Source organism: Euleptes europaea, chromosome 3 (assembly GCF_029931775.1).
Source record: "Euleptes europaea isolate rEulEur1 chromosome 3, rEulEur1.hap1, whole genome shotgun sequence".
Lineage (NCBI taxonomy): Eukaryota > Metazoa > Chordata > Lepidosauria > Squamata > Sphaerodactylidae > Euleptes > Euleptes europaea.
In genome coordinates, this window is record NC_079314.1 from 91636157 (window position 1) to 91765285 (window position 129129).

General features: G+C 44.6%; 6 protein-coding genes across 6 annotated transcripts in view; 3 read left to right on the plus strand and 3 right to left on the minus strand.

Annotated features, from left to right (window-relative positions):
* SOX10 (SRY-box transcription factor 10) overlaps positions 1–10363 on the plus strand; it is a 20332-nt gene extending 9969 nt beyond the window's left edge. The window contains exons 3-4 of the mRNA XM_056847460.1: positions 8732–8997; positions 9340–10363. Of these exons, the coding sequence (XP_056703438.1) occupies positions 8732–8997; positions 9340–10049 (976 nt within the window). The 3' untranslated portion in view covers positions 10050–10363. The remainder of the gene's footprint in view (positions 1–8731; positions 8998–9339) is intronic.
* A 6901-nt stretch (positions 10364–17264) lies between these two features.
* On the minus strand, positions 17265–23747 carry POLR2F (RNA polymerase II, I and III subunit F). Its single transcript, XM_056846553.1, has 5 exons — positions 23728–23747; positions 22440–22563; positions 21805–21935; positions 19146–19217; positions 17265–17430 (listed from the first exon to the last, which is right to left on the minus strand). Exons 1-5 carry the CDS (start codon positions 23745–23747, stop codon positions 17340–17342), a joined length of 438 nt encoding a protein of 145 aa, XP_056702531.1. The 3' UTR covers positions 17265–17339.
* Positions 23748–25060: 1313 nt separating this feature from the next.
* On the plus strand, positions 25061–32204 carry C3H22orf23 (chromosome 3 C22orf23 homolog). Its single transcript, XM_056847463.1, has 7 exons — positions 25061–25073; positions 28179–28292; positions 28531–28593; positions 29496–29684; positions 30294–30428; positions 31699–31799; positions 32026–32204. Exons 2-7 carry the CDS (start codon positions 28187–28189, stop codon positions 32140–32142), a joined length of 711 nt encoding a protein of 236 aa, XP_056703441.1. The 5' UTR covers positions 25061–25073; positions 28179–28186; the 3' UTR covers positions 32143–32204.
* A 2715-nt stretch (positions 32205–34919) lies between these two features.
* On the minus strand, positions 34920–76097 carry MICALL1 (MICAL like 1). The gene is made up of 16 exons (XM_056847459.1): positions 75932–76097; positions 63828–63876; positions 59124–59265; positions 57670–57764; positions 56699–56835; positions 55133–55686; positions 52924–52981; positions 46035–46432; positions 44965–45434; positions 42637–42771; positions 42289–42415; positions 41125–41215; positions 39836–39909; positions 38078–38192; positions 37706–37752; positions 34920–35185 (listed from the first exon to the last, which is right to left on the minus strand). Exons 1-16 carry the CDS (start codon positions 76075–76077, stop codon positions 35064–35066), a joined length of 2760 nt encoding a protein of 919 aa, XP_056703437.1. The 5' UTR covers positions 76078–76097; the 3' UTR covers positions 34920–35063.
* Positions 76098–89722: 13625 nt separating this feature from the next.
* On the minus strand, positions 89723–101792 carry EIF3L (eukaryotic translation initiation factor 3 subunit L). Its single transcript, XM_056847464.1, has 10 exons — positions 101714–101792; positions 99811–99872; positions 99561–99630; positions 97124–97197; positions 96323–96494; positions 94745–94899; positions 94339–94509; positions 92910–93407; positions 90990–91070; positions 89723–89840 (listed from the first exon to the last, which is right to left on the minus strand). The coding sequence occupies exons 1-10, from the start codon at positions 101790–101792 to the stop codon at positions 89802–89804; spliced, it is 1401 nt and encodes a 466-aa protein (XP_056703442.1). The 3' UTR covers positions 89723–89801.
* A 4836-nt stretch (positions 101793–106628) lies between these two features.
* Positions 106629–117753, plus strand: ANKRD54 (ankyrin repeat domain 54). The gene is made up of 8 exons (XM_056847461.1): positions 106629–106854; positions 109769–109816; positions 111282–111380; positions 112266–112337; positions 113501–113548; positions 113643–113767; positions 116092–116199; positions 117444–117753. The coding sequence occupies exons 1-8, from the start codon at positions 106629–106631 to the stop codon at positions 117516–117518; spliced, it is 801 nt and encodes a 266-aa protein (XP_056703439.1). The 3' UTR covers positions 117519–117753.
* The last annotated feature ends 11376 nt before the right edge of the window (positions 117754–129129 follow it).

Below are 129129 nucleotides of genomic sequence, written 5' to 3' on the forward strand. Positions count from 1 at the left end.
TTTCCCTTGATATTCCATTCTGTAGCTGGTTTTAGTGGTAACTAGCTCACATTTACCCCAGCGTATTACATTGTAACTGCAAAACCCTGGTCATCCAGTGTTATTTCTAGCAGTAAAAAAAATGGTAATGGCTCTAATATGAAAGGACATGCTGTGGTGCATACTTTAAACACCCCCAGCCAGGAGAAGCCAATGGTTTAGGAGATCAGTGCCCTTCAAGATGTCACTGAAGTCTCAAAGAGGCATCTATAATAACTGAATCTGGGGAGTTACCTTTAATTATCATTAGGCTGGCTTTTTGTCATACCACTTTTCATAAGCTACAAGCAGAGACTAGTTTAATACAGGGCCCAGCCCCATAATTCATTTTGAGTGCCAGGGATCAATATTGGAATACTTGAAGTAATAGTATCTGACCGTGGGACAGAGTTAAGGGTTTGTAGGGCCTGGTGAAGGACTTTTTTGGGCCCTCAGCAGCTCCTAAGAAATTAATCACTGATTACAGCTTAAGGCCCCTGGAGACAAAAAGCTCTCACAGACCTTCACCTTTTGTTTTTTACATGTGTTACGCAGAGGCAGGCAATGGCACACAACCTCTGTTAGTCTCTTGCCTTGAAAACCCTACAGGGTTGCCCTAATTCGGCTGCGAATTGGCGGCACTTTCCACCATCACCATACCGTCGATGGGTTAATTTGTTATTATTATTCTTTTAATACTATTAAATTATGAGATTGACTGTTTTTCATCTTTTTATTGTAGTGAATTTGTTGAGACCCACCCTGAGCCCGGCCTTAGTTTGGGATTGAGGGCGGGCTAGGAATCAAAAAAAAAAAAAAAAAACACAATAAAAACAGCAGGAGAGTGGCACCAGTGGATTTGACCTTAACGGGGGCACTGATTTACACATGCATTCCCCTCCCACAGTTGCTGTCTCATAATCTGATGACTGAACAACGTCTCCTGACTAAACAAGTCAGTTATTTTCGTTTGAATTACTCTTGTGGTATGAAAGTTCTGGCAGTGGTGATTAATCTGTGACGGTTGATTCGCGCATGCCAGTTATCTCAATTGATGTTCCAGTCTACAAATGATGCTGTGTATTAGGAATGGAAACTTGGTGAACAGTTTCATCCCTTCCCCCCCCCCCACGCCTTTTTTGCCAACCTCAGGAGGGCAAAGTGAAGGTGGGGCAAGGAGGCCGACTGAGAGAGAAGCCCTAGAATGTTTTTGAAGGGAGCCAAGTTGGTTAGTTGATATCAGCAAACTACTTTCCAACATATTGTCGAAGGCTTTCACAGTCAGAGTTCATTGGTTCTTGTGGGTTATCCGGGCTGTGTGACCGTGGTCTTGGTATTTTCTTTCCTGACGTTTCGCCAGCAGCTGTGGCAGGCATCTTCAGAGGAGTAACACTGGAGACACTGTCCTTCAGTGTTACTCCTCTGAAGATGCCGGCCACAGCTGCTGGCGAAACGTCAGGAAAGAAAATACCAAGACCACGGTCACACAGCCCGGATAACCCACAAGAACCAATACTTTCCGACACTTTCCTCTCCACAAAATGGCATCCAGTGCCTCAGGCGGAATGTGAGGAAATAGCTGGGCCCAGACTTTCTGCCAGAATCTCTTGGGGACATTTGTAGGGTCTCTGGGCTCTAACCCAGTAAACACCTTGGGATATGAAAGCCTTGAGAAATTACCATTTTTAGAAGGTGGAAGCAAACAGAGATGTGGAGAGAACCGTGGCGCAAGTCAGCTACTGTGTTAAGTGCTGTGGGAATAAAAGGTTTCTTTGAGAGAGCAGCGAGTGCTTTCATATGCGCACACACATACATATATGTGCATTATGTGACAGGATTATAAACCACAGCCTCACATTTTGGAGAGCAACAACAGCAAAAACAAAAATCAGAATCAGTATAACACAGGAACCCAAATTCTCAGGTTGAGAACTAAGAGGCAGAGATGCTGGTGTATACTGCACCATCTGCTGGACAATAAGTCTAATAACAAGCTGTAGTCAGAAGTGACTGCACGAAGAGGTCCCTGAGGAGGAGCTGTTGATGTAGCAAAGAGCTTGCATGCAAAAGGAGTGTTCTGTGGCATATTAAAGACTAATTAGGGTATTGCTACATGAGCTTATAAAACATGAGAGGCGAGCGAAAGTACATCAGTCTCTGTGAAATGTCTAGGAATTTCCATGGAAATCAATAAGCAAAGTTATAGGGAGATGTAAGCTCTGGATATATGTCTCCATTACAAATATGTATTTTTGTATTGTAAATTAGCTGAGCTGAGGAAGAACACACAAACTCCTGATTTTAAGATATTGCTGTTGTTTAACTGATTGTGTTTGTTTATTGTATTTATATAAGCTTTGAGAACCACGTTGGCTGACAGGACAGTGTTTTAAATAATAGATCAGTTTATACTATGGCTTTCCTAAGAATGCTTGGAAATGGAGTTTGGTGAAGATGCTGATACTTCCCTTTTAAAGATCCCTAGCCCCTTTAAAAAACTATTACTCCCAGGGTATTCTTGTTTGTGGGCTTCCTAGAGGCACTTGGTTGGCCACTGTGTGAACAGACTGCTGGACTTGATGGGCCTTGATCTGATCCAGTAGGGCCTTTCTTATGTTCTTATGTTAGGGCTCCCTTGAGACTGGCAGTCACTGTTTAAAACATATGCCTGTTGTGTAGATATTCCCACAGAGCTTTTCCATCTGATAACACAAAGTGTGCCCCAGCCATCTTTTATCTATTCTGCAATACTTATGCAAGTATTTCAGCAAGAGTTTGAAAACCACTGTGCAAATCACTGGGAGAAAAGCAGAGGGGAGGGGGCAATTTTGAGTGGAAAAACAGCCGCAAAGGAAAAGTTTGAAGAGCCCATCTTTCTCCTCCAGGGCCCCACACCCTCATCGTTTCCTTTTGGAGTATTTCTTTGGAGATGGCTTTTGATTAAGGAAACTGAGAAAGATATACGAGGCTGCTTGTGAGGTGTAGTTTGATGTTGTTAGAAATGGGTTTTGGGGAAACTTGTATTCTAACTCACCCCATTTCTAGCAACGACCATAAATTTCCCAGTGCTTGTGTGTGGATGGGTGGCAAAATCACGTTTTCAAGAGTTCTATAGTAACCATCTTTGGATTGCTTCCTCCTGCCCTGATATTTGAATAAGGGCAGAGAGGATCAGTTTGTGACTGCATTAAATGATATCCCAAACATTCTGTATCTCAAACATACTCTTCCTATCAACTTTCTTAACCCTCAAGTGTTTTGTGCTTCTTTGTGGACACAAAAAAGATTCTCCTATGGAATCCAGTGCCGTGTAAATGAATGGACTGTTTTGAACATCAAGCTTAATTTCAGAGGGTTTGTTTGAACTCAGTCCTAGGCTGGGAATACGTGAAATGATTACAAAGAAATGACTGCCCTTGCACAGAATACTTCCCAACAATCAGTGTATTCTACCCACAGCCAACCTCAACACATCTGGGGACAGGGAGGGGTGAAAGGGCATACAGACACACTTGATTCCAGCACTACCTTTTTAGAAACTCTGCACCTGAAAGTACCATAGACATCTCATACTAATAATCTGAGTGTGTCTTTGGGCACCTCTGAACTCTCTTCTGCATTCTGCCTATGGCACAACAGAACATGCAGTATACAAGATAATCTCTTTAGGGTGTTTGGTCATGTTTTGGTGAAGGCGGACACGAATTAGCTGGCCTTTATTAATCGGATTTGATTCCTTGGCTGAGACATTAGAGAAGGAGGGCCACACAAGATGACAGAATCCTTGCTTGCGGATGGCAGCAGAACCTTTCTCCACAACAAAATGATTTGGCCAACATTTCCTTGGAAGACAGCCCTCATGCAAACAACACCTGGGCTTGTGTGTATGCATGCATGTGATCTTCCACCCACTCCTTTTAAATTCTCCCCATTGCTCCCAGACCAAGCCCTTTGCACTACACTGGGCGAAAATGCATGGTCGCTTTAGCCTCCTTTATTCCCTGTTTCAGCCAGGATTCAGCCAGGATCGAACGCACGTTCAGCGAAAACGCATGCGCTCGATCCTGGCTGAATCCTGGCTGAAACAGGGAATAAAGGAGGCTAAAGCGACCATGCATTTTCACCCACTGACTCTTCAGCCACTTATGCATGGGAGGTTTTGCCTTGGATTTGCCACTCTCTAGATGCACATTTTCCCCATCTGAATTCTCAAAACTCTGCACAGGGGCTTATTTTTGAGTTTTGAGAATTCGGATGGGAAAAATGTGCATCTAGAGAGTGGCAAATCCAAGGCAAAACCTCCCGTGCATAAATGGCCATCTGCAGTTGACACCAGTCTGTGACTGAAGAGAGCTGACTGTGTTACAGCTCAACTGTATCACTTGCATGCATTCAACCATAGGAATATCCATTATACTAAACACATATACTAGAGCCAGTGTGGTGTAGTGGTTAGAGCGGTGGTTTGGAGCAGTGGCCTCTGATCTGGAGAATCGGGTTTGATTCCCCACTGCTCCACATGAGCGGTGGAGGCTAATCTGGTGAAGTGGATTTGTTTCCCCACTCCTACACACGAAGCCAGCTGGGTGACCTTGGGCAAGTTACAGCTCTGTTAGAGCTCTCTCAGCCCCACCTACCTCACAGGGTGTCTGTTGTGGGGAGGGGAAGGGAAGGTGATTGTAAGCTGGTTTGAGTCTCCCTTAAATGGTAGAGAAAGTCAGCATATAAAAACCACCTCTTCTTCATTGAGGGAAAGAATAAAGCCTAAAATTAACAGAGTCTTTATCTTTCCTCATCTTCCATTTTGACTCAAGCCTGGGGGGTGGGCGGGAAGCAGCTAAAAACTGCTGCCTCTCACTTGACGATTTGTTCTTTTCTGTGTCCATGCAAAAATGCCTTTGCATGAAAGGTCATGAATTGTTGGGGGGGGGGGGCGCAAAGGCAGGAAACAGTGAAATCTAAATCCTTCAAATCTCCTGGCCTCTGCTTGCTCATACCAGTTTCCCTTAGCTAAAGCTGATTTGAAATTCTGATCCCTGGTAAGAACAAAAGGAAGCAGGGAGATATGGAAGGAGAAGACACAGATGGGTTTTGAGCAGTGCTGGGGAGGCGTGAGGTATACGGAATGGCCTTGGATGCGATATGTTCAGAGGAGACTAAGGCAGCAGCCCTGCTATGGTTCAATGCTGGCAGTAGGGTTACCAACTTCCAGGTGGTGGCTGGAGATCTCCTGCTATTACAATTGATCTCCAGGCGACAGAGATCAGTTCAGCACAACTCTGATTGGTTGATGGCTTTGACATCACAGCCATAGCTCTTCCCTCTCTCCCTGAAGCAGTTTTGCAACTTAAAACAGCACAAGGTGCTCTATTACATTTGGACTGTATACACATACAAGTGATGCTTTTAAAAAAAAGGCAAGTAGCCCACCTGAAACACAGGGAGGAGTAAAACCAACAGGTAACTCAGTGTTTGGCACAGAGGCAAATATGTATGTTCATTCCAGTGGAAAGGCAAGAAGTTGGGCTCCCCAGAGAAAAGCAATATCAGTTCCTCGGCCTTAGATACTCCTGTAATCTCCCTGAGTTAAATGTTAAATGAAGGTCTTTTATCACTGTAATTGAGGTGGAGGTGGGGTTATAACTCAACTTTGAGATAAATGGATGGATGTGGTAGACAAGATCAGGGAAGAAAAAAGATCTAGTGGGGAAGGAAGTGGGCTATAGTCATGATATAGCCCAAGAGGTTTTAGGCTGAGCTGCCCTGGAACAGAGTGCAAGAGATAGGGCAATAACTTTTCACCTTCCCAGGCCCTTATGCCAGTTTGCTTTCTTGTTTGATTCTAGGTACAGTTCTAGGGTTCAGTCCTGGATAGAAGCCATTTGTTTGAAGAACGTTTGCTGTTTCTTAGTAGTGAGGACAGGGTACTCCGTACATGGTCAGAGATGCTCTATTACCAGGTCAGGCCATGTAAATAATTTTCAGTTGATTAAGCACCTACACTTTAGATGATTAGTCGAATAATCAAATAAATATAAATCTTCGTATTACCAGTGCCTCAACCTACCGGTACATGCATTTTTAGATACTAAAGTGTCACATCAAATACAGCTGAATAAACATAGGCTACTACTCATTGTTAAAGGGAAGGGCCATCTCTAATTTTTGTCTCCTTTTCATTCCATCAAGTATATTATACTCTTCAACATTTCACAGATAAAAACAGAGACACACTTGCAATAACCTCAGTTCTCATGCCCAAGATCACTGGCTGAGCCCCCACAATTAACACATTGCTGGATTCATTTACTTAGCAGGTGCCTGCCTCTGTGTTGTGGCCATAGGTAATACTTCTCCTGCCTTGGCTTCCTAGGTCTCTTAACTAGCATTATTAGCATTAAAGGAAGCTTGAAATGCACATCTCACACATTATGGTGGAGCCATTTTGGGGGGAAGTGCATCCCTGTGTGCTTTTGACATTTTTTGCTGTGCCAAGACAACCCTTCCCCCCCACACCCCGCACTACATGATGTATTTGACAAGGTGGGAAACTGCTGAAGAGGAATGGAAAGCCATTTTCACAAAACAAAGATTTACCATACAGATCTTCTTTCATGGTGATGATAGAACATGTGTAAGGGTAGGGGGTGGGCCTTAGATCCCGGGTTGCCATCTGCACAGGTAGCACATGTGAATCAGGACTCAAATTGTGATCAGTGATGACAAATGTGTTGTTCTGTTGGTAAGCAAAGGGAAGTGGAAGTGTCCTGCTCCTTCCCTTTCACAGGCTACTGTGGGAATAGAAGAGCTCTTTTGTGTCAATCCAAATGCTTACCCCTTCCTTTGGACAGAACAGGGAAGAAAGGAGATCGCTGGTTTAAAAAACAAAACAAAAACCTCTGCAACAATGATAGCTAGAACTAAACAAAAAATCAAAAGATTATTGATTCAATAGATTATTCTATGCCATTTTTACTCTAGACCCCATTTACATGCATGAAAGTGTTGCAGGACTAATTGAAATTACTTACATTTAGTGGAAAAAATTGGTTCAAACCAATAGCAGGAAAATGAAATGAAAATGATTTCATGAACTTTGATTCACACAAGGAAGAAGGAAAAATTTTGACCTGAAATGGATCGGAATGCAAAATTTGATGCCATCTCTGGAAAATGGCAGCCTACCAACAACCCTCATGTCTTTTCTGCCTCCCAAAAGAAGGCACTGAGTCATAGAGGAGGATATGCTCATGGGTCACTTTAGTTCTCCAGACAAAATCTCTCTGTGTGTATTAAAAGTGCTGTCAAGTTGCTTCTGACTTACGACAACCCTATGAATTAATAACCTCCAAAGTGTCCTATTATAAACAGCCTTGCTCAGGTCTTGCAAACTGAGGGCGGTGGCTTCCTTTGTAGAGTCAATCCATCTCATGCTGGGTCTGCCTCTTTTCCTGCTGCCTTCAACTTTTCCTAGCAAGATAGGGGTCAGAAATGTATTTCCCCCCTACAATCTGGCCTGCTTCATAAATCCATCAAGCCTAGTGACATCAGCAACACTAATCAGTGAAGTGCTTTAATTAGGTCTACTCAGAAGTAAGGGTCACGGGCTACCTCCCAGGAAAATGTCCGTAGGACTGCAGCCATATGCACTCAGGGCTGGCCAGGCACGACATAAAGAATGTATTCAGCCATCTAGTATTAAAAGTGCGTAACTATATCTTGCAACTTTTGAAAACACTGACAAACTTAACTGAAACTGAGTAGTGTCGCCAAGGGGCAAATTAAAAATGCCTTCAGGGCCAGAGATTTGGCCCATGAGCTGCCAGTTGGCGGTCTCTGACGTACAGTGAAAAAGAATATCTTTTTATAAAAGACAGCAAAAGCTTGAACAAACTAGTCCAAAGTTAAAAGGTATGGGATTTTGTGCAGCCACTGTCTATGTGTTGGGTAGAGAAATCCTGTCCTAACTGAAGAAAACTGTTACTACTACAAGAGTGACCTTACATTTCTATAGTGCCTTTCATCCGGAGTTTCACAAGGCCGTGCTATGCTTTTAATTACTCTCCCCAAACAGTATGCATTAAACAGCACCTTATAATGCAGCGCCTGTTAAATAGAGTTGCGACTGCAGCCAGAAAAACCCTAAAGATTTCTGCTACGTTTGGGTTGATTAAAGAGACATTCCAAATTACACAACCCCGAAGCTATTCAAAGTAAAGAACACACCGTACAGCCATAGAAAATGCCACATAACTCTACAGAATTCCAGAGAACATATCACAACTCCTTGAAACCTCAGTAGAGAAAAAAGTAGAGGAAAAAGTACCACAGAATTCGATGGTGGGGGAAACCAACAGGAACAATCATTTTATATATAGTTGGCTGCTGGTATTTTAAAGATAAAACTGTATTCATGACAAATGGGCCAGATGGCTGATTAGCTGACAGCAGAATACTATCTAGCGCACACACAAAAGATAGCCGATCACATGCCTGGTAGTCTCATAAACTGGCCTGAAAAGCATTGCTGAGCCAGGGCAAAACTTCTTGAAGAGGGTTGACTAGTGCTGTGGCCAAAAGTTTTCTGCTGTGATGATATGAGATGATCTCTGGTGGGTTTATATTATTAACATAACCTTGAGTGATACTTTGCAGTCTTAATTTTAAGAAACCTATTCCTCCTTCTGCCCCCCCCCCCGACTCTCTCTGGCAGACTGCTGAATGAAAGTGACAAGCGACCCTTCATTGAAGAAGCCGAGCGGCTGCGGATGCAGCACAAGAAAGATCACCCTGACTACAAGTACCAGCCACGTCGGCGGAAAAATGGCAAGGCCGCCCAGGGTGAAAACGATGGGCAAGCTGAAGGAGAAGCTGGTGGGGCCGCTGCTATCCAGGCCCACTATAAGAATGCCCACATGGACCACAGGCACCCTGGGGAAGGGTCTCCCCTGTCTGATGGACACCCTGAACATGCCTCAGGTTAGTCAACAGCTAGACCGCCAACTATCCAAGGCTAAGCCAGTTTCTTTGCCTGGCATGACTCAATATTTAGGGACGGAATTGGTAAGCTTGGCAACATGCCCACATACCTCCAAAGAATGTATTACACCCAGCTGCCATCTTAGTTTTTCACTGGCTACCTTGGCTTTCACTGGACATTCTGTGGAGACACGTCATGAGTGGTGACGGGGGAATAGTTTACTAATATGTTCGGGTTGCAACGAGACTGATTCACAGCCCCCCTCCCCCGAACTGTATAAAAAGTGAAATGGTAATTCACATTTTTTTCTGTTTTCTTCCCATGTGGATTTCCCATCACAGGTCAGAGCCATGGACCCCCCACTCCACCGACCACTCCGAAAACAGAGCTGCAGTCGGGTAAAGCTGACTCCAAGCGAGAAGGCCGTTCTTTGGGGGAAGGAGGAAAGCCTCACATCGACTTCGGCAACGTGGACATCGGGGAGATCAGCCATGAAGTGATGTCCAACATGGAGCCCTTTGATGTCAACGAGTTTGACCAGTACCTGCCACCAAATGGACACGCCGCTCACCCAGGCCATGTTGGAGGCTATGCCGCAGCTGCTGGTTATGGCCTTGGAAGTGCCCTGGCTGCAGCCAGCGGACACTCTGCCTGGATCTCCAAACAGCATGGAGTCTCCTTGTCTGCCACCCCATCATCAGTGGTAGACTCTAAGGCCCAAGTGAAAACAGAGGGTTCTGCTCCAGGGGGCCATTACACTGACCAGCCCTCCACTTCCCAGATAGCATACACATCACTCAGTCTGCCCCACTATGGCTCAGCTTTTCCTTCTATATCCAGGCCCCAGTTTGACTACCCTGACCACCAGCCCTCGGGACCCTACTATAGCCACTCCAGTCAGGCTTCTGGCCTCTATTCGGCCTTCTCGTATATGGGGCCCTCCCAACGCCCCCTGTACACTGCCATCTCTGACCCAGCACCCTCAGTGCCACAGTCCCATAGCCCAACACACTGGGAACAGCCCGTGTATACGACCCTCTCAAGACCCTAGGGAATGGGGAACGGTGACCAAAGCAGCAGCGGAGAGGGTCCGAAGAATCAGCCCCAGAAGACGAGCCTCCGAGTTCTGAGGCCAATCGGTGTAATCCAGTCGCCAGAACCCACTGAATATCCGAGCGTGTCTTTCTTGACCGCAGTTATCGAAGGCTCACCTGGCTAGAGGAAGGTCCCCACCCGCCCCTATTCTCCCAATTCTTGATTGGCTTCCAAGATCCCATAGGTCTTCTAGATGAGGACAATTCTTGGCATGGAGCAATTAGTCATGGTGGGTTTTTGTTGGGCAGACCAAGGATTTAAAAATAATAATAATCCCTCCATTCTCTCCCTCAAGTTGTCCAGACCATCTTACTGATGGTGTAGAAAGAAAACAATGGCCATAACTTTACCACTCACTGTGGGTGAAGCGTGGCTTGTCAGCCACCCTGGCGGATTTGTTACAGTAGGAGAAGTAGGGTGGAGCAGCTGAGGTGGACGGTGCCTTACGGCATTCCTGCTTCAGAGTTACACGTGCATGAACCTCGTTCCCCATTGGAAGACCAGCCCATGCTTGCTTTTCCTGTTGATTTTTAGTATCTGCATTCCACCTTCCCTTGTCCATCCCACAAACCTCTCTGCTGCCTGGCTCTCTTAAGACTTTACTAGACAGTACATTGGACTCAGGAACTGCATTATATGCTCTGGCCACCTTTGCATCACAGCATGTAAGTGTGTGCGTACTACATGTTGGTCCCTTGGACCATAAAAAGCAAAGGGGACAGAATCCTATGTTGTTGTTATGAACATTTTGTATTGCTAGTTTGTTTCCAACACCTCCTGGCTTCCTTCTAAACTCCCCCAGCTAGCTGCCTAATACTTCAGAAGATACCCTGCCAAAGCCAGTGCTTTTATTTTTTGGTCTGGCACGCTTATGAAAGAGAATGTGAGTGCGTGTGAGAGAGCGCATGTACACTTGTATTTAAGTGGGTGTGGGAAGGCCGAAAGATTTTAGCAACCAGAACTGTCAGTGTGATCCTCCAACTTGCTTAGGCATGGAACAACAAATGCCCACAGAGCATCCGTATGACTATGGCGTTAAGCAGATAGTGTCACCGTGTAAACAGCCTAAAATATATCGGGCCTGAGGCTGAAATTCCAGATGGCACTCCTTGTAAAGTAAAAATATAATGAACGGAATAACTGTCAGTGTACTGCCTTCTCAATGGTGCTCCCAAATTTTCCAGCTAGAGTGGTTTGCTTCACCCTGCCAAATGGCAGGGGTGATCCTGTTCACATAATGAGAATCATTGGCTGCTAAATTCAACCATTGCCACAATAAGGACAACATTGTTATTGCATCTGATGTTGAACGGACATTAAAAAAAAAAAAGAAAACAGGGCCATTTAAAATTCAAACAAACCCATGTTTCCTTTTGAGTTTTCATACGAGAGGCAACAGCTCCAGCTAAACCAAGCTGTCCTCTCTTCCCTGGTGTGAAAATATGGCATGCCTGTCACATGGCTTCAGAGAGGCATGCCACTTTACAGCCAGCTACATCTTAAGACGACGAAGGGATGAATCACAAAGCATTCGGAGACATGCAAATGCATGAGGATGGGTCCACCACAGACCACAATACACACTGAAGGTTGTTCTTCCCAACCCCTTTGGACTGAAATGGCTGAGGCCAACTTGCCTAACATTACGTTTATATACGCTTGCCTCAGTTTTCAGCTGTGGATGATTCTGTCTTCTCCACAGTGTTTGAAAAGAATATGTAGTATGCCTGTTTCCCTTGTATGCATGCAACCTATTAACTGCTCCACACCCTTATTTATGCAAGTAGCATATTCCCTCCTTCCCTGTCCCCAGTGCCACCACCCTGTGTTGTCCTAGCGCCAATTAACTTTGCATCAAATGTATGGAATAATAAACTTAAAAGGTTTCAGCTATGTATGTCAATTTCTGTTTCTTCTTTTTTGCTCTTTCACTCCCCATCCCAGAAGAAAGGGCTGAAAGTGACAAAGAACTATTTCTACTCCACATATTGCCTTAATATAGCTCACATAGTTCTTCTGTGGCCATTGTTGGAAGGGCCCTGACCGAACACAGTAATTCTGTAAATGGATCAGACCAACGGGTCATCATGGGAAGCTCTGTAGGCACAATCTTTCACTGGACTGTGATCTCCAACTCCAGCCTTGACCCATGAAATGCCACTGGGAAGCTTGCAAGCAGGGCATGGGGGTGATGAAGTCCATTGCCCGTGGTTCATCCTGGGCATATGACAGAGGTTAATTTACCCCTGAAAAGGGTTGCCAGAAAGCCCGGAGAAAAATATCCTGTTCCTTTCACAGAGGGTTGGCATGTAGGCAGCTGAAGCTTTTCATGACATGGAAGTAAATAATATCACCTGGTAAATTACATCCCATTAAGCCTCTGTTAAAGTGCCAGGAAAGTTTTTCTCCTGGCAGTTGGCAACCCCATGTACCTCAAGAACGTAATGTAAGAAGGGCCCCACTGGATCAGACCATCACCCCATCGAGTCCAGCATCCTGTTTCACACAGCGGTCAACCAGCTGCCCAGAGGGCCAATATTCAGGCTTTCCCTTGATGCTACTTCCTAGCACTGGTATTCAGAGGTTGCTGCTTCTGAAAATGGAAGAAGAGTTTGTTTCTATATGCCGATTTTCTCTACCTTTGAAGGAGAATCAAACCAGCTTCCCTTCCCTTCCTCTCCCCACAACAGACACCTTGTGAGGTTGGTGGGGCTGAGAGTGCTTGAAGAGAACTGTGACTAGCCCAAGGTCACCCAGCTGGCTTCATGTGGAGGAGTGGGGGAACCAACTCAGTTCACCAGATTAGAGTTAACCGCTACACCACACTGGCTCTCGAGGATTCTGTTAGTCATCATGACTAGTAGCCATTGATGGACCAGTCCTCCATGAATCTGTCCAATCCCCTTTTAAAGCTGTTGGTGCCTGTTGCCATCACTACATCTTCTGGCAGTGAATTCCACAATTTAAATACTAATTGAGACCAGGATTACTTTTTTTTCTGTCCTGAATCTATTCCCCATCAACTTCATTAGGTGTTCCTTGCTTTCTAGTATTATGGGAGAGTGAGAAAAAGAACTCTCTCTATCCACTTTCCCTATCCCATGCATGATTTTAGAAACCCGTAACATGTCCCCCCCTTTAGCCATCTTTTTTCTAAACTCAAAAGTCAACCAGACTCTCTAACCTTTCCTCATAGCAAAGGTGCTCCAACCATTTTTCTTGTCATATATAACAAATATTAATAGGCCCCAAGAATCCTTTTGAAAAGGCACCCCCTTGTATAGCAATCTATATTGTAAGTTAAGCATGCTTTACATTAATATTGCCCTTTTTTTTGGTGGGCTCTCTCCCAACCAATTTGCTTGTTCATGGCATCAGGTTCTAAAGCTACATTGAAGCTGATATAATTTCTGTCAGTTCACTTCATTCACACTTTTCATAATTTGCATTGACAATACTCTCTTTAAGGTGAACCTTGCCTTTTTAGTTACCTATCTTAACTAAGGCTGAATATTAAGCATATTAGGATATTCTTCTGTTTCCTTCTCACCTCCACTAGATCACTTAGATCAGGAGTATCTCATTTCTTTCCACAATACCCTAGAAGCTACCAGTCTCAGCCATGATTCCTGTTTCAAACTTCCACTGTCCTCAAAAGACAATTGATACTCGCGTTTTCATATTGCAAAGCCGTTAGAAGGATCTAAAGACGCCGTTTTCATGGGCCTAAAAAACTCCACAATCCAATATAGGGTTGCTTGGGAAGCCTTTCAAGAAGATGATCAGTCAACAGATTCTTTCTTCATTTAGAAATTGTTCTTCCAAGACCAAGAGCTGCAAGGTAAGGAAAGGGGGTATGTAGCCAGTGACCACTGTTAGAAAATGCCATGTTTTACATAGCAGAACACACTATTTGGTGATTCAGTATTTGGGCCTATGCAAAGAATGCAGTGAGTGTGTGGATTATGCATTTGGCCAGATCTTATCCCTACTGGTCTGAATGGGAACCTTTGGCTCCAACCATACAGAGTGGGGTCCCTTTAGTTCATATGCTTTAAATGCTCAGCTGAATGAAGTGATTTTTTTGGAGGGGGGCACATCTTTAACTGCACCAGAATACTTTTAACCAAATGAGAGTTAGTAGCCAGTCTCTTGCCCTAACATGGATAGTCCAGACTAGCCCGATCTTGGAAGCTAAGCAGGGTTAAACCTGGTTAGTATTTGGATGGGAGACTACCAAGGAAAACCAGGGTTGCAATGCAGAAGCAGGCAATGGCAAACCACCTCTGAACATCTCTTGCCTTGAAAACCCCTACGGGGTTGCCATAAGTCAACTGCAACTTGATGGCATTTTCCACTACCAACAGCTAGTCCAGTTCAATGTCCACATAGGCACAGGAGGGAAAGGGAAACAACAGGATAGTAGAAGGAATTATCTGAAAATGGAAAGTGCACCCTTGCTCTGTGAAGAATAGTCCTTGGTTTTCTCACTTGGGAAATAAAGCTTTGCAGTAGGATCCACACATTCAACTGCCTGGACCTGGCAAACGGGGCAGAACTTAACACCCTGCTTAATTCTACTGTCGCTGCCATTGGCTTTGTCCTTTACTTCCCTTAATATGGAAGCAAATTAGCAAAAGCAAGAGCAGAGATTCCAAACCTGGATTTTGCTGTAGGTATAAGAAGTGCACCTGAGATCTGGGATAGTGGAATATGCGGCAAATTGCCAAACCGGAGATTGCTGCTGTTAGAGGGCACAGGAACCCTGCATAAGAAACAAAACAAAGCAAGCCAAAAAAGTTCCTTCTAGCCTAATTCAAGTGTTCTGTACACTTCCCCAAGGGGAAAGCTGGTTAAGAGAGTAGCGGTGTGCTCGCTTAAGTCACCGGCTGGCAGAAGCGAGTGCCAACAACTATGCTTCTGTCTTCATAGCAAAAGCAGGATCCGGCACCCACCAGCTTCCACACTGGACACAAAAGGCCTGCACATTCCCCTTGCAGTCTGGTGGGAGCTGACCTAGAGTCCTTTGCTATCCCTTTAATTGTATCTGATATAGATGCAAAGCTTGGGCTGGGAGGAAGGGGGGAAGCATTAAAACAAAGAGGCTATTTTTTTAGAGGACCAAGAAAACTACTCCCGCACTCCACTGCCAATGCCAAAATGATCGCACAAAGGCGCATTTCATTACTGAAATTTCATCACGCCAGCGTGATTAAACGCTAGAGAGAGGAGGGGGGTGGGGGTCTATGCGAGAAGGCTTGTAAGCTATAACTCTGAAGATTAACCATTTATTGGCAGGGCTGCTCTGAACACGTATCACATTCCTTGTGGCTTTAATGCCTGACAGTTGATTATCACATCTCTTCACTGTGATTTATCAAGATTGCCTCTGAAACCACTCCCTTTTGAAACATCAACAGTTTCGATCTCTGCATTCCATGGGCACATAGGAAGACATCATTAGTGGATGCAACATACATTAAGCAAATGCTTCTGTCTAGGTTGAAAAAACTCGAAAGGCAGAGGAAATGTTCTGTGATGGTTTCATTTTCCTTTACTAGCAACATAGGGTAGTACTCTGAAACTCCTGTTGTACCTGATGGGACTTTCCCCAGGGGCTTTTGCAAGCTTTAACCTTGTTCCCTATATTCTTTAATATCCACATTCAGCCATGGGGAAAGATCATGCAAAGTTCTTGAGTGTGGAGTTATCAGGATAATGACAACACTCAGCTCTATTACTTGCATACACTGAATTCAGGAACAGTATTTGACTCCCTGAACTACTGGCTAATGTTACTGGGTAGATGAGGGCCAGGAAATCGAACTGAATCCTGAGAAGTCAAAGGTTTTGATAACTGGTAAATCAAGGTATGTTGAAACAGGAGAATTACCTGTTCTTCATAGGTTGGCGTTCTCTTTGAAGGGTTAGTTGTACAAACTGGGCACTTTTCTTGATCTTGCCTTCCTACTAGACTCTTCATTAGTAGCAACCACTAAGGATGCTTTCTACCAGCTTGGGTCAGCAACCACCTGTGATCTGTCATCTGAGACCAAGATTCTGCTAATGTCATCTGTGAATTTAAAATTTGGGGTGGAGAGATTTTAAAGAGTTAACTAGTTTTAATGGAGGTTTGTGGTTATTTTATTGGAGATGGTTTCCAGGATTTTGCACAAGTTGGAAGAGAGATTCAAAACTATTTTAAAAAGACAAGTAAAGACAATGAATGCCCATTTTAAAAGATAAGCATATCAAGTAAAAGATGGCATCCATCCTCTTCCATATAAGGCGTTTTAAAGATTTGATCCAAATGGCTGCTGGTTTGTTTTGTTCAGGACCAAGTATGTCCTTTAGTTTGATCTATTCCCTTGAGACACCCCAAAGAGCTTTTTTTTATATATAGGAAGAGCCACTACAGCAAAGTTTAAGAACCTCTCTTCCTGCTATTTCAGGAAGAAATGAGGTGTCTATTGCACATCTACAGCTGTAACTTTAGTTGGAAAGAGGTGCATTCAAAGCACAGACTATACCTATGTGTGTCAAGCCGATTCCTCACTAGGTAAGAGGCTCATCAAGGCAACTGTGCTTCCTGCTACAGAACTGCCACTGTAAGGGGATCCTGTTGATTGATAAGGAGCTGGGGCAGGAGCAGGGAACAATGGGAGATTTGATTAAAGTTGCTCTGTGATACTCCTGAGAAGCCCACAGAGCCAGTCCTGATCAGAGGGGGAATTGGGGTTTCCAAGGCAACTCGCTCCCAAGCACAAAGGCATGTCTGTCTGCTGACAGGCAACAGAAATGTCTCCTCTACCACTGGCCCCTAGAAAAGGGCGTAGGTTGGGAGGGAAAAGGCTCTCAGTTGCTGTGGAGGACATCTGGAAGCCTGGCAGCTGCAGCATCACTTTAAAATAGCTTCAGTATAATACACTGGGCAAAAGCAAACGCTGCAGAAGCTGCTCTTGTCTCTCGCTGTAAATTTTTAGATGTGGAGATTCAAAGGCTGCAGACACTCCATTTTTCTCAGTAAGCTAGCAAAAGACTAAGTGGCAAGGATGTTTAGGATGGAAAAGATCATGGGAGGCTGAGTTGCAAGCCTGAGCACTAAAAATAAGGGGAAAAGACCAAGAACTCTTACTTGCAAGAAGGAAGGAACAACAGAGTAACGGGATAAGGATATTAGTATTTATTTACACAAAAATAAAAATGTTTGTGGGAAAGGGGAGCCGAAGTACGGAAAGGAAGCTGGTCAATCCGTGATAATTAATTCATCCACACCCCAGTCTTCATAACTTCCATCTGGCAGGTACCTGCGGATAATTATGGGAATCTTCCGAGCTCTGCAAGAAGGAAAGAGGACAGTTCCATCATTATCACTGAAGCTGTCAAAGAGGTATAGCATCCTAGTCACGTTCCGTGTTTCTTGAGACAGTAGTATAATGAATACTGTCACAATCCCCTTACAAAGGCATCTCATAGAAAGCACCAAATGATCCATGAAGCTGAGCAGGAAATGCTCAGGACACAGCTAACAGTGCAGAATCCCAACCCAGAAGCAAGTTAAACCAACAATGAACAGGTGGAGAAACAAGTGAATAAAGAGCCTAGTTGGGGGTCACAAATAGCCTCATGAATAAAGGCAACTATCTGCTAGAGTTTAAAGCATTTGCACACTTTACCAACAACTGTAATGCACCCCTACCCCACCCCCAAACTGAACACAATAGCTGTTAAAAGCTCTTAAAAAAGTGAACAATTCAATAATGAAAGCAAAGAAGCATAAATCCAGTTTAATCTAAGAAAGACTTTTTAAGGTCAACGATGCAATTAACCAGCTTGGAATTTGTCCAGAAAAACCAAGCTAACAACTTTGGAACATACAGAAAACAAAAACAGAAATCTTTAAAAATCACAAGAATGCATTACAGTGGTCAGAAGCTTTATCTAACAACGGCATCTCTGGCACCAAGCCCCCACAACACAAAGCATCGCTGATTCAGAGAGCTTCCCCACAGCTCCAGTCAACCCTAAAGCTTGGATAATTTCAAGTTTGACCACACAAACTTCCATTCCCATAAAGTTATGCACACGTAGATGCACAGATGTATTGTATGGAAAGTAAGAACCAGATTTTGCATCTATAGTAGTCCCGTGGCACAGAGCGGTAAGCTGCAGTACTGCAGTCTGCTCACAACCTGAGTTTGATTCCGACGGAAGTCGGTTTCAGGTAGCTGGCTCAAGGTTGACTCAGCCTTCCATCCTTCCGAGGTCGGTAAAATGAGTACCCAGCTTGCTGGGGGTAAAGGGAAAATGACTGGGGAAGGCAATGGCAAACCACCCCGTAAACATAGTCTGCCTAGTAAACGTCATGATGCGACGTCACCCCATGGGTCAGTAATGACCCAGTAAAGACCTTTACCTTTTATAGAGAAAGGCAGGCTGTAAATTCAATAATAAAAAATGTGTTTGACATTAATGAGAAAAGGGTGATTGACTTAACGCTTTCTTCTTGCCAGTTCTGCTGTAATATGCGCAACTGGATTAATGAATCACAGATGACAGCAGAAGTGGAGGAAACGAGAGGTTCAAGTCATTTGCACTTTCTGTCCTAGCTTCTATTACAACCTTCTAACTAATGACGGGTTCTGCTGATTTTTGTTTTAAAAGAAAACACCACTAACCATTGATTACTTTTCAGCTTGGAGCTCAAGTACCAATCTGTTTTAAGAAACAGCTAAAAAGAGTCTAACATACTGAAAAAGGAAATGTGTGCAGTTTCAAGTTTTTGAGAAAACTTCAGAACCTTCACAGCAGTAAATCATCACAAAAACCAGCTATTAAAAAACCTACATGTGATCTTCCTATGAAGCTATAGAAGTGCAGTATTATTTTTATAGTACATGCAGGCAGACCTACAGTACAAAATCCTCTTCTTGTTGGCTTAAGGCAATATACACTGCTTCAAGAGCTATTTATTGTATGGCAGCTGAGAGGGGATGTGTTCTATGATAAGTCATATGCATCAGCATGCTGCTAGAATTCCCCCCTCACTTACTTCAGCTCTTTCATTGCAATCAGCAAGGGGTCAGTCTCTCCTTCCAGTTCTACCATCACCGGGGCACACATGCTAAGGGGAAAAAAGATTCCAGAATCATTACATAAATGGGGATACACTCTGGCACACTATAAAGGCGTATGTCGTATTTGTCAGACATGCCCATTATTTTGATAAATGCCATTAAACAAGTCTTACATGTGTCACCAAAACTCTGCTTTTTAGGATTTCTGTAGATGCAAGGGTGGAAGGCAGTCCATAAATCATGTGTATTAACTGTGTTAAATGTTTGCCATTTTAAAGCTTTGGTTATATACGGTTTAGGCTCAAAAGGTTACAGGAGTATTGCAAAAAGAATCTCCCAAGAACAGGGCAACAACATCTCTCTACATAGACACTGACCAGTGTTTTGCAGTGCCTTATCTTGAGCAGAAGGAGGCAAGGCTTTCCACTCCAGCATACTCAGAATGTAAAGCGGAAAGTCCCCATTCTCTAAAAGATATCAGGTACCCCAACTATCAATGTAAATCAATCTTTCTGTTTTCAGTACCTGTATTTCTAAAGCTGGTTCAGTGTAGTGGCTAAGAGACAAATCAGGAATACCCAAGTTAAAATCTCACATAAACGCATGAAAAACACATGAAAACATGAAGCTGTCTTATACTGAATCAGACTCTTGGTCCATCAAAGTCAGTATTCTCTACTCAGACCAGCAGCGGCTCTCCAAGGTTTCAAACAGAGGTCTTTCATATCACCTACTTGCCTAGTCCCTTTAACTGGAGAGACCGGGGATTGCACTTGGGACCTTCTGCAAGTCAAGCAGATGCTCTACCACTGAGCCACGGCCCCTCACCTCTACCATGAGGTCATTAGGTAACCTTAGGGAAGCTACTCTTTTAATCGCAACTCTTCATCAACACTATGGAGACGACACTAACCTACTTTCCAGGGTTATTATAAGGATTACATCAGGAAATGCCTGAAGTACTTTGAACACTCAGTTAGCATTGATATAATGCTTTTATCACCTCATCCTGAAGCTTCCCCTTCCTCTTGTCCATAGTACCCATGGTATTCAGGACAAATATGCTCCCATTTGTCATCCAAACAGCATCCCTCCCCTACATTCCCTTGCAAAAACACCAGTTCTTATCTAGTAAAATGATTGTATAAGCAGTGATGTGGGGCAGAATATTTCTGAAACTGGAAACTTTTCCAATGCTATATTTTTTCGTGAAATGTTTTGGACCTCACATATGTAAATTTAGTCTACAGTTGTCAGGGCTGTTGTGCTACAAATCAATCATGTCAGATGGGTTAAATGTGGATATGAAGCATGGGCAAGCCCCAGTGCTTGTTGTATTTGCCTTCTTTTGCTAATATTATTTAAATCTGAATAGGAGAAACTTCCTGAAAAAATTCCAGATGTTCAATTTTTTGCACAAAACCCATATCACTCTGTATAAGTAACATCAATATATCGAAGAAAGAAAAAGGACAAATATTTAGAAGCTTGGGACCACATTTTTCATTTCTTCTGAGGACAAAAGGGACTCAAGCCAATACAGCCAGGCACCTAGACAGTTTCATTTTAACATTTATGAATGTTTGCACAATCATAATGTTAGCGAAGATACTGGATTTTGTTATTAGACTACTTGAATTTGTAGCCTTTTGCTAAAACATGTATGCTGTACACCACTCTAATATTAGCTGTTTCTCCACAGCTGGTTGAGTGAAAGTGAAAAGCACATCCTCAGCAAAAAGGCTAAGCTTGCTATGTGGCCCTAACCACTGGAAGCTCCTGCAGGCCAACATTTTGTACTCAGAACAAAGCAGTTGATACAGCAACATGTAACACCTGAGGGACAGGGAACGAATACTTCTTAAGAAGATTTTCTCCTACCTAATTTAAATGATGTATCTATAACGGCGTGCTAGAATGAAAAGATACCTAATTTCTTCAATGTGCATACATTACACAGACAATATATGAGGGATTGGAATTATTTTGGAAATAATGAGGGAGAGTAGAACAAAGGTGCAGTTTTACTGCTCATGGGAAAATGCTTCTAGGAGGAAATTAGAGTTTTGATTGGCTGTCATCCCTTGTGCATCTCTCACTTTGGAAGCAGGAGATAACACTGCTTCTGCAGTCTGATGCAAGCCTGAACAATTCATTCTTCATGAACTGCCTGCAACCCAGTGAAAAACAGTGTGGTGTAGCGGCTCAAGTTTGGGACTAGTATCTGAGAGATCCAGGTTCAAATCCTCACTCTACCATACACTCAGCCTAACCTACCTCACAGTTTGTTGTGAGAATGACAGAGGGAGGAGAACAATAAGCTACTTTGAGTCCCCCCATTGGGGTGAAAGGTAGAGTATAAATGAAATAAACAGACTATTACATAGATACATGGAAGGCAATCATGGAGAGTAATGTAGTGATACCAGAGCTTTCTGGATCCAGGAGATGCCCCATACCTGCTCGTTTTAATTTGAGAGATTTGCCATTGATAAAAACACCAAATCTATTGGTGGGGGGATCAGAACTGGGGCAGTGTTGGATGGAAAGAAATAGAAATTTACAGAAGATAATTTCTATAGATGCCCATTGGCTCATCATTTCCTTTTTAACACATGGACCAAAAGGACTTACGCTATCTGGAGGGCACGGGTGCCAAGAACTCTGGCCCGCTCATATTTGGTCATATAGGGTGTGGTGATCCGTTTCTGGTTTGCCTGCTGCCGCTCTCCAGATGGCAGGATTTCCACATTTTCCTGACCCTCCTGCAGAACAAATGTAAGGAACTGTAAGCACATGCACAGGTTCATATATGCCAAGTTATATGTGCTAGTAATTAGAGCTGCTTGAGTATTAACTTTAAATATATACAGGATTTGAATTAAGTATGTTAAGTAAAGCTCTGAAAAAAGGAATACCATTTGAGAAAAATATCCTTATAATATATAAGCCTGCCAACTTGTCATTTGAAAACAAGCTAAAGGACTGTATGTTTCCCTTAATAAACTCAAATTTATTTCTAACCTAAATCACATATCATACCTGAGCCTAAAGTACTATTAGAAGACGACAATTGCTGTAGGAGCTGGAATTATGAAAGATTATGGGATGGAGCCACTGTTGATGCTTGCTCTTTAGCTCCCGGAGTGACACGTGTGCCATGGCAAACATGCACAGAAATGAGAAAGGAACTATCTGCTAAGACATACCTTGGGGCACTGCACACAAATGATATTTGGGTGAGATCTCTAAAGGTTGAAGTGACATACCTCCTCTGCATTTTCCAGATCATCTAGTCCTTCATCTTCTTCCACATCATCAAAATCATCTCCATCAAAACTGGTGAAAGGAATGTATAAAAGCTTAACATAAGATTCCAGGGCTGAGGCCTTCCTTGTATACAAGTGCCCTCTTATTTACTTTCACAACCGTGGCTTATTAATTATCCAAATAACTCTTTAAATAGTTGGAATACTAGAAGACCCCCTAGAGACCAAACAGGCTAAACCTTCTATATTCTTCTTCACCTAATAAAACCAATCTATCTCACAGATAAGTCTTTTCTAGTCATTTTGAAGAGGGGCCACAGTAAATAAGTGCTACCAGTAATGGGTCATCTTTCTCACGCACAACCAACCCGCAATAATTCTGCAGGAGAGAATTAGTTTTGCATACAAATTATCCCAAACTCAATATTCAGCCACTGCTCTTAAAACAAAACGCCAAGAGCCAGTCCAGGAAAGGCCTCTGCCAATCACAGGGAACAACACTAGTCTAGGTGGGCCACAGATCTATCCCGGTGCAACTACTTCCTCCACCTCTGAGACTATAACCACAGAAGGCATGTACGGAAACTGCGCGTTTGCTGTGGAAGCTTTGCTTCCCAATGTATACTTGTGCTTAGGTGGGGAGAGGATTTACCCAGTGTGTGTGTTAAGTGCCGTCAAGTCGCTTCCAACTCATGGCGACCCTATGAATGAAAGCCCTCCAAAATGTCCTATATTACATCCTTGCTCAGACCTTGCAAATTGAGGGCTGTGGCTTCCTTTCTTGAGTCAATCCATCTCTTGTTGGGTCTTCCTCTTTTCCTGCTGCCCTCAACTTTTCCTAGCATGACTGTCTTTTCCAGTGACTCTTGTCGTCTCATGACGTGACCAAAATACGACAGCCTCAGTTGAGTCATTTTAGCTTCTAGGGTCAGTTCAGGCTTGATTTGCTCTATAACCCACTGGTTTTTTTTTTTTGGCAGTCCACGGAATCCGTAACCCTCTCCTCCAACACCGCCTTTCAAAGGAATCTACTTTCTTCCTATCAGCTTTCTTCACTGTCCAGCTTTTTCACACCCATACATAGTTTTTACCCAGTGGCCTAGGTGAAAACATACACTGCACATGGTCAGAAACACTCTCTTCTTCACTAGCTGATTCCAGCGCCCTGTGCCCGGTCTCGAGGCCTCCCTGGCCCGGCCCGCAGCAACCTGCCGGGAGTCCTCCCCCCGACGGCCTCCACCGCTGGTGATCTGGGCCCCCAACCGCCGCTCCCCTCTCGCACACTTACTTGTCTTCATTATCAGACATGTTGCAGTTTTTCCGGGACCGAGGCGCAAACTCTCGCGAGACCAGCCAAGCAACACAAACTAGCCCTCGGAGGAGAACCGGGGCACAAACGCTCGCGAGACCAGCCAAGCAACACAAACTAGCCCTCGGACGAGACCTATGGAAACGAGGACTGCCGTGGCCGGGGCTGACGTTGCCGGAAGTGAGTCGGTTGCCATAGTAGCGGGAGCCGCCGGCTCGTTCAGGGGCAGGGAAAATAAAAATAGGTTGTCATGGTAACGGGAGCCGCCAGCTCGGGTAAGAGCAGCGAAACAGCGTGGAAGTGTCTCTAGCAGCGCTCTCTCTCTCTCCCCCCCCCGGGCTGCCTTCCGTAGCGGAACCCTTTCGGGAACGGGATTTCGGAGATGATGGAAACTGGGTTCCCAAGGTGTGCTGCGAAACGTTTGGGCGGCAATAACGAAACATGGGCCATTTATGCAGGGAAATTGGTTCTTGTAGGTTATCCGGGCTGTGTAACCGTGGTTACACCGTTTGAGCTGAATCATTGTCCTGCAAAAAGTAACATAGGTAATGTGCTAGCCATTGTCCTGTAAGTATCCAGATAATGTGCTAATGAGGGTGTGGTCTGTTAATATGGAACCATTGTATCCTGAAGTGATCTGTTAATGTGTGAAATCCAAAGCTAATCTGCATGGCTGTTGTGGACTGTAGTCCATATTATATTATATGAACTCTGACCGTGAAAGCCTTCGACAATATTATGCAAGGAAAGTTTCCCCTTGGATTTGCCACTTCATCGATGCACGTTTTCCCCATCCGAATTCTCAAAACTCTACATGGGGATTATCCATGCAGATTAGCTTTGGATTTCACACATTAACAGATCACTTCAGGATACAATGGTTCCATATTAACATACCATACCCTCATTAGCACATTATCTTGATACTTACAGGACAATGATTTGCACATTACCTTTAATACTTTGCAGGACAATGACTCAGCTCAAACCAAACTCCTTTCTGACTATATATTACTCTTCCTTCACACTTGACACTGTCCTTCAGTGTTACTCCTCTGAAGATGCCTGCCACAGTTGTGGGCGAAACGTCAGGAAAGAAAATACCAAGACCACGGTCACACAGCCCGGATAACCTACAAGAACCAATGAACTCTACATGGGGGCTTATTTTTGAGGTGTAAGAATTTGGATGGGGAAAATGTGCATCTAGAGAGCAGCAAATCCAAGGCAAAAAAAAACTCCTGGGCATAAATGGCCATGATTTCACCCAACTATCCTTCAGTTGTCGCCCCCGAACTTTGGCAACGTAAGCTGCCTCGTGACGTGTGGGAAGGAAGGAAATGCTAATTTTAATATTTTTAAAAATTATTAAAAGGTTACAGTAGTAGAAAAGAGCAAGAGTCCAGTAGCACCTTAAAGACTAACAAAAATATTTTCTGGCAGGGTATGAGCTTTCGTGAGCCACACGAAAGCTCATACTCTGCCAGAAAATATTTTTGTTAGTCTTTAAGGTGCTACTGGACTCTTGCCCTTTTCTATTACTGCTGACAGACTCACACGGCTACCCACTGTGAATTAAAAGGTTACAATTATTGTTACTATTTTGTTCTTCTTTCCAGTCTGTATTTGTGGTCCAAAGACTGGGAGAATAAGATGTCCCAGAAATAGACCAAAGCACATGTTGTGAGGAAAATATGCATTTGCATAAGTGGATAAAAGCAACAATGTGTGGAATGCATTTTAATATTAAGTTAACTTTATTTATTTTTTGTCTTCAAGGTATCCAAACTTAATATTTGCATTGTGAACCTTTTGGGAATACTGATGTATTCTGACGAAGTTGATGTAACCTACCCAAAGGCTACGGCTCTTTTTATGGATGGCAGTCATCATATACACCAGTGGTTTCCAAGTGGGCAATACCACCCCCTGGGGGGCGGTGGAATTACCTATGGGGGCACTAAGATGCAAGAGGGCAGCAGGGGGGTGCTAGACGTGGGCCCCTTCAACTGTGTTGTTCACTAATTTACAATAGATTAAGCTATGGCACCATGCTGGCAAATTTGGTGGAAACTATCAGACTTTGAAGAGCTGGTACCACTGGATCAAGTTCTTCAGTTTAGTTGAATAAATTTCAACTAAAAAGTTTTAATTTGATTTTGAATAGATGCACAATTAATTGTTACTGTTTTGAAATTTTATTGTTATTATCTTCTTTAGTAAGTCATGCAAACCCCTATTTTGAATCATGCTTTTTATAGGATAGGGTAGGTGGCGTTGGGGTTGAGTTTGTGGGACCAAGGGGGCAGTGGCCTGAAAAGTTTGGGAACCACTGATATACAAAAACGGTTCTTGTGGTCCTTCCGGCTGCTACTCTCAAGGGACCTTTCAACAGTCTAATTAAATAAGTCAGGTTTAGATTTATTAGTTGTAGGATCATGGAGCTGTCAAAATGACATCAAGTCCAACCTGCCACAATATAAGAACAATCTTCTCCTCAGTCCCCTCACTGGTCAATTTATGCAGCAAGATGATTCTTTACAATAAAGTGGCTGCAAAAAGCATTAACTCCGGTTGTCCCAAGTAAGCCAAGTCACACATGGCAGGGGCAGACAACTCCACCCTCTCAGTCTCTTGCCAACCTGGTCCAGGTCCTGTGTGCTCTTACTTGGGAGTAAGACCCATTGCATTCTCTATTTTATTTCTGAGTAAACATGCCTGCAATTGGACTGCACATATGGCAATAAATCAGACCCTATGTATGAGGTCAGACTTCTGTATTTATACAAGATATGAGGTTAGGTTTTACAAAAGATAAATCACTTTTTCAACTAATGTTGTTAGATAATAATGATCATTTAATATCCAAGATTTACAAGATGTTATTGACTTTGTATACTGAACAAGACCTTGTTAAACCAACAATGATAACTTGGGCACAAACTTTGGGCCATGAAATACACATGTACAAATGGGAAAGATTGTGGTTAAAGGATATGAAATATATATATTCACAATCTTTGAGAGAGAATATATATAAAATGATGTACAGATGGTATTTAACACCAAAGAAATTAGCCAAAATGTATGGAAATATGTCACCGAACTGCTGGAAATGTCAAAAAGAAGTGGGTTCTTTTCATCATGTTTGGTCGCTATGTGAGAAGGCTAAGAATTATTGGGATATGATTTACAATGAATTAAGGCTGGTATTACAACAAAATATCCCCAAAACAGCAGAAATGATGCTGTTGAGTATAATACCTGATACCATAGTGAACCAGAGACCTTTTTTGATGTATGCTACTACCGCCGCCAGAATGGTATATGCCAGGAGATGGAAAATGACGGATATACCACATAAATCGGAGTGGATTGAAAAAATGATGGAATTAGTAGAAGTGGCAAAACTTACGGCGTCGATAAATCAAAAGGACGATAATGAATTTGCAAAAGAATAGGAGGCATGGTCTAATTATTGTAGAAATGAATTTAAGTGTGATTTTAACAAACATATTTTGATCGAATTCAGAGTGGATGTATTGGATACGGATGTTTCTGTTATAATTGAATTAGATAAATAATACAAAGAGAGAAACAATGTAATTTAAAGGATCAGAGGAGGGGAAGTTAAAGAATTATACTTTTTAATATGTGAAATTAAATGTATAATGATTTGGGAAAAATAAAAAAAATTATTAAAAAAAAAAAGTATGAGGTCAGACTTGTCCTGTGACTGCCTAAAGAATATTTTGGTAGCATCCACTCAACACCTTCTTTTAGTAATAACTGGTTCCACAGAGTAAGGGGGGAACTGTTTATGCGTAAGATCGATCACTGCTCATACCCAAGCATACTCTATTATGGCTCTTACCTTGTGGACTGGCCTGCCTGACAAAGTCAGGAAAGCCCTATACTTGAATTATTTCACAGAATGTGCAAAGCAGAAATGTTCAGGAGGGCATTTTTTTTACAAAGGGGTTAGAAGTGCAGTGTAATGGAACAGCTCAGATAGTTGATTTTACAAAGGATAGGATTGTAGTCTACTGCAGTGTTTACTGTATGCATAACTTCCCTTTTTTTTTTACTGCAGTGTCTTCTGCCTTACCTTGTAATCTACTTTTTACCTTAGATAGTTTTCTAATTCTATAATCTTAGTCCTGCTGAATTTATTGGGATTCTTATGCTGTCAAAGAGAATTGCTTTTCTTATTTTATAATCCCCCTTGAGCCAGGTGGGCTATAAATGAAGTAAATAAATAAATAAACATATTGACGTTTTTTAATTTTAAAAAAGTATGGTAGAATGACTGGGGGTGGAGATAGAACATGCCTTTGAGTAGTAGTACCATGACTCAGACCAATGTGGAGATTTAACAGGTCCAGATTAACAGTACTAACTACAGAAAATACCTCTCTTCGCTTCTAAAGGTGCCACAATGGCTTCCCGAGAGAGGACCACACCTGCTGTGGCAAAAGGCACTGGGTTCTGGCATGCTCCCATCGTAACCAAATACAGCCAAGAAACACAGGAGTTATTAAAAGGTAATTTGAAAGAAAAAGCAGTTAAGAACAAGAATGAATGCTTAGAGTCCTTGGCCAGCAATTGCACATCCTGTTTTCATTTGGCCATGGGACTCATCTAAGCATCAGTTTGAATGTACTTCCTTGCACCTGGGTCCTTTGCCTCTTTTGTAGGTTGCACTCCACTGAGGCATTCCATTCATGGAAGTCATTGGGAGTTTTCACATAAGGATTTTAACACATATCTTTTATGTTTCAGTGATGATGCAAGAATCCAAACTAACAAACTTCCAGCAACGTCATCTCGGAAACTGTATGAAACGTGAGTCATAGAATCATAGAGTTGGAAGGGACCACCAGGGTCATCTAGTCCAACCCCCTGCACAATGCAGGAAATTCACAACTACTTCCCCCACACACACCCAATGACCCCTACTCCATGCCCATTCTTAGAGCCACCCTTTTCTCTATGTAGTGCAGCAGAGGTGCTGGTTATTGTTATTTCCCAGATTCCTAAATTTGTTTCAGCAGCATTCACATCACATGAGCCATCGTCAAAGAAACAAATCATCTTGGCATGGGGCAATGTATAATGGGCTCAAAAGGTCAAAAAGAATAAGTCATGGATGGTGGCTTCTTTCCCGACTCTAGTTGTAGCTCTCCCTGTAAACTCAAAAGCAAGGCTGCCCTGTCATTCTAATCACTGCTGTGTAGGCTCTTCAGTATATACTATAAAATAATTGTGGTGGGGGGAGGTTTTTTTAAAGGTAAAACCAGGAATCTAAAAATCGTTCAAGCAAGAAGATTCCATGTTCGATAGTGTATATCTTGCTCCACTGTATATTCACAGCCAGAGACCCTACTAAGAAGGTGCAGCTTGAACACTGGCCCACTGAAGAAGGAAACAGCAGCAGCCAGAACATTTGGAGGGCTGCAGGGAAGGAATGAATCCATTGCACCAGATATGCTTGATTATTTTAACTGTGATTTTTCTTCATTTGTTTTATTTTAAATCACTTTGGAAGTCATGGTGGCTGAAAGGAGGTCTATAAATACAACAAAATAAACAAATGTTGAACTTCCACAAGGCCGTATAGCTCTTTGGTTCAAATCTGTCCTTAGTAGTGGGTCCAGAATCTTTCTAAAGACACTGTTGAGTTCACATTCAGTTCTTTTATCAGCAAGGTACAAGGTTTGCCTCCCTGATCTGCTTTCCTTTCTTAGGAGGTGCTTCATTGCCTCTCCACTGCAACCCAACATCCAGCAAAGAGCCACAGCTTCCAAAGCCTTTTTCTTCACCACCAAAGGTTTTCTTGTCAATCAGCCCATTTTCCAGACCTCACCTCCGCCCTGCTGAGGCCTGCCAGGCAGGTGATGCCTATACCCGAGAGAGATTCAGGCCGCGAGCCACCCGTAAGTGACCACACTTGCAATGGATAATCTCCCAGAAGGCAGTTTGAAAAGGTGTTAAGAAGGCAAATGATACTTAGCATTTACATGGCACTGTAACTTATTCAAAGCTCATTCATTTTCCAGTAATTGTTAAAGCTGTAAGGTTGGTCAGTTTTATATTCCAGGTTTTTTGGGGGGGGGGGCTGAGGCTGGCAGCAACTTCTCTAAGACCACCAGTGAGTTCCTGGCTGAGGCAAGATTTGAACTGGGATCTTCACCTGTGCAGTTTGCCACTGCATTATGCTAGTTCTGTTTTTACATCCCCATATGTCTGAAACCTCCAGTTAGTCAGAGCTTAGCTGGAATTTTTAGAGGAGCTTACTGAAATCTTCAGCGTTAATTTTTCCTCCTAACCTCTGCAAGCTTAAAGCATCCTGCCTTCTATCACTGATCCCCCCCTTTTTTGTTACCTATTTGTGCCCAACCAAACTTTTCTGTAGGTTCTAGCATAACTGGATGATTGATTTTGCATCAGAAGTTTTACCCCAAATATTTGTTTTCAGAACAATGCATGCAGTGCTGTCAGCACTTCTCCCTCACGCTTCACTTGTCTTTATTTGGTATTCACAGGAGACCTGGAAAAGGAGAAGGAAAGACTCCAGAATATCTTAGCAACAGGAAAGGATAAAGTGGAGGGAAAGCCCCAGAAGAAGAAGGCAGTTAAGATGGAAGAGGTGGTACCAGAACCTGACCGGTTTGAAGAATGTATGTAATCAATTTGGTTAAAAGCAGTGGTTGTTTTTGTGGCCTGGGGAGGTAAAGAGGGAGGCAGCTGTCCCCTCCTGGAGCACTGGAACTAGCCAGAGGAAAGGAGTAGGTGTGTTATCAGGCTCAGTAAGAGCTTTGACATAGGGACTCGGCTGTATTTTGCCCATCCCTTATGAACATACTCTGAGAATCAATGTCTGGGTGTGCATTGACTTGTCAAATGATTTTGCGGGCCTCTTTTCTGAATCAGATTATTTCATGTATATTTTCATTTTTTCATGAAACCTGCTTCAGCTTATGGTATAGACTGCTCCCCATGGTGATGCAGATACAAAACCAGATACAGGACTACAGGAGACTGATGAAGGAGAGGCACAGTGGACATTGCATGGGGTGGCTTCTCATCAGGGGATTCAGAGCAGAGCTGACCTTCAGTCAGGCTTGTCCAGCAAGGCCGGCAGCCAGCCAACAGTGGTGGCACAATTCAAGACTTTCCTGCCATGTTAGAAGCAGCACATACAGATAGGTTCTCATACTGCTTCCAGCCTTGGCACCTCCCTGTACACACAATACCTCATTAGATGTTACAGGGCTTTGGGGAATACTCAGGCTTGGATCCCATGTAGGATTTCCACATATGAAAGAAGATAAAGAAGAGTTGTTTTTTATACCCTGATTTTCTCCACCTTTATGGAGTCTCAAACCGCCTTCCCTTCCTCTCCCCGCAACAGAAACCTTGTGAGGTAGGTGGGGCTGAGAGAGTACAGAGAGAACTGTGACTGGCCCAAGGTCACCCAGCAAGCATCAAGTGGAGGAGCAGGGAAACAAACCCGGTTCACCTGATTAGTCTACCACTTTTAATCACTATACCACGCTGGAGGGATGGTGGTTTTGCAGATTCCCCCTCCCACTGCAGTCCCCGAACTCCCCCCCCCCATTCTGTTCCTGGAAGTCTTGTCTCCGAGGGGCTGCATTGCAGGAGGCATTCTGAGCTGAAGGAGGGAAAGAAGGCAAGATTGTTGTGCTCTGACTACTTACGTCACAAACTGTATTCATTATCTATAAGGTGTTTAAACATGAAAAACAACCATCACTGCAGAGTGGGGGGGACCTTGATTAGTTTGCTTCTATATGGGTGTGCGTGTGTGTAAACTGAGGCTTGGATCCACTGGAAATTTCTACGCTGTGATGATTCAGAGTTGAGGCAGTAGCGTTTCTGCCTTCTGGCTCCTCATCCCACATAGCATTCTTTTTGTTCCATGCTCAGTGGTGAACGAAGTAGAAGATCGGAAGAAGTTTCTGGCAGAAATGGAGGCTCTGGGACAGGGAAAGTTGTACCAAGGGATCATACTCACTGAAATATCACAGGTATCTGGCCATTTCTAATTCAGGAATCCTAGCATTTTCAGCATTGAGCAATACTAGTCCAGTTTTGTAATGGAGCAAAGATTAGGCAGGAGTGAGCGTAAGACAAAAAAAATTCTTTTTCAAATCAGTACTAGATGGGGGGAAAGCAAGGCCAGCTGTCTACTACTGCATGTTGAAAGAAAAACAATTATTGTATTCTCATTACCACCATCCCTTTTATTTGCAGAAACTACGGGAGATGGAAATCATTGATAAGCATAGAAGTGCAGAAATGAGAGAGGCAGTGGCTAAAGCCTTCAATGTAGGCAACAGGCCAGATCCTGAAAGCAGAGGTCCAGAGTAGTAGCCCTTTCCCACTCCAGAATGTGACTGTTGCATCCTTTTGCTATCACAGGGTTGGGCCTCTGCAGAAGACAGTGTCAAGAACGTTGGTGGTGCTATCCAAGGCCTTTGGCAGAAGGCAATCACAAAAGGGTTTGAACTGCTACATTTTTTGCTTGGAAACAAGATCAGGATCACACCACTCCTGGCTTTTAACAGCAGCCAGCTGGTTGTTGAATGGAACTAGTTAAGGACATAAGAATACTTTCCCTCTAAGCTGACTAGTAAGGGCTGAAAGAAAATTAATGCTGTCTGCTCCTTCAGAGGGAGACTTGACCTTGATTTAAATGTGATGCAGACTGAAGCAAAAGAACTCACCTTGTAGGGCTTTGCATTCAGGCAGTGTCTTGTTTAAACCTTTCTGTCCCCTGTGCAAAGCAGATTCGCAATGTAGCTGTTTTCCACAGATGGAGGCCCAGTTTAAATGAGATGCTGCTTGAATACAAAGCCCCGCAGGCAATTTCTTTTGCCTGAGCCTGCATCACATTTATTTCATGCTTCAAAGTGCTTCACGTAAAGTTTCTAATTTTATAGCTGCCTCAGTAAGATTGCATGCACGTCGGAACATCATGCCCAGACTAGCAAAGAGAGTCAGCCATCTTTGTTTATTCACATGTCTGCCCCCTATTTACAACTCAAGCTTACATGTTCATGGCTAATTTTTACCACGAAAGCATATGCAGGCAAGGGCCTTAACTTACCTCACTATACCCCATTTCCCAAAACACTTGTCTCCTCAGCCTGGATAATTTCTGGCACTGAAACTGAGCTGGGAGGAAAAAGTAACAGAATGTTTGATCCACAGAAAGGGGGGGCAATTCCCCCCTTTCACTGCAGACTTAGGACTCCCTCCTCGTGCCGTTTCTAGGAGTCCCCTGTTGTGCAGAAGCACCATGTGAGCAGGAACTGGGAGGTGAGGAAGTCCCACACTGCTGGTGGAAATCCCATCCATCAGTGGTGATTTACTGCAGGCTCCAAGCCTGAACGTTGAATGACAAAGTGAGAGAGGGAGAGCATTCGGCGTCTCTCATCCATGTGGCCCTTTGTTAGAAGAATTAAACTCTGCAGTGCCTGCTCTTAGGTGTGAACGGAGTACTCGTAAGAATACATGTGGCTGCTTCATCCAGTCTAGTTCGGCCCTCAGTTGCTCTGCTTTGGCTTAAAAAGATAAAGGATAACTAGTGTGGAGTCGCCAGCTGAAACGTCAGCGTCCTCCACTTTCCATTCCCTGGAAATGTCTTTAAATAGATACTCCATTTCTGCCGGAACACAGAAATAAACACTCTAACAAATGCTAAATACAATGGTTGTGTTTAATTTTTGTTCCCTATAGGTCAGTGGAGATTGTGGTTAATACAGCGTAATAACGTCCATTAAGGCCAGAGGATTTCAGATGGGAGTAGACTTGGTACCTTTTAATAGTACAAGTTTGCTTTGATTTGCAGAGGGGAAGTTGTGCTTTGGGATCAAAACTGGGGGTGACCTTGCCATGGGATGTTGATGTCATCCACTTGTAGGGAATGAGAATGTGGCCCCAACTGGGTCTGACAGCAGCCCCCCTCCCCCCCCAGCAACAAATAAAGTTCGGTAAAAAAAACTTCAATGCATTTGGATAAGGCAGCACAGCAAATTGCTCTGGGCTGGTAGTCTCCTCTGTTAACAAGAACTCAAGACTAACAGCTGACTAACCAACACCTAAAATACTACCAGTGTCTAACTCAGACAAAACAAACATTTTAATAAATAACTCCTCGGTTGAGAGGAGAAGGCAGGAAGGGAGGAGGGAAGAGACCTCTCCTCTCCCAACACATGCAAAAGCATGTGTGTGCGCGCACACACAAAACAAAGCACAGAGGGGTGTGAGGGCTTGACATTCAGCTAGGAGAGACCCTCTTGCATACTTAGAAAAGAATATACAGACCAGTGTGGTGGAGGAGCAGCCGAGACGCCTCCTGACTGGGCTACAGGGTGGCACTGGTGAGCAAGGCAAAAAGGAAACCTTGTTGGCATTGACCTCCTCTTCCTATGCTCTAGCTGTGGGCAGGGAATGTGTGACCTTTCCTCTGCCTGCCTCGTCCCCCGAGGAGCACAGTGGATGAAATTTGTAGCAGCAGCAAAAGAGAGGAACCTATTTGGGCTGGCACCAATGCTTCCCTCTATGCTTCACTGGTTTCCAAGACATCCAGCATTCACAGGATATCTCCTTCGCTGGCAGGGAAGGCAACCAGAAATAGGGCACGGGTTAGATTTTTGGCTGTTTCTATAAGCCCTTGAGAGAGAGATCTGGTTTAACAGTTTAAGCCAACAAAAACAAAATAATCCTGCTCTCAAAGCCCCATGTTTCAAGTGACCAAAGCGGGATTTTTGACAAGCCGGTAAAAAAGAGAAGAGCTTTCTATATGAAAGGAGAGGTCTCAGGATAATGGAAAGTCTCTCCCCCCACCCCTCCAGCCCAGAAGAGAAAAGGTTCGAGGCACGCGTGACTATCACAGTAACAGAAGGGGAACAATTAGTGCAAGTTTCCCAGACACCCAAATGCCGTACTGCTGAGAACCATTAATAATAAAGAACATACACACAACTGAGGAAGTCTAAAGCTATTTCACTTCCCTCCACCCCACCCAGAAGCTGAAGAGTAAAGCAGCTCTCTCCTCCAGTCTTTCCCTCTGTAATCTTCAGTGCTGATCGGAGGTGCCGTGCCTGCCCCCCTTTTACTCGGCAAAGGAGCGCCTATGGCTGGAAGTTGACGGAACCCCTCTGGGAACAGCCAGCTTTGGTGTACGGTGAAGCACAGCTTCTAAAAAAGGGCAGGAAGCAGAAGTCCTGTTTGCCAGGCGCCAGCCAAAGAGGATCACCGCAGCATCCTTCCAGCTCCGACCTGTTCTAGCTTTTCTCCTTGGGAGATTTGTTTTTGGACTCGTGCTTGTTCCCAAGTAGTTTCAACACTTTCATGGGCTTGAATTTTCCTTTCTTCTTGCTGTCAGCCTCTGCCTCCTTGTGAAATTCTAGAGAAAAAGGTACACAGTATAAAGTGCTTTCTGTGGAACACAGCCTAGGGAGAATGTTATGTATGACAGCTTTCATCCAATGATGACACAGAAGTAACCCACCCAAGCAAGTGCCTGTAAGTAAAGCTGTGCAGAGCAAATTCCAGTTTCTGTTACTAGAAAAGATAAATTCTGTAACTGAACTATATTAGGTAGATTGGTCAAATGAGCATAAATTGTATCTTCACACTTCATACAATTTAGATTGTGTTGTAACCAAGAACAGGCACTATTTGCAGAATTTGGAATGACGTTTTATTTTCCCCCACCCAAGAAGTTTAGAAGGCATTTCTAGAAAACTGCAAGATGAGGACAGCCTCTGAATAGACCCACAACCCTTTTAATGTCAAACATGTGCACCTCACAGGTAATGGCATACAGTTGATCATTGGCTGGTTGCACCTAGACGTGTGGATGTCTCCAACCCTTGTTTGCATGAAGATATAATCTCAAATTAGAATTTTAACCACATATTCAGGGTTAAGCCCAGGGCTATGCGTATGTCATAATTTCATGAGACTACAGAAAAAATACTGAATATTTGTCTTGGTTGCCATATTCTGTTCCTTGAGAATCTTGGTGTTTTTCTGGGGGCGGGGGGGGGGTTGTTTTTAAAGGAAGCATGTTTCCAGCCCTTATGGCTGAAGAAATGTTTGAAAATGCATGGGCAGCACCTGATAAAATCTCAGCACCTAAAAAGGTTCCCACTTTTCAAGGGCAGGGTTTCAGTGCCCTTTCTAGCCAAAGTAGAACAAATGACACAAAAGAGCAAAAACAAGTGTGCCCATGAAAAAAAATGCATGACATAGTCTTCTGAAGTGACCACAGGAAGAGGGGAAGGGGAGGGCTTAGCACCCTTTCCCCCTGAAACAACTGGATGGGAGGAAGGGAAGGGCTGGGATCTTTGGCATAGTGTCTCTGAGGTTCCCCCTCCCACCATCACTTCTGAGAGAAAAGGGGAGTTCAGTCTCCTTTATCCCAGCAGTGACCTTTGCGAGAGGTCATTCATAACCAATGTTTTTATGGCTTGTATGTACTTTTAACACTGTTTTTTAACTCTTAAAAATTGTTTTAATGAAATATGTTTGGGAGGAGGGTTGATTCTAATGGTTTTATAAATGTAATTTTATCATGCATGTTTAAAAATTGTTAGCTGCCTTGGTGGCCCTTGCAAGGGCAGAACAGAAGAAGAAGAGTAGGTTTCTGTACCCCGCTTTTCTCTACCTTAAGGAGTCTCCAAGCAGCTCACAATCTCATTCCATCCCTCTTCCCACAACAGACACCTTGTGAGGTAGGTGGGGCTGAGAGAGTTCAGAGAGAACTCACCCAGCAGGCTTCATGTGGAGGAGTGGGGAAACAAACCCGGTTCTCCAGATTAGTGTCTGCCACTTTTAACCACTACACCATGCTGGCACCAAGCAGGATACAAATTTTGTAAATAAATAAATAAATAAATACATTTGCTGCTCCTTGTGTTGGATGAACTCATTTCCCTCAGCCACCACATTTATTGCTCCTGGTCTCTGACCAGGGCTGGGACCTTGTGGCAGGCTACCTGGCAATGGCCCACCTGGTGGGATAGGACACTCCCCTGGGCCCAGCAGCAGGACTCACCAGGGTGGAGCAAGGTGGGACCGATGCAAGAGGGTGCAGTCACAGTAGCCTCAGGAACAAGACGTGTTTGGCAGTCTGTCCCAGGGAAGCTCAAAAGGTATGGGGGCAGTGAGCAAGCCTGGATGGGAGAACCATGGTTCTCTGGGCCCAGGTGTTTTAAGGTAGGCATGGCTGGGAAAGACCAGGGAGCAGAGAAGAAGCGGGTGGAGCTCAATCACGGGCCAAATGTGAACCTAGGGCTATAAACAGAGGAAAGCAATATGGGAGAAGGCTGGCTGGAAGGAGAAGGCACAGGAGCGGAAAGGAAAGCCAAGCCAGACAGCCAACTGGGAGGAAAGAGGGAAGGAGAAGAAGAGAGAGCCAGAGAGGGAAAAGAACTGTCTCAAGGAGCTTCCTAGGCAAAGAGGTAGGTTGCAGTATTATGGCTGTTCTCCTTTGTAATGTATTGTAGCCCTGAGGTGGCTGAAGACAACCACACCTTCAGGTACCTGAAGCAGTCAATGGAACATAAAAGCCATCTGTGCAAGGAAGCAGTGACTGGGCTGGTGCTTTCAAGATCCTATGGACCCAGGTATTATGTTCCTTTGCCCTCAGAGGGCATCACACACCGACATGCTGCGGACCAGTAAACAGGCAACGGGTAGTGGTGGTGGGAAACTATTATAGGCCATATGGCCCAACAATCAAGGTGGCATTCAAATTAGGCCCTATTGTATCCCTTCCCATTTAAAAACATGGCTTCTGGAATCCACTACGGTCATAGTAATTTTCAAGTCTGTTAAAAAGCATTTCGCCAATCAACAGTCTCCAGAAACAGCAACGTCTCCCAGAAAAAGCTAGGGCCACACCCCGCTTCTCACTTACCTTTCTTTTTAATCATGGCTTCTAACATTTTATCCTCTTCTTCCTCCCTGAAAAACAAAACAAAGGGAAGCAAGACTGAGATTTTGGCTTCACAAGTGCCGCCATGGCACACCTTTATGTTCAAGAGCTACAGACATGACTCTTCTCTGAATATGACCACCGATATTCCCTAGCTGTACTGTCCAGGCCAAGCATTTTCCCCAACCGCTTTCACACAAGGTCATCAAAGCCCTTGGACAGAGCTGGGGCACCCAGAGAAGATTTCACAACCACACTGTGCAGTTGTGCTATGCAATGCTGCAGCCAGCACCGTCTTGCCAACTTGTTATCCAGACGAGGCCAGAGGATGTCCACTGGTTTCCCCCACCCTACCTTTGCCGGTCCTCGTCCAGGCAGTTGATGATGGCATTCCGTTGTTCGATTATGGTGACTAGCTCTTGCATCAGCACCTTCTCCCTTGCCCGGTCCTCATCCGTCCACTCTTTCTCTACTCAACGAGAGAGCAAAACCAAATTACAAGATCAGCTCCCTTGGGCACGGTGGCTGGACTTCGTGATACTTTATATAAGAGGAAGGGGTTTCACACACACACCCAGTCTGCCCCTTCTTTAATATGCAAGGTCCTGGTAACATCTATCCTGGCAGGCCGCATCACAGGTATAAGAAGATACTACCTTATTAAGTGGCACAAGTCAGGAAATAAAAAAAGCATCGATATGTTTTCCTGATTTCCTTGTTTGAGGTCGAATGTTCATTACATTCGAAGTGCTCAAAGTGCATTTCCCCCCTTGTTGACTAGGAAATTCTTCATTCCTGTATCTTTACACAATTTGGGCCTTGAGGGATAGGGTTGGCGTGGCAGGAGACTCTTTTCTTCTTGTTAGATTCTGATCTATTACTAAAAGGAGAAACAGTGTGCTGAAAAGTTGGCCCTGGGGGTAGAGCTCCTTATTTTATTCAAGAGTGCTCTCTGCTGGCACACTAGCGGTTGAAACAGACAAAAAGCAGTTTTCTTTAAAACGATAGTCTGATCTACATCTCAGTGGCGAGCACATGCTTGGCATGAAGAACGTCCCAAATTTGATCTCTAGCTGAAAGGCTCACTGGCAGCCTGGTCTAGGAAATATTTCAGTCTGAGACCCTAGCCAACTCCTGCCAATCAGAGAAGGTAACACATGTAGGACCAAGCTGCCATAAACCTGCACAAAACGAGGTTAAGAACTGAATATTTGGGGGGGGCTACACATTCTGGTGTTTATGTATCTGTGACATTATAATGTGCAGGTATGCCTGCGGGAGAGGTGCATTGGAGGGGAGCAGGATGAACAGTGGTTTCTGTCTCGCACCGTGAATGCTTGCAGTGCGAATTTAAGCCCGCTTCTTCTGTTTATATGAAGAGGTGAAAATCTGGGGTTTGGATCCACTAGGCTATTTCTGCAGAAGGAAAGATTTCCACCCGTTGAGAGTGGCTTTCTCGCTACCTTCCTCTTGCTGCAGCCCAAAAAGTCCTTTGAAATGCTGTTCCTTGGGATCCCCTGTCGAAGCTCAGATATTATTCTGTAGGTAGAATTTTGCCTATACCAAACCCAGGTCCACATCGAGATTCTCAATCTGTCTTCAGGCCTTAACGGCAACAAATACACGCAATAAAGTTTAGTATTTATACAGTGCTTTTAAAAGGTTGGAGCACATTTTATACTCAGCATCTTGCAAAAACCCTGAAAGATAGCTGATTGTTGTTATTCTCATAACACAGAAGAGGGGCTGGGGCAAAGTAGCTTGCCTGAAGCAACCTATTGAGCTCAAGGCAGAGGTGAGATGTCAGTCTGAAACATCTGGGTTCAGTCTCTTAGTTGATACTCTAACTTACTCAAAATTGATGTCCCTGGTGTTTTTATGTTGTTTAAAGGAACTGAAAACGCTTCATAAAGAAATGCAAGTGTCGATTAATCCTTAAAGATTTCCAAACAAGCAGCCCGGAGAATCAGCCCTCCCAGGAATGGGGCACACGGGGGAGGGGTGGCACAGTCACTTCAAGGAGGCATTGCTTCCTTCAGCTAAAAAAGTGCTTTAAACCATGCCTACATGCTACCACAAAAGCCATTTTTAAGAATCCAGGGAGAGGCTTACCAGGTTTGTTGAGAAGGCACCGGAGTTCATACTCCACATCTGCCTGGCGCTGCTCCAAGTTCTGCTGCTTAAAACTAAAAAGAAAAATGGAGCATTTTGAGCCATCAGCAAGACTTGGAGCGGGAGGGAGGACTTTGCAAGGCAACGTGACATTATTCTAGGGAACATTCTCAACACTGGGGCTTGCATCAGAACGATTTCCGCCCACAGAGCGCGACTTTCTCACTTTCCTCCCTTGTCCCCATGTAGTGGCATTTGGGGAGGCATTTTGGACTGCGGCGGGATGGGGGAGTGAGGAATTTGTGCTCCGTGGGTGGAAATCATGCTGTCCACAGAAATGCTCCCCTGGGTCCCGCATCAAACTGGATGTGGCCTCAGCCCTCTCCATTCAAAGGGGATGGAAACAATGTGGGAGGAGTGTTTGTCTGAGGGGCAGCCTTTTTCAGCAGGGAATGTCAGCGAGAACTGTCGCTATGAAGACTCCCAAATATCTTCCCAGTTTTTCTGAACTGTGAAGGTATTTCATGACTGGGAGGGAGGGTCTAAACTCCCAGGAAGCCATCCTGGGCTTGCAAAGGGGAAAGGCAGGATAATTTGTTTTTTTTAAGCCAGAGAGTTCTAGAAAGGCAGAATCCCTCACAATTTCCAATTCGTGTATGACTAGAACTTTTATTAAGTAAAACTTGGTTGCTTTAGTGGCAACAACAGATATTCTCTGCCACCCTCCACATTTCCACTGGGTCTACATATGCCTTTCACTATTATGGAATTCTCTACCTCTGAGCGTTCAGCAAAGTCCACATTAAGCACCTATTAGAAAGGTGGAAAGAATCTCCCTGTATGGACTGGTCTTTGGGGCTCAGGGGTAAAGGATGGGAAGAAGAGTTGGTTTTTATATGCTGACTTTCTCTACCACTTAAGGAAGAATCAAACCGGCTTACAATCACCTTCCCTTCTCCTCCCCACAACAGACACCTTGTGAGGTAGGTGGGGCTGAGAGAGCTGTAATAGCTATAACTTGTCCAAGGTCACCCAGCTGGCTTTGTGTGTAGGAGTGGGGAAACTAACCCAGCTCACCAGATTAGCATCCGCTGCTCATGTGGAAGAGTGGGGAATCAAACCCGGTTCTCCAGATTAGAGTCCAGTGTTCCAAACTACCACTCTTAACCACTACACTACGCTGGAGACATTTGAATTATATTCCCTAGATCAGGAGATTGTATTCTGCTTTGTGGCTTGCCCTGAGCCTTCAAGACAAGGCAGGCTACCTGCCAGTTATTTATACTCACATGTAGATGAGCTCAGACTCACGGCGCACCAGCATGTGCTTCTCATGGATAAGTTTGAACCAGTCTACCAACAGGCCATCTTCAGGAGCATCTGCCAGTTATACAGGGAGAGGGGGAGAGAGGGGGGGAGGGAGGGAGAGAGAGAAAGGGGGAGAGAGAGAGAGAGAGAGAGAGAGAGAGAGAGAGAGAGAGAGAGAGAGAGAGAGAGAGAGAGAGAGAGTTCAGGAGCACACATACATAAATGCTTTCTTACTTCTGTGCAGCACTTGGTTTCCATACAAACAACACCCAGAAGTGCTCTTTTATTTTATGCATTTTTTCCAGTTACTTACATGACTGGAAAATGCATACCCATTCCCCAACACATTTATGCAAACTCCAGCAGAGGGACATTTACTTGTCTCATCCTTTCTAAGATGTTAATAATGAATCTCTCTTCCCTCCTTATTTATTTAGTATGTTTTTATCCTACCTTTCCTCCAAGGAGCTCAGGGTGGCATACATTTTTTCTCCAGTCTCCATTTTATCCTCACAACAACCCTGCAAGGTAAGTTAGGCTGAGAGAGTATGACTGGTCACCTAGCAAGTTTCATGGAAAAATAGGGATTTGAACCTGGGTCTCCTAGACATTAACAACTACACTACTAGCTCTTGCCTTTACTGTTAGTGGAGAAACCTGTGCTTATACAAGCAGCAAACTGCAAATGCCCATTTGCTGTAAGCGGAGAGAGCACTGCACACCTTTGAAACCCTGAACCAACTTGTTAAAAATCGTCCTGGTTTGAGCCTCACCCCCTCCAAGTGGCAGTTTGAGCGTCTTTCCCTTTTGGCACCACAGCTTTCCAACCTTCTCTACCGCTCCGGGTGGCCGCTCGCACTCAGTCCCCATGTTTCTTCACACATTGTTTTAACTTCACAATGTTTTATTTGCCCACACTGTACATGGGCTCATTACCATAAGGAAACCTGGGAGACCTAGGTTTAAATCCCCACTCTGCCATGAAGTTCCCTGGGTGACCTTGGGCCAGCCACACACTCTCAGCCTAACGCCCTACCTTCCCTCACAAGATCTTTATGAGCCCAACGGTGGTGGTGAACCACGCACATCCCGGAATGAGCTCCACAGGTGCAGGTGAGATAAAAATGGACAGGCAGGCGTCCTACCATTCTCCATGCTGCGGAGCTTTTTCTCCAGCTCCACTCCTTGGTGCTCCAGCTCATCCAGCTGCTGCTCAATGCTGTCCATCTCACCATAAATATCCTCCACCGGGACATACTGATCTGACTGAACCTGCCAAAACAAGAGGAGGAACAACCATTCTTCCCCTATATCACAAGCCAGTTATAGCTTCCTCCCACACTGCGCCTGTTAGCCAATTGGTAAGCGGTTTTTCTGCCTCTCCCCTAGAATTTGGGAAAGCCCTCCTCGACCATCGCAAGAATTTGGGAGTTTAAGCAGCACCACTGATCTAAAGCAGAAGGCCATCTCTCTTCTCCTTCAGCCTCCACTACCTTCCGCTTGATGAGTGGGAAACCGTGTCCTGGAGCAGGAGGCCTCGGCGGTTTGGGTCCCTTCGGGGTCTTCTTAATCGAAGGGGAAGTAGCAGGTGATGGCTTCCGGTTGAAGGGATTCTCTTTACACGAAGACTGGAGAAAAACACACACAAGAATATCAAAGGGGGCCTTGCACTCCACCCCAACTCTTAATGGGAACTGCACAATCTATGTAGCGCCTCAGCTCCAGCCTGCGAGGTGTATCCAGGTCCATTTTGCACTAGGAGAAGAACCACCTAACCTCACACAAATCTACCTAACCACTACAGTCATCATCAACGGCCCTGTTTCAGGTGCCCTACCTTCTGAGATTTCGATGGGTGGCAACCTGGAAGACAGCCTTGGTCACGGCACCAAAACTATGGAACTCCCTCCCCAGAAAGACTTACCTATCTACTTCTGTTGCTGTCTTCTGCCAGTGGGTGAAGACTTTTTTGGTTTCCTCTGGTGCTCCCTCTTCTGTCCTATGTTTTAATTGTTGTTTTTATTGATTTTGTATGTGTATTTTAATTGTTTTAATGAGGTGTGGATTTTTTTGTTTCAGTGTTTTGAAATGTGTTTTTATTATATATATTTAATCTGTCAGCCACCCTGGTGGCCCTGCTGAGGGCAGAAAAACAGGATATAATTTTTGTAAAATACAAAAAGAAAAAGAAAAAAAACCCAATAATTCAATATGGCACATTTTGCCATACCACAATCTCCTTTCTGGGGTGTGTGTGTGTAGATGAAATACAGCTGCAAAGCTTGCTAGCACAGCCAATATTCCAACTTTCTACCTGTCCCGAAACTGCAATCAAGGTAGTCTGTTTGACAGGGAGGTGCCCTTTTTTTTGTAGGAAAACATCTTATTAGAATCCTTTATGCTATGAGTAAGCCCAGTTTCTTCTACAAAGCACCATCCTGTGATAAAAAGCAAGTAACCTTGCTATTTTAACCCGCAGCCAGCTTTGCTGTAAACACCACCCTTAATCAGCTGACTGAGGATTTTGGTTCCACTGGTAATCACACTGCATAGCAACAGCTTCTGCCTGGAGTATGTTATTGCACTAATGCAGGCACAGGCAGTACACAACGTAGCCAGCGGGTGCTGCTAAATGTGAACAGAAGATATAGTTCCAATTGGTTCACTGGAGAGCAGGCCAGAAAGCTGTTAGGTGCCCCAAATCCACTGGGGCAAGTAAAGCTCTGGAGAGATTCTTGACCAAATGCTTTGTCAGACCACAACTGTTGCTGGGCTTAACCAATTCCAGTCTGAAGAAGCGCTTCATGGCTCTTTTAAAAGCAGTGGTCCACAAGCAGGGACTGTCAGATGGGCAACAGAGCCCACCTGCTCAACCGTGAAACCCTATAGAGCTGCCTTTATTTATGGGTTCCTTACTTAAGGTCTGGCTGCTAGTGCGCATGCACAGAGAGAAAGGTCACCACATACCCCTGGCTGCGGGCAGGAACCGCAGGACAGCGAGGCAAGGTCTCCTGGTATGGTAGCCATGTTCCTGCTTCCAGGAAAATGAAAACAATTGAAATGCAAGAATGCAAATGGTGCACAGAGAGTCTTGAACGCAATATAATATGATGACCCCGATGCATTTCGAATAAAAAACGCTACCTCAGGAGATCAAACTTCACCATCAACAACACTTCAGAATGTGTGCTGTGGATGGTAAAGTTTGATCCCCCCAGGAAGCATTTTGACACAAAACACATTGGGGTCACCCTATTAAATAGCATTCAAGACTCTCTGTGCATCTTTTGCATTTTGCATATGTTTTCATTTCTGCTGGTGCAGCCTATTTTACAGTCTCAATTCCAGGAAAACCCAGAAGTGCTGTCACACTGCTCTAGGAATTTGCAGAAACTCTATGGTAAAACCATAGTTTTCACTGATTCCTAACGTGTCATGATGTCACTTCTGGGTTTGCCCCAGAAGTGATGTAATGTCATCATGTCAATGGCACCCTCCAAGTCCTCACTGGGTGCCAGACGCTGGCTGGCAACTCTTATCACTCAGCAATGGGGAGGATTCTGCTTTAAGCACACAGAAAGTAAGAGGTTCTTGCTCCTTTTCCTGTCACCAAACTACAGCTCAATGGGTTACCTGTTGCTATTTGAGGATTAAAAGTGTGTCCAGACCTGGAAAGAGCAAAGTTCATAAGGAAACAGGGCACCTATAGGCAGGGAAAGCGTCCCAAGTCCCATAATCCTTTGAAGCACCTTTCATGCTGGTTTCCTGAGTAGGTACACGTGCTGAGATGTTACGGGACAGTCGGTGAGGCTTCCACCTACCTTCTGCTGTGCCTTCGGTGAAGGGGAATTCCTAACAGCCCCACTCAGATCAGATGTCAAGATGTCAGCAGGGGTCGGAGAAGCACCAGGAGGAAGCTTGGGAGACATTCGTCCCGGGCTAATTTTCAAGCTGCCAGCTGAACAGCTTCTGGTAGCCTGTACATCTGCTCCATTGCTGTAGGTAGCCGAATCACTGGATGATGAAAATGAGGAGTTAGGGGAGCAGCTGGGCAGAACAGCAGGGATCTCACTGGAAGAGGGGCTGGTAGGCGGAAGGTCCGAGCAGGGGACTGTGGAAGCTGCTGGAGCGTGGACCATTGGCTCCGAGGAGCTCTTGGGCACGGAAGTCTCATCCAGGTTGCCATCGGTCTTGGCCAGACACTCAGACGTGATGCTCTCCAGGCTGAGGGCAGGAGATGGGACAGAAGAAGATGGCTCTGAGTGGGAAAGCCTGGAGATGGGATGGTGAACTGCAAAAGGAAAGACAGCACAGAAAGGCGAGAGTCACAGCAGCTTGTCCGAAGGACCCCCTTTTCCTACCAGGGCCGCACTCTTTCCATTGGAAGCCATTTAGTCCTGGCCTCAAGGTGGTACCGTGCCACCCTTCCCTGCCCCCTCTTCCCCTAAACGCCTAAACTACAGCATGCCATAAACAAAAAACTGATGCAGATGATTCCTTCCCAGCCTCCAAGACAAGACTCAGAAAAAAAAGTGAAACAGGGGAAACTCCCTGATACCCAACAGCTAGCTAAAGACCTGAACACCCTCCCCAGCTGAAGCAGGCCCCAAAGGCTGGGGAATAAAAAAATGCAAGTCATGCAGAAGGTGGGGCAGGATCTTAACAGTATCAGGGAAAGGGGAAACTTCGGCAATAGATCCATGACCGTTCCCTAGACCTTCAAGACAAGGGAAGGAAGGCCCAAGCTAACCTCTCTCTGCTGCTGGAGGCAGCAGGTGACTAAAGGTTGTCTCTGCCTAGGATTGGAGGAAGGAGATGATGGAACCGATGCTGGGGGTGTGGCTGAGCACTAATCCGTCTCCCATCTGAAGGGGGGCCTGGAGGCACTCACCAAGTGGGGAGGCACTCGGAGCCCTTGGAGCCAGCCGCTTCTTTGTCTTTGGGCTGCTGGTAGGTGTGATGCCGTACCAGGGGTGGAGGACCTTGGGGGTGGCTTCGCTCTGCTCCGGCTGCCGTGTGCCTGGCGGTGTGAGAATTTCCTCCTCTGCAACAGCACCGCCATCTTCATCATCATCCTCAAAGGGGTTGTAGGGCTCTCGCTCTCGGGGCCTGCCCTCTCTGCCTCTTGCCTCCCTTGCTGCCCCTTCTCCGTCTTCCTCCTCCTCTTCAGAAGCCCTTGGTGGGGTTTCTCTGCTACTGCCTGGAGGGGGAGGAGCGGGCTTCTTCTTGGGCTCTGCCTGGACCAACGCAATCCATGGAGGGTCCTTTCCCCTTGGAGTTTCTCCAGCACTGGGAGGAGACCAAAAAAAAAAAAATGCAAGGAAGAATGTAAGAGGAAAGGACTAAAATGCGTAAGACTTTAGCAAATTGATAAGTTGTCTTCATGTAACCCACGTCCATCGGTTCAAGAGAAAGCGATATGCTAGTAGTCTTGTGTCCAGGGCTGCATTTTGCAACTACACCACCCAAGCATAGAAATGGGTTACTGAGTACAACATTCTGCCGCAAGGACAGATTTAAGACAATGCCTGATGAATCTCAAGGAGCCACAGTGGGTATGTGCTGGGTGTTTAGCTGGCAGACAGTGGGGCTTCACAATGTACTGCACGGCTTTATCCCCTTCCCCTGGCAAGGGGAAGCAAACTAACACTCAAAATAAGCCCCTCGGGAACTGAAGTGCTATGACGTTACTTCAAAGCTCTCTCTGTGGGTCATACTACTCGTTGAGTTATTTGTGGTTATGCATGCACATGTTCCCTGAGCCTGACTTGTAAGTAGTCAATTGCACTGGTGAGAACTAATTTTCCAAGTGCGCAGGCCCTGGATTGAAGAAGAGTTGGGTTTTTTTTTCATATTTAATTTTTTTATTGTTTTCATAGAAGATGGATTACCTTGTTTCAATGTTACAACAAGAACAGAAAAATAGTAATGTTCAGTTTACCCATTACCTCCACTTTAACCCTCCATCCCCCATCACCCCCCTTCACCTGTGAGCGACTCCAGTTGATTAATCTCTTAGATTTATACTTTAACTTATCTTACCCTATACTTATTTATTTTTTCTTACAACCCCTTCATCGTTTTTGTAAAATCTACCTTTGCTGTTTTCGCCCAATATATAAATGTTTTTTGCCATTGATTCTTAAATACTTCTATATCTTTTCCTTTCAAACTATTTGTAATTTTATCCATTTGTATGTAGTAAATCATTTTATCTCTCCAATCTTTCATATGAAGTTTTTTTTCCCCTTTCCAGGATTTAGCAATTACCAATCGTGCTGCTGCAAAGCTATACTGACAAACTGCTTTATCTTCCTTTTTAATATATTTTGGGAATAAACCTAATAAACAAGATTCTGGTTTTTTCTTTATATTACTCTGTATCATATTCCCCGTTTCCGTAATTACTCTTTTCCAAAAAAAATTGATTCTTCCGCACGTCCACCAGGCATGGTAGAAGGTCCCTTTCTTTTCTTTACATCTCCAGCATTTATCTGAAATTGTTTTGTCCATCTTTGCCAATACTACTGGAGTAGTGTATCCTCTATAAAACATTTTATACATATTTTCTTTTATGCTACTGGCTATTGTAAATTAATATTCTTTCGTCCAGAGTCTTTCCCACTCTTCTATATCATGACCCAGATCTCTTACTGTTTTAACTCTTTTCTAAATTATATTCTAGTATTAATTGATACAACTTACCGTATATACTCGGGTATAAGCCGACCCGAGTATAAGCCGACCCCCCAAATTTGAGGCCAGAAAAGGGAATTTCTTATTGACCCGCGTATAGGCCGAGGGTCAATAAGACATTCCCTTTACCGGCAATGCTGCGCTCTAAAATGGCGGCCGCCATTTTAGAGCGCAGGGCCCCTGCCCCAGGTCGCCCTCCCGCCGGCCTCCAGGCCCTCCCAACCCACCCCAACCCACTCCGACCCCAGTGCCATCCAAGGGGGGGAGGGGGAAGAGCCCCTGAACCCCCTACTTACCTGAAGAGGCGGCGAATCGGCGGCGGCGGCAGCGGTGCGGCCTTCCTGGGCTGGCAGGAGGCCCCTGCCGGCCGGAGGAAGGCGCCCAGGCATGTGGTTGGCAGCGGCGCGAGCGGCGGGGGCCTCCTGCCTGCGCAGGCAGGCCCCTCCCGGCCAGAGGAAGGCGGCCAGGCACGCGGCCAGCGGCGCCGCGGCCGGCGGGGGCCTTCGCAAGGCCCTCCCGGCCAGAGGGAGGCGGCCAGGCGCGCGGCCAGCGGCGCCGCGGCCGGCGGGGGCCTTCGCAAGGCCCCTCCCGGCCAGAGGGAGGCGGCCAGGCGCGCAGCCGGCGGCGCCGCGGCCGGCGGGGGCCTTCGCAAGGCCCCTCCCGGCCAGAGGGAGGCGGCCAGGCGCGCGGCCGGCGGCCGGCGGGGGCCTCCTGCCTGCGCAGGCAGGCCCCTCCCGGCCAGAGGGAGGCAGCCAGGCGCGCGGCCAGCGGCGATGTGGCCAGCGGGGCCTCCTGCCTGCGCAGGCAGGCCCCTCCCGGCCAGGGAAGGCGCCTGGGCCCGGCGGCGGCGGTGATGGAGGTAAGTTCCCCCCTCCCTCCTCCCCCCTCTACCGTATTGACCCGCGTATAAGCCGAGTTCGGCTTTTTCAGCCCTTTTTTTTGGCTGAAAAACTCGGCTTATACGCGAGTATATACGGTAGAAATTTGTCCTTTGTTTCCTGAATCTAATATCTTTTCTAACGTTGTTTTTTTATCTGCGAATCCTAATATTTGGTCTTTTTTGAAGACATTGTTTAGTTGATAATATTTGAACCAGTCCTTTATTCCACACTGTTCCCTATTTTTTAATTTCCATTGTTTTTTCTTTTTGTATATATTCCCTATATATCTTGCTATCTTGGTCCATGTTAGGTTTTCTTCTTATAATCGCTTCTAGTGGGCAGAGTCAGCCTGATGTTTTAGGTTCAAAACCTCTTCTATATCTTTTCCACACTTGTAGTAGGCTAGCGCTTATAATATGATGGTTAAAGTCTTTGTTTATTTTATCTTTGTCATACCATAAATATGCGTGCCACCCATATCTTAAATTAGCACCCTCCAAATCCAACAATCTGGAATTTCCTAACATAATCCAATCTTTTAACCAACCAAAACAGGCTGCTTCATAATAGTATCTTAAATCCGGAAGTGTCATGCCACCTCTTTCTTTACTATCTGTCAAATTTCTATAGGCAATTCTATGTCTGTCGTTACCCCAAATAAATCTATTAAGAGTTGGTTTTTATATGCCGACTTTCTCTACCACTTAAGGAAGAATCAAACCGGCCGACAATCACCTTCCCTCCCCCTTCCCACAACAGGCACCTTGTGAGGTAGGTGAGGCTGAGAGAGTTCGGAGAGAACTGTGACTAGCCCCAGGTCACCCAGCTGGCTTCATGTGGAGCAGTGGGGAAACCAACCCGGTTCTCCAGATTAGAGTCCACCACTCCTAACCGCTGGGTGTAGTGGTGTGGACTGTGGTGCGGTTTTCCTGACCCAAAATGACCCTGTTTTTCCCACTGAGGAGCTGCACATGCATTGGTGGGCTACACGTACAGCCCGCCCCCCCAACAGGGCAAATACCATTCCCCTTGGGGCTGTTCCAGGACAGGAATATGGCACAGGGGGCAGACCGAAGCCTCCCACCCTGCATTACAGTCCTGATCCGAATCAGGGCTCTGTACACTTGGAAAATCAGTTCCCATCAGCATGATTTCTGCCTGATTGCTTGCAAGTCAGATACAGGGAACCCCAATACAACACATCAAGTATCATAACATGTAGCTTAGCCCACTAACAAACTCTTCCTTGCCTTAGTTCTCTTGTCCTCTTTCTAAAGCCTCATTTTCTATCTCCCCTTCCCTCTGGTTCCTCTTTACTCTTCCTAAAATCTCCTTCTGTCTGGGTTGCCTTTTTGTTTTTGGCTTCTCGGTATCTTAGCACCCCTGCCTCATTCTCAGCCCTCCGTGTTTGACGTTTTAATCCCAATGAAATGATCGAATTTTCCTCCTTTCTCAGAAGCGGGACACCAAACTATTTAGTTCCTTGAGCATCAGAACATTCTGTGCCAATCGGCTCTAGAGGCTTTGTACCACAAGCACAATGCGATATGTAGATTTGTTCGGTTTGTATAATATATACGAATTGCAGAATGCAACTTTTACCTTTAAAGCCCTTCACACCTCTCACATACTTGAAGGGGCCCATATACTTGAAGGACCACCTCTCCCAGCATGCCCCTGTGTGGCAGCTCTGTTCTGCCCAGCGGGGTCTACCATCAGTACCCCACTAGTCTAAGGCACGTTTGGCAGCAGTCTAGGCTTCAGCCTTTTTAGTGGCCACCCAGGGGCTCTGCAGTAGCCCCTGGTCATAGAAGGGACCACCAGGGTCATCAAGTCCAACCCCCTGCACAATGAAGGAAATTCACAACTAGTGACCAGAAGATGACCAAGATGCCCTCCCTCTCATTATCTGCCTAAGGTCACAGAATCAGCATTGCTGACAGATGGCAAGGAGCGCTTACCACCTCCCGAGGAAGCCTGTTCCACTGAGGAACCACTCTAACTGTTAGAAAATTCTTCCTAATGTCTAGACGGAAACTCTTTTGATTTAATTTCAACCCGTTAGTTCTGGTCCAACCTTCTTGGAAAACAGAAAACAACTCAGCACCATCCTCTATATGACAGCCCCTTTTTGAGAAAGTTACTATCTTGCTGGATCAGGGGAATGCTGTAGACATAGTTTATCTAGATTTCAGTAAGGCTTTTGATAAGGTTCCACATAGTATTCTAGTTGACTAATTGGGAAAATGTGGGTTAGATCCTATTATTGTTAGATGGATCTGCAACTGGTTGACAGATCGTACCCAAAGAGTGCTAGTTAATGGTTCCTCATCCACTTGGAGAGAAGTGACTAGTGGAGTTCCTCAGGGATCTGTGCTGGGCCCTGTGTTGTTCAACATCTTTATAAATGATTTGGATGAAGGAATAGAGGGGATGCTTATTAAATTTGCAGATGATACTAAATTGGGAGGGGTAGCAAATACGGTAGAAGACAGAGCCAAGATGCAGGATGATCTTGACAGGCTGGAGAAATGGGCTAGAACTAATAAAATGCACTTCAATAAAGACAAATGTAAAGTTCTGCATTTAGGTAGGAAAATCAAATGCATAATTATAGGATGGGGGAGACTTGTTTGAGCAGTAGTGTGTGCGAAAAGGATCTTGGGGTCTTAGTAGATCAAATACTGAACATGAGTCAGCAGTGTGATGCGGTAACTAAAAAGGCAAACACAGTCTTGGGCTGCATCAACAGAAGTATAGTGTCCAGATCACGCAAAGTGATGGTATCACTTTACTCTGCTCTGGTTAGACCTCAACTAGAGTACTGTGTTCAGTTTTGGGCACCACAATTTAAGAAAGATGTAGACAAGCTGGAACGGGCCCAGAGAAGGGCAACAAAGATGGTGAGGGGTCTGGAGACCAAGTCCTATGAGGAAAGGTTGAAGGAGCTGGGTATGTTTAGCCTGAACAGGAGAAGACTGAGAGGGGATATGATAACCATGTTCAAGTACCTGAAGGGCTGTCATATAGAGGAGGGTGCCGAGTGGTTTTCTGTTGCTCAAGAAGGTCGGACCAGAACCAACGGGTTGAAATTAAATCAAGAGTTTCCGTCTAGACATTAGGAAGAATTTTCTAACAGTTAGAGCGGTTCCTCAGTGGAACAGGCTTCCTTGAGAGGTAGTAAGCTCTCCTTCCCTGGAGGTTTTTAAGAAGAGGTTAGATGGCCATCTGTCAGCAATGCTGATTCTGTGACCTTAGGCAGATGATGACAGGGAGGGCATCTTGGCCATCTTCCGGTCACTAGGGGTGTGGAGGGGGGAGGTAGTGGTGAATTTCCTGCATTGTGCAGGGGGTTGGACTTGATGGCCCTGGTGGTCCCTTCCAACTCTATGATTCTATGATTCTAGTACTTGAACATGGTTATCATATCACCTCTCAGTCTTCTCTTCAGGCTAAACATGCCCAGCTCCTTGAAGGACCACCTTGGGGACTCCTATGCTCCTGGCTTTCTGGCAAGGTTGTAAAACATTGTGGTCCCGGGGAGCTCTGGGGGCAGCCTGGGCCTATGTAAAGGTGGAATACCCTGCCAGTGGGCGGGCATGTGTTTTAATGACTGGTTTTAATGTGTGTGTTTTTAATTTCTGCTGTTTTAATCTTTGTTTTATAAAATTGCTTTCATGCTGTTATTACCCGCCTTGGGTACTGAGACACTCAGGAGAAAAGTGGGCACACAAACATTTTAAATAAACGAATAAAGCTTCTATTGATGAGGAATTTTGATGTTTTGTTTTGAAAGCTCAGAATATAAACAGCCCAGGCTGTAGCCTACCTTTTCAGGGAAGAGTGCTAAGCAACAGTCTGGGTCTTCCTTCCCTTGCTGCTGTTCTGAAAGTGTGAATCTTGGCTGGAATGGGAGAAGTCATATGACTCAGGACATCAGCTTCCCTATCCTTCCCTTGTGTATGTTTAAGAGTTAAGAGCGGGGAGATCTCTTCGTAAAAACTGATGCATACACCCTGGAATCCCTTCTTCAATAGACAGGGAGTCACCCACCTCAAGGTAACATGTTCCAAACGAGCCCTGCTTTAAAATCTTGGATTTGTCCATGATGACCAATATGTCTGGACTGGAAAAAAGGGAACCAAGGGGAATCATAACATTTGTGCCTCTGTCTCAATATGATTTGCAGACAAAAGAACATACCGGTCTGAGGAAGCCGGTCTGCCTCTGGGCTTTGGAACTGGAGGCCCAGGCGTCCCACCTAGAAGATACAAGAGTCCATCATATTCTAGAAAACATTTCCTAAACCAAGACTTAGCTGAAAGTATATTAGAAGACAGTATCTATATAACCTGAATATATAATAAGGCAGGCCTTGATCAATTTCTTTGGCTCTAGCAGCACAAAAATTTAGGAGCCACTTTTCAGCCTTTAATATTTTGTATTTTAATGACCAAATTTTCTACTTATTGCTACCACAAAACCTAATCCTAACTTGTCAACAGTTCTTCGTAATTTTATTAAAGCTACAACAAAAGTGTTGCAGTATATAAATAACTACAGAGGTTACCCTGGTTGTTATGACCACAATTTCTCACAACTCCATCATTATTTTTAAAAAGATCTATTTAACATTGGAGCCAGTATAGAAATAAATTAATCCTCCACCATAGAATGGTGTTCAGTTAAATTTATATATCAACAAGTAATTACAAGAACTTCATGCACATTTATTTGTATGTTTGACAGCACAAGTGTGTGTGTGTGTGTGTGTGTTTTAAGTGCCGTGGAGTCACTTCCAACTTATGGCAACCCTATGAATTAATGACCACCAAAACATCCTATCATTAACAGTCTTGCTCAGGTTTTGCAAACTCAGGGCCATGGCTTCCTTAATTGAGTCAATCTATCTCCTGTTGGGCCTTCCTCTTTCCCTGCTCCCTTCAACTTTTCCTAGCATTGCTATTTTTTCCAGTGATTCTGGTCTTCTCACAATGTGACCAAAGTACAATAGCCCCAGTTTAGTTATTTTAGCTTCTGATACAAAATGATAAAAATAAGCTTTGGGCTGGATCCAGCCAACTCTTTCACTCAATCTCAGTCAATTCCCCTCCTCACTACAGCCCTCATTCCACACGGTTGTTGTCCATGCAAATCCCATGAGCCCAACATAGCCTTTTTGGTGGTGAAAGGAAAAACTGGTTGGATCCAACCCTTTGTATTTCCCCGAGAACAGCTGAGAGATGTGGCAATAAAATCACAGTTGAAAATACTAGGCACCGCAGTGAAAATTCTAAGTGCCATCACAATCTGGCACCTAGGATTTGTTGAACCTCTATTACAGCAGCATCTTGCAAATTTTCAGAGAATAAAGGGGAAAGAAGCGGAGCATAACTTCCAGTGATCCAAAAGAAGAGCTGTAAAGGTCTCTATTCCTCTGCTATGGCAGCAATTCCCTAACTCATGACTAGGGTACACTTGTCCTCAGTATCTAGGCCCCTTGTTCCATCCACCCCACTAGCCAATGCAAAAAAGCCCTAGACTTCAGAAGAAAAACTAACTATACACAATAAACCAATATACTCAAATGCACTCTGTTAATTCAAGGTGTGCATTTAGTGCTCGGTCAGTAAGGAAGGTGGACTGTGTTGTTTCTTACTAGTTGAATTATGCTCTTTTAAACAAGCATTAAAGTCCACAGATCTTTTTCACATTATATTAGTTGAAGCACTCTATGTTTACTTGTAATACTGTGTATGTTTGCTGATGAAACTTTTCCCTAAGTTGAAAACAGAATAGGGGGATAGCCTAGTAACAGGGCACATGTGTTTCCTACATAAGGCCTCAGGTTCAATCCCTAGTATCTCTAGTTAGGAGGATTGCTGGTAGCAAAGCTAGAAAAGACCCCGCCTGAAACTTGGAGAGCAGCTGTCAGTCAGGATGGACAACACTGGCTGTTACTGCACTAGGTATTCCCAGCGATGTATTAAGAGTTTGAAAATGTTATAAAAAATACTGTTCGCACATTGTTTGGCCCCTTTAGCTGTGAAGACGTCTTCCAACCATTTTTTAGCCGTGGCATCCAAAAGCCCTTTTAAAGCGATGTTTTTTATAACATTTCCAAACTCTTGATACATTGCTGGGAATACCTAGTGCGGTAACAGCCATAGTCTGCCTCAGTATAAGGCAGGCTCATACATTCTGCAAGAGAAAAAGACTTGTCAAGAAGTCTATTTTTCCCTCCAAGAAAAGGCTTTTGTGTGTGAAATGCACTGGGGTCATTCTTCACTCATTCTTACACTTAAGAAACGACTCCCCTTTGTCCTCATATCCGTTTGGTATTGCCCCAGCATGAGGCCTCAGAGCCCAGCGGGATGGGTTCCTCCGCTTCCCTAGGCTTGCGTTTCCTTACCATTGACGATGCCAGAGCCTGGCTCACAGCCTCCCTCGCTCTGCACGTTGGCTCTGGGCTTCGGGACTGGATGGGAGTTGGGTGGAGACAGGGCTGCTGAGTCTGTGGCCTTCCGGGGGGCGGGGGTGGGGCGGGTCTCCTTGAGCGGTCCATGCTGCAGGTGGGCTTTATCCTGGCCCAGCAGAGGGGGTTTGGTTGGCACAGGAGGCTTGGGAGGCATTTGGGGGGCACGTTCAGAGCTGGGCGTAGAGCGGAATGCTTCGTTCTTGAGCTGGGCAGGCGGCACCTCCATCGCCTCTCCATCCGCCATTCTCTCCGCCGCCTCTTGAGCAGCTGAAGGGTGACTCTCCAATACCCCGTTCTCTTCCTCCTCACCAGCACTCGCCGTCCCAGCCTCACACCTTTTCCCTGGGTGAAGAAGATCGGGGCTGGGCCTGCCCTCTGTCCTCATGCTCAGGCTTCGCTTGCCATGACGTTGGGTACACACAAACGTGCCTGATTCCGGCCGAGGCTTGTAAGATCCGGGGAGGCTTGAGCTGGAGCTTTCCTTACACCTGCCAAAGGTGCAAAGAGATCCCATTACAGGCAGGTGGAGGGGGGGCAGAAACTATGGCCTTGTGCTGATGGAAGCACACAAGAGAACAAGCTGCAATTCATCCCCCTGCTATTCATTCAGTGCGAGATTCCAGGCAAGGGCACTGCATTCTGCTCCTCAGCTCCCACATCTAATGTAGGAACTGACATCATTCCCTTTCATCTGGTCTGTCCTTGGAGTCCCATCTGATCTGGGACTCTCTCTCCCTACAGCAACCAATCCAAATCAGTTTTGATCTGCTAGCAAACAGTCCTTGCTAGAATCAAAACTCAGGATTTGGGGCATCCTGTTAACATCAGAGGGTCACAGAGCAGGAACTGGGGCTGCAGAATATCACAGCACAAGATCCTTAATATTTCCACAACAGGCCTCATCTTTGAAATGCTGATAAGGCAACACCATCGAGCGTTTTCTTACAGCACTGACAAATGAAAAGCAAGGTTGAGAAAGGAGAATGACAGAACCTAAAGGTCAACCCTGGCACAAGGCCTGCAGTTTACCTGTTCCCCAGTCTCTGCAGTGGCAGCTGTTTCAATGGGGGAACCCCCTGTCAACCACAAGCCACACAGAGTAATGGCCTTGCTCACTTGCCTGGGACATGACGGTGCCACATTGGAGAACAGTGGTCAAAAGAGCCACATGTGGCTCCCATGCCAATGAGTGGGTATTACTAGCTTTGTAACCTTAGATTTTTTTCCCCTTTCAAAAAGCAAGTTTCTGGCCCTTATGGTGGCATAATAATAATAAGTGCTTATGGTTCAGAGTATAGAGATGCTCCAAGTGGGCTTGGCACAATTAGTGAGCTACAGCTAGCAGGGAGGTAGAGAAGAGTAACAATACAGTCCAAAGCAGAGTTAGACCCTTCTAGGTGCACTGAAGTCCATGGGCTCAGAAAGGTGGAACTGGAGTAGGATGGCCCCATTATAGCGACAGGCCTCACTTTTCAGTGGACTCAGGTAGGAAAAGCTTACCTGAAGCACTGACGGTGGTATAGTTTGCCCTCTGCCAGATAGCGCTGGACCAGGTGAACATGTTGTTGGCAAGCTGCACACGTGCTACTGAGGGTGTTGCGCTGGGACTGCTCAGCCAGGCCTTCTGCTGCATTGTCCTGCGGCAACAAGAGGTGACGGTGAGAATTGCACAAACCGGTTTAGGTGCTCTTTGCCTTAATTGACCACTGTCTAGTGCAGCTGAGCCACAAGCCGGACCAAAAGCTGTTAGAGCTAACCACAGCATTGCATCAGAAGGCAGAGAAATCTACACAGGTGCTAGGCTGTCTTGCCAACCAAAGGCTCCACTGTGCCACACATTCCTGCTTTATTTTGGTTCCATAACAGATGTTATTTTCAGTGCTAAGGAAGGGTCTTATCTGAAATTCCTTGGCCCAGGTCCCAACAAGGTGATCTGAGTCCCACCCAGTCCTGAAACAGATGAAGCCTTTTCAGCGCCTGCTGCATATCCATAGCCTCCGTTGCCTAGCCAATCACGGAAAATCTCTTCAGCCCAAAGAAGAGTTGGCTTTTATATGCCGACTTTCTCGACCACTTAAAGGAGACTCAAACTGGCTTACAATCACCTTCCCTTCCCCTCCCCACAACATACACCCTGTAAGGGAGGTGGAGCTGAGAGAGCTCTAAGAGAACTGTGACTAGCCCAAGGTCACCCAGCTGGCTTTGTGTGGAGGAGTGGGGAAACAAATCCAGTTCACCAGATTGGCCTCCGCCACTCATGTGGAGGAGTGGGGAATCAAAGCTGGTTCTCCAGATCAGAGTCCATCGCTCCAAACCACCGTTCTTAACCACTATACCACGCTGGCTCAAAGGAAGAGGCCCTTGACAATGGAGGATTCCTCAGCAAGACAGATGGAGAAAGAAAAGCACCCATTTTCAGGAGAAAGAAAAGCACCCAATTTCAGGTCAGAAAAGCTCAGTGGACTTGGTACCTGAGGTGTCAGCGAGGTGTCGGATACAGCCCTGTGAACTGGCAAAGCGGATGCAGGGGCAACCGTTGGGCGCTTCATAGGTAGGGGGACTCTGGCTGCAAAAACAGAGAACAGAAGGGAGTCATTCCATGAGGGCAGATTTTGATTCCAAAAAAAGCAGGAGCAAGGAAGCACCCACTTGTATAGTGTAAAGGGAGCCTCCACAGCTCCTTTCACATTGCTACCAACCTCACTGAGGAAGAGATACAGTCTAGGGGGTGGGTTACAGCGCACGGCCTACATGACTAATCGCTGGGGGTGAACTACTCGCCCCCTACATGCTCCAGTTCCTTCATGTTTCAAATCTAATGTGATAATTAGTTAGGCATGACAGCACCGGAATAAATGTGAAGCAGCATCAGTAGAGCCATAATGAGTTTCCAGTGACCCAAAAATTTTGGCTGGCTTTGGGAATCGGCCAAAAGTTGTGTTCCCCACAACCCTCCTGCTCCTCTGATCGTGATGGTAGGGGGAAGGGTTCTGTTTCACTCAAGAATCCCCAAGTCCACTCACCCCAGCAAAATGTGCCTAAGTCCCCTAGTGAGAAGGACACCCTACGTACACCTTCCCTCTCCTGAGTACTCGCTTGTGCTGCAGTTTGGGGAAGACAATAAACAGAAGGAATGTATCCTCTGTCTTGACTTTCTACAGATTTCAACGCAAAGGAGGAAAACCCCTTCCTCTTTCTCAGACCCCGCACATGTGTGCAGGAGAGAAGCAGGGCACAGCCTGATCTCGGGAAGCTAAGCACAGTCAGTACTTGGACAGGAGACCACCAAGGAAGATTCTGCAGAGGAAGGCAATGGCAAACCGCCTCTGCTTCTCACTTGCCTTGAAGGCTCTTTGCTGGGGTGGCCATAAGTCAGTTATGAGTTGATGGCACTTTACACACACACATACATGTGTGCCAACAGGCTTGGGTAGGGTATACAAACACAGGCTGCCTAGTAAATCAAGCCCAGATTGTGAAATGCTGTAACAAAATTTGGAGGTGTCTGTGGTTCCCCCAGATAAGCGCAGAATCAGGGATGATCCTCCACCCCCTCCCTAGCTCCAAGCTTAGGAGAAGCCCAGGGATCATCCATGCCATACTGTGCTTCAGAGGGGATCACACCGCCTTCAAACTACAACATGACTCCTAGGATGATTACCCTGTCCTCCACCCCAGCTTCAAGCTTGGCAGAAGGGCAGAAGCTCATCATGCTCACCAAGGCGTGTCTGTGTGTGTGTGTGTGGGGGGGGAGATGTTCACCATGTGTTACCCCCCTCAAACACACACAAGCGTACACTGTGAGTTCATAGGGCTGGGGCTGGCAGGAAGCTGATGCTGCCACACACTGAACTGAGTAAAGCTCTCCCTAAATCTCATTCATGGCTGTAGCATAATGTATCGAATGCCATTTTGGAGCTCTCACCTTGGCTGGGGTTATTAAAATGGTTGTAATACTGAGACACGTAGGTCATGATGCTCAGGCAGTCGGGGACCTTCATGGAGACCATGTCACTGGGATCCAGCAAGGCAGGGATCCCCAGCTCTTGCTCTGCCAGCTGAAATGCCTGGAGAAACGACAGAGGAAAAACAATGACGATGTCACAGCTGACCCACACACACTGGCGGACTGAACCCAGGGAGTAAGTAACAGAGGCAAATCATACAACTCTTATGGAAGGAACCCCCAGAGGGACGACACACAGCCAGAATCTCTGCCCCAGAACACACCATCTCTCCCCTACTGCATGTCTCCATGCATGGGAGGCTACCAAGGAAAACAATGGCAACCCACCCCTGCTTCTCACTTGCCTTGAAAGCCCCTTGTTGGGGTTGTGGTAAGTCAGCTGCCACTTGATGGGACATCCCTACATAGTAAGAAAGTCAGTAGCTTGTATTTGGGATTGAATAAATCCTCTTCTCCTATTTCTAAACTGTCCAATGTACTGTAACAGTTTGCATTCCAATGCCCTTCACGCTGTCCCAGGTGCACATTCAGGATTTGGTACACACAGTCCAGTCCCTCTCCTTCATCTAGCAGCAACTATTATGCTTCTGAGACAGTAGATCCACATGCAGAAATCTGTTTTCACACATGAAGTGACTTAAACACACAAAGCTACCTTACACTTATGCTTAGTCAGATGCTGGATTATCAAATTTAGTAATTTCTGCCAACTGGCAGAAGTTCTCCACGGCGTCAGGCAAAGGTCTTTCACATCACCTGCCACCTGATCCTTTTAATGGGAGATGTTAGTAATTGAACCTGAATCTTCTGCATGCAAAGCAGGTGTTCTGCCACTCAGCCACGCCCCCCACCCCATTAAGCTAGATACTTTAGCTAAATTGAAACATGTCCTGGTAAGAAACCTGTAGAGGTCACAAAGATGGAATCAGTGGTCAGAAGACAGAAGGGCTATTGCTGGTTCAAACGACTATCAGTTACAGTGCTCACGGAATGACCATCAGCTAGTCACTCTCTCTCTCAGCTTATCCCACAGAGCTGTTGAGAGGATAAAACAAAGATGGGGGAATACACGTATGTTGCTCTGAGCTCGTCGAAGGAAGGATGGGATAGAAGGGAAGGGAGAGCCTTTTGCCCTTTCCCCACATCACATCAAGCCCTTGGTCCCTTTCCTCTACTAAACTACATTCCACAATACCCCATCCTCCCGTTCTCTGTATCACCTCTGGTTCCATCAACCCCTATCCCCATTACATCTCTGTACAAAAAAAGTGTTGCTTTCAGAAAACATGGAAGTTAAACAAATTTCAACTGGAAATACCAGAAGCCTGTGCTGGGAATCAATAAACATGCAAAAGAAAAGGTAGGGTTTTTTCCCCAGTCATAAACTGGACAGTCATCGTTTTTGTCTAACTGCCAAGGACAGAGAATGAGGCAACCGTAATATGAAATGACAATGCTACACTTGCCTCCAACCAGAGCAAGAGCCAACATGGCCCACTGGGTAGAACGCTGGACTTGGGCCCATTCTCAGCTGCATCACAGACTCGCTTGGATGACGGTTGGGCAAGTCAGCATCCCTCGGGTGGAGCACATTGGAATTTAGCAGACACAAAAATCATACTAGGATTTCTATGTCTTCAGTGTAATTCACAGTCCAGTGTGTCTTCAGTGTGTATCTATATGACCATCAGTCATACCTGTACTGACTGATCCCCGAGCACAACTGGGAGATCTCTTTGTCACGGATTTCCCATGTGATCTTCACAGCACTGGAATAACTCCTTGTGGTCTCAGTTTGAACAACGCAGCCCAGAAACCTGTGCCTTAAAATTGCTGATATGAGAGGGATTAAGGCAGCGTCTTGATTGAGGGTGCTGACAAAGTATGCCCAAAGACATGAAAAGAAGCAATACCACATTCTGTTGGCTCAACTATTTTCCATTGGAATGGAGCTGTAAAGAGTTACCCCTGAGGGCTGCACCCTCCATCACAAGCCAGAGCATCACTATTACATCAGCACTGCTCTGCCTGGCCGAGATTATTATTTACACTCACTTGCCACCTTAGACAGGCCACAGAGAGAAATCTAAGCACATTCTTGCACCACCATAGCAAGGCAATTACATAGAGGCTGCATGTTCGAATCTGCAAACATGTTATGCAGACACTGAGTCTGGTATTCCACACAGAATTAGCCATCCTCAAAATGTGAGGGTCCTCACCCCTCTTCCAAAAGAAAGATTTCTAGGAGTCTGGGTTGATAACTCACTTTGCTAGTAGACTGCTTTGAAAAGGGGTGATAAATTAAGCCCACAAATGGACTTCTGGCAAGCTACCCCTTTCACCCAGCCATCCTTATCTCTATGGCCACAAATGACAGGGGGAGGGAGAGTGTGAAAGAGACAGGCGAGGCATTGGTGACAAAGACATGTTTGATTCCCTGCTCCTCCACAAGAGCGGTGGACTCTAATCTGGTGAACCGGGCTGGTTTCCCCACTGCTCCACATGAAGCCTGCTGAGTGACCTTGGGCCAGTCACTGTTCTTGCAGAACTCTCTCAGCCCCACCTACTTCACAAGGTGTCTGTTGTGGGGAGGGGAAGGGAAGGCGATTGTAAACTGGTTCGAGTTTCCTTAAAAGGTAGAGAAAAGCGGGATAATAAAAACCAACTATTCTGCTTCTTCTTTAAATCAAATGGATTAACAACATTATTGAAATCACCAAGGTGGGGGGGAAGGCTGATTTAAATCAAGTTCCTCGCCAGTACTTCATATATTTTCTAAACAATTCTCCATAGTAATTATTTAATCTTACCTCTGAAACTAGGCTTACCAAATTCCTGCTGAGGGCAAGGGATCCCCCACCCACAGGCTCCCACTTGCCACCATAACTCCAGCAACTAGTCGGAGGAAAAAAATGTTTTCCAAATCGGCATCAGGTGACAGTATGACATCACTTCCATAGGAAACCCTGAAGTGCCCTCAGACCACTCTAGGAGTCGCCAGAAACTCTGTAGTTTTACTATAGAGTTTCTGGCAATCCCTAGGGAAGCGACATCATGCTGTTACCTGACAGCGCTAGGCTTACCATAGGGTTGATATGCAGAGGAAGGCAATGACAAACCACCTCTGTTCGTCTCTTGCCTTGAAAACCCTACTGGGTTGCCATACATCGGCTGCAATTTGATGGCACTTTACACACACATACACACACACACAGATGAGAGTTGACAACTGGGTGACTTCACATACTGCACTGGTGACTTCACATACTGCTAGCCGGCAACTCCTACTGTATGGGCTGTGGACAAAAGCACATGGACAGTGGCTTTCAGTGGTCAGAGCTGGAGCTTTAGAAAGGCCTGTGTGCATTCTGAATGCTGAAGAATGTATTCTCTGATGCAGAATTCAGCAACCTGACCATTTCAGCTTTAAAGCATATTTCTAGGCCTTACGGGTTACAGAGGCAAGTTTGAAAACACAAGGGCGGTGTCTTCATCAAATTTCGAAAGCTGGGGGATCTGAGAAGGACTTCCAGGGAATGCAGGCACCAGTGTACACATGTGAGGCAGATGAGGCAAACGGAACGTGGCTGGCCCTTGGTGAACGCAGTGAGCTTGATGGCTACGTCACCATTTGAACCAGGCTCTCCACAGTTCTGGTCTGTCATCACTGCACCACACTGGCTCTTTATCCCATGGTTAGCATCCGTTAAACCAATAGAAGGCTGGAGTTTTGTTTTTTTCCTGGCTAAAAATAAAACAACAACCTTGCTATGCCTTTCTGTAAGACTTTCTGATCTGGTGCTGCCCACCTGAGCCTTAAGGCATTGTAGCGCTAAATAAAATGCTCATGATTTATTTTAGCCTGGAGAATTTTGCTCTCATGGGTGCAGAATTTGAGCTGCTCTCCCTTTCATTAGACAAACCCTGCATTAATGCCCTATGAAGCTTTCTGTCTCCATGACTACTCTTTTGCCCTACCCTAACTCTGTTTAATCCTCACTGCCTTTCTTCTTTCCATTCCCCTTCTGCTATCCCTCACTACATTGCTTCCAGTCTTTCCACATGACAGATTTTCATGTGATTCTTGACAGTTTCCCCCTAACATTTGGAGTCTGATTCATTCTTGTTAATTTCAGTTTCTGAAATCCATCAGAGCAACCGAACAATGGTGCTGTTGGATTGTTGCATGGATGTGTGCCACAGTTCCAAACAAACATGTTCCTTAAGACCCATTCATTCCTATGGCAAAAGCATAAAGTATGTTTAGGGGTGGGCAGTACACTGTGATCCACAGACTTATTACTTCAAGATAATTCCCCCTAATGTTGATGGAATGGACCTAAATCAACTCAGGTTACAAAGTGTGGCTGCCCAAGGCCACTGTTACTGTTTGGAAAGTTATCGTAGTAACGAGAAGGGTTGGGATTAGTTTTAAATATTTTTGTACAATTATTAATGTTCAGATTGCATAAATTAATTCTGCAGCTTTTCTTCACTCTTGCCAGAGAAACACCCCACTTTTCAGACATGTGTAGAAATGTCTGTCCCTGGAAACTTCACTGTTGTATCCTTTGTCCATTTCTAAAATGTACATTATGCAATTTCAGAAGTCCAGTGACACCTTAAAGACTACAGCAAAAGACTCAGGAAGGGACTCACCAGCTGGTTGTTTTCATAAACATTTTCCTTAGAGAGTGTGCTGAAATCCCTGCAAAGAAAACACATAACTGTCACAGGAGTAAGTGTGGTTCACAAACAAATGTATAAGGCAAGGATCTCTGGGCAGCCATTATTAATCAGCCTTTTCAATATGTAACTTTGAGGCCAGAGAATCTTTGTAGTTCAACCATCTTCCATATTACAGACAGGAAAATAAATCTTCTGATTGTGCATCTTCCAAAAACACAAAGGCAGGAAGTTCAGAAAAACTCCAGTGTTGGGGTCATCAATTATTTAAGTGACCTTTTTAAAAAAGAAAAGAAAAAAAGAAGCAGCACCAGAGACACTTCCATAAGGAAACATCTGCTCCACAAATACATAGCGCGACACAGCTGTAATTTTAAGCAATTCCCATGCAAGTTGCTCAAGAGAAGGACCGAGTTGATTAGGTTCAAAAAGCAGGCCAGGTCACACACAACATTTTAGCCAACAGGAATACTCTACTATATCCTATTATGTGGATCGCTTCATATAGGACAATGTCCCTACACAAGTTTGCAATGCACTGTAATGAACACCATCACCTATGAAGAATGCATGTGTCTTTTGCTAGGTTCAGTCATTTTGGAAGGCATGACTGGCAATGGATTCACAATGAACATATGCATGGATGAACAAACACTTACCGTATATACTCGCATATAAGCCGAGTTTTTCAGCCCAAAAAAAGGACTGAAAAAAGCCAACTCGGCTTATACGCGGGTCAATACGTTAGGGTAGGGGAGGGGGAAGGAGGGAGGAGGGAAAACTTACCACTGCCTCATCCTTCGCCGCCGGCCCGCTCGCCTTCCCGCGGCCTGGGAGCGGCCAGCGGGGCCTGCCTGGGAGCAGGCAGGCCTCGCGGCCGCCCACCCCACCCCCGCCGCCGGCCCGCACCCCTTCCCGCAGCCTGGGAGCGGCCAGCGGGGCCTGCCTGGGAGCAGGCAGGCCTCGCCGCCGCCCCCGCTGCCCCCCCCCCGCTGGCCCGCTCGCCTTCCGCGGCCTGGGAGCGGCCAGCGGGGCCTGCCTGAGAGCAGGCAGGCCTCGCCGCCGGCCCCCCACCCCCCCGCCGGCCCGCGCCCCTTCCCGCGGCTGGGGAGCAGCCAGCAGGGCCTGCCTGGGAGGCTGCCGGGCCCGTGCCGCTTTCCGCCGCCAGGAGCCGGTCAGGTAAGCCTGCGGGGGGGGGGGGGGAGTTATAAGCCGACCCTCGGCTTATACGCGGGTGCCTAATTTTCCCCATTTTTGGGGAGAAATTAGGCACCTCGGCTTATACGCGGGTCGGCTTATACACGGGTATATACGGTATATACCTTCATACAAGACAGCATGCACAATTTTTTTGCATGGAGCATATAGCAAGATTCCAATCTGCCCCAAATGGCCCTCCAAACTGACCCCCAGCTCCCCACAACCAGAACAATTCCAGTTGAGCTTTTCACGCAGTTTGGGACACGTCTTCACTCAGCACATGTTTGAGAGTCTGTCTGTGGTCCCCAGCTCCAAGTGTTCTGCCATTATGAAACTATTATCTCCCAATCTTGTGACGTTGACTTCCTTCCCCATTCACCAACAAACAAGTAGAATTTTTAAAAAATCTAAACTGTTTCAAAATCAAAAACGAAAACCCAGCAGAGATTTGTAAACAGACCCAGTGTGCCAATTAACGCCATTTAGTTCAGTCAGCTTTGCTGAAACAATGGGTCGAAATGTGATTTTAAAAAATGTATCTGAGCCTTATTCTTTTACAGATATTGATCACGCTCACATCACATTTTAGAAGAGGAGTTGGTTTTTATACCCCGTATTTCTCTACCTTTAAGGAGTGTCAAAGCAGCTTACAATCGCCTTCCCTTCCCCTCCCAACAGGCACCCTGTCAGGCAGGTGGGGCTGAGAGAGTTCAGAGAGAACTGTGACTAGCCCAAGGTCCCCCAGCAGGCTTCATGTGTAGGAGTGGGAAATCAAACCTGGTTCTTTAACACGAAACAACAGATGCTTCTACCCTACTGCCATCCTGAACAGTCTTGTTAGTCCTTCCAATTACAATACCATATCCACATGCTGTTCGCTTTTTCCTCTGCTCTGCCAAGACGTGGAGCTTCTCAAAGTATCATCTCCCTTTCTATGTGGTTCCCAGTTGTGGGGGGAGGGAGTTCTTACAGAAAAGCTAACTAATTTGACTGGGTTTCCAACATGTGATACAACAGAAGGAAATCCGCAAGTGAGGACATGATCTGCCAGTGTATGAGCTGTTACACATCCACCACAATAGCAATCATGATTGGTTATGATGGCAACAGCCATTCAACCATCTCAGCAATTTTCAAACAAAACCTTTCATTTAGTATCTCCACGCTTCTGAGATGAAAGCAAAAATCATCCCCACTTTGTGTATGAGATCCCAAGCAATGAACTTAAGGATGAGGCCAAGCCACCTTTGCCCACCAGCTGAATATTCAGTTGGACACAGATTAATTTTTGCTGCAACCATGTTCAGTTTTGCCAAGCAAACAGCTGGACTAAGTTTCAGGGTTGGAGGTGCAAGCATTGATCAAATCAGTAAGCTATTCAGCAACAGGTTTGGTTAACAACTCAGACAATCTGGAGGGTTGTCTGCAGAAAGGAGAGAGGCCAGGTGCTTGGCCAGTGCCTCAACCTGTACCCATCAGGGTGTCTGAACTGGGCCAAGCAACACCAACCAGGGCCAGATTTGATCAGGGTCCTGCGGTCACTAATGGAGGAGCAAGGAGCATCCGTCTCCTGATAGCGTGGACTATAAATCTACACACAATATACAAAGACAATCCTTTCCTTCATTCCCAACCTGCATGCTACATGGTGTTGGATCAGGGTGGCAAGTATATCTGAACACCACAGAGTAGATGCTTCAGAAGCAATGACTAAGCTTGGAATACAAAGACTACACTGCAGGCAAAACTGAAGGATGGTATTGGTATTGATATATGACAGCTGGAAGGCTCATGGGCGAAATCCAGTAATTTGTCCTACTGGCCCCAGGACTGACAGTCATGCTCTTAACACCCTTCAGCTCACTTAGGGGAGAGGAAGAGGAAGCAGGTACCATCACAGATTATTTAAGCTGTTATTGCATGACAGGGAATAGCTAGATTTTCTATGTCACAGCACACATGGAGGGGAGGCCATGCAGCTGGAAGGCCGTGGCCCATCATCCCCTGCCTAAATCGAGCTACTCAGGGGGAAACTTTTTTCAGTGCCTCCTACTATTACAAGTAAGGCTGTGCATATACCACACACAAACAGGAAAAGGTACAGAATGCAGATCCTATTACTGTTAGGTGGATCTGTAACTGGTTAACAGATCACACCCAAAAAGTGCTTGTTAATGGTTCCTCATCCACTTGGAGAGAAGTGACTAGTGGAGTGCCTCAGGGATCTGTCCGGGGCCCTGTGTTGTTCAACATCTTTATAAATGATTTGGATGACGGAATGGAGGGGATGCTTATTAAATCTGCAGATGATACTAAGTTGGGAGGGTAGATATGGTAGATGACAGAGCCAGGATACAGGATGATCTTGACAGGCTGGAGAATTCGCCTAAAACTAATAAAATGCAAAATATTGTCGAATGCTTTCACGGTCAGAGTTCATTGGTTCTTGTAGGTTATCCGGGCTGTGTAACCGTGATCTTGGAATTTTCTTTCCTGACGTTTCGCCAGCAACTGTGGCAGGCATCTTCAGAGTAGTAACACTGAAGGACAGTGTCTCTCAGTGTCAAGGGTGTAGGAAGAGTAATATATAGTCAGAAAGGGGTTGGGTTTGAGCTGAGTATTGTCCTGCAAAAGTATTGTCCTGTAAGTATCAAGATAATGTGCTAATGAGGGTATGGTATGTTAATATGGAACCATTGTATCCTGAAGTGATCTGTTAATGTGTGTAATCCAAAGCTAATCTGTATGGCTATTGTTGAATGTTGTCTTTGTCTGGAGGTTTTTCAGGGCAGGAAGCCAAGCCTTATTCATTCTTAAACTCTCCTCTTTTCTGTTAAAGTTGTGCTGATGTTTATGAATTTCAATGGCTTCTCTGTGCAATCTGACAGCATTAGAATCAGCACCTTACAAACCTACAGTCTGGTTCAGGTTCGTAGATGATACATTTACCATTTGGAGCCATGGTGAAGAAAAATTAATGGACTTTCTAAACCATCTTAATAATATCCATCCAAACATTCAGTTTACCATGGAAAAGGAAATTGAGGGTAAACTCCCATTTCTTGATACCCTTGTCATCCGTAAATCAAACCTTCAGTTAGGTCACAAGGTCTACCGGAAACCAACTCACACAGATCGCTACTTACACAAAAACTCCAACCACCACCCCCGACAGAAAAGAGGAATAATCAAAACATTAATGGACCGTGCAAGACGGGTCTGTGAACCACAGTTTCTCAAGGAAGAAACTAATCATCTAAATCACGCACTGCTAGCAAACGGCTACTCCAAGAATGAAATCAGAAGGGCCATTAAACCAAACAAAAATCAGAAAACTCAAGAAAAACAGTCTCCCATAGGAAAGGTATTCTTGCCATTTATTAAAGGAGTCACTGATAGGATGGAGAAACTTTTGAAAAAACATAACCTACAAACAGTGTTTAAACCCACCAAGAAAATACAACAAATGCTACGATCAGCAAAAGACAAAAGAGACCCCCTCACCTCTGCAGGAGTATATCGTATACCTTGCAGCTGTGGAGAAGTTTACATCGGGACCACAAAACGCAGCATACAAACAAGGATAAAAGAACATGAAAGATACTGCAGACTTGGCCAACCTGAGAAATCAGCAGTGGCTGAACATGGACTGACACAAACAGGACACAGGGTCTTATTCCAAGGCACTGAAAGACTGGACAATTCTACCAACTATTTTGTCAGATTGCACAGAGAAGCCATTGAAATTCATAAACATCAGCACAACTTTAACAGAAAAGAGGAGAGTTTAAGAATGAATAAGGCTTGGCTTCCTGCCCTGAAAAACCTCCAGACAAAGACAACATTCAACAATAGCCATACAGATTAGCTTTGGATTACACACATTAACAGATCACTTCAGGATACAATGGTTCCATATTAACATACCATACCCTCATTAGCACATTATCTTGATACTTACAGGACAATACTTTTGCAGGACAATACTCAGCTCAAACCCAACCCCTTTCTGACTATATATTACTCTTCCTACACCCTTGACACTGAGAGACACTGTCCTTCAGTGTTACTACTCTGAAGATGCCTGCCACAGTTGCTGGCGAAACATCAGGAAAGAAAATTCCAAGACCACGGTTACACAGCCCGGATAACCTACAAGAACTAATAAAATGCACTTCAACAAAGATAAATGTAAAGTTCTGCATCTAGGTAGGAACGATCAAATGCATAATTATAGGATGGGGGAGACTTGTCTGACAATTCGTATGTGTGAAAAGGATCTTGAGGACTTAGTAGATCAAACACTGAACATGAGTCAGCAGTGTGATGCGGTAGCTAAGAAGGCAAATGCGATCTTGGGCTGTATCAACAGAAGTATAGTGTCCAGATCACACGAAGTGATGGTATCGCTTTACTCTGCTCTGGTTAGACCTCACCTAGAGTACTGTGGTCAGTTTTGGGCACCGCAATTTAAGGAAGATGTAGACAAGCTGGAACGTGTCCAGAGGAGCGCAACAAAGATGGTGAGGGGTCTGGAGACCAAGTCCTATGAGGAAAGGTTGAAGGAGCTGGGTATGTTTAGCCTGAAGAGGGGAAGACTGAGAGGGGATATGATAACCATCTTCAAGTACTTGAACAGCTGTCATATAGAGGAGGGTGCTGAGTTGTTTTCTGTTGCCCCAGAAGGTCGGACCAGAACCAACGGGTTGAAATTAAGTCAAAAGAGTTTCCGTCTAGACATTAGGAAGAATTTTCTAACAGTTAGAGCAGTTCCTCAGTGGAACAGGCTTCCTCGGGAGGTGGTAAGCTCTCCTTCCCTGGAGGTTTTTAAGGTTAGATGGCCATCTGTCAGCAGTGCTGATTCTATGACCTTAAGCAGATGATGAGAGGGAGGGCATCTTGGCCATCTTCTGGGCATGGAGTAGGGGTCACTGGGTGTGTGTGGGGGGGAGGTAGTTTGGAATTTCCTGCATTGTGCAGGGGGTTGGACTAGATGACCCTGGTGGTATCTTCCAACTCTATGATTCTATAATACTAAGATACCAAATACAGCTTCCTCAGAATATCCACTAGCCCTAGAAGTATTTTCTAGAAGATAAATTTGAAAGCAGGTGGGCACCAGGTGAAGTCTCAGAACTCAGAGAGGTTGCTGAACAAGATCCCCCATGATCAGTAGGCAGGATTGTATCACCCTGCATAGTGCTTGGCCCCTCTGCACGGGAAGCAGAAACAGGATACATCAGCAGAACAGTAAACAAAATGCAGACTAAATGGTGCAAAGTAAGAAATTTCAAAGTATTTTATACAGGTGGCAGAGTTTTGGCTTATTCTCCCCTTCTCCGTTTTATCCTCGCAACAATCTTGCGAGGTAGCTTAGGCTGAAAGTGTACAACTGCCCAAGAGCACCCAGCAATCTTTCATGGCAGAGTGGGGGACTTGAACCCAGGACTCCAAGATCCTAGCCTGACACTCTGATCACTACACCATGCTGGCTCTCGCTTTATTTTTAGCACAAAGTATATAAAAGTCTCATCACAAGGTCTCTCTAACCTGCGGGCATGAGCCAAGAATACATGAATGCGCAGAACTTCATAGTCCGTTAATTTTGCTGTGGTCTGAGCTGTTGATTCTGGTTCTCTAAATCTTCCGTGGAACAGCCCATCCCTATGAAAGGCCCTGCAACTGTGGGCTATCCACAATCCCAGACGGAATAATGTGTGCTACTTTATGAATACAGTTCAGAAGAGAGGGTCTGCTTGTGATCTGCCGAAGGAGTGACTTTTGACAATTTCTTTCCACCCTTTGATCCTCCCGCTTCCAAATCAGGACATGCTAAAGCAGTTGAAATGATTCAACACTTCCCTTAGATGTTGCTTGGAAAAATCCTTCCTTAACTCGCCATGGCCTTGTAAGGTCCCGTGTTTCAAGTCTGCAACACAGCTCACCCAGCTTAACTGCTAAGTGCTTAGTTAGACCATCTGCTAGGAGAGAGATTTATGCCTGTAGTTGTTTAACAGCAACAATTTCTGCTTAATAGGATAGTAATTTGGTTTCAAGGACACACACATTTTGGCTTACTGACTGTGGTTCTTCTGAACCTCTTGCTGTGATGCTGTCTCTGGTCATGTGTTCTGCTAACAGCTGTCTTCTGGGCCCCTCAACAGCTGCCACATGTGTTACGAAAGTATATGAATTGTTCATTGTCTCCATGTATGTTAGCTGCACAATCATGGTATGTGGCAGCTGAGAGAAGTCTCTGCACAACAGATCAAACCTTCTCCAACTATGCAGACAGAATCTTGTCCTAATTGTTTGCTACAGACTTGTCATTGGTAGTTTGCTCTGTTGCTGATTTAACTAATTTTTCTACTATGTAGAAAAATGTTTTCAGCTACTCTGTAGAAAAACAGTTAATTATGGATACAGGGACCACTATCATAGTTAACATGTACAAAATACACACCTCTATCTAATCTATTTAATTTTTATCCTTCTCTTGGCCCCGGGGTACACAGTTCTCCCTTCCTTCACAACATCGCATGAGGTAAGTTAGGGATGTGACTGGACCAAGGTCACTCAAGAGAACTTTGTGGCAGGGTGGGGGTTCAAACCCAACTCTCTAGTTCTTGGCCGTTTCTGTACCAACTTTTAAAAACATTATATTTAATCTGTGTGTGTTAAGTACCATCAAGTCGCTTCTGACTCATGGCGACCCTATGAATCAAAGTCCTCCAAAATGTCCTATCTTTGACAGCCTTGCTCAGATCTTGCAAATTGAGGGCTGTGGCTTCCTTTATTGAGTCAATCCATCTCTTGTTGGGTCTTCCTCTTTTCCTGCTGCCCTCAACTTTTCCTAGCATGATTGTCTTTTCCAGTGACTCTTGTCTTCTCATAATGTGACCAAAATACGACAGCCTCAGTTTAGTCATTTTAGCTTCTAGGGTCAGTTTAATCTAGTCCGCACCATTTCCCCTCGTTTGGGGTTGGAGTCGTTTTGCAACTGTTGTATTGCCGTTTTATCAACGGTTGTATTTTCTCCGTTTTAAAGATGTCTTCCCCTGGGGTGCAGACATGTTTGGAACGTTGTTTATTTCTCTGTCCCTCGGTTCTCCACAACCACTTTCCCTCCCATTTCCCCTCCCCTCCCACCAATCATTTTCTATCCTTTTTATTTTTTTCCCCTTAATTGCAATCAGACTACCAAAGGGAAGGGGGAGGCAAAGAAGCCACGCTGGCTAGTGGCCAGAGCGCATGCCTGAAAACAAAAGGGGGGGAGAGGGAGGAGCATCCCGCACAGCCGCAACGTCACGATGATGCAACGCTCTCCCTGGGAACATAGGGTTTATTTTTCTGGAAGTGCGGACAGGGTGAAAACATTCTCATGAGGAAAACAAGAGGAAGCATGCGGACAAAAAATTAGAATATGCAGCCAAAGCTAATAAATTGAAAATAAGGATACTCTGTGGTAAGTTATTAGTGCGGAAACGGCCCTAGTTTGACACTCTAACCACTATATCACGCTGGATCATCTTTTATTCATAAGGTAGACCAGTGTTATTATTCTCACATTGCAAAAGCAATAAGAGCTACTGATAGACTGGGGGGGATTAAGTGAGATCTGCATATGGATGCTTTTCACAGCTGCTTTAATGCTGGCAGGGCAAAATCACTTACCTGTGAGATTTTTGCACTCACACGACAGCTCTTTTAAACTGGGCTGCCACCATGCAAAATAGCTACATGTGCTTTGATAATATGTCAAAGGCCACTAGCTGGGACTGGCCTGGCACACTTGCTAAACTAACATAGCTGTTTTGCATGAGTAGCAATGCAGTTTAAACAAGACACACTGTGCAAGCGCAAAGTCCCCAAAATGAACTCAAAAAGTTTGCCTCACCAACTTCACATTGAAATCAGCTCTAAGCCTGGGGTGAGGAGTTTCCCCCTCTGTAACAGGACCAAACACAACCTTCCAATAAAAGGCAGACCAAGGAGACCCTGAAGGACATAAACTGGGTCATATTTGTTCATCTCTCATCCTTGTCAACTGATGTTTCCTACACAGTATCCTCTGATGCTTTATTCCCACACGTCAAAGTTATAAATAGTAATAGGGAAGGAAGAAGCATATTGATTGAGACAATGCAGGAAATTCTCAAAATAAAAGGAAGAAGCAACATTAATAGTACGTGCAAGCTACAATAATATATAATAGGAGATGAAGGGGAAGGAAGCTGTCATCACATACCAAAGCAAGGAGTGTTATCTGTCCACTTCTTGCAAAAGGGTTAATCAATCTGCAACAAGGTGTATCAGAGGAAAGCCCATAGTGTACTAGTCTAGATGAAGCAGTTCAACTGACCATAGGTTGCTCATGGATCGTGGAATTCAAATTCCATGAAGCCCTTTTAACAGCTGCCAGGTCCTTCCATGATATCACAGAAACCAAGCCAATGGCAGTGACAAGCCAAGTAGGCACAGGTCCACTGTGATATCAGGGAAGATCAGCCGAAAGGAAGGCAGGACAGAGAGGTCAATGGTCCCAGAGAAACCCCAACCTGAGTACAATGGGATACCTTCAAGCCCTTTTTGATGAAACCGGGGTAGATCTCTCAGAGGCCTCCTGACTAAAACCCACAAGCTCCCCCCTCCCCATATCTTGAAGGAATAATTTATCCATCTGCACTATTTCCACAAAATCATGTTAATGGGTTGCAGCAAAACTAAAAGGGAACTGTATAGGACCTTAAAGGCTTTCAGGTTTTTTGTAGTGCAAGCTTTTGCAGACCAGAGCTCACTTTACCAGATGCATGCAGTGGGTCAATATATACTGCATATTTGCTCAATATACATAGGTATATTGAGTAAGAGGGTTTTGTTGTTTATTTTTTGCCATCAAGTCACAGCCGACTCATGGCGACCTCATAGGGTTTTCAAGGCAAGACACGTCCAGAGGTGGTTTGCCACTGCCTGCCTCTGCGTCATGACCCTGTTATTCCTTGGTGGTCTCCCATCCAAATACTGACTAGGATGGCCCCTGCTTAGCTTCCAAGATCTGATGAGGTCAGGCTAGTTTGGGCTATTGAGGTCAGAGGGGTTACAAAGAGGAAAAAATGTAGAAACTATGAACAAAAAAAGTGGCCCCGCATACATGACATCCCCTGTATCCCTTAAACGCCTTCTTCTCATCCTATTTTGCTCAATATGGGTGACCAAAGGATGGATTCCCTCTCCCTGCCTTTTCAATAGACATTGATGATGCAAAAAAACTCAACAAGAAAGGCAGACTAGGAACCGAGTACATAAGTAAAAAAACACACTCATCTAATTTGGATTAGATATAGCAAGAAACTAGGGGTGGAAGTTACTCGGAGTCAGTTAATGCGGAGAAGAGTGTGACCTTGTACATGCAAAAAAACTCAAGTCTCAATGAGAAAGGCAGACTAGGAATGGAGTGTGTGTGCGCGTGTGTGTGTGTAAAGTGCCGTCAAGTCGCAGCCGACTTATGGAGACCCCTTTTGGGGGGGGGGGTTTCATGGCAAGAGACTTACAGAGGTGGTTTGCCAGTGCCTTCCTCTGCACAGCAACCCTGGTATTCCTTGGGGGTTTCCCATCCAAATACTAACCAGGGCTGACCCTGCTTAGCTTCTGAGATCTGACGAGATCAGGCTAGCCTGGGCCACCCAGGTCAGGGCAGGAACAGAGTACATAAGTAAAAAACCCCACCTAATTTGGATTAGATATAGCAAGAAACTAGGAGTGGAAGTAAGTTACTTGGAGTCAGTTAATGTGGAGAAGAGTGTGACCTTGTACATGCAAAAAAACTCAAGTTTCAATGAGAAAGGTAGACTAGGAATGGAGTGTGTGTGTGTAAAGTGCTGTCAAGTCACAGTCGACTTATGGCAACCCCTTTTTTGGGGGGGGGGTTTCATGGCAAGAGACTAACAGAGGTGGTTTGCCAGTGCCTTCCTCTGCACAGCAACCCTGGTATTCCTTGGGGGTCTCCCATCCAAATACTAACCAGGGCTGGCCCTGCTTAGCTTCTGAGATCTGACGAGATCAGGCTTGCCTGGGCCACCCAGGTCAGGGCAGGAACGGAGTACATAAGTAAAACCCCCCACCTAATTTGGATTAGATACAGCAAGAAACTAGGGGTGGAAGTAAGTTACTCGGAGTCAGTTAATGCGGAGAAGAGCGTGACCTTGTACATACAGGATTATGACAACAAGGTTCCCCCTACACATCAGTTACTGGGCATGCGGCTCCCCCTTCGACTCCAAGGAGTCTCAGGGCCGCTCAGGGGCTCCTTCCCCCTCGCTCTCGGATCCTCAAACTGTCCCAGGAGATAATTCACAGTGGGTCGCCGTGTTAGTCTGTCTGCAGTAGTAGAAAAGGGCAAGAGCCCAGTAGCACCTTAAAGACTAACTAAAATATTTTCTGATAGGGTATGAGCTTTACACTACCAGAAAATATTTTAGTTAGTCTTTAAGGTGCTACTGGGCTCTTGCCCTCATACCCTACCAGAAAATATTTTAGTCAAAAAGGGCAAGAGTCCAGTAGCACCTTAAAGACTAACCAAAATATTTTCTGGTAGGGTATGAGCTTTCGTGAGCCACAGCTCACTTCTTCAGACTTCTTCAGAAAGCTCATACCCTACCAGAAAATATTTTGGTTAGTCTTTAAGGGGCTACTGGGCTCTTGCCCTTCCCTCCCGGGAGAAGCCCTCCCGCTTCTCCGTTCAGCCGCCGCCGCCGCGAGTGCCTCCTCGGGCCGGCCCGTTGCCCAGGCGAGCTCGGGGCTTCTGGGCCTGGTCCCGCAGCAGCGGGGGGTGGGTGGGTGGGGAGAGAACCGCGGGGCGGCCTGTCCGTCGTACTCACAGCAAATCGGGCCGGTGCCTGTGGAGGATGGCGCAGAAGGCCAGGCCGTCCCGGAAGGAGCTGCTGAGATCTCGGACCTCCACGCCCGGGTAGCCCTCGCACTGGCGGCGGCACCAGGCCTGCAAGGCGCTGCGGGGGCCCGGCATCGGAGGGGATCCGGCCTCAGGGAGCCAGCGGCCGCGAGAGAGGCATGGAGGGATGGGGCGGAGGGGCCGGCCGGCGGGCAGGCGGGGCGGGCCTGGGATCGGGCGGTTCTCCCGGGGTCGAGGCGGCTCCCGGTGGGGCTCCTGGGGCGGAGGAGGAGGCCGGGCTGCCTCGGTGTCTCCGCTCAGGTTCGCTCGCGGCTCCCCTCCTACCCCCGGGGGGCGCCGCCTCCTCCGCCTCCTCCGCCGCCGCCTTCCCTGCTTCTCTGCCGGGCTCTGCTCAGACCTGTCGCGGCTGCGGCTCCTCCGCCCATGATCCCCGCGCCCACCCGCACCGAGCGGCGCTCTTACTCATCCAGCCACAGCGGCGGGAGGAGCCGGCCACGGTGGCGCACGTGGGTGCAGGGGGGCCGGGGGGGGGCGGCGCCCCCAGCATGGCAAGGCAAGGGCGTGGACGGTTCGAGCGCAGAGGCGGGAGCTGCGCGGCTGGCTGGGGCGAGCGAGATCTGACCGCGGAGATCTCCCGGCAGGCTGCAGAAACCCACTCTGTCATGGTAGTAGAAAAGGGCAAGAGTCCAGTAGCACCTTAAGGACTAACAGAATTTAGTCCAGTAAGAGTCCAGTAGCACCTTAAAGACTTCCAGTAAGAGTCCAGTAGCACCTTAAAGACTAACAGAATTTAGTCCAGTAAGAGTCCAGTAGCACCTTAAGGACTAACAGAATTTAGTCCAGTAAGAGTCCAGTAGCACCTTAAAGACTTCCAGTAAGAGTCCAGTAGCACCTTAAGGACTAACAGAATTTAGTCCAGTAAGAGTCCAGTAGCACCTTAAAGACTTCCAGTAAGAGTCCAGTAGCACCTTAAGGACTAACAGAATTTAGTCCAGTAAGAGTCCAGTAGCACCTTAAAGACTTCCAGTAAGAGTCCAGTAGCACCTTAAAGACTAACAGAATTTAGTCCAGTAAGAGTCCAGTAGCACCTTAAGGACTAACAGAATTTAGTCCAGTAAGAGTCCAGTAGCACCTTAAGGACTAACAGAATTTAGTCCAGTAAGAGTCCAGTAGCACCTTAAAGACTTCCAGTAAGAGTCCAGTAGCACCTTAAGGACTAACAGAATTTAGTCCAGTAAGAGTCCAGTAGCACCTTAAGGACTAACAGAATTTAGTCCAGTAAGAGTCCAGTAGCACCTTAAGGACTAACAGAATTTAGTCCAGAAGGGTCCAGTAGCACCTTAAAGACTAACAAAAAAAATTGTTAGTCTTTAAGGTGCTACTGGACTCTTGCCCTTTTCTACTACTGCAGTCAGACTAATCCGGCTACCCACTGTGAACTCTGTTATAGTGTTGCAGTAAAACAGGGGTTGGGGTGCGGGGGAAAGACCCAAGACCGTTATCAAGAAAAACAGTTTATTTGCAGCTGCTGACTCAGAGGCCCCTAATGGGCAGAAATCTCTGAGTCCCCATTATACTGGGGAAGAGATATTGATCCAAATCCAAGTTATGACAACATATCAAGTTATGTGTATCTGATTGTATTACAGACAGAAAGGCAACTCAGGACAGTTGCAGTTTCATCCGGTTTCTCCTATCATTAGTAGAAAAGAGCCACAGCTCACGAAAGCTCATACCCTGCCAGAAAATATTTTTGTTAGTCTTTAAGGTGCTACTGGACTCTTGCTCTTTTCTACTACTGCAGACAGACTCACACGGCGACCCACTGTGAATTATCTCCTGTCATTGTTTATCGTTCACTCTGACACTCCATGACTCTTAGCCCAGTGACCCAGTGCACAGAGCAGGCTTGTAGCTAGGCAGAAATCCCTCCCCTGGCAGTCTGGAAGCCCATTATTACCGGGAGATCTCTGGGGTACTGTCACATTAGGTTCCTGTGGTCGCTGTCCCAGGCGAAGGGGACGCAGCTCAGCCCTCGCAGGCTGATCCGCCGCAGAGTTTAGGGTCGCCTGTGCTCGTTGATAGCCTGACACCAAAACAAACCCCCCCACACACACACACACTTTCACACATGCCGAATAATCCACTTTCAAGGCACTTTGAAGCTGGATTTGACTGTGTGAAATGGCAAGATCCGCTTGCAAGCCATCGTTAAAGTGCCTTGAAAGTGGATTATTGAAAGTGCATTATTCGGCATGTGTGAAAGTGCCCTATATACGAACAACTCATGCACAAAATTCGACTCTTGTCTCCCATCTTTATCGAATATTATGTAATTCTTGTAAAACCACGTTAATCTGTCACAGTCTATCTAGCAAACATTTACCCCCCTTTCTACCAACAAGCTCAGGACCACCTATGTGGTTCTCCTTTCTCCATTTTATCTCTACAACCACCTTGTGAGGTAGGTTAGGCTGAGTGTGTGTGTGATTGGCCCAAGGTCACCCTAGGTAGGACATTAATGTAAAGTTTGGAAATGACTTGGATCCGAATCTCCACGATCCTAGTCCAATATTAACCCCTACAACCCCACTAAATAGTAACAGCTTTTACTCGAAGATATATAGGAGGAGGAAAGATATATAGGAGGAGGAAACCAGTTTTTTACCCTGTTGTTTCATAAATCTGTCCCAGTCTTCCTGTGTTCTGGCCAAGAAATACAAAAGCATTCAATTTTATTAAAATAACATTAACCAAAAATATATGTAATTAATTATATCACATTAAGTATGTTCACGTCAATTTACAACACATGCACCCACTCTATTAACAAAAGAGAAACCTCTGGCTGTTGGCTGGAAAAACACTCTCACATGCTTATCTAAATAGCCTGACCTCTAGGGCTGGGTTAAACCAATGTTGCTGCAGATAAAGAACAGGGCGTGGAAGTAGAAAAGAGGTGTAGAGAGCTACATGAACTATCATTGTGGTATGCATTCTGGTTGCCTAATACTTCTGTTATGTATGATCACTCTAGATTTGGCCAGCACAAATAAGATGTTTACTTCATTTATACCCCGCCATTCTCCCCAGTAGCTACCCAGAATAGAAGAAGAAGAGTTGGTTTTTATCTGCCAACTTTCTCTACCACTTAAGGGAGAATCAAACCAGCTTACAATCACCTTCCCTTCCCCTCCCCACAGCAGACACCCTGTGAGATAGGTGGGGCTGACAGAGTGTGACTAGCTCAAGGTCACCCAAGCTGGCTTTGTGTGTAGGAGCGGGGAAACCAATCCAGTTCACCAGATTAGCCTCCACCGCTTATGTGGAGGAGTGGGGAATCAAACCTGGTTCTCCAGATCAGACTCCACCTCTCCAAACCACCACTACACCACACTGGTGTATATTGCTGTCCTCCATTTTATCCTCACAACAACCGTTATGCAGTAAATTAGGCTGAAAGCATGTGACTGTGCCAAAGTAACCCGGCCAACTTCCCTGGCAGAGTGGGGATTCAAACCTGAGGCCTCCCAAACCCCAACCTGACACTCTTGTCCACTACATCGCACTGTTCCATCCACTGGACAATGGGGTGTTTTCTCAGGATAGAAGAAAAAAGAGGGGAATGAAACCCAGCCTAGAAAACAGAAGCTGGGTACCCAAGGTTGGGTGGGATAAACAAAATATATAGATAATGAAAATATAATTTATTTAAAGCGTTATACTATATATATTTGCCAACATATATATAAAACTAATTATTCCAGATAGATTAATAATGAATTGAGTTTGCCAACCTGTTGTTTAATTATGTTTTACAGTATAACAACATGAGACAATCTTACCAGATGTTTGTCTAATTGGTAATATATTGTGTGTGTGTTAAGTGCTGTCAAGTCTCTTCCGACTCATGGCGACCCTATGAATGAAAGTCCTCCAAAATGTCCTATCTTTGACAGCCTTGCTCAGATCTTGCAAATTGAAGGCTGTGGCTTCCTTTATTGAGTCAATCCATCTCTTGTTGGGTCTTCCTCTTTTCCTGCTGCCCTCCTCTTTTCCTAGCATGACTGTCTTTTCCAGTGACTCTTGTCCTCTCATGACGTGACCAAAATACGATAGCCTCAGTTTAGTCATTTTAGCTTCTAAGGTCAGTTCAGGCTTGATTTGATCTATAACCCACTGATGTTTTTTTGGCAGTCCACGGAATCCGTAACCCTCTCCTCCAACACCACATTTCAAAGGAATCTATTTTATTCCTATCAGCTTTCTTCACTGTCCAGCTTTCACACCCATACATAGTAATAGGGAATACGATGGCATGAATTAATCTAGTAATATATTACGTAAGTAATTTCAAACATCTCTTTTAAGATTTATACAATTGACTTCTTAACAGATAGAGACTAACCTATTATTATTCCTTTTTTTAAAAACAACCTATATACATACCTGGTCTGATATTTATTGTCTATATATGTGTATATATATATCTGTAAATGAGTGTATGTTTTACATGGGTTTCAGTTGACCACTGAGGAAGGCCAAACAGGCCGAAACACGTCTGGCACGTGGTTATAGAACTCAACCTCAGGAAATGCCATTGTGCTGTTTTAATTTTTAAAAAATAATTTTTATTTTGACATAGTATTTTCCCAGGAATCAGCAAAAATAAATTGAGTTTATCAGTTACTAGGCACTCCTGTTTGTTATAGGTGCTTGCGCTTCTGCCCCAGCCAAGCCAGCCAGTTTGACAGCCAAGGAATAAGGAGCAACGCATGGTGATTGCAAGGTTCTTACAGGAAGTAAGATGCCTGCCTGCCCCAATTTGCTAAACAAATAGGGGTGAGTGGGTAGGGGAGAAAGCATGGGAACAGAGACGTAGTCCTAAGCACTTAGCAATGGGCATCTAGCCCAAGATTAAATGTTTAGATCCAACTTCAGCTGTTCCTGTGACAGTCTCAGCCATTTGCTTAATTAGAAAACATTTGCACTGCTTAGATTCTCTAATTTTTTTTTATTTAACGTGTCAGAGAGCAAAATGCAACATTCGTATTGAAATCAGCGGGAGCGTAACCTTTAGCAAATAGAGTCTCAGAGCACATAGCTTTCCCCCCACCCATTTAAATTTTATGACTGGATAAATACACATGAATCACATGCCCATAACTATGAATTTCAACCCACTCTACCCAGAAACAGAAAAAAACAGATTTTAGTCCACTCCAGGCTATGAAATGAATGTGTATATTATATAATTTTACACATTGCCCAAATCCAAGTGGTAAGAAGTTCTAGGAGCAGTGCTACAGGCATTAGTTCCCTTTGGATAAGGGACCGCTAGAGTGTCTTTATCTGTTTTACTTACAAATGTATATCCTGTATCACCTTCCCAAAGAGACATAACTTGTTGCTAAGAAATGTAAACATTCCTTAGAGAGGACAGCTGTGTTGTTCTGCAGTAAGATTTTAGTCCAGTAGCACCTTAGAGATAGAGAAGATTTTCGGGGTATAAGCTTTTGAGAGTCAGAGTTCGTTTCGTCAGATACCTTCAATAGAGTCCCTGGGCATGTGGTTCAAAGTGATTAAGACATCAAAATTTACACTAATGCATTGCAAAACAAGCATGTAATGTCACGTGTTCTGTAAGATAAGGGGGTCTTATACTGCAAGCATAATAATTATCAGCTATATGTAAAGGCTCATGAGCCCCGTGGCGCAGAGTGTTAAGCTGCAGTACTGCAGTCAAAAGCTCTTCTCACGACCTGAGTTTGATCCCGACAGAAGTGGGTTTCAGGTCGCCGGCTCAAGGTTGACTCAGCCTTCCATCCTTCTGAGGTTGGTGAAATGAGTACCCAGCTTGCTGGGGGTAAAGGGAAGAAGACTGGGGAAGGCACTGGCAAACCACCCCGCAAACAAAGTCTGCCTTGGAAACGTCGGGATGTGACGTCACCCCATGGGTCAGGAATGACCCGGTGCTTGCACAGGGGACCTTTACCTTTATATGTAAAGGCACATTTTTGAACAGATTGGGTAGGTAAGAGGCAAAAATGGCTTCCTTCCAAAAGTTCCATCACTGCAATTACTGGGCGAGAAAGGAATAGGCAAACACTTCCTTGAAGATGTGGCATCAATTTACTGGTTTTGGGGAAAGCAATTACTATTAGGCCAAGAGTTCTCCCAGGAAATCTATTAAAATACTGGTCAGACCAGAGCTACTGGTATGAGGAGTTACAGAAGGTAGGTGTGGAAGGGTGTGTTCTTTTTTGCTGCTGTTCAAGGCACAGTCCTGCCTTCCTTTTTACAAACAGATTGTTTTGGCTCTTAACAGTTAGCAGTAGTGCAATTAACTAGTCATTTTGCAAATAGTTGCAGAAAACAGTGGCATGTTGTGAAACAGCAGACACAATGGTAGTATTGTAAATAGGCACAGCAGAAAGGCCAGGGGTGGGCACAGATTAAAAACAGGCAGTTAAATCCAGAGTATTACAGATTTCTTTTGGAGACTGCTGCAAATGTCATGCCCTAACCTAGCCAGAAAATTTCCCCCTCACTATGGTCAAATTGCCATCACTTGTATGCTTTTGAGCACATGGTATCTTACTTAATGCATACCTGCATCCCAGAGAGCACCTGTTCTTCTTGTGCATACGGATTTTACCCAAGGGCACAATTTCCTGAGGGGTGCCATGGAGGCCAAATTTGATTACGCTGCATTTCAGTACATAATCTACCATGGCCACTGCATTTGTTCTACAAAATGATCACTCTATTACATAAATAGTGCCTATGTAAGATATGGATGCCCTGACCTGGATGGCCCAGGCTATTCTGATCTGAGATCTCAGAAGCTAAGCATGGTCAGCCAAGGAATGCCAGGGTTGTGCAAAGGAAGGCAATGGCAAACCACCTCTGTTACGGTCTTGCCTTAAAAACCCTAAATTGGTGCACATGACATGGAACAAAGCATCAGCTGTGCTTTGTTGGATATTGTAGTCATTTGCAGATGGATTGTTTTGGCCATACAGGAAAGTCCAGCCACACATGATAGCTGTACTCAGTGCAAAGACAGAACAATACCCAATGATGTGTGAACAGAACTGAAGTTACAAAACCTTTTGCTTCACAAAAGGGTGACTGATCCATGTTAATGGCATTGCTGTAGCTTTGATGAAATATAATAGTCACTTGACTACATCAAATTAAGTGCTCTGTTTTTGTTTTTTTGTCTTGAAAATATCCAAGAACATGTCTTTGACATTTGCTATGAATTCAGCTGAAGGACACTGTGTGTCTTGACCAAGAATTATTCTAGATGTGAACCCAACATGAATAAGACAGCATCATTACAAACTATTTATTTTCACCATGTGTTTTGGCCTTCTCTATGCCCAAATTCTTACTCATGTGTTAGTTAGCTATCCAAAAACAATGTGTTGTTTATGCCCCAGAAAAATGGTAGAAAGAAAAACAGATTTCCTATTGAAGAAAATACAGAGCCTTTAACCCCAGTTTTGCACATGTTTGAAGGATAGAAGATATTATGGTATTAAACAGAGCTAGAAAATGGCTAAGGAAAAGGTAAAACTGAGACCTCTGCCTAGACTGATCATGAGGTTGTATCTTTCATAAGATAAATCTCAGAAAAGCACTGGAAAAAAAGTATCAATGGATAATAGAATGGGGTGTGAAATGCAACACCTCTTTGCCAATTATTGGAAGCAGATAGTGCTTGGATGTATTCTTAATTGATAAGTAATATCATATGCACTTGTTTATTTAAAGGACAATCTACGTCAAACCCACCATATAGTCCCTTGGAGTAGAATACCTATTCACTAAGATTATATGAAGTAATATTTTAGCATATCTATTGGCTTGATTGCAATATTTTGGAAGGACCTTTAAAAGCAGTGTGTTAACAAAAACTAGACATGTTAACAAAACCAACTGCAAAGACAGTATGTTTTTCAAGCTGTGATGCATTGATCGATTTAAGGCAGTACATATTTCATAAATAGCAGGTAGAAGTGGCCAACAAGAGATGCAAGTCTGAAACAAAATATAAAGCAGAAAGTGGCAAACATTCCGGGCCAAGGTCACATGGCAAAGTGAAGACAGCATCAAGTTAAGAGTTCCTTGTACCAAACAATGGTAGTGTCTTAAACCCCCCCTTGGGCCTCAGGATAGATCATTTCCATATCCAGTGAGGGAGGTCTTCACACTGAAGCAGCCTTCTGCACAGGTAGCCAACACATGGGACTGTTTGCACTGCAGTTCTCACCTAGGCCCAGTGAACTGGCTGGAATTGTACACCCCCTCTTGACACTAGTTGGTAAGTGCTGCTAGCTGCCCAGAACTTGTGCCTGATCAGGGCCCCAGTGATTGGTCTCTCATTTTGCCTTACAGTCAGGGCCATCTTAACGCATGGGCCCGATGGGCACTTGCCCGGGGGGCCCACAAGCATAGGGGCCCTATGCTAATCTGTGTATGTTAAATGACTTGCCATAAATAAATACTACTACACAGTAGTCTAGACTATACTAAACTATAAAATATTTGCTGCAGTGTTATTGTGTTACAAATGGACATGGTGATTTGTCTCTGATTGTCGACCATTTACTTTTTATTCCTGTGAGTGGTTGTCGTAGGGGCCCCAGCACACTGGTTTGCCCAGGGGGCCATAATGCTGTTAAGACGGCTCTGCTTACAGTCCCACACTGCTTTCGATCCTGTCTTACCAACATTTCATAGCCATGTCTTTTCCCAAATATCTGGAATTCTGTGTAGAACGTCAATACATCTAGCAGATCTGCATAGTTTATGGAAAGTGCAAGATATTGGCACCCTTTATACCCAATTCCTGCCTTTTTTTTGCCATCAAGTCACAACCTATTTATGGAGACCGTGTTGTGTTTTCAAGTCAAGAGTCATTCAGAGGTGGTTTGCCATCGCCTACCTCTGTGTAGCAACATTGGTATTCCTTGTTGGTTTCCCATCCAAATACTAAACTGGGCCGACCTGATGAGATCGGACAATCCTGGGCAATCAGTGATGCAAACCTCCAAAACACAAAGGAATAAAATCTCAGTAGAAGACACTGATGGTCATGTACTAATGTATGCCTCAGTGGATTGCTGTAATTAAACTGCAAAGCATTTTTCATAGTACAGCACTCTAGATCAGGGAAGAAGTTAAATGGGAGATTTTCAAAGGTGTTTTGTGGGACAGGGGTAAGAGGGCGAACATCTCCAGATTGCCCGCAAGGGACAGAGGCTTTTAGCGACCAAATGGCAAGGAGTACTCAAGATGAAATTAATGCAAGCAGCCCCTGATAGCTAGACTCCCAATGATAAGTGCAGTTCCCAACAGTTAGTTAGGGGGAAATTCAGGCATGCTGGCATCATAGAACCTTCCCAGGGGGTGATGAGGACATTTTTATTGTTTGGCTATCTGCTGTTTGAAGCAAATCTACCCTTTGTATCCTTTTTGGGCAACACATCTTTCATAACAGTCTCAATAAAAATAAGGGATTTATAGTGGGTCAGGCAAACGGTCCCTCTGTTCTGCCAGCCAAGATTATGGCAGCAGACCTTGAATGAAGCTATGCAGAGACTTTCCCGGCCTTGTTGGTCACCGAGGCTGTTTGATCACTAGGCAATAGGAGACAGCTGATATCGGGCTACCAGGGCAGCAGAGTGGGAGACAAATGAGACCCACGAACACAATCCAGGAAGATGCCATTGGGATTGTCTATCTGGTAGGGTACAATGCTGCCAGTTCTTGTCTTTCAATATAAAGGTGAGAAATATTAGGACTATAGGTCACGCATGCGAGAAATGTCAGGGTACACACCCTTGTTTACTTCTTCAAGTCCATGTATTTGCTCTGAGGTCTGAACTCCACCTCCCTCTGCTACCCAAAGCTACTTGTTTACAGGGGGCACGTATTCTGAGATGTAATAGAGTTACAAGTCCCTACCTAGTCAGAGGCACTGTTCCTAGCATTCACTAACAGCCTCTGGTTATCTCTTTTGATCTCACAACATAAAACCAGTCAGAATGCCTTAAAAAGGCTGCAATTCCCAGGCAAACAAGCCCAAAGTCAAATGTTCAAGATATTATCTTTGACCTGATTTAAACATGGCACCAGCTTTGTAAGAAGGCTGTGCCCAGCTGTATTCCACATTAAGTTGCCACTCTCGGGCACAGTGGTATTAGGGGCTCACACTGCATGTTTAGTCGAGAAGGACTAAGGTTAAACTAGGAGTCCCCAACCTTTGTGAGCCTGTGGGTACATCTGGAATTCTGACTCGGTACAGTGGGCGCAGGAAGAAAATGGCTGCCATAAAATGGCTGCCATAGGAGGCGGAGCCAGCCACAAAATGATTGCCACAGCTTAACTTCAGTAACACAGTGCAGATCCTTGTGCTGCAGTGGCAGCTACTGCCAAAGCAACATTTGAAAAAAAACCTCCAATAGTCATTCAGAAGCCTCGCTGGGCATAAGCCCTACCTGGCCCCAACCAGGTCCTAATAACATTCGGCGGGTGCCAGAAAAGGGGTCAGCGCGCATCATGGCGCCCACAGGCATGACATTGGATACCTCTGCTTTAAACTATAGCAGTGGCAGTACATGGATAAGCTTCTCTCTCTCACCCATTTAAAACAAACTTAATTTTGTTCCTTCTCCTTGTTTCGGCAGATCTTCCTTCTTGAAAAACTGATACTATCTCACTTGTAGCAGTACAGTAAACCAGCCAGTTTTATTCCCAAACCCCCATTAGGGAAACTTGCTTTTCAGATTTGACAAGAGCGTTTTTCCCTATTCAAGTATACCATCCTCCAGAATGTGTTGCACCAGCTGAGCTGGAGTTGGGAATTAAAACAATGTTCCTCTACACAGACTTCAGCGGCATTTCAACAATTGGGCCGTTGATGTGGCTGCATGCTCAGAATTCCTTCAACCTCAGTTGGTGCCAGGCACAAGCTCCGACTGAGCCCTCCTCCTCCTTGCTGCAAAGACCAACCGGTCTGGTTTCTTTCCAGGAGGTCAGTTGCGGTGAATGAGCAGATCCCAACCTTTACCAGCTTTTAGTTGCACCAGCATAAGAGTGTAATGCACGGCCAGAAAAAATCTTTAGAAGCACAAAATGCAGAAATTCCACATTGGAGCATTTTGTGCACAAATGCCACCGTGTATTTTTACCATACATGCTCAAAATATGGAGTACCAAATCCTCCCTTTACCCAAAAAATGGTTAGGCAGAGGATTCTACACTTCTGCAAGAAGCTTCAGGCTGTACTTCTATTCTAGTTTACTTGGGCCCAGTCCCTTGGAATCAAGTTCAACTGAACTAAATGGCTTCCAAGCAAGCAGGTTTTGCTTAGGATCATGCCTTTGCAGCACTACCCTACTTATTAGAAAACAAGTACCATTGACATTGAAGGGATTTGCTCCCAAATAAACATGGGTAGGGTCAAAATATAAAACTCTTTAGTGCTACTTTAAACTGGTTGGAAGAAAAGTGTCAAGTCGCAGCCCACTTATGGCAAGCCTGTAGGGTTTTCAAGGCAAGAGATGAACAGAAGAGATGCTTGCCTCTGTGTAGCAATCCCAGACTTCCTTGGTGGTCTCCCATCCAATTATGAACCAAATGAAGTTTCCAAGATCTGAAGAGATAGGCTAGCTTGAGCCATCCAGGTCAGGGCTGGTTGGAATAAGTTGCTGCTTTTTAAGACAATGGGCGTAATTACTTGCAGCTATAACCACTAGCAAAGCGGTTCTCTGCATGTGAAGAACCCCTGACAAATAGGGCCACTCGTACCCTAAAACTCAACTGCCACATTTTGCTTCTTTGTGGGTCAACCAAACGCTCTGCTGTGGATCATGCAGTCTCATTTCTTCTTGAGCAGATGACAGCCAAACTCCCCCTGAATGCTGAGAAACTAGTCAGAGAACTACTGCATTAGTGTAACAAGATCCAGCAGATTATTACTACCTGTCCATATACTCCTCCTACAACACAACTCTTGATCTTCAGTCAAGATTTATACCTTGTATATGTCTGCAATCAGCTGCCAATGAAGACTAGTACAGAATGCAAGAGGTATACATTTTAAAATCTTCTCCCTTATTGGGGGAAATAATACTTGTGTGTACTCTGCCTAAGCAAATAAAAACCAAACCAGTGGCTCAAATGCAGATGTAAATGTGTGTACTTACTCTGCACAGTATTCTACAGACTCTGATGGTCAGTGAATCTAGGTTCATGTGATTTTCTGTCAATGACCAAGGAGGCAGAGGAGAGGTAGAAGACCAAAGATGCGTGACCAGTCTTGGTAGTGTAAGATACCACAGAACGGGGGGGGGGGGGGGGGAGAATAGGGGAGAGAAGGAACTGACAGATGTGTTCAACCCTACTTTGGTTCTTAAATAAATAAGCTTCTGAGTTGATTTGTTTGCAAATGTTATTCCACAACCATGTGTGCAAGACCTTTTTGAAAAGGGGGGAGGGAGAGGCAGGCAACTTGTTTGGATGCCAAATTCTAACACAGACAACTTCATCTTGGTATTGTGAACCTGTACAGTGATGGATGAACACTCCCCTAGATATGCTTATTTCCTCAAGTGAGTCCTTCCAGGTTTGCAGTAAATGCATGAACACAGCTTATTACAAGATGCCTCCCAGAAGGCAATCACATTTTCCCAACCAATGCAAACCTCAGATTGAATGCAAAGATAAAAGCTATTTGCAACTGTAGCTTCCGTACATGTTCCCAGTGGCTGGGCAATGGAAGAAATTGGAAACAAATTGCTTGTGTTCTTTCCACAACGCTTTCTCATCATTGAAACAAGCTTCCCCAAACACCTGCTGTTTTCAATCATACACTGACAGCTATTATAACAGGCAACTAGAAATAGATTGGGTTGTGTTTCCTAAAAGTTTAAAGGCAACCTGAAAGGCTTACTCCAGAGATCCATTGTAAAGGACTTTAAAAGGGAGCAATAAGCCATTTCAGCACATTTGGTAAAAAAATTATATTGGGAACTTGTTTACTTTTAATATATATGTATATATAAACAAACAACTGCTTGAGATTTGCAAGGGATCTCAATGGAAACTGGATTAAACCCACACTGCATCACAGGAAAAGCTGAGTCTCTTCTTTTCCTTCAGGTGTCCTTCTTGTGCTGTAAAGCAGCTGTGGAAAGGGACATGGATTGAACACATGAAGCTGCCTTATAATGAAGCAGACCTTTGGTCCGTCAGCATTGTCTACTCAGACCAGCAGCGGCTCTCCAGGGTCTCAGGCAGGCGTCTTTCACATCACCTACCTGCCTAGTCCTTTAACTGGAGATGCTGGGGATTGAGCCTGGAACCTTCTGCATGCCAAGCAGATGCTCTATCACTGATCCACAGCCCCTCCCCAATGGGAGTTTTGTTTTAAAACAAACATGGTTTTGTTTTAAAACAAGCATAGCAAGGTCACTTTTCAAAGCAGTGAATAGCTATGTGAAAGTGCTCATGTGTGCTGCTTGTAAACCATATCTACACTCCTCTCAGAAAGTGGAAATGGGGCACTCCCCACAGAGTATGCTAAGATATCTAAGTGGGACCACCTCTTCCTTGAAGGGACAAATGAACTGTAACTCCACAGACAGATTCCACTCATTTAATAAGATTTCTTAGTCCTTTGTATGAGCTGAGCCATCTGCTCTCCAAGTCAAAATGGTGCATAACTATAGAAAATTCCAGAATTCTTAGCTCATGTCCCCTCCCACTCCATTTGCCTGCAAGAGAAAACAGCCAGACAGCTTGAGAATGGTTCAAGGTGACTTTCAAGGTCTTTGGCCCATCTTCTTCAGAGTCCGATTCAGCTGAAAAAGATATACACCCAATTACAAAGAGGTTCTAGGGGAACACATATATGTGTAACCTGAAGCCATTGCCCAACCAGGCATTAATCCAGGGCTACGACCCGACTAATCATTCACCCTGACAGCACTGAGTGTAATTAAGGCGGAAAATTAAATCAAACCCACTTACAGAAATGACTAAGATGGTGAATTTCTAGCACCAGCTAGAAGTCTGTACTATCATTTCAGCTGGAAAGGATTTCAAGGGTGATCATTAATCAAATCCACGACAGGATTTCTTAGAACTATATTGCTCCTGAATGGTTCTTGTCTGACTTCTTAATAGCAACCAAAAAATGAAAGCATTTTCTTATGCAGCTTATTCCATGCTGTTAAAGTTAGGAAATCAATAATCAGTCCGAAGGTAGCTGTACATAACCTGCATCTATTGTTTCACTTTCCTCAAGCCTTCTTCCAGGAATTTTTTAGAAATCTGAAAACTCCTAACTTCCCTTTCTGTCTCCAAATTCCTTATTCTAGATTGCATATGCCTAGCTCCTGCCAACTTTTCTGAATGCTTGATGCCTGCTCTCCAACGAATTGTGTCCGAATCCTTAATTCTGACATTTTACTTATGGAGACAAAAATAGACAGTACCCCAGGTGATGCTCATCCAATATCTGGAAAGGTACTTTTCCATCCCTGTCCCATGTCTACTGCTTCTGAGAACGAGAGTCAGAAGGACATGAACAGTACGAGGGAAAAGAACAGCACAGCCATTGTCCTCATAGAATGCTCACTCTCTCGGAACGGATCCCTAGATGGGCTTCTGGTGCTTTAGTGACCTCTGCTGGGAAGCTGCAGCACCCACAATACATAACCCTGGCAAGCCGCAGGAGACAAGAGGTAGGGGGGTATGCAGCCTTTGGAGATTCCCCTACTCTCGCAGAAGAATGGCTGCAACTGCCCTTGCGTTTCTAACATTTGAGGCACTGCTGTTGAGAACAACTGATGCCCGTTCCATTTCTCATACAAAAAATGATAGCAAACACTCTTTTTCTGACGCACTGGCTGAAAAGCTGCAGAAAGGTGTTTTACCTTACTGCTCAGGTTCTTGAAGACATCTTTTTTTTTAGTGAGTTGCCCCTGCCCATATACCCAGTTGCTCACCTCCTCAAACTTATGAATCTGCCGGATGAAAAAGTCACCATAGCGGCGAGCCACCTTTGTGTCTGCAATGTGGATCATGTCCTGCCAAGAGAGAGACAGACAACAGTAAGGAACAGCCCATATCAGCAAACAGGGAACTGCTAAGTATTATGCTTAATCCAGCCTGGAATTGGGGCTATTTTTCAGATTTTGTTCCTCTGTATCGAAAATAAAACCCAGCCAGTAAAGAGGCTGTGTTTTTACCAGAGTTCTCTCCATCCGAGACAGATCATTTGCCCTTGAATTTATTCCTCCCATTAGACACTACATGTTTTAAAAAATGTAAACAGATTATCAGGTTCTATAAAGCTATTAGAGTCTCTTAAATAGACCAATTTTCAACCTGTAGTACAATCACAAGCAAGTAATATACATCCCAAACTAGTCTTTCTAAAACTGCAGAGATTAATCTTGTAGGTGTGAAGCAGGGGAGTAAGCCCTAATTTAAGCACATTGTTTGCATTGCAAAGAAAAGGATGAAAATTGAACAGTATTTCAAGGGAGGCAGGGAACTGTGTATGCCATCTTGAACTCCTTGGACAAAAAGGGTGGGATAAAAGTGCAATATGCAGCACCCACATGGGGAACGTTAAAAAAATCAATGAAAGGGAAAAAAGGTGAAATAGTGTTATCCTAGGCACAGCCACACTGTTCTAAATCCACCCACTTCAACAGACTTAGGTGAGAGTAGCTTTGCTTAGGACTGGTACTGTAAATGCTCTCCAAGAAACATGGTTCATGTGAATGCAAGACACAGTCCATGCAAACACGAGTTCTTTCTCGTAAGAACAGATCGAGTGATACCCAGAGGACACACAGCATATCTCATAAGAAAAGGGATAAATTGTTTTAAAGGCATGAGTGTGCACTACCCATTTAATATAATTTATCTGCAAGGCACAAAAGGGAAAATTGGACCAAGGAGGACAGAAGGTTTCAGAACAGAATAGAATGCTTTGGCAAAATTGCAGAAGGTCCCACTTTGAATGTAAGCATTTGGGACTGTTGATATGGTAAGATGGTGTACCTCTTGCGCTGGCTGCACTAAAAAACAAATGTATGTGATGACAATGTTCATGCCAGCCTCTCATTCCTGGCATTTCCAACCTCAGAACCCTTTCCTACATAAATGGAAAGCACATTCCTCTCCGAGGACTCCAGACCGCTGCCTGGAGATGGGTGTCCTAAGAACTGTGATCTTGGGCTGTATCAACAGAAGTATAGTGTCCACATCATGCGAAGTGATGGTATCACTTTGCTCTGGTTAGACCTCGCCTATTGTGTTCAGTTTTGGGCACCGCAATTTTAGAAGGATGTAGACAAGCTGGAAGGTGTCCAGAGGAGGGCAACGAAGATGGTGAGGAGTCTGGAGACCAAGTCCTATGAGGAAAGGTTAAAAGAGCTGGGTATGTTTAGCCTGAACAGGAGAAGACTGAGCGGTGATATGATAACCATCTTCAAGTACTTGAAGGGCTGTCACAGAGGATGGTGCCTAGTTGTTTTCTGTTGAACCAGAACCAACGGATTGAAATTAAATCAAAAGAGTTTCTGTCTAGACATTATGAAGAATTTTCTAACAGTTAGAGTGGTTCCTCAGTGGAACAGGCTTCCTCGGGAGGTGGTAAGCTCTCCTTCCCTGGAGGTTTATAAGCAGAGGCTAGATGGCCACCTGTCAGCAATGCTGATTCTATGACCTAAGGCAAATCATGAGAGGGAGAGCAAATCATGGAGTAAGGGTCACTGGGGGTGTGGGGGGGAGGTAGTTGTGAATTTCCTGCATTGTGCTGGACTAGATGACCCCGGTGGTCCCTTCCAACTCTATGATTCTATGAATAGCCTGACCAGCCTGAACTTCCAGCTGTGGGTGGAGAGATGACAAACCTTGTCAATGTAGAAGTCCACCTCCGAGGCTGACTGGAACTCCCCATCCAGGGCAGAGACCCCACTTGTCCAGACCAGGTTCTTCATCTTGTGCTTAAAGACCAGCAGCTGGATGCGGAACTCCTGCTCGGTGAGGTCTAGGAAGCCAGCCAGCTTGGCGACGGGCATGGTGGTGTAGAGCTTCAGGAAGCTGCGGATGGTGGAGAGCTGGGCCTGCTGCTGGACTTCATCGGCAAAGACCTTCAGCTGCTGCAGGAAAGGCTCCTTGTGGTAGTTGGGGTGTACGTTGTCATAGTTGGGGACCACAGGCGAGAGGAACTTGGGGCAGGAGTAGCTGAACAGCTCTTCGTATACTTGGGCGTCTCCCTTTTGCATGCGCAGCATCTTGTCCCCATACTTCTCTCTGAGCTGCAGGTGAATGCTTTCGTCGATGCGCATAGGGTACATGGTGAGTGCAATTGCCAGGAGGGCATGCATCTGCTCATTCTGCTTGTTAATCTGTGACACAAAAGAAGCTGCCATTAAAAACATTCAGTTCTGCATCTTTTATATGCACTAAGGAGATGTCCCAGGAGTAAATGCCAACTTGGAAAATAATTAAAAAAAAATTTTTTTTGCCAAAGTTATTTTAAAGTTTCACATCCATACACAGTATCCAGGGCATAACAGGGAGCACAGACAAATTTTACAAGAAACAAGGTCCAGTTAGTAAAACTAAGTCTTGAAGGCAAAGACTAAGTTTGAAGTTGCTGGGTCAGACACTTGGGAGTCAAGAAGTTGGTTCCTAAAAAGTAAGCACTGGCTTTCGAATGAGTTTGATGGCAAAGTACCAGCAAGTCTACAGCCAAAAGAGGCTTAACTGAAGGTACTATTAACATGTCTGCAAGATGCACACAACACAGCCAGAGAACTGGAAGCTACAATTAACTTTTTCAAGGGATTAACTGGATAAAACAGATCCATAATTACCTCTCTTCAGTTGTCTTGGAAACAGCCATTGTGCCTCCTGATTTGGAACAGGGCTATGATACTGCAACAGGGTTTTAACCCTTCCCTTTAGGGCCTATGAACTATTTTATGCCCCAATGGGGGAAAAGGCTCTCTCTTTTCCCTAACGGGGCTCGAAGCAGTTTGGATGTGCCAATTTCTCCTAGGGCAACAGCACTTGAGGGTGTGGTTAATCCCAATCCCAGTGAATCCCTTAGAAACAGTGTTTCTTGTAGCCTCATTTTCTTGCAAACATTTTATGGTACCCTCAGTCACACCTGCTTTGGGTTCAGACCCTATAAGGCACCATCTGCATGACATCTAGGAGGGTCACATGCCTGGGAGGAAGGAAATGACAGCATCAGCAAAGGTGAAGATTTCACCCAGCTGTTCACCAAGTGGCATGTCAAGAGCACAGGGAAAGGGCTTCAGGGCATCTTACCATCTCATATTTGTAGGTTGTCCTCTGGAACATGCTCTTGGTTCTCTGAATGTACAGGAGGATGTTGGCAAAGACCCGGATAGCATCTTGGTAGCGTCGCATCATGAGGTATGCAAAACCCACATAGTAATAGGTAGTGACCTGGCACTCGGGTACTCGAGAATACATACTCTGGGATGGGAAGGGAAGGCAAATGAAAAACTCAGGAATTAATCCTTTCCAGCCTACAACACAATTCTACAGGGATTCTACATTTGACACACATGACAGCAAAGGAAGTAGCTACATGGTTCAATATTGGAGGGAGGGGAAAGAGAACAAGCAAGCTTTTCTTACAGGGCATATTCTTTTTAAATGCTACAACTGCTGGAACTGAAGGAAGGATTTAAGGCCTGACTTCCATCACCTTTTTGTTAAGTTCAATGTTCTCCAAAACTTTGATGGCCTGGTAGTAATCTCCCAGCAGAGAATGGAGACGCAGCAGACCCACAAGGCTAAAGTAGCCCAACATCTTGTACAGGGAGTGGCGACCATACTCTCCAGCCACACTTTCAGGGTCACCTAGAACGAGAGGATGAGGAATGCTTTTAATTGGGGTTTGAAAGGGCCCTCACGCACACTGTGGCAGATATGAAGATTGCACCTGTTCCCTTTCTTTCTATGTTACACTGGCTCATGACAGGCAGAAATAGTATAGTAAATATTCTCCATATAATAGACAATGGAGAACATATAACATTTGTGGACTTGAATGAGTCCAATTACAATCAAGAATCCTGTGGCCCAAAGAACACTAATAAAAATTTATCACAGCACTTCAAAATTGCACTAGTTCCAATGATGCCTTAGAGATACTCCTATTTGGACATTACCAATTTTAATCAGTCTAAAATTAGTACCAACCTCTGATTCTAGTCTTACAATCACTACCATGGATTAGAGTAACTTCACCTATTAATCTACAGCGAGTTAAAAGATTTGTTTATATCCTTTTACATGGATGTAGTGATTAACCAGATCTATGTTTACTCAGTCCCACTAATTTGAATTGGGAATACTTTCAAATATGCTCAAATACACAGCTGCATGCTGCAACCCTAAGCACGCTTATTAGAGAGTAAGCCTCATTGAGCTTTGGGACTTACTTTTGAATAACTATGTTTGTGCTGGAATCACTAATGAGGGAACTAAGCCCTGATCTGGATAGCCCAGGCTAGCCCAATCTCGTCAGATTTTGGAAGCTAAGCAGGGTTGACCCTGGCTAGTATTTGGATGGGAGACCTCCAAGGAATACCAGGGTCGTGACCTGGAGGCAGGCAATGGCAAACCACCTCTAAATGTTTCTTGCCTTGAAAACCCTTACAGGGTTGCCATAAGTCAGCTGTGACTTGACAGCACTTTCCACCACCAATCCACATTAGATGTAGTCTAAAGATAAAGTAATGTTCAAAACCAAAAGTTTCTTTCAGCCCAATCTATGAACAAGCTATGCACTTAGACTTACTTAGCTCCCTAGAAACAAAATGAGTGGGATTTAAATTAGCGTAACAGCATTGCAGATTATGATGTAAATATCAAGCAGATAGAAGGTGAGGAGAATATCTCAGAGTGTGTCAGCACTGGAATTAAGAAATAACCAAAGGAGACACGGGGTGGGGCTATGGCTCAGTGGCAGAGCCTCTGCTTGGCATGCAGAAGGTCCCAGGTTCAATCCCTGGCATCCCCAGTTAAAGGGACTAGGCAGGTGATGTGAAAGACGCCTGCCTGAGACCCTGGAGAGCCGCTGCCAGTCTGAGTAGACAATACTGACTTTGATGGACCTTGATGGTCTGATTCAGTATAAGGCAGCTTCATGTGTTCAATAAATGTTTGTGAAATGACTCAGGCAGTCTTTTCAAGCAGGCCAACAAATATCTGTAGTCAGGCTGGAACTCAGGGAATGACCACTTCTCATTTGCAACATCTACTTTCCTCTTCTCATTACCTCCACTAGTGTAGACCTCCAGCTGCCGATTGATGTTGGATTTGTCCACAAGGGAGTGCAATACATTGAGGACACTGTGGACATTCCAGATCTTGGGGTTTGAACGCAAGAAATCAATCTCTTCTTCGGACTTCTTGGCTGTTTTGCAGCGGTACTGACTGAAGGACTGGAACTGTCAAGAAAGAGGAACATACATGAGAATGCAGTGCCACCATGTAAGAGCTGCCCATGGCCAGAACAGAAGGGGGAAGGCAATTTTAGTAACATAAATGCCTAAATGCCCCAAATTCCACATACACCAGAGGAGAAAACTCCCCATTAAAATGTAGTTAGTGATTACATTCTTTATTCAGCAGAAAAAGCAACACAAGAGTCTATGCTAACCAGACGCTGAATTGTTGATAGAAAATTTGGTGTGCGAACAAATACATTAAGCACGTTAAGCAATAACCCTACCCCAAAGTCATTATCAACAGGCAGCACATTTTATTTCCTATCTTTTTTACATTCTGCATAAAGAAATTACTTTAATATGCAATTCATCTAAAAGTTCAAATATAACCACAGATGTCCAACATACATTCAGGAGTAACGGGACAGGTGAAGTGACCAAATCATGAGGTGCCCCTAAAAGACAACTGGAAGCTCTGTGGAAAGAACCACCTTGATCTATGAGCCTTTGGTATAATCTGGCCTACATACTTTCAAACTGCTCATTATTAGCTGGAAGGGATGAAAACTTTTTTTAACCTTAAAAAAAGCAGGTGGAATAAACACAACCTTGGCAACCGGTTTTCATACCTGATATATGAACTCATCGATGATATCCCAGAGCCACTGATTGGGCAGTTCCAGGGGAGCTGGGCCATCTGCATCTACAGAAGAACGTGCACAAAGGAACATATATAACATGACAGAACTCCTGTAAGCAAATGTTCATGTCATAGATAAACAGGAGCTAAGGAAAGGAATGGAGAAAGTTGGCATTTGCGGAGAAGGTTAAGAGCCTGGGGGGATGCTCATGGGCCCAGCCTTGCTGTTTAACAAGCAGGATGGTGTACTGGCCAAGACTGTCCATTAGTTGCACTGGGTTTACCACCTATCTGCTCCCCAACTAAGTGTTGCACTGCCTTTGAAGATCACCCAGAAACTGCAGCTGGTTCAGAGTGCAGCCAAATATCGTCAGGGCTGAACCAATGGAATACCTCACCGGCCTTAAAACAGCTTCATTGGCTGCTGGTTTGTTTCTGAGTACTATTCAAGTTTCTGTTATGACCTTTAGAGCCTAGGTCCCACACATCTAATGGACCATCTCTTCCCAGTGTGCCACTTGTGGTCCTCCGGTTGCTGCCTGCTAGCTGTTGCCCTCCTTCCCACCCACCCTTGCTTAGAGTAGCCTCACTGGCATTGTCGCGAGAATTCTTTGTATTGAACATTAGTTCATATTAAAAATATTAGGTTATATTAAATGAGTTTGGGTTAAAAATAACCACACTTATATCTTAATATTATAACCTATAGCCACATGAAGACCTGACTTTTTAGCTGACCCCAGTTTCCAATTAGGGCCTCTGATCTTAAAGGAAATTGCAGGCTAGGGCTTAGTTACCCAAAAGAAAACACACCAGGATGCTTGTAATTGTTTAAGGAGAGAACAGACATTTGGTCAGGCAGCAATCTATCTGCTAGATTGGGGGAAGGTGTTAAAATACACAAGACTTCATAGGCAAACATTTGTCAGAAACTCTGGGAACAGAAAGCTTCAAAACAAAAACATGGCAAGGCCATCTCCGGGAAAACTTGAAAGGAGGGCTGTTGTAAAAATCTTTCTCCCACAGTTTTACCTATAAAAGAGCCTCCCAAAATCCTGGTATTTTGTCATTCTAGGGAAAGAGATCAGGCTTCCCAGTTGTTGCCATCTCTCTCTCTAGAATTGACCCAGAGGCCTCTGTAATTGTTTGTCTGTAATTGTTTGTCTTGCATGTGTGTAAGTTTTGTTATATTCTGTCATAACTAAATATATATATATATATATTTAGTTAAGTATTGCTTTTTCTCTTTGCTTTATATTTCCTTGTAAGTATAATAAAGCTGCATGATTTACTTTATCTGTTCTGTGTGCTGTGTAAGAGTGTTTCTCCAGATCTCTCTGGGTTGCTTTTTGGTAAGTGAAGCAGGCAGAGAACCATGCACAACGAACTAAGGTTTTTGCTAAGCTTTGGTGAGTAGGCTAGCAGAGATTTTCCATTTACATCAAGGACCGAGGGAGAGGGCAAAGGGAAAATTCTTCCAACAGGCATCAAGTAGAACCCACAAATTTTCTACCACAGCTTCCACTTTCCAGAACATGCTCCTCGAGGAGGTGCTGGCTCTAGAACTTTTTAGGAGGTGCTGAAAGGCCATTTTATTTGCCAGGGCTTTTAATGGGGTATAGACTGCTCCAGAGGGTTAGCCATGTGAGACAGTTGCAATGAAAACCAAACCTCTCATGGCTCCAGAAGGTAAACACATTTTTATTCTAGCATACTCTTCTTTGAACAGCTCTGGGACATGAGAGCTTATAATAGAATAAACTTCTAATAGCCTTCAGGGTGCCAAAAGATGCCTGTTGGGTATTTTTGTGATTGCGAAATTAAAAAAAAAATACATTGAGAAGACTGATTTTGTATAATCAATGTTGTACAAAGATTTCTTTTAACAAGAGTAAGAGCTGAAATAAGTCTTCTTTAGAAATGTCTATATAAAACATCAGTGGTTTTGCTTTCAATGCATACTCTTAGGAGCGTAAATGCAAAAAATGACAATCTGAATTTTTTTTTGCGTGAGCAGGGTCTTAAGAAGGCCACCAGGGAACTAGACAGAGAATTTACACTTAAACTCACAGAACTACTACATTACAAATTCTAGCTCTAAACAATTATAGCTGTACAGGAGAGGACCCTGTCTTGGGATCCTGCAGGCTTCCAGCCAGATTTCTGCCTCTGCACTGTGACCTCAGGCTCTCCAGGTCAATTGCTGCTGTGCTGAGCAAAATAGTCAGGCATGCCGGAAATTACCAACCTATGGCCAGGAATTGTCCTACTGCACTGCTTACTGGATGTCTTATGGTGTCTGCGTGAATTTAAAATATTTTATAATCCACCTTGAGTCTCAGCAAGAAAGACGGGCTATAAATAAAGCAAATTATATTTTTGATCCCCATTTTTTATCTACTGGCAGTTAAATTCTAGTTACTCACTGAGAATGTAGTTGAATAGATTGCAGTAATTGTAGTAAGATTCAAATCTCTGTTCCAAGGATGGACCACCCTGCAAAGAAATAGAGAAACTATATGAAGGAGTCTTAGTAGTTCAGGCTTCAAGCACTGGAGGTGCATATGACTTAAAGAAAACACCCAGAGAACACACAGCCATAGCTCCAGGGTGCACACAGTAATAGAACCAGCAAATTTGTTTCCAACCAGAAAAAAAAATCACTCTGATACTCACACTGACTTTAGCATATATGTGCCTGTAATACAGTTCTTTGTACAAAATCAGGAAGACTGCATCTGCAGAGAAAAAGCAGACAAGTAAACAAGAGTCTAGCCAGTCTCTCTCATGGTGAAAGACAGAGGAAAGTGTTCTTCCCAAAATGTCCTTTAAAACATAATCCAAAGATTCTACATAAACCAAGCAAGTTGCTTGCAGTCCATGTTGCATTGGCCCTAAATATCTAAAGGAATATCTAACGAATGCCCAGCAGGTGCCTTAGATATCTTCCTCTCCCATCCCCATCTTTTCTATCTGTTTGTAGTTGGGTTAAGAACAACTGACCATTGAAATACACAGTATTACCAATGTGACCAAAAATTCTAAAAGACACAATCAGCAGCTCCAAGTCAAAGTTACACTATCAGCAAAGCCAGCAAACATACATGTATCAAAACCATCAGTGTAAAGCAGGGTTCATTTACTTTCTTATGGTTTTAATAATCACATTCACACTCAGCCACATCAATTTGCCACTAAGGCAGCAGTCCTATATACACTTACTAGGGAATAAGCCCCACTGCCCAGAGGAACTTACCTACAATTAAAATGTATAAGATAGGTCTGCAAGCCAGTTACAGGAAGAAATTTGTCGTATAGGTGGAAGTCTAAAGTTAATCAGTAGAGTTCCCATTTCTAAACTTCAATCGATCCAAGTACCAAAAAAAATGAAGCATCGTGGGAGAGGGCTTCTATTTGGTCTATCCCATAAAGACACAAACACTGTAATTTGTTTGGCTGTACCTGCCATTCAATAGCACAGCATATGTCATGTCACAGGGCAATAAAAACTCTTCTTGCTTTGAAGGCCGTCAAAGACATCAGATAGTTTACTGAGGCCCAGAATACTGTAACACGGAAATATCTCTACACACGGGTGCTGACTGTGGCAAACAAGGTAGGAATACAGGGTAGGAAAAAGGCACCCACTAACACAATCCCCATTGAATTAGAGGAGCCAAATTCAATTCAGTTTGTCTCTGAGTTTCCTCATGTCAATGAAGATTTGAAAAACATGGACTGTTCCAATGTAAGACAAAGGCTGCAGAGCATCTCCTCTTTAAAACAAGCCATTTGTTTCCCTCTTCAGCAAAGCAACAAAAGGAGACAGAAAATACATACCGTTTCCAACCTGCGGAGCAATAGCTTCAGCCTCTGGCCATGGTGTGTTTTTAAAGAACCTTTCAGTCAGCTTGGTCCAGCTGCAACACAAGGGCAAAACAGTGTTTAGTGACTCACTCTTAAATACTACAGAGATTAAGATGCAACAATGGATGCAATGGTTAAAACCGTATCTCTTTCGATTTTTCCCAAATTCTTTGTACTTCTCATTTTTTGAATGAATAAGACCACTCACTGTCTATACACAGTAGAGACAAAAGTCAGAAACAAGTCTTCCAATGTACATATCTGTGAAAATTGAACAGACCTCAGTAGAGAAGAGTGGAAAAACAGTTTCCACAGCCTGTTTTTTTAAATCAAGGGCAACAGTTTGCAGAAATTCCCACATTCAGTCCCTAACATTTCTAAAAGGATAGCAGTTAGAAGGATTGAGAACTTGGAGAAAGCTGCCACAATACAGCTCTCAACAGGATCAGTAATCTGACACTACAGCAGCACAACCCTACACAGATTCTAACCCCATTAATTTCAATAGGTTTAGACAACAGTTACTCTGCATAGGAGTGCCCTGTAAGATAATTTCCTATGTAATGTTCTAGAGTTCATTTTCAAGCTGAGCTGCTGTGAGTATTCACATGCATATCCATCAATTATGCAGTCTCTCCCAAGTGTTAGTATTAGATGATATCACTGAAATAATTGTGATCCTCAAACTTTACCAAGAAAACTGAAATCATACCTGTTTTCATAAATGTCTTGGATCTCATATACTTTCTGGTCAATGACATCACTAGATACACGACTGGCCTGCAGCTCATACACTTTCTGATCAATCAGATCGGACACAGTCTTATGAAAATACTGGATAAAGTTTTTTATCACCTCAGGAATCACCTGGTAAGTTTGCTGCTCATATTGTCGTTCATAAGCTAGATCCTGTTTCGGATCTCCTGTCAAATGCGATGGAAACAACAACAATGTTAAAGTTACTGAGAGTTGGGGAAAATATTCTCATTAAGAGAGCTATGAGAAAGAAAATGCAACATCCCCCCACCTCAACTTTCTATCTCTTTGGCTCCATATCTCTAACCTTTCCACACTGGCTCCAGCTCCACTCCTCTCCTTCCTCATCTCCTCCAAAAAGTGATGACCACTACTGAATGCCATTCTCCTTTGCTTTGATAACCAAACCCCTCGGATACTACCAACCCCACAAAATAATCACCTTGAAGCACCACCAAAATGATAGAAAGGACTCACCTGTGTGCATATCATAGTCACCAGGATAAGTGTAGGGATCATAGGTGCCCTGAAAACACGGAAAGGAAAGTTAGTCCAGCCATTTCCACCCCCACCGCTGCCAGGAACATAGGGTTGCCAACTCTGGGTTGGGAAACTCCTGGGGTGAAGCCTGCGGAGGGAAGGGTGGGACCTCAGCAGAGTATAATGCCAAAGGGTCTGCCCTCCAAAGCAGCCATTTCTTCCAGAACTGATCGGTGTCATCTGGAGATTAGTTGTAATTCCAGGAAATCTCCAGGGCCCCACCTGGAGGTTGGCAACCCTAAAGAAACATCAGGTCGCATTCCCAGAGAAATCTACCCTGTCAAGAGTCGGAGCAATACTCAATGTTAATACAAAGGAGACACTAGATATTTGTAGGGAGGGAGGAAGTTGGTGGGGAAATCAATTATTATTAATTATATTTAATACTGAAGACATACACCTAACAATTTTTTATCGATTCAAAGATTGGTATATGGGATGTATTGTCAAATGAGATGTATAGCAATTATTGAAAAATAATAACATATATATATACACACACACAAAAAAGAGTCGGAGCAACTCTCTTGTGGGCCCCGGGTGGGGCGACGTATTATCAGTCCCAACGAACACAAATCCTTCACCGTCTTCCTGCCCAACGCGTATGCAAGCACAGGCGACAGGCCCCATTCCCCCCCCCCCATAACTAGGCCCCCAGCCGGCTATTTCAACCCACTAGGCTGGCTGGACACCAGGCAAGGCGGGCTTGAACTCCCCATTCGCCGACCAAGAGGCCGGCGAGTCAACGGTCGCCACCGGTACCTCGTCGTAATCTTCCATCGCAGAGGACGTGCGGGACTTGGCAAGGAGGAACAACGAGCCCACGCGCTGAAGCGGCCGACTAGGAGAGCCGCGTCGCAAGGCGGAAGCGCTCCGACTACCAACAGCCTTACTTCCGGCACGAGCCGGAAGCCGGGAGAACACGCTCCGACCAGAAACAGACAACTAAACCTGGTCTGTTTTCGCAAGAAGCTTGTTACGGGGGGGTGTGCTGCTGTCATGAAATGTTCTTGAACTAGAAGGCTTGTCAACTAGGGCTGCGAGGAGAAAGCCAAACATATAAATAGTTACAAGTTTACAGTTTTATTAAATCTTGAGATTAAAAAACCTTTTTCATTGACAAAAGGTATACCTTCAGTAATCAGCCAGCAGCTTTTAAATTAAGTCCTATTATTTTAAAATTTATAAAACCTGCTGGTGTCAGGATATATTTGAATATAAATAAGCATGCCTTGTTCTGAAACGAGGGGTCGCCATCTTACTGTGCAAGAATCCTTTTTTTTCTCATAGTATAATCCCAAACAAAGTTAGACCTTCCACAGTGGGTCGCCGTGTTAGTCTGTCTGCAGTAGTAGAAAAGAGCAAGAGTCCAGTAGCACCTTAAAGACTAACAAAAATATTTTCTGGCAGGGTATGAGCTTTCGTGAGCCACAGCTCACTTCTTCAGAGCTGTGGCTCACGAAAGCTCATACCCTGCCAGAAAATATTTTTGTTAGTCTTTAAGGTGCTACTGGACTCTTGCTCTTTTCTACTAAAGTTAGACCTTCTCAGCTCACTGACTTCAAAGGATTTAGAGACAAGGTAATTCTGTTTAGAATGGCGCTTTAAAGATCTAAGTCTGATAAAAGATGAATAGTTCTGACAAACAAGTTTTGACAAGCCTTAATTTAGACTTAGTCATAACTTCTCAATCAGAATTTATAGTTTCTGTCTTTGTAGCAAATCATATATCAACAGAGTGAAATGTCATCATTCCTGCCAAGTTGGACTGAAAAGAGGCAGGAGCGTGGAGTTTTTCCTCCTGTTCTTCATGCATATGATGAAGTGGGATGTGGCTCATGATAGCTTATGCCTCAATAAATAAAGTAATTGCTTTAAAGAACCACAAGACTCTTGTTTATTTTTAGTTAGCCTTTATTACTCTTGTTTATATACACAACACATGGTGCTCATGCTGGCTTTTTTGTGTCCTGCATTTACCAATAGCCCAGCTACTTCTTCTTATTTTGAAATAACATTATTTTATTTTGGTATAACATTATTATTATCACCTCCAGATTAGACTACTGTAACTCACTCTATGCAGAGCTACCCCTGAAGTTGCTCCAGAAACTCCCAATTGCTCCAGAATGTGGAGGCACGCAGGTCCTTACAGGACCCGATTGAGAGCCAATATATAACCAATGCACCACCAGCTGCACTGGCTCCAAGATGAGTACCAGATCAGGTCCAAGGTTTTGATGTTGACCTTTAAAGCCCTAAACGGTCTGGGACCATCATATCTGTAGGACCGTCTCTACCCCCCCCCCAAAGAGCACTGCGCTCAGCTAGTAACAATTTACGGGTGGTCCCTGGTCCAAAAAGTATCCGGATGTCCTTGGCCAGAGCCTTTTCAGTTCTGGCTCCAGCCTGGTGGAACTGTTTATCAAATGAGACCTGGGACCTGGCTCAATTCTGCAGGGCCTGCAAGACCGAGATATCCCACCAGGCCTATTGTTGAGGACAGTGACAGTTCCACTCTAGCTGGCCTCCTGTCCTTTCCTTTTTCTTGGTTTCCCCCTCCCCTCCTTTTTCCCCCTTCTGCTTTTCTTCTTCCCCCTCCATGGTTGTTCTCCCTGTTATTAGTATAATAGGGACACCAACTAGAATTTTAATGTTAGTAAAGATTTTAAGTCTTGACCTGGATAGCCCCAGGCTCGCCTGATCTCTTCAGATCTCTGAAGCTAAGGAGGGTCGGCTCTGGTTAGTGTTTGGATGGGCTTCCTCTAGGGTTGCCAACCTCCAGGTATCCCACTATTACAACTGACCCCCAGCCGATAGAGATCAGTTCCCCTGGAGAAAATGGCCACTTTGGCAATTGGGCTCTATGGCACTGAAGCCCCTCCCCAAACCCCGCCCTCTGCAGGCACTGCCCAAAAAACCTGCTGGTGGCGAAGAGGGACCTGACAACCCTAGCTTCTTCCAAGGAATTGGGATGCAGAGGCAGCAATGGCAAACCATCTCTGAATTTCTGTTGCCTTGAAAAAAGCCACCAGGGTTGCCATAAGTCAGCTGTGAGAATTTTAAATGTCTAACCGGATGTTAGTATAATGTGTTCATTTTAACTGTTTACTATTTTATGGGTTGTTAGCCAACCCTGAGCCTGACTTCAGTCGGGAAAGGGTGGGGTAAAAATAAAATACACAAATAAACAAAATTTCATCAATTATCTCTGTAGCTGCAGGGCACTTTACAGAGTCGATGGGAGACATGGGTCACACCTATTCTAACAGCCAATGTAGGGAACAGTCAAAAAACTTGCTGGGGAGAGGGTATGAGTAAGAATGTAGGACAAGACCTATTGAATCAGACCAAGAGTCCATCTAGTCCAGTATTCTGTTTCAAACTAGATGTCCCGGAGGGCCAATAAACAGAGCATGGAGGCCAAAGCCTTCTCCTGTTGCTGTCGCCTAGCATTGGTATTCAGAGGCTTACTGCCTCTGATTATGGAGGTTCCTTTTAGTTACTATAGTTAGAAGCCATCGATGGGCCTATCCTTCACCTGTCTGTCTAACCCTCTTTTAAAGTTATGCTAGCTGCCATCACGACCTACACCTGCCATGAATTCCACAACACAACCACCCCTTGAGTAAAGAAGTCTTCCAAAGTGCCGCAATCAGAATATAGAGTTTCTAATTCTGCTATTAATTTTTTTTCCGTTAAACGTCGGTAATATAAATTATTGTTAAAATAATCTATTAATAAACTGTTTAGACGCTTTTCCTGAAGTTCAACACGGTGGTGGGAGGGATTAAGGGTACACTGGTGGAGGGGGGTGGGAACAAAATGGGTAAGATGATTGTAATAAGAACGTAATGATTGTATTTTGAATCTTTTTTTTAACCTTTTTACAGATATATCATTCTTATTGTGTAGTTCTCTATATTGTTATACTTTTTTTCTTTTGCATTTGTTGTTGTTTGTATTGGTTTTTTCCCCCTTTTTGTTTAAAAATTTTTTAAAAAAACAAAAACAAAAAAAATAAAACGTTGCTTTCTAGTCCAGCTCTTTTGCCCCGCCCATGGAGGGCTCCAGCCAGAGCAGGAAGCGCAGCCAGAGGGCCACCCTCGCTTTTCGACCTCCCAACCTCTCATTGGCTGACGTCCCTTTGCTGACGCGCTTCGCCCGCCTCCCCCTGGCGGCGCGACGGCCTCCTGAGTGGCTCCGGCAGCTGCCCCTCTCCTCGCCCCTTTCCCATTGGTCCTATGGTTACGCCTCCCTCAGGCGCGCGCCTCCCGGGTCCGGTCGCTAGGCGGTGTCGCGCGCAGCCGGGAGCGGCGGCGGCGGCGGCCATGGAAGGAGGCGGCGAAGCCCCGAGCCCGGCGACGGAGATGTTCTCACTGGCCGGGCTCGGGGCCGCCCTGAGGGCCGTTCCGGAGGCCGTTCCCGAGCCCGCCTCGCTGGGCTACTTGCAGCTCCCCTGGCAGAGGGAGCGCCGCCTGTGCAAGATGCCGAGCCGCCGCCGCAGGGCCGCCCGGCTGCACCGCAAGGTGGGGCCTGTGGGCAAGGAGATCCACGGTGAGGGGCTGGGCGCGCGTGCAGGCGGAGGCGGCCGCGGCGCTCGCTTCCGACCGTGCCTTGCAAACCCGTGGCGGGCGTTGGGTGCGGGGGGGGGGAGCCTCGGAGAGAAGGGCTCCAGGCCACCCAGGCAGCTGTCCGCCTCAAGGGGGGTCCGGAGGGCCAGAGGAAAGTGGCCGCCGTCCTATGCACATTTGACTTAAGCCCCACGGGATGTAGTGGGGCGAGCTTCCGAGTAAGCATTGGCTAGGGTTGCGTTCCTGTGTGCGTTAAGTGCCACCAAGTCGTTTCCCACTCATGGCGACTTTAAGAATCAGTTTCCTCCAAAACATCCTGTCGTTAACAGCCTTGCAGACTGAGGGCCCTGGCTTCCTTGATAGCAGTGGTTCCCAACCTTTTTTTGACCAGGGACCACTAGGACTTTTTTGTTCCGTGCAGGGACCCCCAAGGTTCAAAATAAAAATTCTGAGAATTTGAAAATAAACTTCAATCATCACTGTTAGTTCAACATTAAGCTTAGAATAATATTTGAATATATATATATATTTATAATAGAGAACTTTTGATTGAAAATATTAATTTATTATGGGTTTATAACTTTGTTTCGCGGACCTTAATTTAGTTCTCGAGGACCCCTGGGGGTCCACGGTCCCCTGGTTGGGAACCAGTGCTTTATAGAGTCAATCCATCCCATGTTGGGTCTTCCTCTTTTCCTGCTGCCTTCCGTTTTTCCTAGCATTATTGTCTTTTCCAGTAGTAGAAAAGGTCAAGAGTCCAGTAGCACCTTAAAGACTAACAAAAATATTTTCTGGTAGGGTATGAGCTTTCGTGAGCCGTGGCTCAGGAAAGGTCATACCCTACCAGAAAATATTTTTGTTAGTCTTTAAGGTGCTACTGGACTCTTGCCTTTTTCTACTACTGCAGACAGACTAACACGGCGACCCACTGTGAATTGTCTTTTCCAGTGACTCTTGTCTTCTCATAATGTGATAGGATAGCCTCTGTTCAGTCATTTAGCTTCTAGGGAGAGTTCAGGCTTGATTTGATCTGTGTGTGTAAAGTGCCGTCAAGTTGCAACCGACTTATGGCGACCCATTTTGGGGGTTTTCATGGCAAGAGACTAACAGAGGCGGTTTGCCAGTGCCTTCCTCTGCACAGCAACCCTGGTATTCCTTGGTGGTCTCCCATCCAAATACTAACCAGGGCTGACCTTGCTTAGCTTCTGAGATCTAATGAGATCAGGCTAGCCTGGGCCATCCAGATCAGAGCTGATTTGATCTAGAACCCACTTATTTGTTGTTGTTTTTTGGCAGTCTACGGAATCCGTAACACACATTTCAAAGGTATCTACTTTCTTCCTGTCAGCTTTCTTCATTGGAGCAAATCGCATTGAAATGAGCACAGAGCTTAATTTATGCTTGCTAACATGGGCGCTTACTTAAAATTAATTCCCTTTCCGTGTAATTCAGAGTTAAATGTGCAGAGGCAATATCTCAGCTTTCTACTGCAGAATAATGAGGGGTAGTGTGGTGCAGCAGGTAGCCTGTGATTTTGAGACTGTAGTGATGCCCCTATGCCTGCAAACCTGAGGCTGTAACAGGGCACCTACGCACTTGCTGAATAATCCACTTTCAATCTACATCCAATCCACTTTGCAGCTGGATTTTGCTGTGTGAAATGACAAAATCCACTAGCAAAAGATTTTGAAAGTCGACTGAAAGTGCATTATTCAGTATGTGTGAAAGCTGTCCGAGTATGCTGGGTCATATGTTTGAGTAAACATGCATAGCAGCAGGCTGTCCGCCAGTAACAACAGAATAACTACCATGGCCTGATTCTGTTAGTGAATGGGGTCTTCATTCTGTTTCCTATTGAAAGGCCTGGGGTCAGTGGACTGTGTGCGAATTGCTCAGATTATAAGTAGAAGGAGGAGACAGAAATGTATTAAATAAATGTATGGTAAACGTGAAGTGATTTGGGACAGCCTTACAGAGTCAGCTTTGTTTTTCACAAATGTGCAGTTATTTACTCTTCTCCCCAGACCACTTGTTTAAATGAGTATGGACATTAAGAATATAGGAATGACTTTGTAGGTGGCGCGATAGTGTAAACCGTGTGTGTGTGTGTGTGTGTGTGTGAAGTGCCATCAAGTCGCAGCCGACTTATGGCGACCCCTTTTTGGGGTTTTCATGGCAAGAGACTAACAGAGGTGGTTTTGCCAGTGCCTTCCTCTGCACAGCAACCCTGGTATTCCTTGGTGGTCTCCCATCCAAATACTAACCAGGGCTGACCCTACTTAGCTTCTGAGATCTGACAAGATCAGGCTAGCCTGGGCCATCCAGGTCAGGGCAGTGTAAACAGTAGACAGTGACAAATTTCTGGGAAGCTGGCATACCAATGCAGGAGAGGGGAAGCACAGAACTGCCGGTTTTCTTTCTCAGCTTCATAAAACAGCAGGATGGGATACTGGGGAGGTGTGGAGGATGAGGCTATAGTGTTGCTGCTGTTTGGGGCCACTTGAAATGATTTTTTAAATGACTAAATGAGTGTTCCTGCACAGAAGTTGTATTGTGAGGGAACATTATGGCCGCAGGGAATTTTTTTGAAGAAACATAATCACAAAACAGGAAACGTGCATGACACTTGTACAACCACATGTTACAGCGGCAATGGGTGCACTGTCTAAGGGAAATATCTCCTTTTCCTTGGTACAAAACACTGTATTTTCAAGTGCTTAGAAAAGTATGGTATCCCACAGCAGAAATATGGCTTTGGGAGGAAGCTGTGAGATGTGCAAAGTAATTGAGAAACGTAAGCATTTGTTTTGCAAAATCTGATGTTGGGCAGGAGAGCAAAACTGTTCTTGTTTTACTATTCACTCTCCAAAAAAACTCCCTTGTCCCTTTGTCCACAGCTTTGAAACGGTTGAGAGAAGCTGCCAATGCTAATGATTTAGAAACAGGTAAGATTATGTTATTCAGGCTCTTCAGTATGTTTCCATGTAGCTGCCTCTCCAAGTGTTACTGGGTGATTTTTTTTCTTGCAGCCTGAACATACGCTAAGCAGGAAAAGCTGGCTTACTACATGGCAAAAGTAACACTGATAATTGTCGATTTTAGTTTCTACATTTAGCATATCAGTCAGATTCTTGAAGAGGAGGAGCGTAGAAAAGGCTCTGCTAATGTTTTCAAAAATATTAGAAGTCCTGTGGAGGTGTCAGGTGACCAACAGTGCGATCCCAAGTAGCAATACACCAGGGGTCACCAACTTGGTGCCTGCCAACACCTTTCCAGTCCCTACCAAGTGTTTTTAGAAAGTGGGCAGGGCCAGGTGGGGCTTTTGCCTGGCAAGGCTTCTGATTGGCCATTGTGGGATTTGATTGGCTGTACAAATTTTTAAAAACATTGCTTTGGCCGTAGTTGCCACCACAGCAAAAGGATCTTCACTGTGTGACTGAAGGTAAGCTGTGACACCCATTTTGTGTCTGGCTCCGCCTCCTTTGGCAGCCATTTTGTGGCTGCACGCACCACGCCATGTCAGAATTCCAAAGGTGCCTGCAGGCTCAAAAAAGTTGGGAACTCCTGCAATACACCCTTGTAAGTCCATGGGAGTCAATGGGCTTAGAAGAGTGTAAGTAACTCTGGTTACGATTGCACTGCAAAAGAGTTTTTCATGCTACATGGCTTCCTTCCTTTCTTCTCTCACTTGCTCCCTACGACACTCATAATCTGTACCAATGTGCCACGATACAGTGACATTTAGGAGCAGGCCTTTATGAATTACTGTTTCACTTTTCTGCTAAAAATACTAACCAGTTTGCAAAGATGGCTTAGACCAATAAAAACAAGAAATCAGATCATTAGGCCTAGCAATAGAATGCTGTAAAAAACTTAGGAACAATTACTTTCAACTTTTGTGTATTATTAGGAGAACAGGTGAACAGAATGGATTTCATCTAATTCCTAACAAAGTAGGCACCTCTCTGGAGAGGTGGCACACAAGTAAATAAATATAATAAGTGAAGGTGTTCCATAGCTGGGTCATCATCACAGAAAAGGCTTTCCTTCCTGAAGGCAGGAGCATACAAAGATCCTCTGATGCAGATCTTAGTTGATGGGCAGATTCCTAGAGAAGTTATCTTTAGGACGCTGAGGTCAGAGACCATTTACCTCTTAGCTAGAACTCTGAATCCAGAAATGAACTAGTCTACATGTATTTTTATGTTACATGGGGAAGTACTGAGCCCTCTTTGGCCACATTAATTTTAGTTGTGTAGATCTTCAACACTAAGCATCAGTCTGGAGAACATGATCCACCGTTCACTGCACCTTGAATTGCAGTTCTGACATAACTTAATCTTAACTAAAAGAATGTCCCCTCAGCTGTTTTCACACACTGGCTTGTCTTTTTTCCCTTGGTGGCTACAGTGCAGCAGCTTCTAGATGATGGGGCCGACCCTTGTGCTGCTGATGACAAAGGCCGAACAGCGTTGCACTTTGCTTCCTGCAACGGCAATGACCACATTGGTGAGTGACATGGGATCCTATTTCTTGAAGAGGAATTGCTGATCATTCTTATTCCTTCTTCAAAAGCTGCTCTCCTTAAAAAGGAGGTGCTGCTTTGTGGATGGAGCTACTCTGCAAACATCCCAGATTTCATAGGGGAAGCCTGTTGCTCCAGGTAGCTAAAGGAAAAGTGTAGACATTGGCAGTAGGGGTGAGCGAGTACAGGGATGCACAGTGGTATTCTTTTGGAGTGTGCCATCCATGAGGATGTGAGTATAAGAAGCTGCCTTACACATAGCCAGGTAATTGATCCGTCTCACTCACTATTGTCTGTTCTGACAGTCAGAGGCTCACACAGATTCTACTACCAATCCTGCTCCCCAAGATCCTTTTAATTGAAGAGGCTGAGAATTGAACCTGAGATCCTGTGCATGCAAACCCTGCTGCTAAGTTATGGGCCTCCCCTTCCAGAGTACCACATAGAATTGTCAAACAAGTATTACTTCTGAGCAATTTAGACAAGGCCTATGGGTTTAAGTATGAGGCTTGGTGGGGGTAAATCCCTGAAATTTCTAGCATTTTAGGACTAAGGACATTTTGAGAACGCACAGGTGTCAATCAGGGTCAACATGGGACAGTATCTGTGCCTGTATACAGGCTTACAAGTTTCATGGATGTGCTCTAAAAATAATTATTATGGGACACCCAGCTCTTCTAAAACACTTTGTAAGGGAATGGAAATTGATTTGTGGAGACATGAGCAAGGGTGATTTTGCTGTGTTCATCAGCAGGTGAAAGCTGATCACATTCAAAAACTAGTTGGTTTTGATTTAACATTTTGGAAGAATAAGTGGCTTTTCTGAGCCTAATGTTCAGGGCCAATTTAAGCCTGTTTTTGTGTTTTAGTGCAGTTGCTTTTGGACCATGGAGCTGACCCAAACCAGCGAGACGGTCTAGGAAACACTCCGCTTCATTTGGGTAAGTCTCAACAGCATGCTGTCAAGTAATTGCTCCACCTTAGACTCTGGAGTTCTTTGCCTATCGCTTTTCTTCCTTTTGTCATCCCAGTAGCAACTGTCTTACAGTGCAATCCTAAATAAGTTACTCCAGTCTAAGCCAATTGAAATGGGTTTAGACTGGAGTAATCCTGTTAGGATTGCACTGTTAGTCAGGAGAATTGCCAGGGCATATTCTGGACTTTCTCGAGTATCATAAAGACAGAGCTGGTGAAAGTCCTTTCGTCCTAAGGAATTTGAAACCTGGGACTTGAATTGCTGTGAGCAGAATTTGGTGACTTGGTCAGAATCCTGAAAACATGAGCTTTGTTAAATCAGTATGATATTGTTAGAATGTCAGACTAAGATCTGGGAGACTGTGGTTCAAATCCTCACTCTGGCATGAGGCTCCCTGGATGGCTTCACCCTAGCCTACCTTACATGGTTGTTGTTTTGAGGGTAAAATGAAGAAGGGAGAGCCACGTGTGCTGCCCTGAGCTCCTTGGGGGAAGGCATAATAATCATGTACTATGTCGAAATGTATATACATTTTTGACCCGGGGGGGGGGGGGAATGTGGAATTAGTTGTGGTGTTTGCTTTAAAACTCAGAAATGAGAGAAGGTATTGGCAGAATTACCAGCTCAACACTTTGTCCCTTACAAGTCTCCTTACCTTCTTCATTTAATCAAGCTGAACAGAATGAAGTCTCGGAAGTCTCTTTAAAACAGAACAGCTTTGTCCGGTCACGAAACGGTGCAGATATATTTGTTAATTTTTTCTGAACCTGAAGTATGGGCTGTTACACCATTCTAGATTTCCCAGGTGCAACGGCAATATTGTCGTTTCATGTCATGCATTCAAAACCTTTCTACGTCTATTCTCTCTTGTACTCCTGCAGCAGGCTGCGAGGCAAGCCGGTTATGTTTAGCCCCTTATTGCAAAAGGAGAGGCTGAGGAAATTTGCCCAAGGCTACCTAGTGATTTGTGGCTGAAGTGCATTTTTAAACCAGCTTGGACTCTGGGCCAAGACACTACATCACAACTGTATCCTGTAGGAAATAAGACTACCATGATAAGACAGAGTCTGTCCTCATTACGCTGCTGTACACTGCTGTTCAGTTGTGTCTTGTGGTTTTCTTCCCCAGCTGCCTGCACAAATCATGTTCCTGTCATCACCACACTGCTCCGTGGAGGTAATTTTTCCCCTTCACAAATTATAAAGTGGCCTCTTCCTTTTGCGTATTCTTGTGGAATGTAACCTTTCTTTTTGTATGTTCATTTTTCTAGGCGCTCGGGTAGATGCCTTGGACAGAGCTGGAAGGACCCCGCTGCACCTGGCCAAGTCAAAGCTAAACATCTTGCAGGAAGGCCTTTCACAGAGCCTCGAAGTGGTTCGTCTGGAAGTAAAGCAGGTGAGGACAAGCTCAGGGGCCCAGCGAGGCTGCAGGGTGTCAGGAGTTAGCATTACATTCTGTGCTTTAGAAGAAAACGAAAGAATTAATTTAAGTACAAGTGGATTTGGTGAATCGAAGATCAGTAGCTTCTAAGTTAAATGGAAGATCTGCATTGATATACAAAATCATGGTAGGAAAGGAACACAGTATAAAAGGGTTGAAATAACCAGAATAATTCATAAAAATAGTCTTGCTGGATCAGACTTGAAGACTTATGTTGTTAAGGGGGCTTTTCAGATGGTAACAAAAATTGTGTGTTCTCATCTAGGGAGTTTTTATGCTGGTGCTATAATAGTGCCAATCTTCTTTACTGGAAACTGTGCATTGTCTGGTCCATAGAGAAAGGACACAGTGTTGAGGATATTTCTCCAGTTTGCTTATTCAACTCCAACTCTTACCATGAAGCCATCCATAGCAGCACCTGCCCTGGTCCTGTCACAACCCCAGCTGTCCCAGGAAGTTTTTATTTTCTGTCAGAAGGACAGGTATAATCACTGGTGCAGGGATGATGGTGCAGGCAGTAGTAGTTTGAGTTTATAGAAAGGCATGAGGGAAGTGGAAGAGTCAGCTGCAATGAGGAGTTGGGTTGAGCCTGCGCTTTTCCCTCAGTGGCCTCCTTGCTGCATGCACGGTCTGGCAGTCTAGAGGCACTTTTAAAGGGACAGGATGAGCCCTATCCTAGATGGAACTCCAGCAGGTCAGGATGGATGGCAAAAGCACGGCCACTGTCGCCTCCTGAGCATGCAAAGAAACACAGGCCCTGTTCCTTTGTGGTCCCTTTTCTCAGGCTTGCGTGTGCGATTCAGCCCAAATTTTTAATTTTGGGGTGAGGAGGAAAATGGCACAAGTGCAAGTTATAAAGAAAGATCGGATTACACGCTGCCTCAAAAAGCATACCTCCAAATCAGTGAGAAAATATTGTTACATCGATTTGCACCTGAAATTGCACACTGCAAATAAACTGGAACCCCCTCCCCTCTCAATCACCACAATCCAGTCCTTCAGGAGAAAAAAGGTCCAACACAGAAAACATGGGAAAGTAACACTTTGGAGAGGAATGTAAAAGGGGTAAAGTGAGAAAGAATGGAGCCAATACCAGAGTTAAAGGCTAGTGTGCGAACACTCCGGGGTTGTCTTCCAAAATGGTTTGCCTTATAACTGTGAGAAGCTCTCAGGCTTCGTACGGTGAAGTCATACCCCAGTATTTTGTAATCTGAGCTGTACTGCCTCTGGGCATGGAGGTTTCACTTGGTTATTAAGCATTTCAACATCTGTTAGCCATATCATCTAAAATTACCCAATCTTTTTAGAAACTATATAAACTAGTGATTGTTGCCATATTCTGCACAGAATAACTGCAAGTTATTTTACCAGTTTTATCCCACCTTTACCATTGTTTGAAGTGGCTTACAATTACAATATATGAAAATGCAGTCTGATAATTGTAGCAATAATAAACTAAAAAAGATTCATAATCTGAAAAATAAAAATGCCATTAACTATGATAATAACACTATACTCCCCTTACAGATGCTAATTTTCTGCATTTCCTATCTCTATGCATATCTCCCAGCTCTAATCAAGCTGATTATGTTTTGCATTGTATCTCTGCCTCCTGACTCCAACTGGTCCTTCTTTGTAACACCCCTCCCATCTTCTGACCTGCATATAAAGGATGATTCATCTTCATTCTCATTTGTATCTGATGAAGTGAGCTTTGGCTCACAAAAGCTTATACCCTGGAAAATGTTGCTGGTGCCACTGGACTCTAATTTTGTTTTATTATTACACACTAACAATGCTACCTACCTGAAACTATAAAAACTGTATGGCTAAATTGTCTTTTAAAATTGGACTTTGTCCTTGTGGGAGTTCCTTGTGAAATTTGGAGATTTTGAGTATGGGATCGCAGGAGCTCTTGTAAGACCTTCCGTGAGGAAGATCTGTTGCTTCTGCTGTTAGAATTAGTTTGAATATAAAGTAGGGAAAGGAACTGATTGCAAATATTATAAAGCATTCTGTTGCTATGGAAAGTAATGCTTAGTTCTCACACGTTGGTGTGAATGGAAAAACAGTGGCATTCATCCCTATTAGTGAGACAACATCTGTGTTCCTTGCCTTGGAGCATGTTTATTTATGTGTGCAGACAAGTTTCTGGTTTTCTCCAGACATTTCTCAAACACCGTCTGCAGCTCTGTTTCAACTAATGCCTTCTAACCAGAATGTTGACCTTTTCTGATGCGTGTAGTAAAGCCTGCTCTCTCCCCTGTTGCTTCTTGCAGATAATCCAGATGTTGCGGGAATACCTTGAACGTCTCGGTCGTCATGAGCAGCGGGAACAATTGGATGATCTTTGCACCAGGCTACAGATGACCAGCACAAAAGAACAGGTCAGTGGCCCAAGAGGATTTTATCTCCTTTAAAAGTACAGTTAGCCACCTTGAGCATTTTTCAATGGCAAGTGCAACATAGCACAGCGGAAAAATGTAAAGCAATCAAAAACAGCAGATAAAGTATCAAAAACAGCAGTTTAAAGAAGAGAGAATGTTCCTGGCGACCCAAATAAGGGGAGAGGAATCCCCAAACAATATCCATACATTTCAAGAAAACACATGGGTAAATAATAGTTTCATCTGATGCTGGTGATTGAACCAGGAGTCTTCTGCATGCCAAGCGAATGCTCTTAACTCTGAGCCACAGCCTTTCCTGTAAACTAATGCTTAGCTGCCCTCAATGATCTGTCCCTTCTGAATAATTTTCACTCCCCAACAGGCTATTTTTGCCCCCCCCCCTTTGTTAACGTATAGAGTGATAGGATTCTGCATACCATACTAGAACCCACATGGGATCCAGGCACGTTTCGGTTAGATATACTTGTTTGGTATCGTTAGTAACAGATGAAACTGGCTTAAGAATAAACCAGTTCACTATACTGGCTTCAGCTGAACATTCTCTGTTCTTTTTGCATGTGGCTCTTATCATTGGAAGCAAAGCCAGAGTAGTTTTGCCCTAGCCATGACCTAGTTTTGGATGCTAATTAAGGAAAGCCTATTAATTTGGGGGGGGGGATACATCAAAACTGTTGCAAGGAAGAGAGAGGCCGCGTGTCTCTGAATCCTGCATGGCTGCAGGTCTCATGGAGGATCTCAGGTCCTGTTCAGTGTCATGCCTGTTAAACTGGGGACCAAATGTTAATCCACAGTTAGAAGTTTAGTAGGACGACACCAATCAAAGCTGATCATTCTCATTGCTAGAAACTGCTTATTGTAAATGTCCCTATACTGTACATCCTGTTCATGCATTCTCCAAACACATTTACCTTTAAAGGAGCCCTTCTCTTCATTATCGTAAGCCGCCTTGAGTTCTGCAAGGGAGAAAGGTGGCTAATTACTGTTTTAAAATAAATGCTCTGGCCCCTAGTGGCAGAAATACCTTTGGCTTTAGCTGTTTGCCATGCAGCTGTACTAATGCCATCCTGCACTCGCCCAACAACTGACTATTCAAAGTTCTACGCTTCTAGTTCTTAGTGGCTACATGCAGGCAGCGCCCCTGAAGTCCTAGGGTTTTCTCTCAGTTCCTGCACGTTTCCTTTTCTGCTCGTCTTCCACAATGTTTTGCATTATTTCTCTGACAGGTGGATGAGGTTACTGACCTCCTGGCCAGCTTCACCTCCCTCAGCTTGCAGAAGCAGAAGATAGAGAAGAGGTAACGGGCTTTCTCACCGCTCTCTTGACTGAAAGGAGCAGCAGGAGCTCAGCTGTCAGACTGCAGCCCTGCTGCCGGAACCAAGCATGTTTTCCCTCTTGGCTCTGTGCTGAGCCTGGACTGGATGGCAAGGTGCTGTCACTGCCTTGGATGCTTCCTCTGGGGCAAGAGGACCTGGCCTTGAGAAGAAGGGCCCGAACTTCTCACTCTCCTGCTTTCACAAGTGGGGTCATCTTGTGTAGGGGGCAAAATGTTTTTGGTGTGCTGCCCTTTTAAGGTCCTGCAAGTGGTAGATCCATTGTACTGCAAGCACATCTGGCAAACAGCTGTTCATGCCATCATACTCAAGTCTGCCGTAAATTTGGTGTTCTTGGCACCTCGATCACTGAACATTTGTACAAATGGTGGGAGGTGCTTATACCCCTGGTGAGCAACTTAATTTTTTTTTACAGGGGTCATAATTTGAACTGAGGGCTGAGGGGCCAGCAATTCTGCTGTGCCCCCTACTGAGATTTTAAAAGGCTGCTTAACATACACCATCCCCTCCAAGGATCTCAGCTGCTCACTCCCATTTCTTCTATTTTGCAGCATGCACAGAAATCAGTAGCTGAGGATTCCTGCTAAATCTTTTCTTGCTGTTAGTTTTGGGGGCTAGCATCCCAGTCTCCTTGGCTTGCTCAGTCTGTGAAGAAGAAAGGTTGAGTAGGCCCCTAGGATTGGATTGGGAAGTTATGCTGAAGCCACGGGGGACCAGAGTGAGTCTCCAGGCCCCAACATGCGTATTCATACCTTCTATCCGTCTTGTGGCTTCCCCCCCTCCAGCAGTGATTTAATTTGGTCTGTTCCAAGTCAACCAAGAGTGAATTAACTTTGCACATTACTCTTTCCTGACAAAGAATCTGCATATTGTGTGGAGGGAACAGGGCTTTCCTAATGGGGATGTGTGGTTTGGATAACTGACACTTCCTGGGCTGTCCTAAGCGTCAGTAAAGTGGGGCATGGGAAAGTCTTTTATTGCTTGTATCATAGATTTATTACACACAACGGCCCCTTCTCATTTAGGGGCTAAAATATAAACATCTTCACAGGTTTACTGCGAAAAGGGGCCAAGAGAAGGGCTTTGTCTTACACAAAGGTAGGGACTGGGCCCCTGATACATGCCAACCCAGCAGGCTACAGCCCCTCAAGGATGTAGTCACTTTACCACACTGTATTTTGACTTCAGCCTGCTTTTCAGTGTGTATGTGGGGGGAGGGGAGTATATTTAGCAAACGGGTTCTCAGGAGTCACGGATCCTGTTCCTTGTATCGCTGACATTCCAAGCCTGTTTTAGGACCTTGAGACCAGTAAGATATTACGACCTTTTGTTTTTTTTTAAGTAGGCGGCTTTTAGGGCAGAGAAGACTTAACTGGATTCATATCTTTAGATATAAGTCTAAACCTTTGCTCTCATGACCCAAGCAGCTTTGATAGAGAATCATGAACGCTCAGGGGAGGAAAGTTTGGGGCTGACTTAACCCTGACCTTGCTGGAGCCATCACTGTGAATACGAAGAACTTCATGCCAATGTGCAAGGAGGGTGGGAGGCTGTTTGAACTTTTCCATCGTACATTTCAATAAAAAAAAATCCCGTCTGCTTTCAAGGTGTCTTTAGACATTCTCCCTGCTGTCTTCTCTGGCGTTACCTTCTTCTTTTTTGTTTGTTTGAGCGACTCATCGCTGCCTGGGGCCTGAATGTGGACTTGGTAGTTTCTTCACTTGAACGATCGGAGGTGAAATGAAAGATGACAGTGTCTTAGTTGCCTTGAGCTCAAGAACCGAGGCATCCTATCGACCAGATGTAATCTGCTGCCTCCGTTGTTTGTTTGTGGCTCAGACCCCGTTGTCATGAACTTCTGCTTCTTAATAGAGTGGTTGAGGAATCTACAAAAATAAATCAATGTCTCTTTGCTACCCCCTGCTACTTCACTGAAAGCAGCTTATGTGCGCTGTACCTGGGAAACAGCGCTGCTGTCTATCTACATCATATTTCTATATTGCGTTCCTTGTAGGGCACAGAAGGCAAAAACAATCATTGTGGTTTGGGAAAACAGCGGAGAAGGGAGAAATTGTCAAACTCTTAACCTGGGTTATATGGGGTGGAAAGCAGGCAGCATACCAAGGAGTATATTGATGATCTAGAGCAGTGGTTCTCAACCTTTTTCTGACTGTGGCCCCCTTCCGACCTTGTTTCCTTCCTGTGGCCCCCTTGTCCGACCGGTAGAAAGGTAGCTTTTTAAATGTTTTGTTTGTAAATAGCCAAGGAACAAAGAAGCATAAACAGCCACACAAAATGCACACATGCAGTTCTTATTGGGAAACAAATTTACAAAAAATACCCCACAAAAAGGGAATACAACACGCTAATAAACAACAATGTTCACATACAAGGGAGAACAAAGCCTCTACCACCATTGCATAAGATTACAGCGATACACAAATCCACAGTTGCAAACGATGCATAGAAGTGCAATGAAGAAAGTTGTGTGTTAGATTTTCATGTGTTTGTTTTCTTCACTTCTCGCTTCCCTCTGTGGCCCTCTAGTCTCGTGCCGTGCCCCCCCCCATTTACGCAGTTTTCACCTGTGGCCCCCTTGGAATATCCTGGCCCTCCGGGGGGCCATATGGCCCCACGTTGAGAACTGCTGGTCTAGAACGGTGGTTCCCAAAAGGTGGTACTGCCTCCTAGAGGGTGGTGGGATTACCTGGAGGGGGACTAAGGCAAGGGGGGTGGCTGGGGGGCACTGGAGATGGGCCCCTTTGACTGTGTTGTTCACTTGTTTACAATTGACCAGGCTGTGGCACCATACTGGCAAATGGCACTCCCAAGTTTCTGCCTCTTCATAGGGCTGAAATCTGGTGGGAATTATTGGCATTTTTAGTAAAGACACCACTAGAGTTCTAGTTAGATCAGTATACTGTGTTTTGAGAAGTGTGTGTTTTGGGGTTGGGGCTTTTGGGGGGGTCATTTTCCAAGTTTTTGCTGGTAAGTCCTTAATATAATAGTATTGAGCATGGTATTTATTTTCCTGTATTCTTGGTTAATAGTATTGAGCATGGTATTTATTTTCCTGTATTCTTGGTTACTGAGCCTGTTGATTATGAAGCATACTTTTTAGCTACATAAGTGTTATATTTGTCACTTCCTGCCTAATATTAATATTTCTAGATATACAAGGATTTAAAATTTCTCAATAACTGATTTCAAAAAGGAAAAAATGTTTTTCTAAATGGAGGCTATTGTACTTTGGCCATATTATGAGAAAACAAGAATCACTGGAAAACACACACACATGAAGGTGCCTTATACTGAATAAATCCATCTGTCCATCAAAGTCAGTATTGTCTACTCTGACTGGCAGCAGCTCTCCAGGGTCTCAGGCTGAGGTCTTTCACTTCACCTATGACCTGATCCTTTTAACTGGAGATGCTGGGGATTGAATCTGGGACCTTCTGCATGCCAAGCAGATGTTTTACCACTGGGCAATGCCCCCTCCCAAGACAATAATGCTAGGAAAAGTTGAAGGCAGCAGGGAAAGGAAGACCCAACAAGAGATGGATTGACACTATAAAGGAAGCCATGGCCCTCAGTTTGCAAGACCTGATCAAGGCTGTTAACGATAGGATGTTTTGGAGGTCATTAATTCATAGGGTCGCCATAAGTCAGAAGTGATTTGATGGCACTTAACACGCACACACAGAAGGAAAAAGGGTCATTGAGGGAAAACTTAGGATATAAATAATAAAAATTCCAGTAATAGGAAAGAAGCCAGTGTGGTGTAGTGGTTAAGAGTGGCAGACTCTCATCTGGAGAACCAGGTTCAATTCCCCACTCTTCCACATGAAGCCTGAAGGGGGACCTTGGGCCAGTCACAGTTCTCTCACAAGTGTCTCAGCTCACATGGAGGCAGGTAATTGCAAACCACCTCTGAACATCTCTTGCCTTGAAAACACTACAGGGTTACCATAAGTCAGCTGTGACTCGATGGCGCGTGCTCACACACACACACACAAATAGAGGGGAAATTACGGTAAAATAAATATAAATATTGGGGGAAGTTTGGGGTATATTTTCAGCAAAGAATAAAAAAATAGACAAACCTTTATAAAGAAAATATACCACATTGTTTTTATTCAGAATTGCAGCAATAAAATGAAATTTTAAAAAGTATTAAAAGAAGGCAAATTAAAATCATCTTTATTCCTTTAAGTTCAAGTCATTATTTTTCTTATTTCCCCCCAGTCTTCCAGGACCTTCCCAGGCCTTTTGTGTATACCATTTACTTCAGTCAAACATGATCTTCCTTAGTGGGTTGTCCAAACCGCTACTCTGAATAATACTTTTTGTAGGGTAGGGGCACTGGGGATGAGTTATGGGACCAAGGGGGCAGTGGCCTGAAAAGGTTTGGTCTAGAGCAGGGCTTCTTAAACTTTTTCCACCCATGACCCCTTTTGGCCCAATAAATTTTTACTCGACCCTGGGTATATAGGTATATAAAATAGGTATACAAATCCAACATTTACTGATAATAAATCATAAAGAAATTTTACTGTTGCCAAATTTTCCATGATCCCCACATTCAGTTACGTGACCCCATATGGAGTGGCGACCCACAGTTTAAGAAGCTTTGGTCTAGAGAATGTGCGTTCTGCCTGGTGCTTCGGTTAGTTCTGATAACATCTAAGAAATAAGGAACAGTTACTGGGTTTCTTCCAATATATGGTTGGATATGGATCGCAATTTTTTGCTCAAGATTTCTGCTTTGAAAACCCCAAAAGAGACAGATCTTGCATGCAATTCACTAAGAATGTTCATGGAAAGGAATGAAAGCAGTTTAAACGCAGGGAAGCTGGGTCATTTTGTCTGGGAGATGGGGCTGAAATAGTATGGTGGTAGAGGAAGCCTGTGGTATAAATCAGACCCTTTGTAGGGTTGCCAACCTCCAGGTACTAGCTGGAGATCTGCTATTTCAACTGATCTCCAGCCAATCTAGATCAGTTCACCCGGAGAAAATGGCCACTTTGGCTATTGGACTCTGTGGCACTGAAGTCCCTCCCCTCCCCAAACCCTGCCATCCTTAGGCTCTGCCCCAAAAACCTCCCATCGGTGGCGAAGAGGGAACTGGCAACCCTATCTAGTTGTGTTGATTTACACATTTTTTGCCCTCTGAACAAGTGGGTGAGGAATCATTAATATCAACTCCATATTCATATGAAGGGCCCAATTGACAACAGAGGCACTCTGTGCTAGAAGGGCAGGGCTGACATTGCTCCTACGCTATTTCAGCATCATCAGCCTTAGATGAAGTGGAGCTTTGAAAATTTTCACCACGTTGCTTCAACTCTGACACTTCTTCCCTCGGGCACTTTGAAATTAGTTACAACTAGTAATGGAAAATACACCTTGCGTATTTCATATAGAATGAAAATCAATGCAAAAAACATATTACATATTTCATAGAGTATGCTTCTGGCGGGGGTTTTGTGTGTGGTGGTTTGGTTGTCGGACTGGCCTGTGATTCTTTGCAGCTGATAAACAGAGACTGAACTGTACTTTAGTGGTTTCCCCCACGTTATTTAATTTTTGTATCAATTGGATGGTCAACACCTTTCATTTTTCTTTACGTGGATGATGCAGTATTGTTCTTTCAAACCAATATTGGTTTAAGGCTGCTGGGTTCTTGCCTTATATTATGACAATGAACTTTTGACCCCCTTTTTTTTTTGCTGTCGCAGCTGACTTAGGGCAACCCTGTAGGGTTTTCAAGGCAAGAGGCATTCAGAGGTGGTTTGCCATTTCCCACTTCTGCATAGCAACCCTGGTTTTCCTTGGTGGCCTCCCATCCAAATACTAACCATTGATTATAGTAATTCTTATTTTTGCCAAAAGGAAGACCAAGCATAGTTGGATGATTAATGGAAATCATACTGAGCAGATGTCATGCTATAAATATTTAAGAGTTGTTTTTCATTCTGAGCCCTGGCATGTACAAGTAAAGAATGCGGGAGAAGTGGCTCTGCTTTGATAAGGTTTTGTCTTTTATACCAGAGGAGGGCAATATGTTCCCCCAGTTATTCATGGCTTTGTGACCATGGTTACTGCACTGTTGTTATATGGTTCTCAATTATGTGCACAAGACAACTTTAGATCTTCTGAAATTGTAGAAACTAAAATTTTGAGAGCCACTTTTGCAGTTCCTCATTGTGCTTCCAATGCGGTCCTGTGTCTTGATGAGGTGGGCTTAATTTCTCTTGAAGCCTGTACCTGGATATACTGTATAAACTATTGGCTAAAGATTGTTTTCTTTCCTGTGGTACTTGCTCCTTTGACACTATTAGTCCAAGAAATGAATCCTTTCAGAGAAACATCTGACTTTGGATCAGTAGTTCAATAGCCTTTGGAGCTGGATACTCGAAAGCCAAATAATTAAGCAATGGATCTGGGATACTAAATTACAACATAATTTGTCTTGTCACAAAACATTTCTTCAGGGACAAGAAGTTTGTGCCCTCTCAATTGTTTGGCCAATCTACTAGCCAAATTTAGAAACACACAGGCCCTTGAGGAAGTAAAAACTGTTGTGCATGCCCCATTGCCTTGCCTTTTATATTGTGATCTTAGATACAATTTTATTACTCCTATTCAAAAAATTCCAGATAGATCTGAGAAATCATAAATGGCCTTTCTCATCTCAGACCGTAAGACTTGGATCACGGATAAAGTGGCCAGATTTTCTGCAGCTGCTACAGTTCTATATTAATCTCATGGAGCGTATTTGTTCATTTTAATATAATTCATGTAATGTTTTTAATATATCATAGCTGGTATTGTGTTTACTTCTGAGCTGGTCTTTGAACATAATAAATAATTCATTCATGCTTTAGTGGTTCTTAGAGGATGAGATTTCTATAGATGTAGATATATATTTTAAAAAGAATAAAGTTATTCTGACCTTGAAATGCTCATCTGAACAAGGTTAGGAAGGAAGATCACTTGTCAAATGCTTGGCTATGTCTATATAAAGGTAAAAGTAGTCCCCTGTGCAAGCACCAGGCCATAGGCTGCCTCTAAGGAAGCAGGGATCAGATCTTTATGCCAAAGGTCCCAATTACTACCTTTGAAAGAAATAACAGAACAAGCAATGGATCAGAAATGAAGTGCTGCTAATTATGGCTGGTATTTTCTTGGTCACCAGTAAATGAAAGTGCTGACAAGATGCTTCCCTATTAGATATTTGGACAATAAATCCTGTCTGACTGCCAAGTGATGCAGACACTTTGAATCTGTAAAAATTCCACTTCAGTGGATGTTCTAGTAGCTTGCTCTAACAATTTGATTAGACATAAAATGTGTGATCTGGTGTATATCGAACTATCTGCAGTTCTGCTGACAAAACATGGGTGTCTGGACTTTTTGAGGGGGGGGAGTCACGCAAAACCAACCTTGATTTGACTGTACATCTAAATTTTATTTAGATATCTTAAATTATTTTCCCCTTTCCTTACATAAGAAGGTAAAAGAGCTGAAGTTGTGATCTGCAGCCTTGAAATCTTTTTCCTGTCCCTGATGTTAAATTAGCACTGAAAAATCATTACCAATTTCTAGGCAGAGCCAGAATCCAACATTTAGCTTCACAATGATACCCAGAATCAAATGTTTTTGCGCTTTTGACAGGGTTGGTATCTAAATGTTTTGATACCATCATGCAGTTTCTAGATGTTCCTTGGAGGTACGTGGGGTTTTTCAACACCACTATTGAACAAGGAAAGAATTCTGTACTCCAGGTCATCAATAAGTTTTACAGGACCTCCACTAACAGGTCACTAGGAGGAGAGAAGAAAGTAGCAATCCCTTATGTGGTTCCCACCCTTGTGTTTCCTGGTGTCCACTAGTTTCTATCCAAAAGTATCTCTTCTCCAAACATAGCCAATCTTGGGTTTCCTCTACATCACTGGAGTGCTTCACAAGAGCCCAAAATACATAATCATTGGGTTTGCAGGGAGGAAATAGCTGCCTCCATCACAGAAGGATGCTGGCTTGAATGGAACCTCCCGCCTCATCTATGGCAGCCAGTTTGTGGCTGTACCTGCTATACTTTTTCAAAATTCCAGAAGTACCTACAGGACCAACCAGTTTAAGGATCTTTGTTACCCTGCCATGACCTGTTTGCAAGATCCATTACCACAATTACTTCCACCACACACCACTCTTGACTGCGTTGGTAATCACTACTCCTTGGGCCAAAGGTTGGATTTGCTGATTCCTTATCTATAGCCATTTATTTATTTCTTATATTTATAGCCCACCTTTCTTCCATCATGGAACTCAAGGCAGTTGAGCATAGGTTCCTTGGTCAGCATCCTTTCCAGCGCTTTGACCAGATCTAGACCAGCCTAGCTTCCATATGGTTGCTGCATTGTGCACCTTTCAGCTATAGCCTGGGATCTAACATGTTATTGGTCATCACAATTGACTGAGTGTTAACTGGACACTATGTTGATTTCCTTCTCCCCAGGATCATTCCTGATACCGCAGAACTGACGGTAACAGTGATGACTGGTCTCATTGAAAGAAGAAGGTGACACTATTTCTCTGCATAAGCTAAAATTAATGTCAGACATCTAGTTCTGCCCATGCAGTGTTGCCGGTTTGGCTCATGTTTTACCAGCCTGCCCAGTTTGTCACTGTCTGAGCTGGTGGCTGGTGTAGGCAATGAAGAAGCAAGAAAACTCAAAGGCAGACCATTTCACATTGCTCCCTGCAAAATAGTTCAGTGCTAAAATCATAAATGGTCACATGAGACAAGAAAAGGAGTACTTGAATTTATGGTGTTACTATTCTCTGCCCATGTCCTGACCAGGATAGCCCCAGGCTAGCCTGACCTTGTCAGATCTCAGAAGCTCAGCAGGGATGGGAGACCACCAAGGAATACCAGGGTCATGACACAGAGGCAGGCAATGGCAAACCACCTCCAGACATCTCTTGCCTTGAAAACCCTACGGGGTTGCCATAAGACAGTTGTAACTTGATGGCGCGCACACATCCTCTGCCCTTAGGTCATCAGTACTGTGATAATGCTGCTCCTCGGTGCATGTAATGTAATGAAATTTGAACTATGCAATGAGTAAGAGCATTTGTGGCACATCTGCTCTCATTAAGAATTCATGCTTTTGTGACACTCCAGTGCATTGCACCACACAATCCCAAACAAATATCACTAGTTCTTCAGCTATGGAAATATGTAAGTATACCTTACAAATTAAAATATACCATTAGTTTCCCTTTCCTTCTTATTAGGTTCCCCACACATTCCAAACTCATTATTTCATTGTTGAGAACAAAAGGAAGAGGATCTCTGGTTATCAACTTTCTAACCTCTCCTTTACTTCTCTCATTCACTCCCTGCATGCAAAGCATTGGATATGTCCCCCTGCCTCCTACACAAGGCATTTGTAATACACTTCCCCCCCACCCCCACCCCCCGTTCAGCGAGCAAGACCAGTGTGGGAGAACAGCTGAATCAGCAGAGGAGGCATGGTTTGATAGACATGCGAACAAAGGGGAACTGACACGAGGCTTTCAGAACACAACCTTTAAAAAAAATGAAAATAAGGTTGCTTGAAGAACCCAAGTAGACAAATGGGAAAGACATCTAAGCCCCAGAGATTAAAAGATGCTGGAGAATGTAATTTAAATCATTATCATCATATATTCTAATAGTGGTGTGGTCCATCTGCGGATTCTTAAATATGTTAATCGAGGCCACACTGACAGAAAACAGATAGTTCTACAAAAAATCTGAGTATTTTCAAAAACAAATTGGTGGGGGGTTAAATTACCCCCTTCCCAAACAGCAGTCATCTGCAGGCTCCAGCCAGCCTCCCCCATCTTGCCACAGTTGGCACAGCTCCCGGCAGGCTTCAGCCATCCTCCTCCCAGCCAGATACAAGCAAGGACACAGGCCCAGAAGGCACTTAACTGTGGCCTTGACTCAGCCCTGAGAAGATGCTGGCCCAAGAGCAGGCCCCAGGTAGGAGAACAGTCACGGTGGGGAGAATGGCAGGGGGCTGGCAAGCAGATCGCCAAGGCTTTATGCTCTCTTTGCTGTTGCTGCCCCCATACTCAGCGTGGTTCCCTGCCCCCTGATTGTCACCATTGCCACCTTTTGGGCCCAGCACAGCTGTCAGCATCATCATCATCCTGGGCCCGGCAGGGGACCCTGCCTTCCTAACTGTTGCTGCCACACACACCCCAAATCCTGGTGTGGCTCCTTGTGTCATCGTTGCTGCCCCCCAGCCCCCTGCCCCCCCCGTCAGCCCCCCAGCCTCACAAGTTTCTTGCAGGTCTCTGCTTGTCAATATATCTCTCAACACAGCCAAATTTGAGGATACTTAAATCCGGAGACTGGAGCAATGAGCGGACAATACAGATCTTTCTACATACCTGAAAAACACCTCAGATTTTCAGAAAAATCTGAAATCTAAATCAATACATCAATAAATCGGGGTGGTTAAAAACCCCCAAAATGATAAAAGGAGCGCCTGTAGCTTAAAGGAACAGATGCCCCCAGAGGCCATTGTTAGGCAACTTCAACAGTTTTGCCAGCATTCCAGGCTTGGTTTCTGTCAGTAAAAGTTGGAGGGCATGGCTGTTTCTGGAGCATTATTGGCCTTGGAAGGAGGATTCATTGGGACCAGGCTTGCTACCATGCGACTTGACTCACCCAGACCTAGCTGTTTGCTACAACAGCAGCCACCCCACAAAAGCCATTGTGACAGAGTGGGTAGAGTTTTAGACTAGGACCTTGAATTCCTATTCTCAGCCTAATACACTTCATGGGCAGGGGCAGATAGGTCATTAGGAGAACCAGGACACCTCTAATTGGGCCAGTGGCCTCTCCCACGACCTGGGTTGAGCCAGCCTTGTGATAGAAAGGCTGAGCACAGCCTGCACACGGTGAGGTGGTGGTGGTGGCACTGCCTGGCTCAGCCCGCCTAAGACCCCCAGCAAGGGGAAAGCAACAGCCAACCACCTCTGCTTCTCACTTGCCTTGGAAACCCCTTGCTGGGTTCATCATAAATTCATTGTGACTTGATGACGTGTGCACACACACACACACACATATTGAGGGGTGGGGGAAAATGAAGTTGCAGAAATTACAGAAAATTCTCATCGGATGCTTTTAACTTCTACTGAAGGTGGTAAGAGCTCTGGAAGAGCCGACAGCATTAGCTAATGGTAAATGAAGCTGAATGAAAGGTAATGCTCTGTTCACTGTAAGGAGCAATTACGACCTCCCTTACACACCGCTGGAGCCCAGATTAATTGGGAAAAGGCACGAAATGAACAAGTTGCTAAACAGCTTCTTGGAAAGCTTTTAGTAGGGGCGACAGATTAACTATACTGCTTATTCATTCATTCATTTGCTAGAAATGCACCTCACCCATCCAAGGTGTGTTTTATCCAAGTCTGAGATCAGGGCTAATGCTGATTGCGATCAAATATAGAAAGGGATTTGTTTATAGGACTACAACCTTCTTCTGCATACATTAAATAAACTGAAGACCAACAAATG

Excerpts from the sequence above, each read along its gene's own strand:
- POLR2F (XM_056846553.1), bottom strand. The coding sequence starts at position 23,747 with ATGTCTGATAATGAAGACAA. Across the intron at positions 19,218-21,804 it reads ACCCGTGCCCTCCAGATAGC|CATGTGTGCCCCGGTGATGG; the intron begins GTAAGTCCTTTT and ends TTTTCCCCTTAG. Across the intron at positions 17,431-19,145 it reads ATTGCAATGAAAGAGCTGAA|AGCTCGGAAGATTCCCATAA; the intron begins GTAAGTGAGGGG and ends TCCTTCTTGCAG.
- MICALL1 (XM_056847459.1), bottom strand. The coding sequence starts at position 76,077 with ATGCCGGGCCCCCGCAGCGCCTTGCAGGCCTGGTGCCGCCGCCAGTGC. Across the intron at positions 52,982-55,132 it reads AGGCTCTGGCATCGTCAATG|GTGGGACGCCTGGGCCTCCA; the intron begins GTAAGGAAACGC and ends TGTATCTTCTAG. Across the intron at positions 35,186-37,705 it reads AGCCATGATTAAAAAGAAAG|AATTTCACAAGGAGGCAGAG; the intron begins GTAAGTGAGAAG and ends CTTTTTCTCTAG.
- EIF3L (XM_056847464.1), bottom strand. The coding sequence starts at position 101,792 with ATGAGCTGCAGGCCAGTCGTGTATCTAGTGATGTCATTGACCAGAAAG. Across the intron at positions 99,873-101,713 it reads CAAGACATTTATGAAAACAG|ATGCAGTCTTCCTGATTTTG; the intron begins GTATGATTTCAG and ends TTTTCTCTGCAG. Across the intron at positions 96,495-97,123 it reads TCGATGAGTTCATATATCAG|TTCCAGTCCTTCAGTCAGTA; the intron begins GTATGAAAACCG and ends CTTTCTTGACAG.
- C3H22orf23 (XM_056847463.1), top strand. The coding sequence starts at position 28,187 with ATGGCTTCCCGAGAGAGGACCACACCTGCTGTGGCAAAAGGCACTGGG. Across the intron at positions 29,685-30,293 it reads ATTCAGGCCGCGAGCCACCC|GAGACCTGGAAAAGGAGAAG; the intron begins GTAAGTGACCAC and ends TGGTATTCACAG. Across the intron at positions 31,800-32,025 it reads TACTCACTGAAATATCACAG|AAACTACGGGAGATGGAAAT; the intron begins GTATCTGGCCAT and ends TTTTATTTGCAG.
- ANKRD54 (XM_056847461.1), top strand. The coding sequence starts at position 106,629 with ATGGAAGGAGGCGGCGAAGCCCCGAGCCCGGCGACGGAGATGTTCTCA. Across the intron at positions 109,817-111,281 it reads TGCTAATGATTTAGAAACAG|TGCAGCAGCTTCTAGATGAT; the intron begins GTAAGATTATGT and ends TGGTGGCTACAG. Across the intron at positions 112,338-113,500 it reads AAACACTCCGCTTCATTTGG|CTGCCTGCACAAATCATGTT; the intron begins GTAAGTCTCAAC and ends TTTCTTCCCCAG.